We start from the raw sequence: 139,688 nt of genomic DNA on the forward strand, positions 1-139,688 counted from the left end.
ATGAGAGAAGCAAAAGTGGAAACCCCTTACTAAACCATCAGATCTTGTGAGGCTTATTCACTACCACAAGAACAGTATGCAGGGAACCACCCCTGTGATTCAATTATCTCCCACCGGGTCCCTCCCACAACACGTGGGAATTATGGGAGTATAATTCAAGATGATATTTGGGTGGGGACACAGAGCTAAACCATACCAGGGGATATATCATTTTGCATTTTCATCAGCAATGTATAAGTGTTTCATTGCCCCACATACTCATTTGAACTTGGAACCGTTGATTTTTTGGTTTTTACTTTTAGGCATTTTGATGAGTATCCCATTGTGATTAATTTGCAATTCCCTAGTGACTACTGATGTTCAGCATCTTTTCATGTGCTTATTGGCCATCTGTCTATCTTTGGAGAAACATCTATTCAAGCCCTTTACATATTTTTTATTTTATTTTTGAGACAAGGTCTCACTCTGTCACCTGGGCTGGAGTGCAGTGGTGTGATAACTCATTACAGCCTCAACCTCACCAGCTCAAGCTATTCTCCTGTCTCAGCCTCCCGAGTAGCTGGGACTACAGGTGAGTGCCACCATGCCTAGCTAATTTTTGCTATTTTTTTGTAGCGACAGAGTTTTGCCATGTTGCCAGGGCTAGTCTCAAACTCCTGAGCTCAAGTGATCCACTAACCTCAGTCTCCCAAAGTGCTGGGACTACAGGCATGAGCCACCACTCCCAGTCCCTTTGCACATTTATAAATTGTGTTCTCTTTGGTTTGGTTTTGTTTTAAATTCGGTTTATCTTTTTGTTGTTGGGTTGTTAAGTTTCTTTTTACAGTAAGTTAACGTTCGTCAACTGAGAAATAAAAATAAAATTCTATGCCCCCTAACTGACTGAACAGGCCCTCTCTTGGCCAAGAAGACCCTAGAAAAAACTTGGAAGCTGAGTTACTACTCATGACAGGATGGGAAGTCGGACACAGCTCTTTATAACCCCTCCCTCTATAATCGCCATTAGATTTTCTTTCTTAAAGGTTAAACAGAAACCAGCCCTTTTGAAAGACTCACTCCACCAGCCTGATGCTGACCCTCCCATTTGCAGTTTCAACAGAACAACTGACCAGCATTCCTTCCTGATAAGAGACAACCGACTATCCAGGGAGTGGTTCTGGCCAGTCTACACAGGATGTGCAGTGAGGGTTTTCACGTCCCTGCTTCACCTTTTGAAGTCAAGGGGTAGAAAACTCCACCCTTGGATAATGCTAAGGCCACCATTTTTTAAACATGGGATCCATAGAGAGGCATGAAGTTCAACTGCACATCCCCAAGTTGCTCCTTTCATAAATATTTATGATCCCTCCTACAGTATATTTAACATGTATATTTGGCCACTGTGTTTAGCATAAATCCCTGTCTTATTCTTCCAACCCTGGAGGTGTTTTTGTATTTTTGGCTTCTGACTGGAAGCTAGGCTTCCCAGTCTGTCAAAATGGCTACCATGCAGGTTCAACCCTTTTTTTTTTTTTTTTTTTTTGAGATAATGTCTTGCTCCCAGACTGGAGTGCAGTGGCACAATCTTGGCTCCCAGTCTGTCAAAATGGCTACCATGCAGGTTCAACCCTTTTTTTTTTTGAGATGATGTCTTGCTCCCAGACTGGAGTGCAGTGGCACAATCTTGGCTCCCTGCAAACTCCGCCTCCCGGGTTCAAGCAATTCTGCTTCATCTCCCCAAGTAGCTGGGACTACAGGTGCAGGCTACCACATGCAGCTAATTTTTGTATTTTTAGTAGAGACAGGGTTTCACCATGTTGGCCAAGCTGGCCTCAAACTCCTGACCTCAAGTGATCCACCCGCCTCATCCTCCCAAAGTGCTGGGATTACAGGCGTGAGCCACTATGCCCGGCCAGGTTCAACACTTTATGAGAAATAAAGTTCATCCGATTGCGCACAGTGGCTCATGACTGTAATACCAGCACTTCAGGAGGGCTAGACAGAAGAATCACTTGAGCCCAGGTGTTCGAGACCAGCTTAGGCAACATAGTGAGCCCCACTATTTCTTTTTTTTTTTTTTTTAACTAAAGGAAAATATTAAGTAAATAGTGCTAAAATAGTGATGGCAATACAGAAATCAGGAACTGGTGGCATGACATTTTGGGAAAGATATTTAAGCTGGAGAGACTCCGTTTCTCCAGCTTTAAAACAGAAATCAGCCACTGCCACTTCATAGGTGCTGGAAAAAAAGAGACTTGTTCCAAATGAGATGACGCATGTAAAGCTCTTACCCAGTGCTCGGCAAGGGGAAGCACTCTCTAAACGTTAGCAAATACCATGACAGGGAACTAGGCCCCTGACTCTCCGCTTTCGGCTTGCTGACGATCCTCAAAACCAAGAGCACAGAGCTTCCAGCGCATGCTCTTTTCCCCCGCTACCTTGTGCGGGCACCCGCCGCTAGTGTGGAGCCACCGTGACCCGCAGTCTGACTTCCGTTTCCGGGGGCGGCTTCCGGCGGCGTGAGCTGACCGCGAGAGGCCAATGGAGTGCGGGAGCTGAAAGAGTCTTCGCTGGCGGCGGTAACTGACGGCGACTGGGAACGGCCGAGTGTGGCTCCTCTGGTGTTTCCGCTTGGGGAGAGAGGGGCGGCCTTCCTCTTGCAGCCGAGGCCGGCGCCGGGCCGGACTTCAGCCCGGTCTCGTGGCGGAGCCCATCTTGCTCCCTATCCCAGGCCTTTATCTGCTTCCTAGGATTCCCGGGGCCTTGTGGGTGGGAGTTGGGAGCCTTGAGTTTTCTTCCATTCTGCGCCTCTCATTGGCTCTCTGACCTTGTGCGGAACGCGCCCTTGAGCTGACCTCAGCTGCCTTTTTTAGAAGATGGAGATTGTATTCACAGTGACTGTCACTTTCTTAACGGCGGGAATTGACGTAGTGTTAAACACTGTCTTGTATCGCTGGCACAGCACAAGGACAGTATAGGTGTTATGTAACCACTTAAGTTATTTTGAGTCACAAACCCTTTGAAAACCTGGTGTAAGCTATGGACCCTCCACCTCTCTAATACTTCCCCCGGCTCCCGGCCCCCGCCCCAAGCACACACTAAAGCTTATGCATAGGAAGTTTGTTTTACTATTTCAGGTTACTTCCAAGATTTCTCTCCTGATGCCCATCTGTGGATCCCAGAGCCTGGCAAGTAGTAGGCATTTGAATGTTTGTAATCATTAGATAGCAAGTGTTCGGTTAACCATTTTTATTTTTAATTTTTTCTTTTTTGAGACAGGGCCTCACAGTGTCGCCCAGGCTGGAGTGCAGTCCTGCCACCTCAGCCTCCCAAGTAGCTGGCACTACAAGTGCCCACCACCACGCCCAGCTATTTTTTTGTATTTTTGGTAGAGATGAGGTTTTGCCATATTAACGCAGATTGGTCTCGACCTCAAGCCATCTACTCGCCGTAGCTCCCCAAAGTGCTGGGATTACGGGCATGAGCCAGTGTGCCCAGCCCAGTTAATCATTTTTAAATGTGTGAAGTGCTGTCTACTTCAAAGGAGGGAAGAAGATAGCCTATTAATAAGTTTTACTTATTGGACTGGCCATGTACCACTCTCACTTGTCTCCTAACAACTCTAGGAAAGAGGTATTAGTTAATTCTCGCTTGTCTCCTAACAACTCTAGGAAAGAGGTATTACTAATTACTTAATTACATTTGGAGGCTTGGGAGAATTAATTTGCCATAAGTCATTCAACCTATGATGGTGGAGGCAAAAATTCAAACCTGTATCTATCTGAAACTCCAAAAGCCACATATTTTTATTATTATTTATTTTATTTATTTTTTTGAGACAGACTCTCGTTCTATCACCCAGGTCGGAGTGCAGAGGCATGATCTCAGCTCGCTGCAATCTCCACCTCCCAGGTTCAAGCAGTTCTCCTCCCTCAGCCTCCCAAGTAGCTGGGATTACAGGCTCCCACCACCATGCCTGGCTAATGTTTGTATTTTTAGTAGAGACAGGGTTTTACCATGTTGGCCAGGCTGGTCTCAAACTCCTGACCTCAGGCGATCCTCCTGCCTCGGCCTCCCACCCAAAGTGCTGGGATTACAGGTGTGAGCCCTCACACCCAGCCAAGCCCTATATTCTTACCTAACCATGTTCTTAACATCTAGATGCAGAAATGTATTGGAGTGTAATCTGCAGCTTCTATTGTAGTTATGAAATGGCTTTTGTCAACATGGGTTACCCCAAAGCAAACGTTGCATGCTATGGAAATACTTCTTGTCTCTTTTTCTCCCATGGTATCTGTATTGCTTGCTTAATAATAACATCATGTTTTACAACCTGCACTCTGTGCCCATGTTTATTCAACCCTTTTTACTTTGGTGACTATTTATCAGGTGCGTTACCTTCTTCTTCCTGCCCTTCAGAGCCTGTGTTTTTAATTATAACTGAAATATGAGATGACAATATTTGGGCTTTATATCTTTCTCTTTTAAAGGACAATACTGCTTTTAAAGAGACAGTGTTAGGGACCTTGGAAGCACAGCCAACATGTGTGACATTGAAGAAGCCACTAACCAACTCCTAGATGTGAACCTTCATGAGAACCAGAGCTCTGTACAAGTGACAGAAAGTGACCTCAGAAGTGAATCTGAGCTTCTAGTCACTATTGGAGCCACTGTACCTACTGGCTTTGAGCAAACAGCTGCAGATGAAGTGAGAGAGAAACTTGGGTCATCATGCAAAATCAGCAGAGACCGTGGCAAGATATATTTTGTCATTTCAGTGGAAAGTCTGGCACAGGTTTGAATGGAGCAATATTTAAAATAGTTTTCTAAGTTGATCATTTTATGGTTACTTTTCATTTTACAGACCCTTCTGGAATCCTTTCTGATTTTCATTGCTCTGCCCCCCAAATCAGATTTTAAAGTTACTGCATTTTCTATTGAGTACTGATTTGTAATTTTGACTGTAGTTTCAGTATCCCTTAGGACCAGAAGTGTTTCAGATTTTTGGAGAGGGGCAGGGGGAGTTTTGGAATATTTGCATTATACTTGCCACTTTAGCTTTTTTTTTTTTTTTTTTGAGACAGAGTCTTGCTCTGTCACCAGGCTGGAGTGCAGTGGCACGATCTCGGCTCACTGCATCCTCCGCCTCCCAGGTTCAAGCGATTCTCCCAAGCGGCTGGGACTACAGACGCCCGCCAGCATATCCAGCTAATTTTTGTATATTTAGTAGAAACGGAGTTTCACCATCCTGACCAGGCTAGTCTTGAACTCCTGACCTCATGGTCCAACCGCCTCGGCCTCCCAAAGTGCTGGGAATACAGACTTGAGCCACCACGCCCAGCCTGCCAGTTGAGCATTTCTAATCTGAAAATCCGAAATGCTGCACTGAGCATTTCCTTTGAGCATTGTGTTGGGGCTCAGAAAGTTTCAGATTTTTAGATTTGGGATGCTCAACCTGTAGTAGTTTGCTACATTTTTAGAGGTGATCTAGTATTTCTTGAGGATTGAATTCACCAGAAAGAGTACTGTTCAACTTAAGAAATTCTCTAAGTATCTCAGTTTTTATTTACTTCAGCATCTAGCAGATGTTTAACCTTTGGTGATGAAACATAAAAGAGATTTGCCTTTTAACCTGCATCAAAAATTCTTGCTCAGAAGTAATTAGAACTCACTCAAGATAAAACGTGAAGGTCAGAAAACTGCAATCTCACTATAATAAAGCTAAGATACATCTCATTACCACGTGAGCAGCAAGAGGGCAAGGATTGTTCTCTGTTTTTTTTTTCCACCAATATATCCCAAGCTCTTAGTGTCTGGCATATAGTAGGTACCCAGAAAATATCTGTGGGATGAATTGATAAGCAGATGTTTTCCATCCAGTATTTTAGCCAATACCCTCAGCAGTGTTGTGAAGATAGACACTATTATTATCCTCATTAATCATTAGGCTTAGGACACATAAATAATTTCCTCAGGGTCACTCAGCTAGTAATCACAGAACTGGAGCTCAAATCCGCTACTTTTAACCATTGCAGCATACAGTGTACCATAGAAAGCCATCGAGGAAATATGATAGAGCCCACTTGAGTGGCTTGACCTTTCTCTTTTCCCACGAAAGACATGTTTCCCACAAAACACTTCATGCTTCTCTCTTTCCATGTGCCCTTTTTCCCTTTCTCTAGGGGAAAGCTGATTGGTAACCAAAGAGATGAGAAACTAGGGAGATGGGACATTTTAAAAATATAAAATACAGTTAGTAGCTGCTTTAAAACTATGATTCCTGATTTTTTAAATACTTAATTGTTGATAGCTTGTGCTGTTCAAAAGCTTTCTCAGAAGTGTGTTTCTTTTTTTCACCCAGGTTCATTGTCTGAGATCAGTTGACAACTTATTTGTGGTGGTTCAGGAATTTCAAGATTACCAATTCAAACAAATAAAGGTGAGCTATCCCAAACATGGTGGCTGATTTTTGTCTGTCTTCCCCAAAGAGATTATTTCCACTTTTCACCGTCTGTGAAAATTGAGCATTACTGTAGCCTTTGTAATAGAGAATACTGGGAAGCTTTTACAATAAAATCTAGAGTTTTGCTGACAGTCTATCCCAAAAGATGTTTTTTAAAAATTAGTATTGAAAATCATTAAAGTTTATAAGAAAGAAAACACACTTTTATTTATAAAATATATAAACCTTAGATTTGCTTTGCTTTCACATATATTTAGTTCCAAAATAGAATTGCTTCCAGAACATGAACCAAATAACAAGTGACAGTTTGTGTCTTCTACAGATAACACTTCCTCGCCATCCTGCTTTTGCTCTGCTTTCTTCTGTTTCTTCATTTTTTGAAATAAAGCCAAAGTGATATCTAAATACTCCTTCAGTTGTTAGGACAACAGCTTTGTCTCCAATATGTATTTAGCATCTAAATCCTAAATATTCAGCTGCTGCCTAAGCTGAAGGTTGAAAATAGATTGCAGCAAGGCTTTAGGTTTTTTCCACACTGCTTTTTGGTTAGGTTTCTAGAGTTAACTGCTTAAAAACATTTTTCTATCAGTTTTACCTATCTTAGAAATAATCTTTTTAAAAACAACTGTGATACGCTGCCTAATTGTCTGACTTTTATTTATTGGCAAACATGTTGATTTCCAAAACGTTATTCAAAAACCAATCAAAGTTGTATGAAACCACAGCCTAGAAACCAGACCTAAAAGAAGTCAGACTGAAAATAGATAAAAATTTTATTAACAAAAATCTAACTTTTAGAAAAGCTTAAAGCATTCTAATGAGTTCTGTTATTTTTAAGTATTCAGATGATAATCATGAATTTATTAGCCCCAACCCCCCTCTTTTAAAAAATATTGAGACTGGGGCCTGGCGCGGTGACTCACACCTGTAATCCCAGCACTTTGGGAGGCTGAGGCGGGCGGATCACGAGATCAGGAGATCGAGACCATCCTGGCTAACATGGTGAAACCCCGTCTCTACTAAAAATACAAAAAATGAGCGGGGCGCGGTGACGGGCGCCTGTAGTCCCAGCTACTCGGGAGGCTGAGGCAGGAGAAAGGTGTGAACCTGGGGAGGCAGAGCTTGTAGTGAGCAGAGATTGAGCCACTGCACTCTAGCCTGGGTGACAGAGCGAGACTCTGTCTCAAAAAAAAAAAAAAAAAAAATATTGAAATGGTGTCTCATTGTGTTGCCCAGGCTGGTCTCAAACTTCTGGGCTCAAGTAATCCTTCCACTTAAGCCTCCCAAAGTGCTGGGATTACAGGTGTGAGCCATTGCAGCACCTGACCCCCATTCCCCACCTCCATCCCCGCTTTTTTTTTTTTTTTTTTTTGAGATGGAATCTTGCTCTGTTGCCTAGGCTGGAGTGCAGTGGCATGATCTCGGCTCACTGCAACCTCTGCCACCCAGGTTAAAGCAATTCTCCTGCCTCAGCCTCTCGAGTATCTGGGACTACAGGTGTATGCCGCCATGCCCCGCTAATTTTTTTTTTTTGAGACGGAGTCTCGCTCTGTCGTCCAGGCTGGAGTGCAGTGGTGCGATCTCAGCTCACTGCAACCTCCACCTCCTGGATTCACGCCATTCTCCTGCCTCAGCCTCCGGAGTAGCTGGGACTACGAGCACCTGCCACCACACCCGGCTAATTTTTTGGTTTTTTTAGTAGAGATGGGGTTTCAGCATCTTGGCCAGGCTGGTCTTGAATTCCTGACCTCATGATCCACCCATCTTGGCCTCTCAAAGTGCTAGGATTACAGGCGTGAGCCACTGCGCCTGGCCTCCTTCTGCCTTTTTAAAAGTGTGAACAAATCTGATTTATATAGGTTTTTAAAAACTAGTTAATACATGTATTTGGAGCAAACTTGTAAAGATTGAAAGGATATAGAGTGAAAAGTAAGTCTTTGTTCCTGTATCCCTGTGCTGTGCAGCTCCCTCCCTGGAGGCAACAACTATTACCAATTTGTTGGGTATTCTTCTGGAGATATTTTACAAATAAATGTATTTTATTTACACAAATGAAAGCATAGCATACATACTTTTCTGTGCTATGCTTTTTTTTTTTCATATACGAGTTGAGTATCCCTTATCTGAAATACTTGGGACCAGAAATGTTTTGGATTTTTGTTTGTTTTTTGAAATACTCTGGGCTGGGTGCGGTGGCTCACGCCTGTAATCCCAGCACTTTGGGAAGCCAAGGCAGGTGGATCATGAGGTCAGGAGTTTGAGACCAGCCTGGCCAAGTTGGTGAAACACCGTCTCTACTAAAAATACAAAAAATTAGCCGGGCGCAGTGGCAGGCTCCTGTAATTCCAGCTACTCAGGAGGCCGAGGTAGGAGAATCGCTTGAACCTGGGAGGCAGAGGTTGCAGTGAGCTGAGATCACATCACTGCACCCTAGCCTGAGTGACAGAGCAAGACTCCGTCTCAAAAAAAAAAAAAAGAAATACTCTGAGGATGGAACCTATTTATAAACACAAGATTCATTTGTTTCATATATATGTTATACATATAGCTTGAGGGTAATTTTATATGATTTTTAAAATAATTTATACATGAAACAAAGTTTGTGTACACAGAACCATCAGAAAGCAAAGGTGTCATTATCTCCGCTACCTGTGTGGCATCATGTTGGCACTTCAAAAAAGTTTTAGGTTTTGGATTTTGGACTTTGAGATTAGGAATGCTCAACCTATATGTTGGAGATCCTGGCAGTATCATTGCTGGAGTTGGCTGCGTATACTCCATTGTTTGGCTGTATCATAATTTAACCAGTCCCATTTTAGGGCATGAGGGTTTTTCACATTCTTTGGCTGTTATAGTGGTGCAACAAATACACTATGTAAATTCTTGTACATACTCAAACTGAGTGTCATCTCTGTGTTTATCCCACTGATATTTATTGATAATGACAACTGTGTAGTCTTATTTTTGTCATGCATATATACTTTTTGCTTTTTCTTAATTTGAAAAATCTCTATGTCTTGTTTACTTTTTTCATGTGCCTGTGTTTTCTAATACTTTGGAAGGTTAGTGTGTGTGTTCTAGCTGTTACCTTTATAACTACAATTTTATATTATCTACCTTATCTACCATATATACACAGTATTTTTTGAATCCCTGTTAAGAGCAATGATGAAATTGGCATATTTATACTTTTTTCCTTTATTTTTCAGTTATTTTTCTTAGTGTTCACCCTTAAACCTTTAAATATACTTACATTTTATTTATCTGCTTTAACTTCTATCCTTTGACCTCTGGGTATAAGAGATGAGGGTATCAGTATGCCCATTTACATGCCAGTTTGTAACATTTACCTTCTGCTTTATAGTCACAATCCCTACATTTTTTCATTTTAGCGATATAATTAAATAGATTATAGCACATTATTTGTCCTTTTGTTATAATTTGTATCTGTTGAATGGCATGAATTCAGAAATGTTTGTCTTTCACCTTTATATTTGGCTGATAGTTTGGGCATAAAATTTGGAGTTAAGCTTTCTTTCCTTAAGAGTATTGTAGTCAGTGTTCATTCTTTTTTGTAAAAGGTTTATTTTTTGAGACAGGATCTTGCTCTGTTGTCTAAGCTGGAGTGCAGTGGCGTGATCATAGCTCATTGGAGTCATCACCTCCCAGGCTCAAGCAGGCCTCCCATCTCAGCTTCCTGAGTAGCTGGGACTACAGGCACATGCCACCATGCCCAGCTAATTTTTGTATTTTTTTGTAGAGACAGAGTTTTGCCATGTTGCCCAGTCTGGTCTCAAACTCCTGAGTTCAAGTGATCCACCTGCTTCAGCCTCTAAAGTGCTGGGATTACAGGCGTGAACTACCATATGCAGCCCACACTTTTCTTCTTATCATTATTTCCCAAACAATACAGTATAACAACTATTTCTATAGCATTTACATTGTATCAGGTATCATAGGTAATATAGAGATGATTTAAGGTACTCTTGAGAGGATGTGTGTAGGTCATATACAGACACTATACCATTTTGTATGAGGGACTTTTAAGCATCTTTGGGTTTTGGTGTCTTTTGGGGTCCTAGAACCAGTGTTCCCCATGGATACCAACTGTCTGTAAGCAAAGTAGAGATTTATTTGTTTGATTATAGTGGTGGAAAATGAACAAATTTCTTTCTCTGTCCTTTACAGGAAGAAGTTCTAAAGGATTTTGAAGACTTGGCTGGAAAACTCCCATGGTCAAACCCCTTAAAAGTGTGGAAAATTAATGTCAGTTTTAAAAAGAAAAAAGCAAAGCGCAAAAAGATAAATCAGAATTTAAGTAAAGAGAAGATTAATAATGGACAAGAAGTCAAAATCAATCAGAGAAATGTTAAAAAAGAGTTCACTAGCCATGCTTTAGATTCTCATATCTTAGATTATTATGAAAATCCAGCCATCAAAGAGGAGGTGTCAACATTAGTAGGTGATGATTTGGCATCTTCCAAAGATGAGACTGATGAAAGCTCAAAAGAAGAAACTGAGCCTCAAGTGCTAAAGTTTAGAGTCACATGCAACAGAGCAGGAGAGAAACATTGCTTTACCTCAAATGAGGCTGCAAGAGATTTTGGGGGTGCTGTTCAAGATTATTTTAAGTGGAAGGCTGATATGACCAACTTTGATGTGGAGGTAGGTATAGGCTCTGACTGTGGTGATTGAAGAGTGCTGTCACAGATTTGTAGAATTTTCAGACTAACCCAGTGTTATGCACAATTAAATTGAAATAGTAGGGTGTGGTTAAGAAGAGCATAGTCTTTGGAGACAGATTTAGATCCAAATTTTGAATCCATAACTGTATAACTTTGGACTAGATAGTCTCTGAGCCTCTGTTTCAAATGGAGCCAATAATAGTATGTACCTTTAAAGTTATCCTGAAGGTTAAATAAGGTACATTTAAAATATTTAGTGCAATACCTTGCATACACGAAGTGCTCTGTAGATGGAAGCTATCAAGGTTGAGTTTTCTGTTTTCTTTTTCTTTTTTGAGACAGAGTCTTGCTCTGTCACCCAGGCTGGAGTGCAGTGGTACGATCTCAGCCTACTGCAGCCTCTACCTTCCTGGTTCAAGTGATTCTTGTGCCCAGCCTCCCAAGTAACTGGGGCTACAGGCACATGCTACCACACCTGGTTAATTTCTGCATTTTTTAGTAGACATGGGGTTTCACCATGTTGGCTAGGCTGGTCTCGAACTCCTGTAGTGATCTGCCTGTCTTGGTCTCCCAAAGTGCTGGGATTACAGACATGAGCCACCACACCTTGCCTGATTTCTAATAGAGTACTGTTTTACTGTATTATGTGGACTTTCATATTATAAAATTCAACCAGAATTAAAATAGTTATTTTGTTTTTGTGTGTCTTGGTTGCAGAGCTTTGCTACTGAAAAAATAAAATAAGACTGGGCGCAGTGGTTCATGCCTGTAATCCCAGCACTTTGGGAGACTGAGGCAGGTGGATCACTTGAGGTCAGGAATTCGAGACCAGCATGGCCAACATGGTGAAACCCGGTCTCTACTAAAAATACAAAAATTGACCCGGTGTGGTGGCACGCTCCTGTAATCTCAGCTACTGGGGAGGCTGAGGCAGGAGAATCACTTGAACCAGGGAGGTGGAGGTTGCAGTGAGCCGAGATCATGACACTGCACTCCAGCCTGGGTGACAAAGCAAGACTCCATCTCCAAAAAAAAGAAAAGTGCGTTTTTTAAACAAACCCTGACCTTCTCAAATCAGGACATCTTTGCTAATACTCATCCTAGAGTCAGCTCTCCTCTTTCTTAAATTCTGCCAGATTTCCAAAGCCAGGTACCTCATTTTAGTATGTTTACTTTCCTTGGTCTTAATCCTCTTTTACCTAGGTGATTGACATGTGAGCCATAGGAACTAGAGTCATTAAGACTGACAGCTTAAAACGTCTATAGCAGCTGATGTATTTACCAAAGAGCCAATTTCTGTTGCTTTTGGGACACTTGAATCTGGGGCAAGTCACTGATTCTTTCTAACTTTTTTGTGCATGTCAAATCAGTAGTCTAATTCCCCATTCCTTTTTTTCCTCATATACTGCATGAAAATGAATAGGTGGCTCACATCTATAATTCCAGTACTTGGGGAGGCCACGGCAGGCGGATCGCTTGAGCCCAAGAATTCGAGACCAGCCTGGGCAAAACAGGGAGACCCTGTCTCTACTAAAAATAAAAGAAATTTTTAAAAAAAGAAAATGAATAGGTTAACTAGAACAGTGATGTCTAAAAGTTAGCAAGGTGATTCAGAGGACAGTTTCTGGAGCCGTGCCGCATTGGGTTAAATCCCAGAGGAGGCTGGGTGTGGTGACACATACCTGTAATCCCAGCACTTTGGGAGGTCGAGATTGGAGGATTGCTTGAGGCCAGTAGTTCAAGACCAGCCTAGGTGACATAGGGAGACCATGTCTCTACAAAAAAAAAAAAAAAATAGCTGAGTATGATGACACATGCCTGTAGTCCCAGGTACTTGGGAGGCTGAAGTGAGAGGATTGCCTGAGCCTAGGAAGTCCAGGCCACAGTGATCTGTGATTGTGCCACTGCACTCCATCCTGGGCACAGACCTTGTCTCAAAAAAAAAGGGAATTCCAGAGGAGCTGTCTTTGTGCCTCAATATCCTCTTTTATAAGGGGAATAATACCTAGATTAAGGGATGTGAATATGAGATGAGGCCTTGTATGTAAATGTGTAGAATAGTGCTTTGCATTAGGAAGTGCTATGAGTGTCAGCTGTACTTCTGCTGTGGTTAAGCTCAGGAAATCTTTCGGTGAAAGATTGGGTAACATTTTAGTTTAGTTTAGTTCACTTTTGAGACAGGGTTTCGCTGTATCACCCAGACTGGAGTACAGTGGTGCAATCATGGCTCACTGAAGCCTTGACCTCCCAGGCTCAAGCTATCCTCCCACCTCAGCCTCTCGAGTAGCTGGAGCTACGGGCACGTACCACCGCACTCAGTGTAATAAGACTTTTTATTTGAGAGTTTACCGTAAATTTTTAAAACTTTTTTGTTGAGATATACTTTGCATTAAATACACAAATCTTAAGTGTACACTTCAGTAAGTTTTTACTTATATACACGATGTGTAACTAGCATCCAGATAAAGATACAAAGTATTTCCAGTACCTCAGGGGCTCCCCCTTGCCCTTTCCCAGTCAAGGCAATCACTAATCTGCTACCACCAAAAATTAGTTTTGCCAATTTTTGTACTTCATATAAATGAAGTCATATAGTATATACTTTTGTCATTCATTTTAACATCTATTCTTTTAATTCACTTTGAAATCAACCAGATTTCACCCCAATTTTTATAACACAAACATATTTTGAAGGCTTAGAGATTTTTTAATACGTATTTTTTAAATGTCTTAAATTTTTAGACAGTTCTGGGCTGTGGTGTGCTATGCTGATCAGGTGTTCGCACTAAGTTTGGCATCAATATGGTGACCTCCCAGGAGTAGGGGACCGGCCCAGGTCAGAAAAGTCTTACTACAAAGTGCAGTTTGAACAATCCTAAAACTATTTTGTCTTGTTCCACTTTACTATAGGTTCTTTTGAACATCCATGATAACGAAGTCATTGTGGGCATTGCATTGACTGAAGAGAGTCTCCACCGAAGAAATATAACACATTTTGGACCTACAACTCTTAGATCAACTCTTGCCTATGGGATGCTCAGGTAAGAAAATGAGTTTGCCGTCCAGCTTAAAGTGGCACCTTGGTTTGAATGTTCCCTTCCAAAATACTGATTTGTGTGTATGTGTGTTTGAGGTACTGTTTTGGAATGTAGTGGATAAAGAATAGAAAGGAAAGCTAATGATCTATTTCTTTCCCTTCTATCCAATATTGACTCCTTGTGATCTGAAAATGCTGCTTAATAGGTGGCTCAGTTTTCTTTATTTCTTTTCAGTTTTCTTTATTTCATTTTTTGAGACAAAGTCTCACTCTGTTGCCCAGGCTGGAGTGCAGTGGCGAGATCTCGACTCACTATAACCTCTGCCTCCCCAGTTCAAGTATTTCTCCTGTCTCTGCCAAGTAGCTGGGATTACGGGCGCCTGCCACCATGCCCAGATAATTTTTGTATTTTTTAATAGAGACAACATTTCACCATGTTGGCGAGGCTCGTCTCAAATACCTGACTTTGGGTGATCCACCCGCCTCTGCCTCCCAAAGTGCTGGGATCACAGGTGTGAGCCACTGCACCCAGTTTTCTTGATTTTAAAATGAGAGTGATAGTTTTTACCTACCTCTTGAATGCGGTTACCACATTTCTGTTTAGCAAGGATATGTGTGTTGGGAGATAGAGCAAATTTTGCTGTTTCATTTCTGTGCAGTGAAAAAGATGAAAGCAGGTATTTTTATTTGTGTAAAGGGTAAATGAACAGAAAGAGCCTTTACTTATATTTTTAAGCTTTATACTCACAGCAACCCAGGAATCATCCTAGAGTTTTTCACTTTTCAGAGTGTAAGACCTATCTTTCCTTCTCCTTTGCCCTTCTCTCTTTTATTGGGTGCTGCTTTTCACCACTTGAAAATGTTTATTTTCTCTAAGCTTCTGTTTTCCAGATGGCAAAATGAATTTGATATGAGACTTAAAGGATTATTAGTGAGGATTACATGCTGAAGCATATGCAAAATATTATATACAGTGCCTGGTATGTCCTGGTAGTTTTAAGTCCAGTCATGCATCACTTAACAACAGGGATGCATTCTGAAAAATGTGTCATCGTGCAATTTCATCATTGTGTGAACCCCATGAAGTGTACTTATACAAATCTAGATGGTGTAGCCTACTACACACCTGGGCTATGTGGTATCTCCTATTGCTCCTGGGCTACAAACCTGTACAGCATGTTATTGTGCTGAATATTGTAGTCAGTTGTAATGTAGTGGTAAGTGTGTATCTAAACATACAAAGGGTAGGGTAAAAATATGGTATTATAATTACTGCATTCATATATTTGGTCCACCATTGATTGGAAGATTGTTATGCAGCGCTTGACTGTATTCCTTTTGTTCCAGTCTTTTATCTTCCTAACATATTAATTCAATGACAGTAATAGAAAATTGGGCCCATTTGATAAAGGAAAATTTTCTAGTCTTCATTAATTTAACAGATATGCATTATCTACTGCCAGGCATATGGTAGAAACCAGGGATAGACAGAGGGTGTTATTTTGGGTGCAAATATTAAAAACCTAAGTAAACAAGTTTAGGATAAAAAAGTGATGATTGTGCCAGGGAGGGTTTTTTGGAAAGATAAAGAGAAATCTTGGGGATTCTACAGAAAAACTGAATGTTGGTTCTCAAGAAGGGTAGGAACCACATCTTGGAAAACCACCAGAAACGTGGGCAGCCATTTTTATCTCCCCTGAGAGCCTGTGGACTCTTGTCGCTTCTCATCTACATGCTTTCTCATCTAAATGTATGTATTTCCAATTCCAAACGACCAACCCACATTGCCTAGGCTTTTAGCTCTCTGTTCCAAATTCCTGGAAGAGAGAATCTGATTGACATTGTTTTGGTCAGTTATTCACCCTTGATCATCAGGAATGACTTGGAGTACAGGGTGCTTACCCCCTCAAGAGGGTTGCCAAGGATTCTGTTGCCATGTGTTGAAGAGTAGGAACAAGGACATAGAGCAGGACCAGTGTTACAATAAGAACCCACTATTAACCCCAAGAATCTGTCTTATGAGGGAGATAAACAGTTATCATATATGTGATAAGTCCCACACCAGCACATGAAAAGATTAGAACAAGAGAAGGGAAGAAACCTACTGACCTGTTTCAGGGTGGGATGCTTCATGAAGAGGATAACACTTAAGCCATTAACAGTAATGCCTCTAATCTTGAATCTCTTACCTACTGGTTTTGTGTCCCTAGGCAGGTAACTTCATGTTTCCTTGCATCAGCTTACCTTTAAAATGAGAATAATGATAATTATCTAACAGGGTCATTACTGAGGATTCCGTGAGATAATGCATAGAAAGAGCTTAAGTCCTTGCCCAGCAAATACTAAGTGCTCAAAGTAAAGCATTTTTTTTTCCTTTTTTTATTACCTAGTCCCACAGAGCAATTTTTTATATCAAGATTATTATCTTTAAATTCAAAAGGAATACTGAATGTCTCATTGCCAGTATCCTTATATTGATGCATGTTTGACTTGAGACATTTTTGAGTCTTTTTAATGTAATACAGGTTTCTATTGAAAACAACACTGTTGTCTAAAAGTATGCATGTGTGTGGTGTGTGTGTGTGTACTTTAAGATGTCTGCAAACCAAATTTCATCTGAGAGTGAAATGGGATTTAGTTATATGTAATGATTTTTTTTCCCAAGTAATAGAATATACAGTCAACATATCATTACAAATTTATTATTTATTTATTTATTATCTTTTTTTTTTTTGAGACGAAGTCTTGCTCTGTCACCCAGGCTGGATCTTACATGATCTTGGCTCACTGCAATCCCTGCCTTCTGGGTTCAAGCAAGTCTCAGCCTCCCTACTAGCTGGGATTACAGGCACCCGCCACCACACCCAGCTAATTTTGTGTATTTTTAGTGGAGACGGGTTTCGCCATGTTGGCCAGGCTGCTCTTGAATTCCTGACCTCAAGTGATCCGCCTATCTCAGCCTCCCAAAGTGCTGGGATTACAGGCGTGAGTCACCATGCCCAGCCACAAGTTGATTTTTAAAATGTGTAGATTGGTGTTCCTTCAGGCTAGTGTGATAGGTCCTCAATCTTACAGCTTCAGGAATCATCAGTATAGAAGCCTCAGCTTTTGGGTGAGTCTTCACATAGGCTGTTTTCTTTTCTCTAGGCTCTGTGATCCTCTACCTTATGATATAATAGTTGATCCGATGTGTGGAACTGGGGCAATACCAATAGAGGTAATCATATTTCTTTAGCTTTTAGATAAGAGTGATACATCCAGAATATTCAAGACCCAATGGGCAAATCAGACATAATGAAATCTCCATGGTTGGATCAGTGGACCCAAGAGTTTTAAAACAATTAACAATAGAAAAGTTGGAACTTTTTTGTAAAGAATGTAACTACTTATTTCAAAGAGCCATTTGCCACTGAACTAGATACATTGTTAGTGACATCTATTCACTAGATTACAGAGGAAGCTGAGAATTACAAACTGCTGATGAGTCCTCTTTGTGTAACAGACAAACTGGTAGACTTGAATGGGAAAAGATAATTGAAGGCATAAGCATAAACTTGAGGAAGGCAATTTTCTTCTTTGTAATCCACTTAAGTTCCTAGAGAGAATAAGTGTAGTTGTAAAAAGGGGAAACTTATGAACATTACTTGGATTTTTTAGGAAGTCTGACAAGCTTAATACCAAATGCTCTTAACTAGTTTTCAAAATTACCGTGATATTGAGAAGAGTTATAACAACTGTATAAAGCAAAGCAAGAAATGGAAAGGCATTTTCTAAATGGAGAGTATTTCACAGTAGAGTCCCCTTGAATAATCAGTATCATCTATATGTTTTTAAACAATTTAGAAGAGGGAGCTCCCGGTAAAGTCACTGAAGTTTGTATGAAACATAGTTCTTCCATATAGTATACTGAAAGCCAATTTGAATAAACTGCAGGGAGATTCCGCAGATTATATGATTGGATAGAACCTGGACAGATGAGCAAGTCCAAAGCAAGCCCACAAGGGGAGAAATAATCCAAACTGTAATTAGAAAATGTTATCTGTGTTCTGGGAGTTAAAATCCAAGAGTGAAATCATAGAAGTCTACATGATGACTGTGTTCTGTGAGAGCTAGAGAAACTACTGTGACTTAAAGAGACTGCACAGTAAAAACCCAATCCTTCTTGTCACCAAGAAGGATTCTGGGAACAAAGCAGAGTGTTGTTTTCTAGTGTGAAATCATGATATGTGTATGAAATAGCAGGTAAGGTCACTGCATGTCAAAAAATACACAACAGCGCTCCGGGTGAAAATAAAGGCCAAAAAAATTAAAACATGAAGTTTGAGCCGTTTCCATGTAAGAGTAGACATGCAGATGTCAATGTAGAAAAACCTAAGCTGATATGTGATCAAAATGAATAAAATTATGAAGAAATTTACAAGGTATATATACAGATTTGTTCACCAAAATATAAAATACTTGATCTAGAATACTTTTTTTTTTTTAAATTAGGAAGTGTTACACTGTAAAACCCAATTCTTTCCAATGCTGAAAATCCAAGTAAGTTTAGGAGGAAAAAAAAAGAATATTTGGGAATCAGAATCACTGAGAGGCTTCCTCAAACTCTAGGTCCCCTCTACATCCCCACCCACCCAAACTTTTGGGATACTTCAACTTCCCTTTTGTTTGAAGTCATCGTAGGATTGTATACAGGAGTATTCATCATCCTCAAGTGTCTAGGCAAAAGAAAAACTTCTGAAGCACTGTACTCATGGATGAGAAGTATGTTACTGTTCACAAAGGAACACAAAGGTGTTTGCTACTCACCCCTAAGCAGAGGCAGACCTTTCCCAGCTTTCATGTCAGAAACCTTCTGTTAATCTGCATAGAACATTGTTCAGGCCTAGGGTCACATGTCACCTCATTCCACAAATGATATGTGACAACTTGGTATTTATGTTCTGCTGACAGGTTTTTCATTTAAAATTACAAAATCCTTCCAGTGATATGGTGGTTACCATTCAAAAGCCTATCATACAAAGGAAATTGCATTTTTTTATTATTATTTTTTGACCTGGGTTCTTGCTCTGTCAACCAGGCTGGAGTGCAGTGGTGTGATCTCAGCTCCCTGCAACCTCTGCCTCCCTGGCTTAAGCCATCCTCCCACCTCAGCCTCTCAAGTAGCTGAGACTCAGGTGCATACCACCACGCCCAGCTGATTTTTGTGTTTTTTGTAGAGATGGGGTTTCACCATGTTCCCAGGCTGGTCTCAAACTCCTGGGCTCAAGAAATCCTCCTGCCTCAGCTTCCCAAAGTGCTGGGATTTCAGGTGTGAACCACCATGCCCAGCTGGAAATAGCATTTTATTTTGCAATTCTCAAATATATCAGATTATGTAAACTCCCACAACCACAAAAGAGTATAGGTTTGATCAGTTTAATTTGGTTACTATTTTCAAACCGCATTTACTTAGAATTTATTTAGTGTGCCAGACGCTGCTGGATAAGGAACTGAAGAAAATACTAGACCTGACCTCAGAGAGCTCCCAGGTTAGTTGGGAAGCGCAAAGGGGAAGAAATAATTAACAGTGGAACAAGTGCAGTGGCAGAGGTGCGTACATACAAAGTGCTTTTGGGAGCGGCACATGACACTGCTTGGAGAGTTAAGGTTGATGTCGAAAGGGCATGAGTTTTGAGCTGGGTCTTACGAGATGGGTAGTGGTTCAGCAAGCAGAGAAAGCATAAGAGGGCGTTTTCAGCCAGGGAAATAGCACAGTTGACAACATGCAATGTTTTGCCACTCTAGAAAAGCACTGGATTCTCTTTGTTTGTTGACAATTTAAATAATCACATTTTGCAGTTTGCTACTTTTGTTTTAACATATACTCTTATCTTTTAGGGGGCTACTGAATGGACTGACTGTTTCCATATTGCTGGTGATAATAATCCACTGGCTGTGAATAGAGCAGCAAATAACATTGCATCTTTATTGACCAAGAGCCAAATTAAAGAAGGGTAAACATTTAAAATATTTCTTAGCATCTTTTAGAGTTAGAGAATCATTTTTTATATTGACTTTATGAATTAAAACTCCCAGTGCATTGGGACATCATTGTAACCAAAATGAATATACTATGAGACTCCATTTACATTTTTAAAGTTTATTGAAAATAATTATATTTTAAAAACATTATTTTAGCTATAATTTCCCCACCATATGCAATTTTTCATTTCTGTCTTATTCATATGTCTTTTCCCCCACATACTGGAAGAATATAGATTCATTTTAATTTCACAAAATTTTAAACACGTATAGGCTTCTTTTTTGCTTTGGGGACAGGGTCTCATTTTGTCACTCAGGCTGGAGTGCAGTGGCATGATCATGGCTCACTGTAGCCTCAACCTACTGGGCTCAAGCAGTCCTCCTGCCTCAGCCTCCCTAGTAGCTAGGAATACAGGCATGTGCCACCATACCCAGCTAATTTTTTAAATTCTTCATAGAGATGGGGGTCTTGCTGTTTTGTCCAGGCTGGTGTAGAACTCCTGACCTCAAGAGATCCTCCCGCTTCAGCCTTCCAAAATGCTGGGGTTAGAGACACGAGTCATCACACCTGGACCATAGTCTTTTAAAGTCACGACATAAATTCCATCGTACAGAAATGCTGCAGTTTATATAGCCTCTCCTCTGTTTTATTACTAAGTCATTGGTTATATATTTCATTGTCTCTCTGATCTAATTTTTTAGGACAGTGCTTTTCAAACATTAATGTACATGTGAATCACCTGGGAGTACTGTTAACACAGATTTTGATTCAGTAGTTTGGGATGGGATCTAAGAGTCTGCATTTTCCAGGAAACTCTGGGACAATGCTGATGCTGCTGGTCTATGGATCAACATTCAGTCCTTTTACATATATTAAGACTAGTTGGAAGGTTTCGATTTTCTTAAATACTGATTTGTTTTATTGTGATTAATTAATTTTATTTTGAATGGTTCTTTCATGTTTTGAGTTTATTTTTTTTATGAGCCTAGTATATGGCCAGTCTTTTTTTTTTTTTTTTGAGACGGAGTCTCACTCTGTCGCCCAGGCTGGAGTGCAGTGGCACGATCTCTGCTCACTGCAAGCTCTGCCTCCTGGGTTCACGCCATTCTCCTGCCTGAGCCTCCGAGTAGCTGGGACTACAGGCGCCCGCCACCACGCCCGGCTAATTTTTTGTATTTTTAGTAGAGACAGGGTTTCACCATGTTAGCCAGGATGGTCTTGATCTCCTGACCTCATGATCCGCCCACCTCGGCCTCCCAAAGTGCTGGGATTACAGGCGTGAGCCACCACGCCCGTCCTTTTTTTTTTTTTTTTAATTAAAACTGATAAACATTTAAACAAACTTTCTTTTCTAGCTTCTGAATATTTTATCTTGTTTGTATCTACACTTTTTGTCTATTCAACTTGTACTTTTTTTTTTTTGAGACCGAGCGCTCCACCTCCCGGGTTCACGCCATTCTCCTGCCTCAGCGCTCCAGAGTAGCTGGGACTACAGGCGCCCACCACCATGCCCAGCTAATTTTTTTTTCGTATTTTTAGTAGAGACGGGTTTTCACCCTGTTTCATCCTGTTAGCCACGATGGTCTCGATCTCCTGACCTCATGATCTGCCCACCCCGGCCTCCCAAAGTGCTGGGATTACAGGCATGAGCCACCGTGCCCGGCCTCAACCTGTACAGTACTTTCTATCCATTTTACTTTGGTTTTTAATATTTTTCGCCTTATGCTTTGTTTTGTGCAGTTATTGGTATGCGGTTGTAATACATATTTTATATGTACTTTAAAAAATTATGTAGTGATTGCCTTTATTGCATTTTTTTCTTAAATTCTTCATTAAATGTCAATTAAATCCTTAATTTCTGCTGATAGCCTCTGACTTATCTTCAGTTCTTTGCCTGTGCATTATTTTGTTTCTTAAACCAGTTACTTTGCCTTAATGGGGAGGATTTAAATCCTTTGTATTTATTATTATTCATTCTGTCTTCTGTCATCTATATTTTTTATCTTAACTTTTTTCTTAGTCTTGTTTTATATAGCATGGGACATATATTTTCTTTTGGTTTTTCATCTTAAAACAATTACCTATATATTTACCAATTTTATGTATCTGTTTTTCTTTTAGGTCTCCTGTTATTACTAGTTTTACAAACTTTATTCTTCAGATACGTCACCCCATAATCTTTTCTTTAGTGTGCTTGATTTTTCCACTGTATGTTTTATCAGCAACTTAATTTTTGTATCATCGGTTATGTAATTTACTGCTTCAGCATTGTTTTTAAAGTTGTCTTTTGTAGTTCTCTGCATTACAATCATGTTTTCAGTTTGTTTTCCTTTTTTCTGAGACGGGGTCTTGCTCTGTCACCCAGGCTAGAGTACAGTGGCACAATCCTAGCTCACTGCATCTTTCAACTCATGGGCTCAAGTGATCCTCCCACCTCATCCTTCTGAGTAGCTGGGACTATAGGCGTGCGCCATCATGCCTTGCTAACTTTAAAAAAAAATTTTTAGAGACAAGGTCTCACAGTGTTGCGCAGCTGGTCTCAAATTCCTGTACTCCAGTGATCTTCCCACCTCAGCCCCTGAAAGTGCTGATTATAGGCACGAGCCACCGTGCTCAGCCTGACCTTCTATTTTTCACCTTTGTGCCACTTCTTAAATTTTGAATAGGTTGCTATTATCACTGATATTCTTAGCATTTTATATTTTGCTGTAGCAGTCTCTTTTCAGAAACAAAAATTGTTGTAACGATTTTATGCTTCACAATATATTGAAGCACCTTTCCTTTGTCCCCACAGCAAACCATCCTGGGGCTTGCCCATAGATGCTGTTCAGTGGGATATCTGCAATTTGCCATTGAGAACTGGTTCTGTGGATATTATTGTAACAGATTTGCCATTTGGAAAAAGGTGAGAATTGGTTGGGTTTTTTTTTTTAATGAATTTTACTTTAACTTACTATACTACTACCTGCAAGACTTGTAAATATGTCATTATTTTTCTTGCGTTTATTCTGTCAGGAAAAAATCTTGAATTTTAGCAGACTTAGCAGAGCTGTTTTTCACTAAAAAACATGATGGATTCACCCATTATATTTCTTCTGAGAACTCTCAGGAATGTATTAACTAGATTTTGAATCCTGACCATCATAGGAGGTTCATTTTTAAATTACCTGTAATTCACTTTTTAGCCCATTCTTGAATTATATATTTTACACAAAAAGGTGGTGGAAGACTTGGTTCTGATTCTGTTTCTCAGCATAAATGATTTCTTTTTCTTTTTTTTTTTTCTTTTTCTGAGACAGAGCCCCGCTCTGTTGCCCAGGCTGGAGTGCAGTGGCACGATCTCGGCTCACAGCAACCTCTGCCTCCCGGGTTCAAGCGATTCTCCTGCCTTACCCTCCTGAGTAGCTCAGATTACAGGCACGTGCCATCACGCCCAGCTAATTTTTGTATTTTTAGTTAAGACGGGGTTTCACCATGTTGGCCAGGCTGGTCTCAAACTCCTGACCTCAGGTGATCCGCCCGCCTCAGGCTCCCGAACTGCTGGGATTACAGGCATGAGCCACCAAAACACCCAGCCTAAATGATTTCTAATCACTTGTTTGGTTCATATAGTTTGACTGCTTATTAAACTCACTAAGAGGGCAAGTTATATAACAGTTGTCCAAAAAAATTCTTTTTGATTCAGAATTCTAAGCAGTTTACTAACTCAGCTTATTTCATTGACATGTAATGGCAAAGGTCTGGTTTCTAAAACTACAGCTATTTTTCATGCCTCAGGATGCATGAAACTGTTTTGTTTCATATACTCCTTCTATTTTGTATCTTTTGCAACAGTGTTTGACTCACTAGTCCTTCTGTTATAGGATGGGATCCAAGAAGAGAAACTGGAACCTTTATCCAGCTTGCCTACGGGAGATGAGCCGTGTCTGCACACCTACCACAGGCCGAGCTGTACTACTTACTCAAGACACAAAATGCTTTACCAAGGTGCTATACACATTAGCTCAAAATCACAGCCTCTGGCAACTTTGGGATCTTTTTGAATAGATTTGGGGATGTTTGTTTGGATAAGATTTGTTTTCTCTTTCCCTGAGGTTTCTTATCAGGCAGCTAAGAATCCTGGTTGGTATAAAAGTAGATTGTCAGACTAATTGCTGTGGTTTTTGTGTGTACACAGGCATTATCTGGAATGCGACATGTATGGCGAAAGGTGGATACAGTCTGGGTGAACGTTGGTGGCCTTCGTGCTGCAGTTTATGTACTGATACGTACACCTCAAGCTTTTGTTCATCCTTCAGAAGAAGATGGAGAAAAAGGAACTCTTTGGTAATACAAAGAATGAAGATGACTAATAGTACTTGTACTTCCCACCACTGGAAATGTTAGCATAAAGAACTTGGAGAAAAATAGTATTAACAAAAGTGCAGTCTGCACTCTTTAAACCTGTTTAGGCTCTTCATCCTGGTTAGCAAAAGGTGTGAATGTAATGTGATGGAATTTAAAAGTTTTATGAGACCAGGCACAGTGGCTCACGACTGTAATTCCAGCAGTTTGGGAGGCCGAAGTGTGCATTCACCTGAGGTCCAGAGGCCAGCCTGGCCAACATGGTGAAACCGCGCCTCTTCTAGAAATACAAAAATTTGTCGGGTGTGGTGGTGGGCGCCTGTAATCCCAGCTTGCTCAGGAGGCTGAGGCTAGAGAATCACTTGAACCCGGGAAGTGGAGGTTGCGGTGAGCCGAGATCACACCATTGCACTCTAGCCTGTGCGACAAGAGTGAAACTCCGTCTCAAAAAAAAAAAAAATTTTTATAAGAAAGAGCTTTTCCTTGAAGCTCTTTTAAAGTGGTAGCTTAATTAGTATTTTGTTGAAAATACTTTCAAGATGCCTAGTGAAAAGCCTACTAAAGTGCTCTGAGATTGGGGTTTAGGACATTTTATTTTCAGGCTTTATAGCCTATTTTCCATTGTGTCAAGTGCAAAACTACCCGGGCCCAAAGGAAAGGCAGAGAACATAATTACATCTTAGGCCACATTTCATTGTCTTTGCAGCTTTGCTAATCCAGTTGCTCAAGTTCTTTACCTCAATCTGAAGGAATGAAGCATTATTACGTTTTGTGAATGGTGTTCAGCCTGTAAGACAAAATCTCACAAGACCTATAGGAAAGTTTACCATCTGCCTTAAATATTAAAATATCCATCTGTTATTCAGATTAACACATAGAATGAAAATAGAGGTCTAGGAATTATCAAAAGGTACTGCAAAAATACTGTTAGTATAGAACATTTCTATTTGTAAATAGCACATACATTGATAGATGGGGTATGGGACCAACAAACCAAATTAAAAGAAATTGTTTTTCTTTCAGTACACTAAGGTGTGTTTTCAAAACCAAACCAAGCCTGTCAAGAGTATCTGTTGGCTAGTTTCTTAAAAGGCCAAGAGAAAAAAACTGATGTTATCTTTGGAAAACTTTTGGGAGTTACGTGAGTTTGTTATTTTCTCCTGGACCACTATTCACATTTAATTGCTTTTCCAGTTCCAACAAGTCCTTCTTGAGAGTTTTGTGGAAAATGGTGCTTCCCTGGAACAAAGAGTAGTTGAGGTTTTTTGTGGAACTCATCATAGTATTATTTGGAGCCTCTGGCTGCATGCATTCAGGATAGATTTTCAGTATCCTATTAATATTATAATAGTATTCCTCTTAATACTTTTCGATATTTCCATTGAGAATAAAAGGACACAATACCTTCGAAAGAAGAGTTCACATTAGCAGCACAGCCAGCAATCTTCATCTGGTTTCTCTTATCTCCTACCCCATGCTTCATAATGAATGGGAAATAAGATGTTTATGAAGATTTTATATCCTAGACTGGCCATTTTGCCACTATCAGAATTCCCAGCTGCTTTATTTATGGGCCGAACACAAAACTTTTCACCTGATAGGAGAAACATTTAAACCTCAAATTAAGCAACCCACAGAACCAGGAAATTCAAGGACCATGTCCATTTTCACCACGATGTCTTTTTTTTTCCCCCCCACTAAATGGCGGGGTACCATATCTGCCAGAGTGGGTATTTGTTGAACAAATGAATATTTTTGCCTACTAGCTTAGTTTTTAAGGAAGTAATTTTTTACTTGAATCATCATAGCTTTAATCCTATTAAATACTACAATAAAAATTTGACAAGACTGATGCAAATATGTAGTGGGCAATAGTTTGCCATCTTCTTCTCTAGTATGGTGTTTTTCAATCTGGTGACTAGAATAGGCAATGGGCTATTAGCAGGATTCATAAGGCCTAGAGTTGAGTTATATGTGACATTGCTGCCTATTCATTATGTGACCTTGGGTTTTAACCTTCAAAGTGGGTCTCCCTGGACTAAAAGAATGTGAAAAGATGGGGAAAGGAATCTGTAATCTGAACATGGAATGACTGAGTTACAGACCAGACATTGTTATTGGGAATGAAAAAGTCAATATATTTGAGGGGAAAAAATGTAAACATTGAGAAAGATTTTACAAATCTAATTAGGGGAAGATAGTTATCTCCCAATACTAGAGTGTACCAGAGTGCTTTTAAGGGGAACATTTGGTTACCCTTATTTCTTTTAAAATGGCAGTTTAGGAAATTCTGCCCAGTAGGCCCAATGTCAGATAGGACTCAGGTCTCCAATGCAAAGACCAAAATGTTAAGTTGAAGACTGAAAATGGGAAGATTTGGAAATGTCTTTGGAACCTCAAGCACATTAAAGCTTGTAAGTACTTCATATTCATTAATAACCTAGGCATAGAAAAAAGATACCCTTATTTTCAAGCATAGCCTTTACAAGTTCATGTTAGATGTCAAGAAGTTTAGTGAGGAGTAAAAATCTATGAGGAAAAACACGAACCATTCTACTCTGGCAAAAGTTCAGGAGAAACACCATAGACAGACCTGTATACCAAATTTTAAAACATGTTGAATAATGTGAAAAAAAGTATCACACTATGAAAGGCTTTCCTGTCACCCCTTATACTTCTGTCTCAGGCCATCATGTTTGTTAATGAGTTACAGTGGTGAAGTTAAGGAAATCTGCTTCCTGTCATAGCATGCCCATTATCCCAGCCATACAGGTTTAATACCGGGATTCACTTTAACCCCATGAAGTCATTCAACAGGTACGTGAATATTTATACTTTGTGTGTTGTGCTAGAGTAGCAATTTCTTAAACTTTGTGGCCTCAGAGAATCCCTTCACATTCTTAAAGATTGAGGGCCCCAAATCACTTTACTAGTATTTTACCATATTAGTAAAATATTTAAATATTATAGCAACAAATGCATTAAAACATTTTTATTATATATTTTTTGAAATAGGTGCGTTGTTTTACATTTTGGCAATTCGGTTTCCCTAAATGTCTGACTTAAATAGAATACAACTAGATTTTTGTTTCTTTTGCATTCAATTGGTTACAATGTTACTTGCAGTTTTCTATAATCTCATGTATTATTCATTAGGAAAATATAGTTCACTGAGTTACGTAAATCTCCCAAATATTGGCCCATTTTACTGTATACTACCTAAAATGTCATTGGCTGGGCATGGTAGCTTAAACCTGTAATTCCAGCACTTTGGGAGGCCAAGGTGGATCACCTGAGGTCAGAAGTTCAAGACCACCCTGGCCAACATGGTGAAACTCCATCTCTACTAAAAATACAAAAATTAGTAGCCGGGCATGGTGGTACGTGCCTGTAGTCCCAGTTACGCAGGAGGCTGAGGCAGAGGTTGCAGTGAGCCAAGATCATGCCACTGCGCTCCAGCCTGGGTGACAGAGCAAGACTCTGTCTCAAAAAAAAAAAAAATCATACTCAGTATCACTGTCTCATGAAGTTTTGGGAAGCTGTCAACAAGTTCCTGATATTAGACACAAGTTTTCCCAAAATTCTGATTTTGACTCAGCATTTGGATTTTATCATTGAAAACAACTGCTGTCAGTTGTTAGGCTCCAAGGAAATAATAGGTAATTCAGCTTGCGTGAGTGCTTTTTCTTGAAACCACCATTTCAAAAAGTTATGTACTCAAGGGTTTAGATTTAACAAAATGTCACTGCTTTCACAAGGACATTCTTGAGTGAAACTGGTTTTCTTCTTTTGTGGGGGTTCCCACCACAAATGCATGGCAGTGAAGAACTTACAGTTTGATGCCACTGCCTCAGTTTGTGCCAAGGTGCCTGAAGTTTTACTTTTACCTACTGTTGTCTTATCACCACTTTTACAAATGTCAACATATAGTTTAGGATAAACCATGAGATTTTAAAAAGTTATTCTACACTTGCATTATTTCAGGACACGTGTTTGTTGCCAAGCTTTCACGTAAGAGTATCTTTAATTAGTTGATGCTGATGCCTGGCAAATACAAGCCAAGTAACAAGTCCAGACACATTCACGCACGCATCCATTTATAAGGTATAAGCACAGTCAGCCCTCCATATCCTCAGGTTCTGCATTTGCAGATTCAACCAAACTTGAAATATTTGAGAATATTTAATACAATAGTACAAATATAAATACACAATGTAACAACTATTTACATAGCATTCACATTGTATAAAAGTATCTAAAATCTGGAAATGATTTAAAGTATATGGGAGGATGTGTGTAAGTTGTATGCAGATACAGCGCCATTTTATATAAGGGACTTCAACATCCTTGGGTTTTGGTGTCCTCGGTGAACGGCCACCAAGGGTGGGGAAGTGGTGTCCTGAAACCAATCCCAAGGCAAGGGACAAATGTATATTTCTAGATGAGATATTAACTCAGAATTCATGTCTGCACACACATCTTTAATGACAAGTTGCTGTACCACTCAACAGTGGCACTACTGTGATCTTTTACTTACACTTCAGCCAGCAGAGATATTCAGCAATGTGAGATTTTTAAAGTTTCTCAGCTATTGTGTATGTTTCTAGAGTATAATAAAGTAACTTATCCTTTAAAATACTTAAGTAGTGTTTTCATTTCTAGCCTTAAAACCTGTTTTTTTGTTTTTACAGTAGTGGCATACCTGCATTAAAAAATACCTTACCAAAAAAAAAAAAAAAAAAACTCTGAATTAGTTTCAAAATGATGCCACAACATAGGTGGCACCAACACTATTCAAAATCATTCCATTCCCATCTCTAAAAAAATTTTTGGCCGGGCCGGGCGCGGTGGCTCAAGCCTGTAATCCCAGCACTTACGGGTGGATCACGAGGTCAGATCGAGACCATCCTGACTAACGCAGTGAAACCCCGTCTCTACTAAAAAAAACACAAAAAACTAGCCGGGCGAGGTGGCGGGCGCCTGTAGTCCCAGCTACTTGGGAGACTGAGGCAGGACAGTGGCGTAAACCCGGGAGGCGGAGCTTGCAGTGAGCTGAGATCCGGCCACTGCACTCCAGCCTGGGTGACAGAGAGAGACTCTGTCTCAAAGAAAAAAAAAAATTTTGGTCGGGTATGGCGGCTCACGCTTAACAACTCAACATTTTGGGAGGCAGGATCACTCAGGGCTAGGAGTTGAAGACTAGCCTGAGCAACATGGCAAGATCCTGTCTCAAAAAAAACTATTTAAAAAAAATTTTTTAAAGCCCACGCTTGGTGGTACATGCCTATAGTTCCAGCTATTCAGGAGGCTGAGGCAGGAATATCGCTTGAACCCAGGAGTTTCAGGCTGTAGACTATGATGGTACCTGTGAACAAACAGCCTGGGCAACACAGCAAGACCTCATCTCCAAAAAAAGACAAAAACTAAATTATTCTACTGCAGACATGATAAGGTAAGTATCTCCAAAGTAGAATGACAGGTTTCATATTTTCATTAGTTTGAGTCAGTCCTTCCAAATCAATCTTGTTTTTTATTAGTATACAGATGGTATAGCCGGTAAGTAAATGAGAAGCAGTCTTTTTAAGCCATTGATCCATTCTTAAATGAGTATTTTAGAATAAAGTTATTCTAAAGTTGTAAAATTTTTAAATTTGGATATTCTGGGAAAATATTTAAACCACTATTGCAAACAAAACAACAAAATGTACTTATGTTTATGCTTAGGCACACAGAAAACTACAGTATTTTAAAATAACTGTACAATATTGAGGTTGCAAAGATTACTGAAGGCATAACCTAAAAATTGAGTTGGTTTCTAAAAATGGGAAAAGGGGAAAAAAATAATTTCTAAAAACAAGTATGCATACCTAAACCTAACAACACCTTAGAAATTTCAAGTACAGCACCATTCATTAACATCAATGAGGATGTCATCACACATCATGCAGCCTCTGTACACTGTCAGAATAAACGAAAAAGGCAGGCATCTTGCTATCATGACAATAGTTTTGATCTCGCAGACCTCTCTGTGCTTAGGCAACGGATAAAGCCATAAGAACTGTCCTGCCCACAAGGAGCAACCTAAAGTAGGAAAAAAACAAAATTATACAATTATTATTTACAATTGTGAGAAGAGTTCTTGAAACATTCAGATGGAGGATAGTGTAGTAGGGGTGAGGGTATCAAGAAGGCTTCCTTGAGAAGTGATGTTTTGAGACCATTCTCTCTTCTCAATAACTGATAATTTAGTTCCTGAATCCTTTAACTTCCTTACCATTGTCACTCCAAAGCCAAATCTCATTACCTCATGTCTAGACTACTGTTAAGAGAACCAATTAAGTGGTCTCTATAGCCCTCAATTTATTGGTGTATCTATGGAAAAATTGCTCAAACTCTAAGCCTTAGTTTTCTACTCTGTAAAATGGGGTTTTATATATATAAGGAACATACTAAATACACAGGTATACCTCAGAAGCACTGCAGGCTCAATTCCAGAGCACTGCAATAAAGCGAATCTCATGAATTTGTTGTTTTCCCAGTGCATATAGTTAGTTATGGTTATACTATACCATAGTCTATTAAAAGTGTACAATAGCATTATGTGTAATTGATATACGTCACTGCCAAAAAAATGCTAACAATCTTTTTGCTGGTGGAGGGTCTTGCATCGATGTTAATGATGGCTACTGACTCATCAGGGTGGTGGTGGTGGTTGAAAATTGGGATAGCTGTGGCAATTTCTTAAAAGACAATGAAGTCTGCCACACTGACTTCCTTTCACAAGACTTCTCTGTAGCATGTGATGCTGTTTGATAGCATGACAGCATTTTACCCACAGTATTAACTTTTTTTTCCTTTTCCTTTTTTTTTTTTTTTTTTTGAGACTGAGTCTCGCTCTGTCGCCCAGGCTGGAGTGCAGTCAGCTCACTACAAGCTCCACCTCCTGGGTTCACACCATTCTCCTGCCTCAGCCTCCCGAGTAGCTGGGATTACAGGCATGTGCCACCACGCCCAGCTAATTTTTTGTATTTTTAGTAGAGACGGGGTTTCACCGTGTTAGCCAGGGTGGTCTCGATCTCCTGACCTCATGATCCACCCGTCTTGGCCTCCCAAAGTGCTGAGATTACAGGCATGAGCCACTGCGCCCGGCCTCCCTCTTTTAAAAAAAAAAAAAAGACAATCTCACTTTGTTGCCCAGGCTGGAGTGCAGTTGTGCCATCTTGGCTCACTGCAACCTCCTCCTCCTCCTCCCTGGTTCAAGAGATTCTCCTGCCTCAGCCTCCCAAGTAGCTGGGACTACAGGTGTGCACCACCACACCTGGCTAATTTTGGTAGAGATAGGGTTTCACCATGTTGGCTAGGCTGGTCTTTAACTCCTGACCTCAAGTGATCTACCAGCCTTGGCCTCCTAAACAGCTGGGATTGCAAGAGTGAGCAACCACACCCAGCCAGTAGAACTTATTTCAAAACTGAAGTCAACTCTGACACCCCGGCACTGCTTTATCAACTAGGTTTCTGTAATACCTAAATCCTTTATGGTCATTTTGACAATGTTCACAGCAACTTCACCAGTAGATTCCATCTCAAAAAAACCACTTTCTTTGCTCATCCCTAAGAAGCAACTCCTTATCCATTCAAATTTGATCGTGAGATTGCAGCAATTCAGTCACATCTTCAACACTCTACTTCCAATTCTAGTTCTCTTGCTATTTCCACATCTGCAGTACACAAAAGGCATTCAATAACTATTAGTTCATTTCTTCTACCGATGTCTCCATTAGCTTTTGCTTATAGTATGCACTACAGTATGTTACCATTATTTGTTATAAGTAGTACCTCATTATTACATTATTTGTAAGCAGTACCTGAAGGTCTGAGATTAGATTTTTAAATCAAGGTCAGTAAAAATAGAAAAGGCTATGAAGACTGTTGACTGAGTTTACCAGAATCCATACACTAGAGATGAGATTAGTTAGGTGATAAAATAACCATTCTATAAACATGATCTGAAACTATGTTACTGTTGTCAGCAGGAAAAGTCAATTTTACATACGTTTAAAAAAGAAAAAAAAAAAACCCAAAACTAGAAAACAAAAGGTGACAAAGTATCAGGACAAAAAAAAGGTCACTGATGACTGATCTCTAGGAAAAAAGCTGGAAAGCAGGATTACTAAATGTAACCATGACTAAGATAAAAATCAGAGGCAGAAAGTCTTTGTCACCAAGAAGATACACAGCATAACAGAAGCAGAAACAATTCATCGGGTTTAACCCTGATCTAGATAAAATGAAACTATTTGATTCAATACTAACACTTCTCTAATAATCCAATATATTATCCAATCTCAAGAAGAGTGAGTCATGGATAAGAAGTCTTCTTGAGATGTCCTCTAATATAAACTAATATGCCACTAAGAAAGCAACCTGCAAGTCCAGTACCAGACTTCTGTATTTGTGACCTAACAAGGTGCTCTACAATTAACCTAATAGTCAAACTAGAGTGTTGCAAACCAGAATTATATAATTATGCCAAACCTCCATTCACAAAAAATATATGGAAGTAACCTATCTAGTTTAAATTTTGCAAATCTAACACACACACACTAGCCCTCACAAAACTTTCACCAGCTTTCTCATGCAAGTACAAGTGTATAATATACTTAATAAATTTGTCTTACAAGGGTAAGACGTAGTATATAACTACTTGAAAAGGAGATAGGTAGCTGGTTAATTTAAACAAAAAGCCCAAGGAAGTAAAGCACAGGATAAGGATAACTGCAGTGGTTAGTACAGGAAACCCAAAGAAGAACTGAATGGTGGGATAGATGTATTCAGAGACCACGAGGCATCAGTTTCCTCTATGAATAGAATATTAGGAGACATAGATGAAATGTGACCCTGAAGTCTGTCCCAAAAAGTAGCCTTGTTTTTATGTTTTGTGAGCTTAACTATTACTGGAGAATCAATTTCACATATAAACCAACAAAACTAACATTTACTGAGCTCCCAGCTCTGTGCTTAGGCACTGAAAAACAAATCACTCTCCTTAAGGATTGCAATTAAGCAGGAGAAACACAAATAAAGTGAACTTCTCTTGTTCAAAAAAATGTATTTCAACATTCCTTTTAAAAGGAAAACCTGACCTGCAAGTTTCCAAAAATATTACCATTCCTCTTTGCCTCTCAAAATTCCCATTGTTGTTTTTTAGGAGGAAAAAAGTTCATTTGAGGAAAAATTGAGGGACACATACTGTACAATTGAGAAGAGTTTCTCTGAAATTGTGATCATTTTTGGCAGGTAAATAGGCGTATCGGAGTCAGCAAATGAACTTGAAAAGATACTGAATTATACTGCCTGCTCTATGGGGTTCCACCTTCCCCAAAAGAATTCACAATTTTTGGGTGGTCTGAGAATCTGCATTAAGAGAACTCTCAGCATACAGGAGGTTTGAAGACCGCTGACCTAAGGGTCTTATTTTCTAAAGAGAAACTTTAAAACGTATTTTTTAAATGTATTTTTAAAAGTATATTTAATGGCCCAGGGCGGTGGCTCCCGCCTGTAATCCCAGGACTTTGGGAAGCTTAGGCAGGAAGATCACTTGAGCCCAGGAGTTCTAACCTGCACAGCACAGCAAAACTCCATCTCTACAAACAAAAAAAAAAAAAAAAAAATAGCTGGGCATGGAAGCATGTGCCTGTAGTCCCAGCTACTCAGGAGGCTGAGGCAGGAGGATCACTTGAGCCCAGGAAGTCAAGGCTGCGTAAACCATGATTATACCACTGCAATCCAGACTGGGTGGCACTGACTCCGTCTCAAAAAAAAAAAAAGATAATTAAAATGTATAAGACGCTATATTAGCATATAAAAAGCATTTGGTGTTAAAATGTTGGTATTATAATTCCTCAGATAAAATTTACTTTGTGATTGTTTTCTGTAACTCAAGATATGATGCTTAGAGCTCCTCCAATCAAGTGTTTCCAAGAAGTAAAAACTGGACAGAAATTCAGGCTGGGCGCATTTATATCATACAGACCTATTCTTCATTTAAGTTCTGATATATTTAACTATGTAGCTCCTGTAACAGTTTAATGGAATCTCACCTCCCTAAAATTCATTATGCATTTTTTTTGAAATCCAAACTCTTTAACACTTGCTTTCACTGTTGTCCCAAGGCAGGCACATCTTTAAAAATGGTTTGTTAGACTTAGCTTTCTGCTAAATATATAAAAAATAAAATAAAACAAGCAGTTAAATAAAATTTAATGGGCCAGAGAGCTTCAGCTTTTATTTCCTTATTGCTCAGTATAAAGAAACAATCAATGTCCATGTATTCTGTAATCCACAGAATAAGTCTGGGGCTACAGCTACACTGTCCACAGCTGCAATTTAAATTAGATAAAATTCAGTTCTTCAGTCATGCCAGCCACTTTTCCAATGCTCAAGATGAATAAAATGTCAAACCATAAATACATTTACATGTCGCTCACTTACTTAGGGTTGGCTAGACATCAGAGTATACTAGGAGCTCAGGAGTACAAGACACAAGACACTGTTCCTTCAAAAAGCTCAGAATAGTTAAGACAGTTTAAATCAGCAATGACAACAACCCGAGAAGTACTATGAGCCACGCAGTACAAACTGCTCAGGAGTCGGGAGAAAACGGCTTTTTTAATAGGGGAGTTTGGCTCATAGAACAAGAGACCACGGAAGGCATGACCAAAGGGGAGATGACATTTGAATCTGCAGGATTAAAAGCAGCAAGGGTAGCATTCCAGAAAGAACCACCCCACAAAGATATATGACAATGTCTATGATTTGGGTAACTGCAATTCATTCCATGTGACTTCAGGAGAGAGGTCATGTTTGTGCGTGTAATATGTGGAAAATAGTGAAAAATGAAAAAGCTGTTAAATTGAGGTAAGTCTATCCGGGGACTTATGCATCACACTCATGAGAACAGAATTCATCCTGTAAACCAGGGGTGTCCAATCTTTTGGCTTCCCTGGGCCACACAAAGGATAGCTGATGAGAAAAAAAGAAAAAAAAAAAAACACCACCACCAAAAAACAAAACAAAAACACCCCGCAAACAAATCTAACATTTTAAGAAAGTTTACAAATTTGTCTTGGGCTGCATTCAAAGCTGTCCTGGGTCCCATGCACCCCGCGGGTTAGACAACTTGCTGTAAACAGTACAAGCCAGTAATGGAGTTTCATCTGTCATTTTCATGCTCTATCTTCCTTTAGGACAATCATTCTAACAAGATGTAAGATGGATCAGAAGATAACACTAAAGACAGAGACAGCAATTTGGAAGCTATCACACAGGCACCTGAGCTCAGTTACTAACTGTTGAGAACAGAAATGAAGGGATGCCTCCAAAGGTATTTAGAGGAAGAGAAAGGGAGATGTTGCCTAACCTCAGGTCCAATTCTCTGTAAAGAAGTAGTCAAGATCACCTGGACTGTGAAGAGGGTCAGGGATAGAATCCCAGCTAAGGAAAAAGGATAAAATGAAAATCCAGGTAAACACTTAAAGAACGAGAACTAGGGAGGAATAAAAGCACTGCTGGGTAAGAGTAAAGCCCCAGCTCAAGCCTTAATTTGTGGTGGAACCAATCTGTCTGGTTTCGTGAGTCACCAGGCTACCCAAGATCAAGAGAGGGAGAAAGCTAGTGCTACCTATGTCTGAATACTGGATGAGCAAGTACAACAAATGGAAAATAGGATCAGGTATGAGTGAGAGTTGCTAAGATGCCTGGTAGGGATGCAAAGGGGGAGAGAGACTGGGGGGAGAGGTGGAGGCAGGGAAGCACTGGTTTCTCAAAGGCTAAAATTTTTCTATTAAGATTTAATCTGATGCTACACTTTGGGAGTGCAGCAAGGGTCCCAAATGGTGTAAAACTCAGGTGATCAAGCTTTACGTCTATCTCTAGAAAAATACTCCAAAAATGATCATAAGTAGTGATAATCTGCAGTCTAGTTGCATAAAATCAGCCCCAGGTGAATCACTAGGCTCCATTTCCCTACCCCACCCTTATTACAATAACCTCGACACCAACTCAAGTCCGTGGGAAGATAACCAATCCGACTCGCCCCTCAAATCTCACACCTGCTCACTCCCCTGCAGGGCAACGCCCAGGCACCAAGTTAGCCCCTTAAGCCTAGGCAAAAGAATCCCGCCCATAATCGAGAAGCGACTCGACATGGAGGCGATGACGAGATCACGCGGGCGAGGACAGGAGGGAGGGCTTCTTCCAGGCCCAGGGCGGTCCTTACAAGACGGGAGGCAGCAGAGAACTCCCATAAAGGTATTGCGGCACTCCCCTCCCCCTGCCCAGAAGGGTGCGGCCTTTTCTCCGCCTCCTCCACCGCAGCTCCCTCAGGATTGCAGCTCGCGCCGGTTTTTGGAGAACATGCGCCTCCCACCCACAAACCAGCCGGACCGACCCCCGCTCCTCCCCAACCCCCAAGAGTGCCTGTAGCATGTCGGGCTTGTCTTGCCCTTCAGGCGGTGGGAACCCGGGGCGGAGCCGCCACCGTCGCAATCCAGAAGTCTCGGCCGGCAGCCCGCCCCCGCTTCCAGCGCGCGCTTCCTGCCACGTTGCGCAGGGGCGCGGGGCCAGACACTGCGGCGCTGGGCCTCAGGGAGGACCTTACCAACGCCCGCCTCCCCGCCACCCCTGCGCCCCGCGCAGTGGTTTCGCTCATGCGAGACTCGAGCCAGTAGCAAAGGCCCGCTCCCACAGCATCGGCAGCCAATCAAGTGTCGAAGGCAAGCAGGCGGCGGGTAAACCGACTCCCCCGAAGGAAGGGGAGGGTGGAAGGACGCCCGCGCCAGAGCCCAGTTTCACTGACCCTCCCCTCAAGCCGCGGGAGGCCGGCCGCGCCCGCACACCCAGCATCACCCCACCCCACCTACCTACCCGCCCCACCCAGGGGGCATCGCGAGCGTCACTAGGCGGCTGCGCACTCCCGACTCTGTAACTGACAGGCACTTTACTCCAACCAGAATACGCCATTTGTGTTTTCACACACGGCGGGAGGAGAAATGGCCAATCAGCGACAAGCGGCAAGCCGGAAGCGCTCCTCCCTCTGCGAGAGCAATGGCTCCGTCCGGTTTCGAGCATTTTCCGCTCCCTTCTCCCTCCCCCTCCGGTTGCCGCAGGGCGGGCCTCCCTCCCGCCTGCATCCAACCATCCCTTTCCCTCCCGAGGTAACAAACATTATGTTCCCGACTTCCCACGGGAAAGGCAACCCCCGCAAGCCACCAGACGGTCACCCCAGCCACCCATCCCCCCCAGTACACCGCACCTCCCTTTCCACCAGAGTTCCGCTCCCCTACCTAGCCGAGGCTCTCTGAGGAGCCGGAGCCCCAGAGCACAGCCTCTTCTCTAGGCGGCCCCAGCGGCTTCCGCTGATTGGCGGCGAGTGGGCCAATGGGTGCGGGGCGGTGGGCGGAGAGGCCAATGGCGCGGCGGGAGGGGGCGTGTCCCGGGTGCCCCTGGCGCCGGCGCTGGGAATCCCCGTGCGGTCAGTGGCGTTTCCGCTCGGGCAGCGGGCTGAGTGAGCTGCCGCCGCCGCCGCCGCTGCCGGGGGAGGGGCGGCCGCCGCCCGCCTGCGCTCAGAGACTCACGCAGCCCCAGTCCCGCCAGTCCGCCAACACAGTAGTGCCGGCCCCCCTCTTTCCCTGGCCCTCCCCCCTCCCCGCCTTTGGCTCGCTCCGCCTTTCTGCCCCCCACCCCCACCTCACGGGTACGGGCCATTCCCGGCCAGGAAACGCCGTGGCGCCGCGTTGGGCCTAACTCGAGTCCTGCCGCCTCCCGGGAGTGCCGTGCGCCGCAGCCCGGGCCTAGGCCCTGGCAGCGCCTGGGACAAGGTAAGGGTCCGACAGAAAAGAGACCGAACCTCACGATCGGGCCCCAGGGGTGGGAAGGGTCACCTCCTCCGTCTCCCCGCGCTCGCTCTCCTTGGGTCGTGGGCCTGGCCCTCCCCAAGCTCTTAGCAGGAGGATGCTGCCCCTTCTCATCCCCCTCGCCGCCTCGCACACACCGTTGCAGCACCCCATTTTCCCAGGGAGAGAGGCCCCGTCTAACCTAGGCGACCCAACTCCCCTTTTAATGTCTTTCCTGGGTCAGGACGCTTCCCCTCCCCCCACGCCTCTTCACCCCCTTTCCTGGGAACTGCCTACTCTACGTTTACCTTTGCCTTGAGGAGAGGCCTCTCGCTGCCCTCCGCTCGAAATACACAGGCATACTTTTTTTCTCTCCCGGATCCCCCACTCCCTACCCCCCTTCTCGCGGCCTTGTGACAGACAACTCTGATCGCTCTGGGGGCCGCAATCTCCCCTCCGTAATCTTCCTGGACGCCTTCCCTCTCGTTTTCTGGCTTCCCACCTCAGATGGCTGCTTCCGAAAGGCATTACCTTCGCCACCCCCACCACACGTTCTCTGGCTCCCCGTGGCGTGTGCCCCAGCGTGTCTGAGATAGCCTCATTGAATGTGTAGGGTTCGAGCCTGGAGTTGAGCCAGATTGTGTCGTTTTACTTGCCTTGGGCGTGGAGAGCGATCTTGTGAGAATATCTTCAAAGGCAGAAAATTTTACCCTTTATGAATTCTGTTTTCCTCTGCTTGTAAGTCGGGAATGTAAAGAGGAGGGTAGGAAAGAGCTCTGGTTCAAGTAGGTAAATCGCGTGAGAGGGAAAGTTTAACTGTTGGGAAAGCCCCTTCTATGCTAATTGATTCTATAGAGCCCTTGCATGTCTCACTTATTGGGCGTCAGTGGTCTTTCTCTTGGATACGGATGCTGCAGCCAGCTCTTCTCGTCTGGGTCAGGGGTGCGTGTATGACCTGCATTTTCTGCTTTCTCATGTTACTTGTGCAATGTATTCACCAGTAACTCATTTCTTTCCCAGACCTCTGGGTTCCACTGGGCTTTGTCTATATTTAAGTTCATTTCTCCAGTTTCCTTCGTGCACATAGGTACTGAACGAATCCCCAAGTTCTCTGCTAATTCCCTTCATCACTTGACTAAACAAGTTGTTTTTAGATGACATATTTGTGACCAAGGTCATATTTACATTTCTTTGTTGGGCAGATGTTACATAGCTATACTTGTGATTGGGGAGGATCCAGCTGAGTGGAGTGTGCTGAGCTTTTCAGGAGAGTGTGTACTCTCTCTTTGAAATTATTTTTTGGTTGTTAATTTTATTATTATTGTTTTTAGGTCACAGAAAGTTGTAAATGGTAATTTTAGATGTGTGGGATCTGAGTTAGGACTAAAGCAGAGAATACTCACATAAGCAGAGGTTTCTGGACTCCATGGAGAACATAGGGCATTTTTTTTCTATTGGATTTCTTCCAGTTTTCTCAGGATCATTAGTTCTCTTCTGTAGCCAAAAATTCTGGCCTGTTATGGGATTAGAGTCTTTAAGGTTTACTCAGACGGGCATTATGTGTAGAAAAATGAATTATGCCCTTTGGTAGGACATGACACAAGGCTCTGTTTCTAGCTGCAAATTTAAATTAGACTGTAGAGTGCTTGGGAAATTGGCTTGCAAAAGACCAAAGCTTAATCTTCACTTCTAAACTGCTGGCTTAATTAAAATGGATATTTAGAATTTGGTAAATGTTGATTTTTCTAATAAAAGGCTTTGGTTTAAAAGGGTGACCTTAGGATTGTTTCTTTCTAAAAGCATAATTCCAGCCCTTCTGGCATGGAGCACTGGTTCAAAAAAAAAAAAAAAAAGTGTGTGTAAGGAGTGGGGGTGGGGTAAAGAGAAGGTTGTTCCTTTGGGTTGGATCACAGGGGTGAGTATACAAGGCAGCAGCAGCTGCTGGCTCTGGAGCTCTGGTTGCTACGTGAGAAGCTTGAGTAGTGCTGGCTGCTGTCTCCAGGGAAGGACAGCAGTGCAGCGTCCATTAAATGCTGCTGGCTGCAGGGAGCAGCACTTAGGCGATGGCTGCTTCAGGACTAAGAAGAAACCTTGCTTTTCTGAGAATTTTCACTGCTGAGCTGGTTTGCTTTTTATTGATGGGGAGATGGGAATTAGCAATTCATAACCTCCTACCCATTTATGGGTATTGGCATCTGGAAACTGGATCATAAAGACTTTCTTTTTTTGTTTGATTTGGTTTTTGTTTTTTGGCAGATATTTGTTTTTTATCTAGATATTTGTGCTTGGACAGGACTATAAGTTCCATTAGAGTTTTAATTTTTGAATCAGTTAAAAAACCCAAGTAATAATTTTAAGGATCTTTCTGATAACCACAATGGGAAGAAAATAACAGGAATCTTTTTCCTGCAACTGACATATCATGTTTTCCTCCATCTCTTTAATCATAGAATCAATTCTTATTATTTTGTTATGTGTCTCCTTTCTATTAGACCATATTTACCTTATAGATGATTTGCTTAACATTTTACTAAGCTTGGACTCTTAAACTCTAAAAAGAGGTGCCATTTTGGAGTGGTTTCTAAATAAATATTTCTTCTTAATTTGTGTATTAGTAATAAACTTCTCCGGATTAGATATTTTCTTTGGAGTTTGACTTATAAGATTGATTCATTATATACTTGTTGGGTATAGCCTTCTGACATCACAAATATATGTCTTTGGCCGTAATCCATCTGAAATGTAGGACACACCAGAAGAAATATGCAGAAATCGAGTAAGTCTAGTTCAGGATACCAAGAAGATGGCCTCTGAGCCCCTTAGGTGATCTCCCCTCCCCCACAACTCTTGAACATTAGGATGATCTCTGATTAAGCAAAACAATCTGAGCGTGGAAAAGCTTGAAGGAGAACCACCACCACCAATTATATGCAATACTGGACATATGCGTATGTGCTGTTTTTCTCTCCCAAAACTCATGTATCTATACTTTTTTCTCCTCAGAATTTTGATTTGTTCATTTTTGTGTAAATGTACTTAAATCTCATAAACATCTATAATTTGTAGTATGACTCTGGCATTTGTGGCAGAGAACCAAAAAGAATGGAAATGAGTTCTGTCATTCACAAATGTGGCTCACGTTGTTTTCCCAGTAATAAAAGCAGACCAATGAAACAGAACCTTTAATGGATACTATTTTAGGAGGTTCCAATTCTTACTACTATCACATAGATAAGATGCAATAGCAGATGAATATGATTTCATGTATACTGGCTGTTTGACATACTTAGGGTTTAAGATAAAAATGTCTGTAGTTTTTTACTATGTGGCTTAAGTTGCCATATAAAATAATTGCTCTTTCACTCGAATTTCCTGTTGTTTGGAACCTTTTGTGCTCTTGATATAATCATTTTCTAGAGGATCATACAGGGCCTTTTTATAGAAGGATTTACTTAAGTAATATCCTTGAAAACTTTTTTATATCTTTTGATACTGTTTTCTGTCCAGGTACTGACTTTCTGAAATTATTCTGGCTTTTCTGGGGAGAATGACTATTTCGTTTTTACCTTTGAATGGGGAAACAATAAAGTGCAAAGTACAAATTTGCTGATCATTACTTTTGCTTTATCCTCTCCCTATTGAAATAACTTATGAAAAATTAGGCCGTAGTTAACAGCAGTCAATGACTATTGAATACATTTTATCAGAGGGGAACTGGATCATGAATAAAATAACATTTTAAAAATAATTTTTGGCTGAACTCTGGTGATTCATCAGTTTAATTTGAAGTTAGATCTAGCAGTGAATTTTATTTATAAAAATTGTATTTCAAGTGTTGAAAACTGGAACTTCTTGATAGTATATTTTGTTTGAGGCATAAAACTTTGTGCAAAATGTGTAATGTATATTTAGTAATATAATTGGTAGTCATTTATAATTAAAAACGTTTTTTCAAAGGTACTCTTTAGAAAATAAGTGTAATGTACCTATGATGGGCAGGGATTGGTACCATTCCTTATTGCCAAAAATTCCAAAATATGTGGTAAAGTGATTGATTTCTCTTGTGGTTGGGATTCTGGGAAGTTCATGAAAGATGGAGAGAATACAGTTTCCTTCACTTACCTGTATACATTTTGTTAAGTCTTAGGAAAACTGTTTTATTGTATCTTTATGAATTGCATAAGATACCCAGTAACTTTGAGGGGAGGTGCTGTTAGAAAGCATTACGTTGGAGAATTCCCTTACCCTGGGACAAAATGCGTTCAGAGTCTTTAACACTTAGTGAAGGGAACTCTGGGATATAATAAACAAACAATGAAGGTAAGCTCAGTCTGCTTTATATATGCCCTACTGAGCAAGGAATTTGTAATCCCATCGTGCCTCACTCGGTTATTCCATCATATTGATTTTGTTTGCTGAATACCTGAGGGAATACCTTACTTAATGTAAGGTCACATTAAGTATGTTTGATATGAAGACAGGAAAGGAATTTTCTGCTTCTTGGAATAATGTCTTAGTATTTTTAAAACACTAATTTTTTATATCAGGGCAGTTTTGCCTGATGCTCATGTCTGTTGCTTTGGTTGGGCTGCTGCTTTCTCTTCTGTGCTCTTCTGGATTCCTTGTGGTATAATGATTCCCAGAGCTTTCATGGCAATTTGAAGTATTAAGAAGCATTGCCTTAGCCATGTTAGTTACGTGTACACTTTTGGCCTATGTTATGAATCACAAAAAGCGGTAGCTATAGGAATGTATACAGAATAGATTTCTGTCTGGGGAATCAAGTTTTTGATTTGTGCTACCTAATGGAGGGAAAAATGCTGAATTTCTTGCTGCTCTGTTTGAGAAATAAATGGAAGCATGGGAGGAGCCAGAGACCTCTGCAGCAGGATTTGGTCTAAGTAGAAAAGGAAGATTTTTGTTTCAAATTGCCAGCTGCTTATGTCAGACTGACTCCCTTATTAGGCCTCCAGTAGGCCTGTCAATATGGCCAAACAGCTAGATAAGTGCGGGGCAGGACAAAGGGCTCTTTGCACAGCAGGGAGGCAATGTTGGTGGGGGAGGGGCAGGAGGTAGGAAAGGCAGGAGGAGGAGGTTCTTTTCCCTGGGAGATTATTCAGTTTGGCATACAATTAAAGAAATCATTTTTAGTTCCCACTCAAGCATTGAATTTTTGCCAGCCACATACTGTTAACCCCAAATTTGATACGTTTCAGAATATTTTGTAGGGATCCATTCTCACCAAGGAAAAATTAAAAAAAATAAATCTCTGTATAGGTTAAAATAAAATAAATCCCACCCTCTGCACCCTCCTAAGTACAGGTCACCTCCCGAGTAGACCCGATCTAGAGCTGAATTCTCATTAAGAAATGGGAAAGAATAAATCTTTTTTATCTATCTGAATAAAAACACATTGTAATACAATGTGTTTGTTTGGGTTGGGATTGAACCTGAACATGTAGAATAATTTGTTTCCCTTTATGAAATAGTTGCATGTCGTTGTCTACAATTTTATTTCATTAAGATGGAGAGCACCTTACAGCATTCATGTGTTGGGTTGCCATCATGTAAAATGCTAACTGAAGAAAGGCTACTTTTTATTTCAGCCTCATCCTTAGTTCCTGGAGAACCTGATATTCCCTGGAGATTACTCACTCACCCCACCTTTTGGTTTAGGCAACCTCCTTTGATACATTTATGCTCAGCTCCCATGCAAGTGGGATGGTTGCATCCAGTTTATTAGACTTAATATGAATCATAGAGTTGGAAAAGATCTGTCGGTTATCTGGTCCTTTAAAACAAAATCATAATGAAATATTTTGAAATTTGGGTCCCTGTTGAAGTTTTCATTAAAATGTTAAAGGATCGGTGTTGTGAACAACGTTTTTAGTTACTTTTAAAATAAATGTTTTGTGCCAGTTCTTTTTTTAAAAATAAAGAATTTCATTTATAGGCAAATTAGCTGGCAATTATTTGCATTGTGATAGAATTTCTCTTTTATGAAGAAGTATATGACAAGGTTTTTCAAAATGCTTAATGTATTTTAAGAGACTTTAATTTTTAGAAATATTTAGTTTGAGGCTGGGCGCGGTGGTTCGAGCCTGTAATCTCAGCACTTTGGGAGGCCGAGACGGGCAGATTACTAGGTCAGGAGATCGAGACCATCCTGGCTAACACGGTGAAACCCCGTCTCTACTAAAAAATACAAAAAAGTAGCCGGGCGAGGTGGTGCACTCCAGCCTGGGCGACAGAGCGAGACTCCGTCTCAAAAAAAAAAAAAAAGAAATATTTGGTTTGAACAGTTTTCCAAGAGCACATCTGTTGCTTGGGTTGAGGTACCACCTATACTGCAATGTTACTAAACTGGCCTTAAAGTTTTCCCTTCTGTCTATACTGCATGCAACAATAAAGGGAACTGGAATGCTAATTTCCATTTATGGATTAGCAAAAGACATGTTTTAACCAGTTAATAACCAAAAAACTGCCTTTAATACACATAATATTAAGCAAGCCTGACCAAGTTTTGTGTTACTTCTCTCTGTTAAAGAAAACTGGATGTGTTACTACTTAACATTATATTGTTATGTGTAATGGTCTTGGCAGTAATTATATAGTATTTTGACCTAAAAAAAGAAATTTTTAGTAATTATTATTGCAATTAGTTAGAAGTTTCTCATCAGTAAGATAGCAACAGCATTAACACAAAATGTAGTGAGCTGTATTTTATATTACTACAGAAATTGAGGGTAGTCATTTCTTCCCTTTATAATTTATTCACATGGATTATTTCCATAAATTTGTGGGACTAAAATAGAAGTCATCTAGTCAAGCCCCAGTCTCCATACTAGACAGTTTTCTCTGCGTGTGCTATGACCCAAATTGCCAGTATTAAACATCCTTTACACCCTCCCTCCTCCCAGATAATTAGAAATTTCTTCAGTGTAGCTTCCATTGCTCCTATTACCTGGATCTTGCTAGAGGACCTAAGAAGTTCCTGGCAAAAGTGAAAGAGTAAGGGACCATATTTTGATTCCAAAGGTTTTGATAACTGTTAGGGCTCCCCAAACAGCTAATCTCATTTTCACTAAGACTTACCCAGCAGAGGGCTAGAATGGAGGTGAAACACAAGCACTATACCTCATCTTGCCTGTGCAGCTGCTCCACCTTATTTCCTGCTATTATTATCTCACAACGCCTCTTCCCAGCAAAAAGAAACTAGGACAAAGGGGGAAAATTGGATGGGCTAATTATGCTTAGGTTGTGGGCTTGTTTATATGTACTTAAATACAAAGCTAATTTGCCACATTCTTAAAAGTCTCTAGTGATAGAGATTTTATAACTTCTGTATCTTCTTTCTTTCCTGATAAACCATTTCAGATTCTCAGCCTGTCGGAAAGAAAGGTTTTAAGCATACTTAATTTTCGTTGGCCGTTCACACAGTCATTATTACCACCAGATGCCACTGTATTATTAGCTTGAAGAAAGGTGGACTGTCTTCTGTAGATAATATCTGCAATTTGTATTGGAAAATACTAATTTGTGTAAATCTGATTTATGACTAAAATAAGGCTACAAAATTAGACCTCTATGTATGTTTACCCTATTACCTTCATGGGGATGAAATTAATTAGCTCTTTGAATATAAATTTTTCATGTTTCAGAGTTCTTTTTTCAAGCTGCATAATTTATGTTCTTCAAGCCATTTTTATCCCATACCACCCCCACAAAGGGGGAAATTTTATTTTTTATTTTTATTGTCTTTCAATGGTGAAATTTTCCCCTCCCCGTTCCTGAAATGTGAAGACTCAAATAAAACTCAGTAATCTAGTAAGGTATATGCATTGCTGAATATAGTTAAGACGATTGTTTCATCATTCTTAGATATTGTGATCTGGTTTGAATCTGGCTTCCAGTATCATGTTAGCATATTTAATACTGTTGACATGTTAATTTTAATACATGCCCTGGTAGATCTCCTTGCTTTCATTTGTGCCACTTGTTTGTCATTTTGTATGAGAGGGGTTTTTGTTGTTGGATTTTCTCCCCCATCTTCGTGTCCTGTTAACGTTCTTTGGCTTATGTTTCAAAAATTCTGTTTCCTACCACCAACCTCTGTACATGCCACAACACATACAATTTGTACTTTCACAGCTTCTGTGAAGGAGGATGATCTGCAGTTAATAATCAACTGTTTGGGTATTCTTGGTATCCAAGGAAGGTTTTACTTAGAAGGAAGAACCTGGAAGGACCTGTTGGCAATTAGACTACTTCTGCGTTTATTTTACATTTTTCCTTATTGACTTAGGCTGTTGAGAGTTGACTTGTTTTATAAGAGAAACCAGATTGACAGAGGAGAGCCCCAATCAGGTAGAGTTATTTTAAAAAGAAATGTGTTTATTATGTTAACATTTGGGGTAGAATCTAAAGGGAATATTTTTTAAAAACTTTCAGTTCTAAAGACAAAAGAGTTTAACCTAAAACAGAACAAAGAGAAGGGCCTTTGAAGCAATATGATGGATTACATGCTGAATGTAGCATTAGAATGTTGTATGAAAGCATAAATTTTTATTTTCTCAATTTCTGTGATACAAACTACTACGCCCATGGAAGTATGCCTTTATGCCCACATTCTGAAATATATTCGGTAGAATGCCTTAAAAAAGAATAGATCTGAGGAAAATGTAAGAGCAAGTCTAAAATTTTGAAGTCCTTTTTAAAATGTTATTTTTTCCTAGACAAATTTAGTGTTATTCGTGGCAAATAGAACTTTAATGTTGTAACTCAGTAATAGAACAAAATAAGGGTGGGTTTATGTGTCCATGCACATTTTAGGATGGAGCTAAAAATTATAGGGTCTACATACCAAATTGTTACACATTTTAATATTTGGGCTACTTCTATTGAAAAAGTTTACCCAATATTTAAAAACCTTTAAAAACAAAGTGGCATAAAATATTCACATATAAATCAGGTAGCCACTTTATTGGTGGCCTATTATGTAAGTGTACTATAGCCAGATATTTACTGTTAATCCAAAAATGTGAAGATTACGCTAACATCATATATAGATCTCAGAAGTTCCTGTAGCCAGCCAGCCAGCCAGGCCTGGCGGCTCACATTTGTAATCCCAGCACTTTGTGAGGCCAAGGCAGGCAGATCATCTTAGGTCAGGTGTTTGAGACCAGCCTGACTAACATGGTGAAACGCCATCTCTACTAAAAACACAAAAATTAGCTGGGCATGGTGGTGTGAGCTTGTAATCCCAGCTGCTTGGGAGGTTTAGGCATAAGAATTGCTTGACCCTGGGAGGCAGAGGCTGCAGTGGGCCAAGATTGCACCACTGCATTCCAGCCTGGGAGACAGAGCAAGACTGTGTCTCAAATAAATAAAAAATAAAGAAGTTACTGTAGCCATACCACTCTTACTAGGCCATGTGTGGAGTCCCAGGGGAAGACATGTATTTTTAGAGAAGGAAGACTCTAGGTAGGTGTAACCTTCCTCTTAAACAGTTTATCATGAACAGTAGTATGAAAAGGAATGGCTGGAAGTTTGCAATAGTACACTGAGCAGCAAGAGAAATAAACATATCCCACTTAATGAAATGACCATGCCAGCCAAGGGAGATGGAAAACAATTTTTTTAATAGCACACTTCATTTTTTTTAAAACACTTCAATACTAGGAATATGTTTCCATGGCAGATAGTTACCCCAAAGGATTATGTCAAATATCTCTGGTGAAAATTAATTTTAAAATTAATCTTTTGGCTGGGTATGGTGGCTCATGCCTGTAATCCCAGCACTTTGGGAGGCCAAGGCAGGCAGATCACCTGAGGTCCGGAGTTCGAGACCAGCCGGACCAACAAGGAAAAACCCCATCTCTACTAAAAATAGAAAATTAGCCGGGTATGGTGGCGCATACATGTAATCCCAGCTGCTCGGGAGGCTGAGGCAGGAGAATCTCTTGATCCCAGGTGGCAGGATTGCAGTGAGCTGAGATTGCACCATTGCACTCCAGACTGGGCAACAAGAGTGAAACTGTGTCTCAAAAAAAAAAAAAAAAATTAATCTTTTATAGATAGTGACCATATGTTTTACTTTCTTTGGGATAGTCCTGGTTTATACCTGCTGTCCTAGCATAATTAGTAATAGCACCCCTTTCACTCTCAAAAATGTCTCCATTTGGACCATAATTTATATACTCGCCATAATTACAGAGGATTATGAGACTTTTAGTCGCTACTTAGCAACCTAGCTTTTCTTGATAGAGCTCTTCTGATTCTGGAGTTTCCTGTGCTGCAGTTTATCTGTTGACCTCTCTGAACCCCCATTTCCAAATCAGCAGTTTTTAGAATGTCTTTTTTCTTTTCCCATTAGTTGGTAGTAAGGGAAGGGGTAGGTATAGATTTGATTAATTTTTTATTATTAAAAAATCCAAATACTACAAAATAGAAAAATAGACTCCCTTTGGAGTTTATTAAACTGTTAGTTTAAAAGTTTCCATTTGACCAGGATAAGGTCCATACATTGCAATTGATTGATAAGTTTGAGTCTTTATAGATTCTCTCTGTTTTTTCCGTGTAGGATTCTTGTTGAAGAAATTGATTCTTTTATAGAGTTCCTACTCTGGATTTTGAAGGTTGGATAATCATTTAACACATTCCTGTATTAAACAACCTCCCCCCACCTGTATTTCATGTAAATTAGTGATAGATTGCAAGCATATTTTATAATAGTACTGTGTATTTCCATTAAGAGTTACATAATGTCTTCTTGTCTATGTAATGTTAAGCAGCTGTTGTTATTCATTGCCTAGATCAAACTCTGTGGTCTTAAAAATTGAAGACCCGGAAGAGCTTTTGTTTGTGCGAATTATGTCAAGATTTACCATATTAGAAACTAAAACTGAGAAAAATTTTAAGTTATTTATTAATGTTAAAATAATGGTAATAAAGCCTGCTAATACAAGTAATGTGATTTTTTATAAAAATAACTACATTTCTAATTTTTTAAGTGTCGTTTGACATTTTTGCAAATCTCTTTAATATCTGACTTAATAGAAGACAGCTGCTTTCTCGTAACTCCTTCTGCATTTAATTTCTTGTGATAAGTAGTTTTGGTTGAAGACTGAAGAAAATCTGGCCTTGTACAGATGATTGATTGGAAAATGGAAGACCTCATATAACCCTCTGACAGAATCTAGAGGACTTCAGGCATTCTCAAACCACTTTTTGAGAATCACCAGTCTATATTCATTATTTACTTCATAATAGATATTTTATTACTTCTTCATTTATTATCTGGAATACTCACCCTCATTTTTATTTGGCTATACTAAGATAGTTTATATACAGAAGGTAAGATAAGCACTTGGGTTTTTTTACCCTCTTATTTACCAGTTTTCAGAATAATGGGTTGGTAACTTAGCAACATCTAAAGACATAAATGAAGTATTATTATTGCATACTCATGGTTTTAAATATGTTTGATATGTTACAGTCTCTGGCAGTTGCCATTTTTGACATTCAGGTTGTCCTACCTTTGTTGGCTACTAAATTCTTTTGATTCATTCTTAATACTTTCCTTATTTGTTTCCTTGCTTCCTACTATTACTAGATGTTCTAGGATAGTTTTGTGCATTTTTTGCCCCAAACCTGGAATCAGCCATTTCGGCAAAAACCTCTTAGTTCTTTTCATGAGAAATGGTACTTAGAAACCACAGTATGGATGGTGGTAGGAGTGTTCATTGCTCTTGGATTGGGCCTTGTTTCTAGATTTTTCAATGGACAAAGTTTAAAAGTGTTTTATTTCTTTTTAAAAATATCAGTTGTTGGTATTGGAAAAGCTCCATTTCAAAGTCAGTACTACATGATGTTTATGTAAACCTAATCTTTCTCCCTTTCCCCATGCCCAAAATCTCAGTTTTCACTAACACCAATGTAATTTCTCTTTATTTTGTGCCACAAAACACACACTACAATTTTAGAGTGACAGAACAATATGATTACTGGAAAGTGGTTTTTTGTTTTGTTTTCTCATGTCTTTTTGCTCTTAGGGTGTATCCCTTTAGAGATAGAGATAGTCATACCGGGACATCTAGAATGTACTAACATAAACCTAGATGGTACACCTAAGCTACATGGTATAGCTCATTGCTCTTAGGCTACAAATCTGTACAGCATGTGACCACTGGATACTATACGCAGTTGTAACACAGTGGCAAGCATTTGTGTATCTAGACATGGAAAAGATAAAGCAAAAATATGGCATAAAATATAAAAAATGGTACACCTGTGTAGAGCAGCTCCATTACAGTCTTATGGGATTATTATCATATGTGGTCCATCCTTGACTGAAATGTGGTTATGTGGCACATGACCATATACAGTCAGATTACAGTCTTTTGAAATCCCACTTAGAATAGTTGTCTATAGTTATGCCACCAGTTTGATACACAGTGAGGTTAGTTTGTTACATTTTACTTTCAGATTTTTCAGGGATTAGGTTTTGTTTTATAATTATGTAAAATAGTTAAATGGTTTGTAAGTGAAATTTACGAAGCTGGGTATAATCAGAAAAATTGAGCTTCTATCCTAGCGCCTTCCAACTGGTTCTCTCTCTGTCCCTATATGTTAGACTCAACAGAGTCATCATGAATTTTCAGAGTGATATTTCACCTTTTAGCACAAGAAGCATTTGGGTTAGTTCATTTACTAAAACTATCTCCTTCTAGATTTTTCAGTAACTAGTATTTTCACACTGTAGAAGAGGAATGTGGAAATTTCTGTTCTTTTTTTTTTTTTTTTGGAACCAGAATTTCTTGGCTTAATATAAACAGTTTGAGATAAGAGACTTACTTTCTCTAGTAAAAATTCTCTTTTCTTTTTTTGAGATGGAGTCTTGCTGTGTGTCCCAGGCTGGAGTGCAGTGGCGTGATCTCAGCTCAGTACAACCTGGGCGTCCCAGGTTGAAGCAGTTCTCCTGTCAACAGCCTCCTGAGTAGCTGGGACTACAGGCGCCTGCCACCATGCCCAGCTAATTTTTGTATTTTTAGTAGAGACAGGGTTTCTGCTTGTTGGTCAGGCTGGTCTCGAACTCCTGACCTCAGATGATCCACCCACCTCAGCCTCCCAAACTGCTGGGATTACAGGCGTGGGCCACTGTGCCTGGCCAAAATTCTCTCTCTTGAAATTCCAGACCATATTTGTGTCTGGGAATTTCAGGTACACTTGGGACACTGGTGTTACTTGAAGTAGAGAGCTCATCAGTTAACATTTCTTGAATGATTTGCCCTTAGACCTGAAATGTGTGTTATTTAGAAAGGATGTCATATATGTTTTAACTTTGTTGTTTAAAATCCAAGTTATTTGATTTTATGTGTTTTAAATAAAATATTAAAACTTTAAAAGTCTTGTACTAGTTAAATATTAAATCTGTTTTATCCTTCCTAATTACAGTATCTTAAAATTATCATATCTCAGCAATATGTCACTTTTCTAATAACTAATATAGTCTTTAAAAATACTAAATCAAGATACACCAAAGGTGAAGAAACAGTGATTAAGAATGAGTATTCTAGCTGTGGTTTTCTTGCTTTGGCTTTGGCCAAGATGAGTTTAATTTGTTGGCCTAACAGGAATAATACTTTTCTCCTAAACATGTGAGCTTTATATGAGCTAATGCATGAAAAGTGGTTAAAGGAACAGTGGCTGGTGCAACATAAGCATCCAGTAAATGCTGCCTTTGTTTTGGAAGTGGTTATTGTTACAAGTATTTGATCAGTTCTCTAAAGTCTGTCTGAACTTTACTTAGAATTAGTAGTGTTCATATGCTGTAAATAACACCTGATTTTCAATACTTCATTGGTTATATGAAAAGAACCAACTGTTAACAAAGGAATAATTGGTATCTAGTTAAAATTTGAGGCCTCTGACTTCACAGGTATACCAGTACTTACTATATAAATATAACCACATTTAAAAATTTAATAAAGTTTTAAGGAAACAAGTCTCCTTTTCAGAATCCAGGGTCCTTTACAAACACTGGATCCTGAAATTGTATTATTTGATGTGGCTTTAGGGTATTTGTATGCTGACCAGAGTTACAGGTGGTTTTTTTGTTTAAGTCTAGAATTTTGAGATACATTTGCCTTTACATGCCCTCAAAGTAAGATACATAACACCAGATTGTTCGTTAGTTCAGGTTTTTGTTGTTGTTGTTTGTTTGTTTGTTGGTTGGTTGTTTTTTAATACTTTGTGGTTGGAGTGAGGTTATAGAGTGCTATAAGGAATTCAGATTAGACGATAGTATTTTAGGAAAGATCAAAATGGTACAATAAAGTTATCTTTCCTCTTCCCCCACCACCAAAAAAAAATAAGCAGCAAACTACAATGCACGTTTTTGGGATTTTATTTTTATTTTTATTTTTATTTTTTTAGCAGTAAGGTCCTACTCTGTCGCCCAGGCTGGAGTGCAGTGGCACAATCATAGTTAATTGTAACCTTAAAACACTGGGCTCAAGCAGTCCTCCCACCTCAACCTCCAGTGTAGCTAGGACTACAGGTAAGTGCTACCACACCCAGCTAATTTTTTTAAAAAATACCTCATACAGGTGGGGGTCTCACTATGTTGCCCAGGCTGGTCTTGATTGAACTCCTGGCCTCAAGTGGTCTCATGCCTCAGCCTCCCAGAACTCTGGGGTTACAGTCATAAGCCATCATACCCAGCCCACATTTTTTTTTTTCTTTTTTTTTTTTTTGAGACGGAGTCTCCCTCTGTCGCCCAGGCTGGAGTGCAGTGGCCGGATCTCAGCTCACTGCAAGCTCCGCCTCCTGGGTTCACACCATTCTCCTGCCTCAGCCTCCCGAGTAGCTGGGACTACAGGCGCCCGCCACCGCGCCCGGCTAATTTTTTGTATTTTTAGTAGAGACGGGGTTTCCCTGTGGTCTCTAGCTCCTGACCTCGTGATCCGCTCGCCTTGGCCTCCCAAAGTGCTGGGATTACAGGCGTGAGCCACTGCGCCTGGTCTGAAATATTTGTGTATGAAATGAAATGTTGTCTGGGGTTTGCTTTAGATAGAGAGGAGATAATAGATGAAACAGACAACTTATTAGTTGGTCATTGTTGATACTGGATAATGAATAAATGGACTTCTTTATACCATTTTACTTTCATACTTTATTTGAAACAGGATATTGCTATGTTGCCCAGCTGGACTTGAACTCCTGGCCTCAAGAGATTCTCATGCCTCAGCTTCCCAAAGCTTTGGGATTACAGACATGAACCACCATACCCAGCCCATAATAGAAAGTTTTAAATTTTAAAATAAAAGTATTCATAGACTTGGCTATATGGGTCCTGGTAATGCAGACTAGTGAACATAATCAGATGTTTCAGTCTTTCCCTGTTGGTACTGCTTGCCCTCTGAGCCCATTTCCCCTCCTGATCATCACCTCCTATTTCCAATCAACAGAAAAATAGAGTAGCCTACATAGATATATAATGAGTTTATACTAAGAGGGAAATTTTAATATTATAAAGAAGTCTATACAGATTCTGGAGAGCAATCCTGAACAGAAGATTGAGGAAGCAAATCAATTAATTAATGTAATAGTGTGCTCAGTATGCAGTAGGTAACATTTTATGATACGGTTGAATTTCTGGAAAGGTATCTTATAAATATCAGACCTTATTTAAGGAGCCTTCCACTGATATAATCTGCCTTTCTCTCTCCCCCTGACTTTATTGCTGCCCATCTGTAGTTTTGGTCTTTTTTCTCTAGGATTCTTTGCCTAGAATTGCATGGGCCTTCTGGATCTGGAACACAGATAAAGGAAGAGGATAAATGTTTTTCAGATGTTATCCCTTGCTGGAGTGATTGTAAATACTAGCTTCTTTAGGGGGGGTGGGGGGGTGGAGGGGTGTGTGTGTATGTGTTTTTAAGTTAATTAGCCTCTTCCAAACATAATACCTTGCCTTTCAATCAGTTTGGGACTTCCTTTATCTCTGACTGGCTGCAGTTCAGGAAAGAATATACAGCAGAGACCTAGAAGTTTCATTTTTTTGTTTGTTTGTTTTTTGAGAGGGAGTCTGGCTCTGTCTCCTAGGCTAGAGTGCAGTGGCCTGATCTCTTCTCACTGCAACCTCCGCCTCCTGCATTCAGGTGATTCTCCTGCCTCAGCCTCTCTAGTAGCTAGGACGACAGGCGTCCACCACCACGCCCAGCTAATTTTTGTATTTTTAGTAGAGATGGGGTTTCACCATTTTGGCCAGGATGGTTTCAAACTCTTGACCTCGTGATCTGCCCGCCGTGGCCTCCCAAAGTGCTGGAATTACAGGCGTGAGCCACCGCGCCTGGCCGAGACCTAGAAGTTTTATGTCAAATTTTGTCTCTGCAGTTTTCTGAGGAATTAGTATGTGTGCTCAAATAATAGCTAAGTATTAAGTTCAAAATTTTCTTCTTTTTTTTTTTTTTTTTTTTTTGAGACGGAGTCTCACTCTGTGGCCCAGGCTGAAGGGCAGTGGCCGGATCTCAGCTCGCTGCAAGCTCCGCCTCCCGGGTTCACGCCATTCTCCTGTCTCAGGCTCCCGGGTAGCTGGGATTACAGGCGCTCGCCACCTCGCCCGGCTAGTTTTTTGTATTAAATTTTTAGTAGAGACGGGGTTTCACCGTGTTAGCCAGAATGGTCTCCATCTCCTGACCTCCGCCTCCCAAAGTGCTGGGATTACAGGCGTGAGCCACTGCGCCCGGCAAGTTCGAAATTTTCTGGAAAAACAATCGTAAGGTAATTATGCCTAGGATGTTTTTGAATATTGGTACAAGAACAAATGGGTAGCTACTAGATTTCCTTTTTACTTTCATATTCAGATGTAGGAAGAGTTGGAATTCAAAATGTGAAAAGCCGTCTTGAATCTCAGCAGATTCTTAAGAAATTCTTAATTCATTGAAGAGCCGTTGGTCATGTGTGTTTTTTGTCAGGGGCAGGTGTGTGCATGTTGTTTTTAAGAATTCAGGGATGTGTATGAGACTATCATTGCTTCTACAAGGCTGCTTAATGATAGTTTGCTGCTTGGCACAACAGGTGAAAGGGGAGCACTTTCTAGAGCAGGGATCTTGGTTTCCCTTTTTCCCCTTAGTCGTATCATTCCATGTATTTACCAGGATATGCATTGTTTAGTCCTGTCTTCGCTAAATAGATAATGGTCCTTAAGGACGTAAAATAGAAGGATATTGTGCAGAAGAATTACTAATTCTTCGTAGTATATTTTTTCTACTGTATTTTCCTCATCAACAGATGGAATATTTTTAAACTTAGAAGAAAAAACAAGCATTTTTCTTCAAAAGATTGAGAACCACTGCTTTTAAGTTATTAATGGTGGTCTACAATGGATTTGTTAAAAATTTGGGGCATGGATTTTTTTTTAATGTTATTATTATTGGTTACTGGATATTGGAAAAGGAAATACAGTATTTGAAAACAATAATGTTCAGGATTTAGAAGTATTTTACTGAGGAAAAATAAGTTTATAAATAGATGTTTTAATGAAAAGGAAAATAGCAAATTTATGGAAATCCGAGATAGTCTGTGTTTTGCTTCACTCTGTTTAGTGCTAGAATTCTGGGCTTTGTTTAGGGTCAAACTGATAGGAAAACTAACAGATTATTAAAAGAGACAGTAACATAAATGGGAAAGTTTGAATATGGTATATGGTTGTAATTATATTTTGTATAAGAATTAAAGCAGTTTATACCAGTTGTATTCCTAACTAAAAAGTACTATTTTATCAGTTTCCTGAGACTAATTTATTATAAGTTAATTAATGACATGAGCATTTTGGCCCAAATACAGTTGAAATGTTTATTGAAACTGGATCAAAGATGAGCATATGTGTCAAGGCTTTAAAAACATTTTTCATATTAAGATTTCCAGAGAAAGTTTTTGTAATCTATAAGTTAAATGTTTTAATGCTTTAGATGACGGCAACTGTTGAAGGTCCTGGATCTCATAACAAGCCACTAGCTAGCTGATCCAAAGACATTGGCCTCATGGGCTTCTAGGAAAACAAATGTGCTTACCATTTCAAAGATTTTATTTTGCTCAGTAACCTACTAGACGTATATTAGTATTTGTTTGAGTTGGTCATTGTCTTCCATTGCGGTTACTTTTTTTTTTTTTTCTAATTTTAGAGACAGGATCTCGTCACCCAGACTGGAGTGCAGTGGCACAGTCATAGCTCACTGCAGTCTCAACTCTTAGTTAGGCTCAAGGGATCAGGATCCTCCCACCTCAGCCTCCTAAATAAGTAGGACTACAGGTATGCATCACTGCTCCTGGCTGTCTTATTGTGTTGCCCAGGGTGGCCTCAAACTCATGGCCTCAAGTGATTCTCCTAAGTCAGCCTCCCAAAGCACTGGGATACAGGTGTGAGCCACCCTGCCTAACCCCATTGCTGTTAAAGTTTTTGTTTGTTTGTTTGTTTGTTTTTTAGACAGGCTCTGGTTCTGTTGCCTAGGCTGGAGTGCAGCAGTACAGTCTCAACTCACTGCAAGCTCCATCTCCCAAGCTCAAGCCATCCTCCCACCTCAGCCTCCTGAGTAGCTGGGACTGCAGGTGTGCACCACCACGCCTGGCTACTTTCTTCGTAATTTTTTTGTGGTTCAAATAGGAATCTTCCACATGCACCCAAAATATTTTTGGTTTGTGACACTTAGTGTTATTATTGAGTCATTTTTCCATTGGAAGGTGTGCCTCAGAGTGGGTGAGCCTTTTTGCCCTAAGTCTGTCAGCACTCTAAGACTCCAAGTACTCTAAGAGGTTGCTCACTAAAAATAAGAACAGCTGGTCATCTACCTCAAATGTGAGCCATCACTTTTGTGATATAATCAGTCCTTATCTTTAGTACACAGATTTATGGAATATCACACTCACTGTCTGCCTGCTTTGGGGTGTTTCTCCTGTGTCATTCATTTTTGAATATTGGCGTATAGCAAATATAGGAATGCTATGTCACAACTGTGGGTTATGTATATACTAGCAGTTAGCTCTGCTCTAAGGAGAAATTTGCATTCCCAAGAATGCAAGAAATTTATCAACAAACTTGTGTCATAAAAATAATTTACAGTGATTTTTTTCTTAAAATGTTTCAATGATTAAGACTTTTTTAATAACCATAAGTGTATAATTGTAAAACCTAAGCATTACTCAGCAAATCTAGCAATTGTGGAATTGCATAAGCTTTTTATTCATTGGAACTTTTGCTAAAGAATGATGACCTTTGATTTCCTGTCACCATGACCTATCATTATGATAAACATGCCCCTCTTATGTGTCCTTATACTCATTATAAGGATAAACAAGGGATAGCTCCACCCACCAGATGTCGTAGACACAACTGGTATTTTTGGGATTTTGCTGTAAACTAATCCTGGGAGGAAGAGAGGTCATAGATAAAATAAGATTGGCCGTGAATTGATTGTTGATTAAAGCTGGGTAGGGACCATGGGATTTTCTCTGGTTTTATATTTATTTGAAGTTTTTCACCTTAAAGTTTTGTTTTTTTTTTTTAAAGATAAAAAAAGCATAAATAGTGTAAACAAAGTTTTGAAGAAGAAAACAGGTTAGTAGCTAATTAACAAAAAAGTTCTTGTTCCATTCAGGCAAAGGAGTTTGGACTAGCCCAATAAGCATTAAGGAAAGCATTATTTGTAGATTTCAAATAATGGAATGATAGTAACCAAAGTTATGTTCTAGAAGGGATAACATCATGGAAGAACGTAGAGTAGATTGGAAGGTTCACACCCCAGATGTAGTGAGACCAGTTCACTGCTATTATATAATGCTACCTTGAAATCATAGGGAGGCGACTGATGTGGATTTCTGAAAGTCTGCAAAAATTTCAAAGGAGAATAGCTCTTCACTCAGACTCTCAGTCAGTTGCTAGTGCCAGCACAACAAAAAAGGGGTTTTTCCTTCATTTGGCCAGGGCGTGGATTTGGACCATGTGGGTGTCAAAATGAAGTATACCAAGTGATTTTGTTCCTATAGTGAAAATGAAGTCCGTATTTTGTCTCCTGTCTTTTAGTAAATCAGTATAGATAAGTCTTTTTTTTTTTTTTTTTTTTTTTTTTTTTGTGATGGAGTCTCGCTCTGTCGCCCAGGCTGGAGTGCAGTGGCGTGATCTCTGCTCACTGCAAGCTGTGCCTCCCGGGTTCACGCCACTCTCCTGCCTCAGCCTCCCAAGTAGCTGGGACTACAGGGGCTCCCCACCACACCCGGCTAATTTTTTGTATTTTTAGTAGAGATGGGGTTTCACTGTGTTAGCCAGGATAGTCTGGATCTCCTGACCCGCTGATCCGCCCACCTCGGCCTCCCAAAGTGCTGGGATTACAGGCCTGAGCCACCGTGCCCAGCCAAGTCTTTTTTTTTTTTTTTTTTTAATTATTTTCTTCTTTATTTTTTCCCACATGTTCTAAGATAAGTCTCTTATAATGTCTAGGTTTCTTTCCAAAGGTGATTAAAAATGAAGCATCGTATTTTATACTTCTGAGGCAGAACTGCTAGAACAGAGTTTTGATTATCTGTTTGAAACGAAGCACTCAAATCTTCTAGCTTACTTGCATTTGCAGTCAGACCTCTACAGATGCCAGCTAGATTACAGATGGCTAGCATAAGTTTTTTCATTACAGAAAGAAGAAATTTAGAGCTTAGTGCAGTCTATTAAAAGAATTGAAGATTATGTCAAAGGACAACTATAAGAAAATACTTTGGTTCTGAAATACTGCTTCAGCTAGGGTTTATTTTGAAGCTCCCAGCCCAAATTTGTAGAAATGCAACCAAGATCTAATATTTAGTGTGTAAGAATTTTACAGAACATCCAATCAGTAGTAGTCTTAAAAGAGAATCACATAGACTGAAGCAGGCAGATCACCTGAGCTCAGGAGTTCAAGACCACCCTGGCGAGCATGGTGAAACCCCATCTCTACTAAAAATACAATAATTAGCTGGGTGTGGTGGTGGACACCTGTAATCCCAGCTACTCAGGAGGCTGAGACAGGAGAATTCCTTGAACCCGGGAGGCAGAGGTTGCAGTGAGCCAAGATCATGCCATCGCACACCAGCCTGAGCAACAAGAGCGAAATTCCGTCTCAAAAAAAAAAAAAAAAATGTGAATCACATACATAAACATTGGGAATTTGCAGATAACTTTCATTTTAGGGTTTCTGAAGTGCTGTGGTGTAATCTTGGCTCACTGCAACCTCCACCTCCCGGCTTCAAGCGGTTCTCCTGCCTCAGCCTCCCAAGTAGCTGGGATTACAGGTGACCACCACCATGCCTGGCTGATTTTTGTGTTTTTAATAGAGACGGGATTTCACCATGTTGACCAGGCTGGTCTCGAACTCTTGACCTCAAATGAGCCATCCGCCTCAGCCCCCCAAAGTGCTGGGACTACAGGCGTGAGCAATCGTGCCCGGCCCTAGGGTTTTCTTTTAGAATGTAGAGAATCTTCTATGGAAAAGACTGTATGAGGAAAGTGAGAATTGAAGTTATTTTAAGACTGGGCGTGGTACTCATGCATGTAATCCCAGCACTTTGGGAGACCCAGGCAGGAGGACTGCTTAGAGCCCAGAAGTTTGAGACCATCGCCGGCAACATAGTGAGACCCCAGTCACTACAAAAAATTTTAAAAATTAGCCAGGAGTGGTGGTATGCACCTGTAGTCTCAACTACTCACGAGGTTGACATGGGAGAATCCCTTGAGCCTGAGAGGTTGAGGCTGCAGTGAGCCACGGTCATACCACTTCATTCCCGCTGGATGTTAAGAGTAAGACACCGTCTCAAAAAAAAAAAAAAGAAAAATTCTTTTAAGGAAATTTAGCCTTCTACCATGTTTATCAAGAACCTAAATGTTTGTGGAAATGTAAAATGGTTTTAACTTTATGGAGGGTGGTTTGTCGTCACTAATAAATATGCCAATGCCATTCTAGCAGTTTCATTTCTAGGAATTTGTCCCAATGAAATATTTGTGCATGTGTATAAAGAAAGGTATAAGTACGTGATCGTTCAACACAGCATTGCATATGTTATGGAAAAGCAGCAACAATCATAAACATCCACCTGCAGAGGACTGGTTTAAATTACAGTAGATGCATAGACTAGAATACTTGCTTAAGAGGAATTAGTGGTTTTGTACGTACTCATGGAAACATATCTAAAACTTAACTGCTGAATTTTAAAAAGCAGTTTACAGAGCAGTAGGGTTATCACTTGCATGAGAATTTAACTTCTACTTTTTATGCTTTTGTAATATTTGCATATTTTTCCAGGCATTATTTGTATTGATACAGCCATTCATGGGGGAGGGGAACACTATTGTGCATATTAGAACTATTAAGCTGTAAGTTGTTGTTGATACTGATTTTTCTGAGACAGAGTTTCGGTCTGTCACCAAGGCTGGAGGGCAGTGGCACGATCTCAGCTCACTGCAGTCTCCGCCTCCCAGTGTCAAGCAATTCTCGTGCCTCAGTCTCATAAGTAGTTGGGATTACAGGTGTGCACCACCATGCCTGGCTAGTTTTTTTTTCTTTTTTCTGTAGTGACTGTGTTTTGCCATGTTGGCCAGACTGGTCTCGAACTCCTGGCCTCAAGTAATCCACCTGCCTTGGCCTCCCAAAGTGCTGGGATTACAGGCATGAGCCGCTGGACTGGGCCAAGCTTTAAGTTCTTTTCCTGCTGTATACTTAGCTACATGGTTTGCCAGATGATCACAGAACATGTGTAGTCAGGTTTTTTTCTGTACTTTGAGGATTCTTGCTACCCATTGGCCTTCATTTTTCATAGTATTTTCCTTGAGACCAATCATTGATAAGCTTTGTCTAAGCTAATTTAAAAGGGATTTATAAAAGAATTTATTTCTGTAAGAGACTCCTTCACTGGTAAACTATGGAATGGGTTAGGGATTTCTTCCATTCAGGCGAGGGTAGTGTTTTCCTTCAGAATTTGACTCATTAATTGTTAAAGACACACTTTCTGGATTTGTTGGTTTGTTTGTTTTTTGAGACAGATTTTTGTTGTTATTGCCCAGGCTGGAGTGCAATGGTGCGATCTCGGCTCACTGCAACCTCCTCCACCTCCCGGGTTTAAGCGATTCTCCTGCCTCAGCCTCCCTAGTAGCTGGGATTAGAGGCATGCGCCACCACACCCAGCTTGTTTTGTATTTTTAGTAGAGACAGGGTTTCACCATGTTGGTCAGGCTGGTTTCAAACTCCTGACCTCAGGTGATCCCCCTGCCTGGGCCTCCCAAAGTGCTGGGATTGCAGGCATGAGCCACTGCGCCCAGCCCACTTACAGGATTTTTTCCTCCTTCATGGTTGTATAAATGCAATACTTGGCACATAGGCAAACCTAAACAGTTTGCAAGTTGCCTACCCTTTTCTACTTTGGGTAAAATAAACCTCTTAAAATAGCACTTAACATAGTTTATATTTATATATATATGTATATTAATAGTAGTTACTTCATGTTTGTTGAATGAATGAATGAATGAATGAAAAAAGTAGCAAATCTACATAATATAAATCCCAAGACAGCCAGGAATTTTGTCTAGACCTAATTGTCTAACATAGCACCAATTGGTACTTAATAAAAACAAGGCTGGGCATGGCGTGTCTGTGGTCCCAGCTACTTGGGAGGCTAAGGTGAAAGGCTCGCTTGAGCCCAGGAGATTGAGGCTGCAGTGAACTGTGATTGCACCAAAGCACTCCAACCTGGGTGACAGACCCTGTCTCAAAAATAAAAATAAAAAACACTTAGTTATAACTCAGATGTTACTATCTAAAGTAAGTAGTAATTACTATAATAAACAGAAGCTATACATTAAAATCTTAATTTTTTTTCCTCTGAACTCTACTACTGTAGGTATGTAGTAGACTTCATACAAGCTAATCTTTTTGTAGCTCTGTTTCTTCATTTCTGTTTCTTCATCGGTTGGAGAAATTTTACCTAAATTAAAGTAAAAATACAGATATTAATGGCTCATAAATGTGCACAACCCACCTCATCTATAGTAAGTAAAAGTGGCTCCCATTTTGGGGTTTGAAAGTGAAGAAGATCTGAATTCACAAAGGAGGCACGTGTAGAGATATGAGATGTTCTGTTTCTACTCTAGTTTGGTATGTTGGTCTCACACATGTTCTGAGCCTAAGAACACAGTAGGACAGAACCTTCAGAAAGTGTTGAGAGAGTAACTCTGTAAAGAGGTTTAGTCAGTCTAAATTATTTGAGGGCATCATTTTTATTTGGTACTTAGAAGTCTAAAATCTTCCTGATTCTTGTTAAGGTTACAAAGAGTCTGTGTATTGTTGGTTAGTTTAGCAGTAAATACCTTTTTATCATTGTTAAATGGGTTGTAAATATTTCTTTTTCTTCAGTGTTAATTTACAATCATATTATTTAGATAATAATAATTGTATCATTTATGGTATGTAATCTTACCCTACTGCCACTCCCTTCCTCTGCTGCACGTACTACTAAGTATGACTTGGTCTCTATAATACTCACTAATTATGAAGTTTTTTATGGAGAAGGAAATTCTTAATATAGACTAAAGTAGGATTTTTTTAAGTTGTCTTTTAATGGCCTTTTATTCTAGTAAACTTAGATTTCTTACAGACATCAGTTTATTATGCCAAGCTCAGTAGCTCCTAGAGTGAGTGTAAATTTAGGCAAAGGAATAAACTGGTATTGTAGAAGGGATGGGGGAAAAGGAAATTTTTATTTTTGCTTTAAATGACAAAATCATGGTGTTTCCTGTCTCTCAGTGCTTATCCCAATCAGTGTTTCTCTCTTTTCTTTTTTCCCTTCAGTCCTCAACCCCTAAATTCTTTGCTTGTATTAATTTGCTTCAGATTATAAGCCTAGTGTATACTGTTCCAAATACATGAACTTTTCACTGTATCTCTGAGTGCTCTTTTAGAGTTCATCTCTTTGTTTTCCAGTAACTCATATTTGTTTCTTCTAATGCTTCACACTTCTCTCTCTCTTTTTTTTTTTTTCATATTTCTCACATTTTTTCTTTCCACATTATCTGCTGTAGCAAACTTGAAATATATGCTTTTGGAGAAGAGTGAAAACAGTGTTTAGCCATATTCCAGTTATTAGCAGCAGCTCCTCTTTCTTCAGGTATACTCAAAGGGACCAGAAAGTTATTTAAGCTCTTAGTTGCTACAAATGCTAGTCCATGTGTGCCTATGAGTCAGCACAACAGGTTTTTTTGTTTTTGTTTTTTTTGGTTTTGGGGGGGGGGGGTTGGTGTTTTTTGTTTGTTTGTTTGTTTGTTTGGTACAGGTGAGAAAACAGACTGAGACATTCTGTGAATTTCCTAAGCTAGTTGGCAGCAGTGCCAGGATTCATAGAAATTTGGAGCAGGAAGACACACAATGAAGATTTTACTTTGAGGAATTTAGGGATCATCTATGTAAAGTGATTTTTCTGAGGTTACTAATTATGTTGTAGACTAGAACTCAAGTCTCCTAACTCCTAATATGCTGTCTTTTTTTCTTTTCTTTTTTTATTTTTTTTTAGGAGATGGGTCTCACTGTGTTGCCCAGGCTGGTCTTGAACTCCTGGGCTCAAGCGATCCTCCTGCCTCAGCCTCCCAAAGTGCTAGGATTACAGGTGTGAGCCACTGCACCCAGCCTCTAATAGTGCTTTTTCCTAGCATACTTTTCTTCTGCTAAGGTAAAAGGCTGTTTGTCATGGTACAGCTACAGTGATTTTACTTGAGATATTTGACTTTGACATTCATTCTCATAAAAGTTGGTCATGTAGATAAAAAGCAGTCATATATTTATTGTATTCTGGACTGTTCTGTGATTTAAAAATTATGTAGAGAGTAAAACTCATCACACCAGAAAACCCAATATTCTTTCCCCATTTCCCCTTTTTACTATTTTGTAAAGTCATTCAAAAGATAAATCAAAGAACTATAGATGTATTTAAGAAGAAATTCAGCCTATATGTAATAAAATTTTGAATAGTCAAGTTCAGAAATTGGATTTTTAAAAAATTATTAGCTACTTTAACCCTTTTGAAATAGTCCCAAAAAGTGTTTTTCTCTTCCCGAGTTAAATTTTTTCATTTATTGACCTATTAAAGTTTTTTTAGTGCTTCAGAGCTATTCTGTGTATCTGTTCATTTTCGTTATTTAGTAGTATATAGAAGTAGTAGATTGGGCTAAATAGATTTATTTCAGGATATATCTTAGATATTTGTGTTTTTTCATGAATCCCAGTTTAAGGGTTACTGTTTTCAAAAGGAAGAAATTTGGTTAGTTATGACTTTTGGCTAGTTGACGTTTAGAGAACTGCTTTATACAGGATCTTTTATTTATTTAGTGAGAAAAAACAACTTTTTATAATTTTGTAATACTGTGTGAAAAACCTGATACCAAAACTTCTGAAAAAGAAACCAGGCCTAGGAGATGAGTAGTCTAGAGAAGATTATTAAATTGAGGATATTTTTAAGTTAGTTTCTAAATTAGTAAATTGTGGCTAATAAGATGAAAATCATCTGATCCTTTAGTAAGATCTGAAGTAATATTTTTGCCCTTCAAAAAAGCGGTTGTTATAAGTACTATTATTGTGAGATGATACTGCTCAGTCTACCTTGTATGTCAGCCTAGATTTTCTCTTTTCTCTAATAGATGCCAATATTTAACATTGACTTTTATCTAATTTCAAAAATATCTCTGAAATATACTTTCTGTCTCTGAATTAGAATGTGTGTATATTTGTCTTTACTTGAAATATTATTATAGCTGGATGATAGATTTCAGAGCAATTTTTATGCTTAGGGAAGCCACTGCCTCCCAAAAAGGTTTTCTTATGAGAATGAGGAAAATAAGTATACATTGTCATATTTATGTTATTAAGTTGATATGCTTGAATAATTGTATTTATAAAAGTAAAAAATGTTCAGTATTTTATCTAAAATGTAATAATGGATATTGTACAGCCAAAGAAATTAAAAGAAAAAGGACACTTTGAGAAAATGGCTTGTTCTTATGTATCTGAATATATACTGTGTTCACTTATGTTTTGTCAGATACTGAAATTGAGGAAGAGAGATTTGGCGTTCTGTTGGTTTATGGAGTGAGTTGATCAGAGATTGCTCCTTGGCTGAGTTGCTGTCTGCGTAGGCTGTTAACAATTGTTTCTCTGGCAGCAGATCTTGTTCATCAGGATTGCATCATTTCTGGGAGAATGGCCAAGGTCCACAGCCTCAGTACAAAGACTGTCTGAAGCATATGAGGCCTGTTCTCTTTCTGAAGCGGCACTCCTCTTCCTGCCAGTCCTCTTCACAGGATTACTGAAGCAGACTTGTTCTGAATTTCTTTCATTGGATTGGTTGTTTATTGGACTCTTGTCTCCCAGCTGCTTCCGCCTCACCTGTCTGATGCAATTTCTTCTTCTGGAAGTCTCTGTTGGAATTGTTCATAAAACACTTTTTGTTTGTCTTCTCTGTGAGTGACCAGGGAGATCATACAGGTCTTGTGCTTTCAGCAAGTCATATAGAGAAGAGACTGTCAGAATGATGATATAGAGACTGTTGGCCATTTCTGAACCCGATTAAAAAGATGGGGTCATTAAGAAACATTTCTGTCATGTTCTATCTAACATCCTTTCCCCTAGAAAACTGTATGTAAATGGCACCTCCTAAAGAGAGTACTCGGTACTACTGGAAGGTACAGGCTGTCTCTGTTTCTGAATCCGAGAACTTACTAGTGTTCCTGTGGTTTCTGATGGATTGTTGAGGAAATAGTTAATAAGAATTTGAAATTGTGATGCATTCATTTTCCCCATACTGTGCACTCATATCTATTTCTGTCTTTTCCTCCTTTCCTTTTTTCTTTCTTATTTGCTGTTGCTTGTCCCTTGATTTACTTTATTTCTTCCTTCCTTTTACTGTTACTTTGATACTTTTTCTTTCTCTAATTCTGAGTATACTATTTTAAATTGTTTCTGAAAGATAGCTTATTTTCCAGTTTTTTTAAATTAGAAATCATAAAACATCAATGTAAATAAAATGCATGTGTTCTAATGCTTGGTAACTGGAATCCTATGAACAACTCTTTTCATGTTTATGAAATGTTAATCTTTAAGCTGTTAATAACTCTGGCCAGTGTTAAATTTGACTTTTTGGAAAAAACACCAGAGACTTAAAGGATACTGATCATTTTCCCCGCAAAGTCCTGGATCACCTATTTTCCCTTTCTTTTTGGAAGGTAGAAAATTAAGCCCCATTTTTTAAGCATGTTTCCATTTGACCACACATAGAAATGACTCCCTTTTATCATTCTTTTTTATAGTAGGACAAGAAACTAGATGGTGTGGAATGAAGGGAAAGAAAGGAATAATAAATATGGACTTGTAATTTAATGGCTGATGATGGGCCCTTGTCTGGCTGGACAGCTGTCGGACATCGGGTTAAAGAAAGATCTCTGAATTTGAGAACTGTTCAGTGGAGAAGGGAATCACCTCTTAGGAGAGAGAAAAAGAAGGAGTCCCTTGGAAAATGAGAGGGAATTCTAATTTGAAGGAAGGGGATAGCTAGTGACATAAGTATTTACAATTTATGTCAAATAATTTCCTTCCCTACTCTCTCATTTCTGGCTTTATGGAAAAACAAAAGATTAAAGGGCAAAAAATTCAGTGCTAGATGGACATAGGGTGGTAAACAAGATAGTACAGATGTAGGATGGTAAACAAGATAGTATACAGAAACAAAATGATTAATATAGCTATAGAATTCCATTCTTTGTGTTGATCAATGTTATTTCTTTCTATACTAATTTGTGTCTCAACTTTTTCTAGGTCTTCAGAACTACTAGCAGATAATTTGGGGGGACTTCATATTCAGAAGTCTATATAAAGGTGACTGACCCCAGTAAATCCTTTTAATTACTGTTTTATTTTTTGCATTTTAATGACTGCTGGAATCATGTTGTAGTAAATGGAGATTATAATTTACTTAGCAAATATTTCTTTTTTTTTTTTTTTTTTTTTGAGACGGAGTCTTACTCTGTCGCCCGGGCTGGAGTGCAGTGGCCGGATCTCAGCTCACTGCAAGCTCCGCCTCCCGGGTTCACGCCATTCTCCTGCCTCAGCCTACCGAGTAGCTGGGACTACAGGCGCCCGCCACCTCGCCCGGCTAGGTTTTTGTATTTTTTAGTACAAACGGGGTTTCACAGTGTTAGCCAGGATGGTCTCGATCTCCTGACCTCGTGATCCGCCCGTCTCGGCCTCCCAAAGTGCTGGGATTACAGGCTTGAGCCACCGCGCCCGGCTGCAAATATTTCTTGAACTTCTTTATGTGTCAGTTACTGTTTTGGCCATTGGAACTACAGCAGTGGATAAAAATCCCTGTCCTCATAGAGTTTATAGTCTGGTAGGAAAAAACAAATTATAATAAGAAAATACTGCATTTGGATGATCTGTTAAATGTTCCTCAGTTAACATTTTAATAGTGACATTTTACAGAGAGTTACTTAGGGAAGGAACTATTCTTAGGGTAGTATTTGAGAAATTTGGGGTTATTAACAATTTGAATTAAGAAGCCTCGTTATTATTAAAGTGTTAGTTAGAATGAGATGGTCAAGCTAACCTATTATAGTTGCTTTCATCAGAAGAATGAAGCAGTCATGTTAAACTAGACACAAGGATAAAGGAATTTTTTTATGAAATATTTAAATAGAAATTTATAGTTACTGACTTAATTTTTTTTTTTTTTTTTTTTTTTTTTTTTTTGAGACGGAGTTTCATTATTGTTGCCCATGTTGAAGTGCAATGGCGTGGTCTCGACTCACTGCAACCTCTGGTTCCCGGGTTCAAGAGATTCTCCTGCCTCAGCCTCCCAAGTAGCTGGGATTACAGGCGCCTGCCATCATGCCCAGCTAATTTTTTTGTATTTTTAGTAGAGATGGGGTTTCACTGTGTTAGCCAGGCTGGTCTTAAACTCCTGACCTCAGGTGATCCGCCCACCTCAGCCTCCCAAAGTGTTGGGATTACAGGCGTGAACCACTGCGCCTGGCTGACTTAATGTTTCTTAAAGTTATTTATCAGCTTTCCAAAATATCTGTGTTGGTGTAGCATTCATTTATTTACTCGTTAAGATGTTATCTGAAGGAACTTTTCCATCTTTTCCTTTTAGTATATCTTTTAAAAATTGCTCTAGGAAAAATATCAACTATCATCTTGGGTTTATAACTTGTCTTTTATCTGGAAACTGTACCTTTTTTTTTTTTTTTGGAGACAAGAGTCTCACTTTTGCTCAGGCTGGAGTGCAGTGGCCCCGTCTCAGCTCACTGCAATCTCTGCTTCCCAGGTTCAAACGATTCTTGTGCCTCAGCCTCCCAAGTAGCTGGGATCACAGGCATGTGCCAACATGCCCAGCTAATTTTTGTATTTTTAGTAGAGATGGGGTTTCACCATTAAACTGTGCATTTTTTAAATGGGTGTACAATAGTAATAGCTACAACAAAGGGTTTTTAATAATGTTGAGTACGGTTTTTGGTTTAAGTCTTTTACTGAAAATATAACACAATTCAGATTCCCTTTACTGATCAGTGGAAGTGTGGTGATAATCAGACTTTCTTATGATTATCTGGTCAGACAGCTTTGGGGCTTTTTTAAAAATCTGAATTATACAGTGATACTAATAGAAAGAGTTGTAACCAACAGCCCCCAGTATTTAACTGTGTCTTTTGGGTTTACTTGATGAGTGTTCTTGTTTTATCATTTACAGATTTTACTTCAGTTTCCCAAAGGCTTAGAAGATGTACTGCCAAGGTCTCTGTTTGGATATACTGTTAGGGAAAGGAAATACTGTTAGGGAAAGGAAACATACATGTGTAAGATTGGCCTAAAAGCAAAAAACTTTTTCTTTCTTTTTTTCTTTTTTTTTTTTTTTTTTTTTGGCAACAGGATCTCACTTTGTTGCCCAGGCTGAGTGCACTGGCACGATCTCAGCTCACTGCAACCTCCACCTTCCAGGCTCAAGCAGTCCTCCCACCTCAGCCTCCTGAGTGGCTGGGGCTGCAAGTGCATGCCACCACACCAGATTTTTTTTTTTTTTTTGAGATGGAGTCTCACTCTGTCGCGCAAGCTGGAGTGCAGTGGTGTGATCTCACCTCACTGCAACCTCCCCCTCCTGGGTTCAAGCGATTCTCCTGCCCCAGCCTCCTCAGTAGCTGGAATTGCCAGTGTGCGCCACTACAGCTAATTTTTGTGTTTTTAGTAGCGAAGGGGTTTCACCAGATTGGCCGGGCTGGTCTCGAATTCCTGACCTCAGGTGATCCACCCGCCTTGGCCTCCCAAAATGCTGGGATTACAGGTGTGAGCCACCGCACCTGGCCCACACCAGGTAATTTTTGTATTTTTAGTAGAGACAAGATCTCACCAAGTTGCCCAGGCTGGTCTCCAACTCCCAAGCTCAAGCAATCCACCTGCCTTGGCCTCTCAAAGTGCTGGAATGACAGGAGTGAGCCACTTCACCTGGCCCAGTCATTCCCCAGCCCAGCTATATGTCACCTCCAATTGGGTATAGGAACAGATGTATTATCATACTCAGATGTCTCACTTCATCATCCAGGCTGGAGTGCAGTTCATGATTATGGTTCACCGCAGCCTCTACCTCCTGTGCTCAGGTGATCCTCCCACCTCAGCTCCCAAGTAGCTGGGACCACAGGCGCACATCACCATGACTGGCTGATTTTTTTTTTTTTTTTTTTTTTTTGCTATTTTTGTAGAAATGGGGTCTCATTATGTTGCCTCGGCTGGTCTCAAATTCCTGAGCTCAGGTGATCCACCTCGGCCTCCTAAAGTGTTGGGATTACAGTTGTGAACCACTGCACCCAGCCCACAATTTTTTTTTATTTACATTAATCTGTGTATATCAAAGTAAGATTGGAGCATCTCAGACCATCTATCATTTAAAATTTACATTAACCGGCCAGGCACGGTGGCTCATGCCTATAATCCTAGCACTTTGGGAGGCTGAGATGTGGGTGGATCACCCGAGGTCAGGAGTTCGAGACCGCCTGGCCAACATAGTGAAACTTTGTCTCTACTAAACTTACAAAAATTAACCAGACATGGTGGCGGGCACCTGTAATCTCAGCTACTTGAAAAGCTGAGGCAAGATAATCTCTTGAAGCCGGTAGGCAGAGGTTGCAGTGAGCCAAGATTGCACCATTACACTTCAGTCTGGGCAACAAAAGTGAAACTGTCTCAAAAAATAAAAATAAAATTTACATTAACCCTCTAGGTTGATTTGTCGGTATGTACTTTTCATTCCTTTAGCTTTTTTAGTATTAATAATGGTTCTAATGTCTTATTATGAATCAGTGCATCAGTCATGACTCTCTTTGTAGTCTTTTTTGCAACAGTCCTTGTTAAACATGGATCTTTGACATTCACATTGACTTTATTCCCCCTACATAAAATACTTTTTTGTTTCATCTTTTTGATGTTTTTTTACGCTACTGTAAAACTACTAATGTAAAGTCACACAAAGAACACTTGTTTCCCTCTGCACCATACCTCCAAATCTCTTAATCTATTTTTGCATTTTTTTCTACTATAGTAATTTCTGAGTCTTTCTGTTCCCAAATTTCACTGGTTTATGGTCACCATATGAAGCTGTGCTCATTGCTTTTTCATACACAGTTCTTTAGTCTTTATCATGAAACTGTACTCTTTGTGATTTCGGGATTTTTTTCAGTGTTTTTAAAAAACAATTGACTTTTTTAGAGCAGTTTCAGGTTCACAGGAAAATTCATCAGGAGATACAGAGATTTCCCATACACCCTCTGCACCCACGCATGCACAGCCTCCTCCTGGTTTATATTTTTGTTCATATCTAGCAGCGTATTATTACCCACAAATAAAGTTGCTGAGATGATTGCATCTTCTCCCAAAATTATAGTTAAGATGATTTAAAAGAAGCAAGAGAGTGTTCAGTGACAAAAGAAGGCAGTAAGAAACAGCTGTTTCCAATCAAGTATAAACAACAAATTGATCTCTTTTAATTTGGAAGAAATAACATTATTGACTGCTTGTGAAACTGCATATATTTGTGGCCTAGGAAAAAAAATGAAGATCTTGAATTTTTAAAGAGTTTAAGTAAACTAGGATATTTCTAATAACCATCCTTTATCTTAAAACCTGTTTGCTAGATCCTAGGCTGCCAGAAAATTTTATTTGGGCAGTTTTAGAATGGGGAGAAAGTGTTGGTTAGTGAGATGGGCAGACTCTTCCTTTCCCTTCAACTGAAAAGAAAAACAAAAGTAAGCATAACTTTTTGCCCCCTGCTTTGTGAAACATTAATGAAATGCATAGTAAACATGGGACACTGTGGCTATATTTATTTTATAATTATCCCTTAAAAGCCTTGTTCAAGAATGCAGAAAAATATTCAGTAGCATTTAAGATAAACTTAAAGAACTATCTGATAACTAGGTATTTATTTTACTAGATATTTTCCTTTTCTGTTGTAGGATTCCTCATGTCCATAACATGTTGGATAACGCTCTGCAGCTCACCCCCACTCTCAGAGTGGTCAGTCTCCATTAATTGGACCCCGTGATTTCCAATCTCTGCTGTGTTGGACGTCATGAGCATTGCAATCCCTCTGGGAGTCACCACACCAGATACATCCTACTCAGATATGGCTGCTGGATCAGAGTAAGTGCTACTTTCTAGGTTGTAGGTAAATTACCAGTCTGTGTGGAGACAACTTTCTTATGGATAGCTAATAAGATAATACGTAGTATTTTCTTAACCAGATCCTGTCCCACTATAATTAACATTAGACCTTTCCCTTTACCCCCATTGAAGCTGGAGGAAAAAAGGAATTAGAAGGGGAAGGAAGAGTTTTCAGAGGGGTATTTCTGGGCAAATAATTAATAGAACCAAAGTTGCAAAGTAGGAATTCATTTTCATTTATTTTAATGGGTGGGGAAAATTAGAATAAAGTAGGTATTACTACCTGCTTCTGTAGAGTTAATGATTATTCTGGTGGAGGGAGATAAGGTGTTCTTTCCAACTGATTTTCCTTGAAGTCCTCTTCCTATGTACTTCCCATTGTTCTAGAGTAAAGGGGTCGAAACTATATGGGCAGGTTGCCTAGACCTTCTGACATCTGGGGTAGAAAACATGGAGAGCAGTGGCATCTGTTTATTTTTATAATATTCATTGCCTAGAAAGAGGACCTTCAAAATCAGTGGTACCAAACTTTCGTTTCAGCTAAGAGCAGCTTTAGGAATTCAGAGTTTGTCCAAAGGCCCAATCCCTAAAATTATACTCTCAATTCTTGAAGAATGTAATTGACAAATGACAATGAAGGTAGGCCTTCATTATACAACTTTTATATATATTATTCACAGTTTTTAAATTTTTAGTCTTTTGTATCCCTTCTCTTTTAAGTTGTCCAAGATTCCCCCTGCTCACAGATTCCCCCTGTTGTCCTTTTACCTCCCTTGTACCCAATCTTCCTTGCTTACAGAAAGGAAGTGGAAGCCCCCTACCTTTCAAGACGAAGTGGCACTACACCAGGATGTGAAAGTCCAGCGAAAGAGACCCAAGGGGCCTAGGGGGCAGCACACCCCCAGAAGCCAAGTCTATTCCAGGCAGTACCAGGGATTAGGGTCTGGGCTGGAAAAATCCTGGTGTTTTGAATATGTTCAGGTCCAGTTCAGACTCTTGATCCCACAGCCACTTCTTGAGTGAGGTGGGTGTTGCTCTAATTCCCCTGTTTCTCTTGCCATTTTCACAGTCCCCGGGGATGCGTCCCCCTTCAGCAAAGCAAAGCAACTGTACCTGATTTCTGGGTTGAATGGCAACCCTGATTAATAGTGGTTTTCTTCCTTAAAACAATATTATTAAAGATTGTGTATATTTCTTCATAAAGCCACCTAATATAACTTACCTGTTGACTGAGTTCCTTAAAGAGGAAGACTTAAAGCTACCCTGAGAAATAGTGTATAATATTCTGGGGTAGTCTAAAATGGAAAGCAGCGTTTGGGCTTTTTCCCATATAAAAAGGAGAAAGGAGGGTTGGGAGTGGGGAAGGGTTGATTTGTTTCTTCTAGAGCTTTTTTCTTTTTTTTTTTTTTTTTTTGTTTTATTTTGGTTTGGGTTTTTTTGCATGCAAAAGGTATTTAGTTATGTCAGTAACTGAGACTTACCATTTTACAACTCTTTCCCCAAATAAATACTTAAAACTCTTCCTGCATTAGTAGGTAGCCCAGTTGTATTGTGTTTATAGGTTTTTATAAAGTCGGCTACTAACGTGGTACTATGTAGATTGTCTAACTATGTAGATAGCATTAACATTTGTGAGAAATTTCAACAAAGAGGTTAAACCAGTAAGTTTGGAATTAGTAGGTAAAAGACCCAGAGCAGTTAATCTTACAATTGGTGTTTTCCCCAAAGTATAGACATGACTGCCCGTAAATACTGCTAGGGCGTCCAGGAGTAATTCCAGAAATAAAAATACTTCTGGTCTACAAATGTGACTGCACTGTCTCTGTTAACACCAGCGTATTCTAGGATTTCCTGAAACATTTTCTTTCATGATCTCCAGACAGATTTCTGATACTGTGGTCGTAACTGGCTACATAGTTACGCATTTCTACAAAGAGAAAGAATGTCAATAACTAGCTACATACCATTCTGTTAAATTATTAATATTTATTAATGTTTCATCATGCCTATTTCGCTGTTCTGGGCACTTTCAGATTAAACCCGGTATTAAGTGCAGCATACTCAACTAGACCTAGACTTCATAGGATTTTAAATCTGATGGCAACTATATGCAATATGCATTTATTTTTGTGTGTGTTTGTAGGAAAATTTGTAGATGTAACAAGCAAAGCAAAGATTTTTCTGAATTTCCAATTCTACCATTACAGAATTTCAGGCGTTTTCCAAGAAATGGCATGATAGCAGCTGGGTTGCATGTTGTACTTAGAACACAGTTGATGGAGTATATCTGTTGTGAGCCTGGTTTCTGTGTATGTGTCCAATTCAGTGATAGGAGAAGAAAGGCTGTAATTAGATTTGCATAAAGTGTTTGACTGCTAAAGAGATGTAATTCCATTCCAAATTTTTAATTCATATTTTTAAATATAAAAACCAGTATATATATCAAGGAATATTTTAGGAAATCTTATAGTTACCTGTCAATGTCTAACTATGTATTTAATCAGTAACCAATATGGAAATTGCAGAGTTTCTTCATCAGAAGATAAGAGTTTAAATTTTAAATTTGGCATGCACAGCAATATATTCAATGCTGTGCTTAACTAGAAAGTATTGTGCAATACGATGGCCTTTTAACCTCCACAATATACATTTTATTTTTATTCCCTAGACTTGCACATGAAGTGCATATGTTCATATTTACCCGTTTGGAGATGGGTAAGATACAACCAGCATAGCTCCATCTCCATGGCCATCTTTGATTTCATGCAACTTTCCTTTTTCCTGTCCCCACCCCCCAAAAAAAATCCATTCCTAGTAAACAGCTATCATGTTTCACTCCATGTGTTCAGTGGTACAAAATCTATATAAAATATATACAGCTTTTGGAATACTTGTTTTGTAATGTACCTAGTAAATTAACAATGTTGTATAAATTTATTACTTTCTTTTAACTGTCCATCATAGAAACTAAATTATACCTTCATTTTATTATTGCTTGTCTGCCTTTGGTTTCATTTAGGAAACCCCACCTGTTTCCTAATACTCAGAGATGATTGCCTCTCAGTGAGCCATGTTCAGATCATCTTTTTCTCAAGAATACTGACCTGCATTCTTGATGTACCCCTCCTCCTGTTCCCATCTTGCAGACACTTTTAAGTAATAAAATGCATGCACCTCACTAACAGAGAATACTTTCCTCTGTCTAAAGTTCTTCTTCACCTAGAAATTTCCTTTGCTGTTATTAATAAGATCCCTTCTCACAGTTTTGGAGCATATAACTGGGTGAGTTGGATACATGTCTCAGAATTTTCTTTGATCCCTCACTTCTCAATTGACATTGCACCACATTGAACTGCACACTTATTCCTGCCATACTATATATTGTATATCTCTAAGCAGGAAAAAATGTCTGTTATTTCAAGCAAACAATATGCATTATTTGACTCCCTGAAAGACCCATTAATCTCTAAGTTTGTGTTATACCAATCATCGGAGTTTCTAATTTGTGAATCTGTGTTCTAATTAATATAAATTACAAACTACTATTCTATTCTGCAAAGCTGTACAAACTTTGTATTTTTGAATTATCCTTCAGTATTCCCTAAAACCTAACCAGGTAACAATCAGAGTTGAAGTTCTTGCTTCCCATAAACCTGAATTTTATCCTTTGCCATCAAAGCCTTTTTATTGTAAAGGCTTACGTTAATTTTCTAAGTTTGAATACATGTATAATTCTACAATAATACATTGTGCTTGAATAGTTTATTTTCTGCTCACAAAAGGTACAAAAAGATACTAAACCAAGCTTCTCACTAAGCCTGGTTAATAAAGGTCTCAAATAATTTTCTTTAAAGGACTGAATGTCATCCTCGTTTCTGTAGTGGAAAGAGCATAGACTTTGGAGTCAGACAGCCTTTGTTTCAAATCTTAGCTGTGTCAATATGTAACCTTGGGGAAGTCATGTAATTTCACCACCACATCTTCCCCCTCTGTAAAAATGGGGTATATACCATGTTTAGTGGTTGCTGAAATTGTATTAATAGATATATAAAGCACCTAACAAATAATGGACAGTTCACAATGGTGGCCATTACTGTTGTTATTACTTGTCACTAGACTAACATAACTTTCCAGTTTAGTTTTTATTTTGAAGTTCTATGGTATTATCATGCAGCTGATAAATTATTTTGTCCTTAATATGCTTGCATGTCATTGGTGGATGAGAAATTATTACTCTAATATTTGAAAGGTGTTGGGGGTTCGTCAAGATGAGAGGTATGATAAATATAAGATGCCATTGTTTTTACCTGTACTTTCTTCAGGGTATCCTGTCTTGGTAGTGAATGGAAGAGGGCCTGGTCCCTGGGGCAGTGCAGAAGGCACTTTCATCATCTCACTCACTGCAAATGTCATGTGAGGTTTCATGGAAGTATTAAGAGATCCAATTAAGAAGAATAGTTCTGAGTCTAAACCAGCCCAGAGTGGCTTCTCTAGGGGAAACTCCCCGCTCAGCTGGTACGTTTGTGTTTGTCATTAGGGACACCTTGTATCTCAGGTGCCTGCCTTCAGACATCTGCCTGTACTGGCTTCATGTTACACACAAATCCACATTTAATAACACTCCTACTGTTATTTATAGGTTTAGTTATGTTAATAAGATTGTTTCACTGAGTTCTTTCTCTTATCCTAGTGGCTAGTGGTTGTGGAAAGAGGAGGGGTTAGAATGGGAAATGAAGTGTTAGTTTAAGGGAAGATTAGGTGTTATGCTATCATGCATTGCTTTTCGCCTTTGTGCAGCCCTGAATCTGTGGAGGCTAGTCCAGCAGTTAATGAGAAGAGCGTGTATTCCACTCATAATTATGGGACCACTCAGAGGCATGGGTGTCGAGGACTGCCTTATGCTGTGAGTATGCATTTGTTTCTCTCCAGAACAGTGATCTTCCTGGAGTGTAATCCATTCTTATACATTGTGACTTTCTTGAAATGTTTATATGCAGCATGACGAAGTTGCCCCTTTTGCACTTCCCTGACTCCAGCGGACGTCTAGCCCTGCATCATTGTTCTTGTTTTTATGTCCCAGTTGACCTTGGCATTTTGTTTTATCACTTTCCTGGTTGAAGCCAAAAAACGAAGGGTACTACTTTCTTCTTTCTTTCCATATGTACCATACTTTAGGGGAGAGAGGGGCCAGTGTTTGGACACTGTTGATTTAAAAAATCTTATTTTCAGGATCATAATTACGGAGCCCCTCCTCCTCCGACACCTCCTGCTTCTCCCCCTGTCCAGACGATCATCCCTCGTTCTGACCTGAATGGCCTGCCGTCGCCCGTAGAGGAACGCTGTGGAGACAGCCCGAACTCTGAAGGAGAGACTGTACCTACCTGGTGTCCTTGTGGTCTTTCTCAGGATGGCTTCCTTCTCAACTGTGACAAGTGCAGGTAAGATCCTGTTCCATCTAAATTTAAGTCTGGGTTGCTGGGATTAGGGTTTCTTACAAGTAGGGAAAAGCTCAAAGTATTCTTTCTTGTGTTTGTTAATGTAGATGATTCCTTAGTGCTCCTTGGCTCGAATTCTCTGCACTAGGTGAGAATTGCTGACAACAAGGAATGAGAGATTGATGTTAAAGCTATTGAATTTGATATGAAATTTAATGTCCTGGAAACATTTGGTAGGTGGGAGGGAGGGGGTAGCATATGCAGAGACACTTCGCCCATGTGTGCTATGATGTGATGCATGCTGTTGAAAGGACTACTTTAAGTTTATTTTCCCTCTTTAGGGGAATGAGCAGGGGGAAGGTTATTAGACTTCATCGGCGGAAGCAGGACAACATATCAGGTGAGCGGAAGATGGGTTAGGTCCACAGTTTGACATATAAATATTCTGTGATCTGAATGTTCGTTTTAAGAACCCCTCTTGGCCGGGTGCAATTGCTCACGCCTGTAATCCCAGCACTTTGGGAGGCCAAAGCAGGCGGATCACCTGAGGTCGAGAGTTTGAGACCAGCCTGAGCAACATGGAGAAACCCCGTCTCTACTAAAAATCCAAAATAGCCAGATGTGGTGGCGCATGCCTGTAATCCCAGCTACTCGGGAGGCTGAGGCAGGAGAATCGCTTGAACCAGGGAGGCGGAGGTTGCCATGAGCCGAGATTGCGCCATTATACTCCAGCCTAAGCAACAAGAGCAAAACTCCGTCTCAAAAAAAAAAAAAAAAAAAAAAAGACCTCTCTTATAAGTTCCCATGGTCCCCCAGCCAGCTCTTTTCACAGAAAGAGATAGAAGTCCTCTCAAGACCACAGTATAGTTCTCCCATTGTAAACAAAATGTATTGGGAACATTTTAGCCCTGTAGCAAAGCATTCCTTGTGAACACCAAAAATATGGATCCCTCTTTTAAAAATTAGCCAGTCTCAAATTGTTATAGATTGAGTCAGTGAAGCTTAGAGACTGAATACAAGGGGAGAAATAGATACCATGAGGAATAGGGTTTATATGCTTAATGCCAATGACATAGAATCTTGTTTTCATAAGGAAGATGGGTACTTAACGTTGCTTTACAGATGATGAGAGTTAATAATGTAAGTAATGACTTACTGTATGTGGTGCACATCTAAAACAATAAGCTACTTTTAATATACTTTTGAGGCTATTAGTACCTGAACTAATAAATCATCGTTTTTCAGGTGGGGATAGCAGTGCAACAGAAAGCTGGGATGAGGAGCTTTCTCCTTCCACTGTGTTGTATACAGCAACACAGCACACACCTACAAGCATCACCTTAACTGTTAGAAGAACCAAACCCAAGAAGCGGAAAAAGAGTCCAGAAAAGGGTCGTGCAGCACCAAAGACAAAGAAAATCAAGGTATGTAGGGTAAAAATAAATAGAAGTGTCTAAAATAGCTCAAATTTTGGAGCAAGAATGCACCAGAATTCTTTTAAGAAGTTTGACCAAGGTATTTGAAGGGCCACTTTTGTTCTACTTGCAAAAATCAGCTAATCTGTGTTATGTACATGTAGACAAACCTCTCTTCTGCCACACCATATCATCACTACTGGCTCAAAGTTTCTTCTACTCCAGCCCCCATCCCAGGTATGAAATTCCAGCCCTACCTGGCACAAGCCAATATGTGTTGCAGCCTCAAGTCTAGGCTTCCACTATCCTTACGGTATCTCCCCACCTCTCAGTCCCAAAGTACAGTCTGAAATTCTTGTCCTGGTTACATGCCTCATATCTTTGGGTTGATTGTTTTTCCTTGTTTCAAAAAAAATAAAAATCAGGAAACATCTCTTGAATGGTCTAGGCTTCCTCAGTGTCATGGTCACTTTCCTGTATTCTCAGCTAAAAAGTCTCCGGGAGAAACTTCTGGTTTGTGTTCTTTCTTCCCCATCACAGCAACTTTGTTGCTTCTAGGTGACTTGTTCACCCCTTGTTAAGGGGATTGGTCTTTGTTTCCTTCTTAGTTGCAAAACTGGTAAATCTGCAACTTTAACGTTTTTTTTATTTACTTTTTCTCTTAGTATCAGAGGTGCATATAGGATTTAAGAGAGCATGCTCTTCCCTGTTAATTACCTAGCTTCACAGTAGAAAGTATTAAAATTAGTCTCAGAGTTCATTGGCCTTGAGCTACCCCTATTCTTGATAATAGTTTGGGGAATTCTATTGTATTTTTTACCTAGAGAAACGGGGACAGAATAGAACACTAGTTTGTGCCTTAGTTTTAGTCTCAGATAGGTATAACTGTCATTCTTGGTACCAAGTTTTGTTTGTTCTACTTGTTTTCCTCCTTGGGATAGGCATTTCGAGAGGGATCCCGGAAGTCCTTGCGGATGAAGGTAAGGGGTAATCTTCGCTGATGCTGTGTTTTTACTTCACTGTGATCTTGCATTTTGGTCAGCTTCTTTCCTGACACTGATGGTCTGGGAATCTTGGAGTCTGCTTTTCATTAGTTTGTAGTTGTTGCCATTCAGTTTTCATAGAGCTTTTCTCCAAAGTAGATTTTCTTGGCCATTTTCTGAAATATTTTCCCTTTCTGTAATCAGCCTTCATTGATTGGTTTTTCATGCATTGCTTTTGTAGGGGGTAAGTGACATTTTTCCAAACAACATGAGGCTGGTATATTCTGTCACTGTGATTGAACTCAACCTTAGGAGTGGAGTTTTCTGGTAATGATATAGGATCTCTTGTGCATCTACCCTAGCACTGTGTGGGCTTTAATTGCAGGAAGCTTGTATTACTGATAAGAATTACTGTTTTCTCTTAGCATATCTGTTTGATGGAAAAGACTTAGATAATGCTAGCGTGTTTCTTAAGATATCAAATAAAAGAGTTTATGAGGTATGACTTTGTAAAGAACTTGGAGAATAGAGCAATTATGTGGAATGGTTTAAAAGAACTGTTAGGTGCTGGTTGATTAAAAACAGTTTGCCAAAAGGAGATTTGATGATGCTGTCTGGTATCCTCCTTTACCTATGTGTATATATATATATATATAGGAGGAAAACATACCTCCCAAATTATTACTGAGGGCTTCAAAGCATTTAATTAGAATTAAATTCGAGTTTATAAGTATTCATATTCTTAAATGATACAAAAGCAAGCTCTTTCCTGTTGAGAGTTATAGGGCATAAACATTAAAATCTTTTGTAAGGCCAGGCTCAGTGGCTCACGCCTGTAATCCTAGCACTTTGGAAGACCAAGGCAAGTTGATCACCTGAGGTCGGGAATTCAAGACCAGCTTAGCCAACATGGTAAAACCCCGTATCTACTAAAAATACCAAAATTAGCCAGGCATGGTGGAGGCACCTGTAGTCCCAACTACTTGGGAGGCTGAGGCAGGAGAATCACTTGAACCCAGGAGGCGGCGGTTGTAGTGAGCCAAGATCACACCACTCCAGCCTGGGCAACAGAGCAAGACTCTATCTCAAAAAAAAAAATTCAGTAAGGATAAGCTTTTTTAGGATTGTTTTATGTGCAGCACCAATGTGACTGGTGTTAGCAAAGATTACAGGTAGCACTTTACCTAAAGTTCAAAGACCTCACTTAATATCTGTAAACAGACTTGCACATACCTGTGAAAGTGTTGGGAGAGCATCAGAGGCCTGGGATGTGTCTTGGAAGACAAAATAATCATTTCTTTGCTGGATCTGTCTCCTGCAAGTGGCCAAGTTTGCTTTAGCTGCCCCTTTATTTTTGTCTCATTTGCTTAGAGAGGGGCCTTTTAAATAGACTTTGGAGGCAGATAATTGCCCTAATCCCGGCTACTAAATGCTTTTCTCTCATCAAGCAACTATCATAACTCATCTCCAGAAGCTCGAAACCTTTTGAAAGCTATAGACTGGCTCTACCAGAAAACTGCACATAAACCCCATATTTTGCTTTCAGTTTTGGTAGGATGACAGCCTCATAGGTGTGTTAAAATTTAGACAGAAAAAAAAACAATTACTAGTCATTTTGAGTCTTTTAATTCTAAGTTGAGTTATAAATTTTATGCTCAGAATTACTAGTTTAAAACTCCTCCAGTGTTCCAGGTGGGAGCCCTAAGAATTAGAAAAAAACATGTCATTTGGATTTTTAATCCCAGTGTCAAGAGCAGGTTCCCTACTGAAGACTTAATTGTAAATCAGGGTTTCTCAGTCTTGACACTGCTGACTGTTTGGACCAAATCTGTGTTGTGGAAGGGACTGTTCTGTGCTTTCAAGATGTGAACAGAATCCCTGGTGTCTACCCAGTAGATGCCGGTAACACTCATACACTCAGTTGAGATTATCAAAAGTGTCTTCAGATATTACCAAATGTCACGTGGGTGCAAAATTTCCCTCAATTGAGAACCACTACTCTAAACCCAACCGAGGTAGAGTCTCTAATGCCTTGAAGGATGGGACAGCAGAATAAACACACAGTGAGATTAGTAAACAATGGCTAATACTGTGACAGAGACTTCCAGAATACAGTACACTTACCAAGTCGCAAGTTTAATGATTGCTACTTAAAGCTGGGAATATTGTTTGAACACTGCCAATCCCACTAGTCTGTAAGCTCAGTTAAGCCTAAGATTTTGCACTATTCTTTTGCATAACTGCTACTGATGTCAAGCAGGTGATAATCTGATTGTCAGTATGTTGGCCTTACGTGTTTCTTTAGATCCCTTTGTTTATTGTTCAGTCTTTTGGACTCTAGTAAGAAATGTGGAAACAATAGTATTGATTTTTTTCTTCCATACTCCTGTTCCTTGCAGAAAGGATAGTAGACAATAATCAGTCAGCAACAGTGATGCAAAAGTGGCAAAAGAAAGTGTTATGATAAGCATCCGTGTTTTCTGTGCCATTCATGGAAAGTATATTTAATTTTGTTGTGCCTGTTTGCAAGTTTAATGTGGACATGGATTTTCAAGTAGCTTTGGTACTACAGTGTCTTTTCCTTCTAATCATCACTAGCATGACATCATTACTGTCAGTGTTTGTTTTGTTTTCTGATGGCACTTAAGTCTTGAACACCATGGAGGAGAGCATGTATTGGGCTTAAGCTTTGTCTTTGTAGCTCAGGCACTGTCTGCCTAGGAAGCTGTTCCTAATTTGTTGTAATCTTTTCTCAATACTGTCACCATAGAGGGCAATGGTTTTCCTAAAGGAGTATAGCAAAGTACCTCTTAGACATTTTCTGTATTCTCCCTACCTACTCCTCTCCCCTCACTTCACCTCTTCAGATTATTTAGAATGTGGTAATTTAAAATTTTGAAAATAGGGTGTTAGAAAGATATACTCAAATAATAACTTTTTATATGGGTAGTAAGATTATGATTGGATTGATGAGATTGATTGACTGATTAAGGTCATATGTAGGTTTAGAATGAACATGAATTATGAAAATAATAAGTGACACAAAAACATTCATTCTCCTGGAGAATAGTCAAAAAACCAATTTGGGCTAACACCAACTACAGAGTGAGTATGAAAAATTTAAGCAGTGGTAAATGTGAGGTCTCTGCTGTTCATTTTTATGAAGATTTTCTTATGAACTTGATGTCAGTCTTTTGATAAGAAAATTGATTTTTATGACTTTAAAATGGTCATAAAATCACAGTGATGGGGTGAAACTATGATCCCAATTAATTTCTTACTTTATAAATGGAGAAACTGAGCTTCCCCATTTAAAGAAGTTGTTCAAGGTCTCACCTCTCATTGGTAACAAAAGCATGATAGAAACCAGATCCTCTGACTCCCAGTCCATTACTCTTTTATGCCACATCAGTTGCCAAGTGATAAATTTTCTCTGGAACCCCAACTTGTCCCACCCCCATTCCCAACCCCCTATTTATGCATGGACTTTACTAACCTCCCTTAATTTGTTTTCTACAGAATTCTCCCTCTGAAGCACAGAATTTAGATGAGAATACAACTGAGGGCTGGGAAAATCGGATAAGACTATGGACTGACCAGTATGAAGAAGCTTTCACTAATCAGTACAGTGCAGATGTACAGAACGCCCTTGAACAACACCTACATTCTAGCAAGGAATTTGTGGGCAAACCTACTATTTTAGACACTATTAATAAGACTGAATTGGCCTGTAATAACACAGTTATTGGTTCCCAAATGCAGGTAAGCACCAAAGGGTTGAAGACTCTCTAAGTATCTGAAATTTTAAGAACCCAGAAAGAGGGTAATGGATTGGAATTACTGTTCCTTCCAAATGTACAAGGCCATAGAATAACAGATTAGACAGGTATTGATCATATGTAACCAAAAGTAGGTTATATTAACTGGAAACTATCTGGATACATATTTTTAAACTACCTTTATTAATAAAAAATAGATGAATTGAAGCTGTGTGCATTGGCTCACTCCTAGAATACAACATTTTGGCAAGAAGCCAGGGTGGGAGGATTGCTTGAGGCCAGCAGTTCAAGACCAGCCTACAACATAGTGAGACCCTCTCTTTACAAAAAAATTAAAAGTTAGCCGTTGTGATGGTACACACCTGTAAGTCTCAGCTACTGGGGAGGCTGAGGTGGAAGGATCACTTGAATGAATTTGAGGTTATAGTAAGTTATGATTGCACCACTGCACTCCAGCCTGGGTGACAGTGAGACCCTGTCTCTTTTAAAAAAAAAAAAGATGACTTAGTATGGGAAATTTTATATAACCTAGGTACGAATTATCTAAGATTTATAGAAAGTTAAGCATGTTCTTTCTCAACTTTATTTTAGAGATAGAGTCACTGAAATTTTAATCATGATTTTTTGTGTTTTTTGTTTTGTTTTGTTTTTGTTTGTTTGTGTTTTTGGGTTTTTTTTTTTTTTATCTTGCCTTTCCTGGGGAGGCAGTTTCACTAGATGTAGTATGTCTCTTAGAAAAATTGAGCTTTTGTCACATTTTAAAATTTCTCATCATTGATCTAAATTTAACATATACAGATAAAACCTGAAAATGTTAGCATGTTTTCCTTAATTTTGGAATAATTTGAGTGTCTACTAAGGTGTTCTTGCTGTTGTGTAATGTTACTGCTCTGGTTTTATTCAGTTACAGCTGGGAAGAGTCACTCGTGTTCAAAAGCATCGGAAGATCCTGAGGGCTGCAAGAGATTTGGCTTTGGACACTCTTATAATAGAGTATCGTGGGAAAGTCATGTTACGACAGCAATTTGAGGTCAATGGGCATTTCTTCAAAAAGTAAGAACATCATTCATTAAGTAGTGAGGGCTAAGGTGGACCTGGTTGACCAGTGTTGTTGTAAAAATCATTCTGTTTGATAGGATGCTCTTGGGAGAAAAAAATCACAGCTCAGATAAGCTCACGCCTGTCTGCTATTTGTAGAGAAGTACAAGTAAATCTGCAAATTGTTTAATGTACAAAGTGGTGACAACTCCTTTCCAAGCCAAGCATTCCTTGCTTTGTGCTTGTTCTTTAATCAAAAGCAGACAAGCATGTGAAAAACTTTGTTTTCCAAGTTTAGGCATTGTAAAAGACTGCTGCTGCTTCTCTCAGCATATGCTTCATATTTGGAGTCATGGGGTGGCCTTCTTATTTGTGTTGAGAATTACAGGAATTTTCATTATATCCCTAGACCATACCCCTTTGTGCTCTTCTACTCAAAATTCAATGGTGTAGAGATGTGTGTGGATGCCCGTACTTTCGGTAATGATGCTCGGTTCATCAGAAGATCATGTACACCAAATGCAGAGGTAAGATATCTGTAGCAACTTCCCTTTGACTGGAACCATCAAATGACAAGCTTACTGAAGAAACAGTGTGAAAACTTCACTCAGATAAAGGTCTGTAGATAATAGTCGTGATATTTCGTTGTGAGAGGTGAAAAACAAAAGTAATGGTGCTTTTATACTGAGAAAATGGGAACGAGGAAAGAATTTTCTTTAGAGAAGGCAGAAATAGAAAAGAGCAAGTTAGCATTTGCTAAGGAGAAAGCTAGACTGGATAAGAAAATCAAGTGTAGTTGTATTAAAGAAATTGCTATACGGTGTAAGTAGATGTCATCAGGCCTAACTAAGTTATTTGGTTGCAGCTTCTTTAGATTTTAGTAAGTAGTGTTCTATGAGAGGATCTAGGCATTTCTAGAATGCATTACTCAGAGCAGCCACATCAAATAAAGCAAGAAAATCCACAGAGCTTTACTTACTGGCTAAGGAATTTTAATTCTCTGGTGGAGCTGGAAACAGCTATAAGATGTGAAAGCAGCTGGGCGCGGTGGCTCATGCCTGTAATCCCAGCACTTTGGAAGGCTGAGGCGGGCAGATCACAAGGTCAGGAGTTCGAGACCAGCCTGGCCAACATGGTGAAACCCCGTCTCTACTAAAAAAAAAATACAAAAATCAGCCAGGCATGGTGGCATGTGCCTGTATTCCCAGCTACTCAAGATGCTGACACAGGAGAATTGCTTGAACCCGGGAGGCAGAGGTTGCAGTGAGCCGAGATCGTGCCTCTCCACTCCAGCCTGAGCGACAGAGCAAGACTTCATCTCCAAAAAAAAAAAAAAAGATGTAAAAGTAGAGACTTTTACCCTGATTTCTAACATCTCAAGGTTTCTCCACGTATTTCAAGAAGTATCATAAATTTTCAAGCCAGTACAGTATAATAGTTTCAGATAAAAAGATTGAGTTAAATAGAGATTACTATAACTCTAAAATAGAGAGAAAGTATGGTTTTTTTTCTCTTATGGAAAGTTCATGGTCTTTGTGAAAAATCCAACCAGATGCCTTTTCACACAGGTGCGACACATGATTGCAGATGGGATGATTCACCTGTGCATCTATGCTGTGTCTGCCATCACCAAGGATGCTGAGGTCACCATAGCATTTGATTATGAGTATAGTAACTGGTAAGATCTCAAAAACCTTTTCTAACATGAATGTCCTTGTCTTATATATTAAGCTATTCACTCTAAAGTCTGCTTTGTTTCTTGCCTTTTCCTTTGTTTACTTAATCTTTCCATGACTAATGAATTTTCTGCCTAGAAATTGTAAAGGAAAAGACAAGATTTTTTTTAGAGATATGGATACCTTATATGATACTGCTCACAAGTTTCCTGACAAAAGTGTTTTCACGTATGCCTTCTTAGCAAGAATAGCAAAATGGATATATATGTATGAGATACTCCTGAAAATTAAAATAGCATCCTGTTGTTATGTGCTGAGTACTTATGTCAGGGACCATATAAAATGGGAATTTAGGCCAGGCACAGTGGCTCATGCCTGTAATCCCAGCACTTTGGAAGGCTGAGGTGGGCGGATCACGAGATCAGGAAATCGAGACCATCCTGGCCAACAATGAAACCTTGTCTCTACTAAAAATACAAAAATTAGCCAGGCGTGGTGGCACACGCCTGTAGTCCCAGCCACTCGAGAGGCTGAGGCAGGAGAATCACTTGAACTTGAGAGACAGAGGCTGTAGTGAGCCAAGATCGCGCCACTGCACTCCAACCTGGCAACAGGGGAGACTCCATCTTAAAGAAAAATAGAATTTAATGTTTTTTTTTTTTTTAAATAAAAAATAGAATTTGTCAGTTATACCCTTATAAAGCTAGGAGTGGGATTTAAAGATCCACCCTGTCCACAGAAACCATGTTATCTAGCTGTATATGACAGTGCAGAAAACCATAAATGGCAATTCATAGATGAATATGTGGTGGATTTTATAAAGTATATGGTTTTTGTTCCTTGGTCATTTGGGGCAAAATAGAGGTTATGTGGTAACGTGATGTTTGGCCCAGGTATAAGAAAAAAGATGTTCTGTTTAATTCATCAAGGAAAATGAAAAGAAAAGGTTTTTTTTTTTATTTTATTTTTTTTTTTTGAGACGGAGTCTCGCTCTTTCGCCCAGGCTGGAGTGCAGTGGCTGGATCTCAGCTCACTGCAAGCTCCGCCTCCCGGGTTCACGCCATTCTCCTGCTGCAGCCTCCCGAGTAGCTGGGACTACAGACGCCTGCCACCACACCCGGCAAATTTTTTTTGTATTTTTAGTAGAGACGGGGTTTCACCATGTTAGCCAGGATGGTCTCAATCTCCTGACCTCATGATCCGCCCACCTCGGCCTCCCAAAGTGTTGGGATTACAGGCGTGAGCCACCACGCCCGGCCCAGAAAAGGTTTTAAGAAGTAGGGAATTAGTAGGTAAAAGTGAGGACATGTAATGGTGGGCACAAGATGAGTACGGCCACATCACTTTATCCTTGATTCATTGCCTACTAACTAGCTAATAAACCACTAGGGGGATTGGATTTAGGGAGGGTGTTCTTTTTTTTCCCACTGACCATGGAGTAGAATTGGGGTTACACAGAGAAAGACAGAATATTGAAAGTGTTACATCAGGCGCGGTGACTCATACCTGTAATCCCAGCACTTTGGGAGGCTAAGGCTCGAGGATCACTTGAGCCCAGGAGTTCGAGACCAGCCTCGACAAAAAGGCAAAACCTCATCTCTGCCGAAAATAAAAAAAATTAGCTGGGCATGTAGTCCCAGCTACCCAGGAGGCTGAGTTAATAGGATCACTTGAGCCCAGGAAGCAGAGGTTACAGTGAACTGTGATGCACCGCTGCACTCCAGCCTGGATGACAGAGTGAGACTCCATCTTCAATAAAAAGAAAAGCAAAAGTATAGGACTCTCTAATTTCTCTGTTTAACCTATTCAGTGATTATATCAGAGGAAATTACTGGGCTGATATTTTGAGAGGGTAAATGGATAATGTAACTGAATTTCAGGGATACTGAGACAGGCATTTTGGTTGTTTCTTTGGAGCAGTAATTATAAAGTGGACTGTGCCTGTCACAAGGGAAACCGGAATTGTCCTATACAAAAAAGGAATCCTAATGCTACAGAACTGCCGCTCCCACCACCTCCTCCAAGCCTACCCACCATTGGAGCAGAGACTAGACGTAGAAAAGCACGACGGAAAGAGCTAGAGATGGAGCAGCAGAATGAGGCTCCAGAGGAGAATAATGACCAGCAATCACAAGAAGTTCCAGAAAAAGTAACTGTATCCAGTGATCATGAGGTAATCACCCCTGGTCAAATGATGATGCTATGTCATCAATCCTCTGAAGGAAGGGGAACCTGAGTTGCCGCATGGTTTAAGTAGGGGAGCTATAGTAACACTTAATGCCCTTTATATCAATGTGGGTGTATTGTATTCATTCATTTCTTTCTGTTTTACAAAGTCAAAAACATCCTTTGCTGGTTTTGCACCAAAGAATAGAGCTTATCATTTATGTTTACCATGTGGCCTCACATGAGTTAACACTTGAAAGCATTAGAGATTGTTATAGAGAGTCTTAAGCTACCAGAATAAAACAGACTGATTTTTTCTCAGAGCTTGAGTACAGCTGAATATTGCCTCTATCTTAAAGGAAGTAGACAATCCAGAAGAAAAACCAGAAGAAGAGAAAGAAGAGGTTATAGATGACCAGGAGAACCTAGCTCATAGCAGGAGGGTGAGTACTGTGACATTCCTTTGCTCCTTCTTATTCCTGCTACCTCCATCATGTTCTTTTGTTCTCTTAACTTTGTATCATCTCATTGATTTGACCTGGAGGTTATAATTTCGGCTTTTTCATAATAAAGATTTTATTATAATTCTTTGATTTCTTTTTCTCTGTACACACAGTAGTTTTCTAGTGATTAGTATCTAGTGATGGTTTTAAGAGGTTTTTTTTAATAACAGTCTGGTTTCCGAAAAACTGGCTGGTCAGAATCAAAATGTATTATAGTTGGTTTGCTCTGAATTAGGAGTTTTCTAGGTTTGTGTGAGTTTTGAATTTTTTTTAAACCCTTTTAGTCATATGAACTAAAATTCTCTGCTTTTATGCTGAAACCAGCCCTGTGTGTTTATGACCCTGATTTGATGACCTTTTTTTTTTTTTTTTTTTTTTAAAAGACCGAGTCTCGGTTTTTCGCCAGGCTGGAGTGCAGTGGCGCAATCTCAGCTCACCGCAACCTCTACCTCCCGGGTTCAAGCAATTCCCCTGCCTCAGCCTCCCAAGTAGCTGGGATTGTAGGCTTGTGCCACCCTGCCTGCCTGGCTAATTTTTTGTATTGTAGTAGAGATGGGGTTTCACCATGTTGGCCAAGACGGTCTCAGTCTCCTGACCTTGTGATCTTCCCACCTCGGCCTCCCAAAGTACTGGGATTATAGGCATGAGCCACCGCACCCATCCTGTTTTCATATTAAAAAGTTTCAAAATAATTGACCCTTTTTGAAAAGTTTGTGTTTGACTTTGCCTTTATTTACAACTATTCCCCACATTTAAAATGAAATATTTTATTTTTAGTTTTTTCTTGTGTTTTCCAAGTTATATGTGTCATCTTACTGGTAGTTAAATGAATTTCTATAACTTTCCATTAAAAATACTTTTATAAAGGCTATGCCCTCGTACTCATTTGAAGCTTTCTTCTACACCAATACTATTTCTTTCTAGACCAGGGAAGATAGAAAGGTAGAAGCCATCATGCATGCTTTTGAAAACTTAGAGAAAAGAAAGAAGCGGCGAGATCAGCCTTTGGAACAGAGCAACTCTGATGTAGAGATTACTACAACCACTTCAGAGACCCCTGTTGGTGAAGAGACAAAAACTGAAGCCCTTGAATCTGAAGTTAGCAACTCTGCTTCAAATGTTACCATCCCAAGCACCCCACAGAGTGTTGGTGTGAATACCCGGAGGTCTTCCCAGGCAGGGGTAAGAGTTGAAAAGACTTCAGAGCTTAGACATCCTCACCTTTGCTAATGTCAATTACCTAATTTTTGGAATTTTTAAAATCAGTTTTTTCACCTTCACTCCGTATCACAATAAATAAGGCCATTAACTGTGTAACTGGAATCATTTCATTGGCCTATTTTATAAATGCTTATTAGAAATAGAAATAACCCAAACATTTGTCCCTAGCCTCTTTAGTTCATTTAAGTGTATACATTTTTGCATTTAAGAATTACCTTTTTTTTTGTTTGTTTGAGATGGAGTCTCGCACTGTCACCCAGGCTGGAGTGCAGTGGTGCAATCTCGGCTCACCACAAGCTCCGCCTCCTGAGTTGACACCATTCTCCTGCCTCAGCCTCCCGAGTAGCTGGGACTACAGGCGCTCACCACTACGCCCGGCTAATTTTTTTGTATTTTTATTAGAGACGGAGTTTCACCGTGTTAGCCAGGATGGTCTCGATCTCCTGACCTCGTGATCCACCCGTCTCAGCCTCCCAAAGTGCTGGGATTACAGGCGTGAGCCACAGCACCTGGCCAAGAATTATATTTTAAATTAGTGTTTCTAATCCTTATAGTTTTCATCAGTAGACATTCTGAATGCTTAAAGTGAATAGGAAACTAGACTGTTTGCTGATAAAACATTTTTGGTAAACATCTGACCCTACTATTGCTACAGGATATTGCTGCAGAAAAACCAGTCCCCAAGCCACCTCCAGCAAAGCCTTCTAGGCCCCGGCCGAAGAGTCGAATTTCTCGGTACAGGACCAGTTCAGCCCAAAGACTAAAGCGTCAGAAACAGGCCAATGCACAGCAGGCAGAATTGTCACAAGCTGCCTTAGAAGAGGGAGGAAGTAACAGTTTAGTAACTCCTACTGAAGCTGGAAGTATAGACAGTTCAGGAGAAAACAGGCCATTAACAGGGTCTGACCCAACTGTGGTGTCAATTACTGGATCCCATGTCAACCGTGCTGCATCTAAATACCCCAAAACCAAAAAGGTGAGTCACAAATACATCTTTCATAAGTCCAGTCTGGCAAGTGGACTTATAAAAGTTCACAGGTTCACAAGTCTTAGTGAAATGAGAGGACCTATAATCCCCAGAAGAAACTAATCTCAATATTATTAGATTGAAAGTTCTAAAATGCTTTGACATAAAAGGCTGGAGCCATCCTGCTACCTGTTACCTTATTTTTAGTCAGCTTAAATCACTGATAGGTGAAATTATTCCTCTCTTAGTGGGCATGGAGAGGGTGAAGGAAGATATCCTTGTGTTCTGGTTGCCCAATTCACACTGTAGCTGCTGCATCTCCCTCTGTCCTAGTTTCTAGATGACATTTGTCTTTATGAACTACACTGCTACCTCTTGATTTAAATTAATGATCTCTTTTTTACATTAGTATCTAGTTACAGAATGGTTGAATGACAAAGCAGAGAAGCAAGAGTGCCCTGTTGAGTGTCCTTTACGTATCACGACGGATCCAACTGTACTGGCAACGACCCTAAACATGTTACCAGGTCTTATCCATTCCCCATTAATTTGCACCACCCCCAAACACTACATTCGCTTTGGCTCACCCTTTATCCCTGAGAGACGTCGAAGGCCCCTTCTGCCTGATGGCACATTCAGCTCCTGTAAGAAGGTATGTCTGTGTTTTTGTGTGTGTGTGTTGTGTTTGTGTGTGTGTGCTTTTTTTTAAGCCTAAGATTCCTATCATCATGACATAAATAACATGTTCTGTAATAGCCACTCTGCCCATGTGAGTTTATAATGAGTTAGTTGTACAGCCATAAATACTGATTCTTCAAGAGTCTGTGAGACTATGGTGGAATGAATATACTGCATTTTTGGTGCTCAGATTTGTGACTGGTCACTGATGTCTCTTCTGAGAACCTTTGAGGTTCCTGAGGGAGAGCACACAGCAGTGGATGACTGGGTAGGGACGGATATATTTTGTGTGTGCTCTTGTAGTATGGGTTAACATGTCCTTTTATGATGATTGTGTGAGATTAGGCCCTGGGTCCTCTAGAACACTGTTGCATTAATGAAAAATAATTAAATTGTGTTTTGAATCAATTGAACCACTGTTACCCACTATCATCACTTGAAGGAAATTAGAGGAAAAATCCTATTGTAATTGGCATAATTCCTGTTCCTTGATCAAATGACAAGTCGGACTGTTTATTCCCAGAGAATACGGAATCTACCCTAAAAGACTGTCTCTCCCTCTCTGTTTCTGCCTCTTTCTCCTCTTTCTAGTTACTTACTGTTTTTGGATCTAGTGGCAGTAGCGTTTGGTGTTGTTTTGGAATGCTCTTTCTTAATTCCCAGAAGCCCTGCATATTTTCCAAAGGTGTCTCTTAGGAATAGATCACACCCTCAGATCTATGATGTTGTTTTCCGTGTTTCTAGAAGTATAGGACACCCTTTCATTTGGTCTTTCTTTGAGGTAGAGTCTGTTCCCTGGAACACCCTTTTCTCTTATTCTCAGATCTGGATTCAGGCTGCCTTCCTCAGTGTCTGCCATTGCCCTCCTCCACTGGCATCACGTACATGAGGATGCTGCATGTAGATTATTTGATGTGATGAAGTCTCCAACTCCAGGCAGGTCTTCCCTGACTCCTCCAAACTTAAAGCTTTTCTCTTTCCCCAAAGAACAGAAATTATTTCTCGGGGGGAGAGGGGCATGAAAGATGAGCCAAAGTGGTGTGGGATATGGAGGGGAGGAGGGCAATAGGAATCTGCAAAAAGGAAGGACACTACTGCTGAATGAGCAGCACATTGCAGAAAGTCTTTTCCTAATTGCACATCTTACCTAAGTATTGGAATCACTCATTGGTTTGTTCGGGGAAACCCTAGTAGAAGAATTCCTAAAGAGAAATTTGACCATTTCTAAGGATGTTAACTGTTGAAGCGTCTTACCAAGCCAGGTCATACAATATCCTATTTTGGTCCTTTTAGGAGTGTAGGTGATTATTTATTACAGATTAGTAATGAAATCTGAGCTGCAAATAATATGAACTAGGCTCTTGAATTGAAATTCCTTCTTGATAATTCTAATGCTGGGTTGCAGTCTTTCTGTTTCCATCTTTTCCAACTAGCAGAGACTTACAAAAACCAAAAACACGTGTCTAGGACCGTAACTTCAAATCTGGTAGAAAATGCATTTCTTTAAGCTTTTTTAACCTGGTTCTGCTTTTATACTTCTATCTATAGCACATCCTTAAATTTCTACAGACAACATAGAAATTCCATTTAACACAAGTCTGTGTTATATTCTCCAAATGTATCTGACTATCCTTAATCTCATTTATACAGGCTCTACTCAAGCACTTTTATCTATGTGTCATGGTTAGTCTTTAGGAAGAGTTTAGGCTGCGTACACAGGATTATCATAACAAGACTGTTTAAATAGGGTCTTTTAAAACTGTTTAAGTTTAAATCATTGCGTTATTGTGTGCTGTTCACATATAAAGAGTCTATTTTTTAAAATACAGCTTTTTATGAGGCAGAATACAATGAAATTGAATGTCTTAGCTAGAATTGAACTTGGCTTTATGGCAGTGAAGAAGAGTTCTTAGATTGGTTAAAGAGGACTTATCTAATGCAGAACCTAAGAACATTTTCATTATTCAACAAAATCTTAATAAAATTCGGAAAATCCCTCAGAATATAAGTTAATCAGATAAGTGAGAAAAACAACCCTCCATGGGATTATTTAGAACAATGTATATTTCTAATAGGGTCATAGGCTCACTGTTTCATATCTCACTAAAGAGGTGAGGGCCTGGCCTCGTAAGTTAAAAACTTACCAGTGTAGGACAAATTAAAGTTGTATCTGTATAGTTGTACTCAGATTCTTATGCTATTTATTTTTATTTTTATTTTTATCATTATTATTTTGCTACTTCTGAAAAGAGGAGGAGTTCAAGTATTTGACAGACCATTTTATGATATCCCTGGAGTTTCTAAATTGAATCATAGTTTTTAAAAAGCATTTTATAGTATATCCTTTTTTAGATCTTCAGTTGTTATTTTAAAAACATTTATAAGTGGCCAACAAGGCTTTCGGTAGTGTTTCAGCTTGTTCTCTCTAAACTCCGCTTCTAAACGCAATGTGTATAGGGCATTTGGTCTCCAGACTTCCTAGAAAAACCAATCTGACTGATAATGAAACACTGCTTTACATTGATATTAATATTTCATTTTATACACTGGAGTATATGTAAATCTCCAAACATTACATTGAAATTTAGTTGAACCAGGACTCGTTGAAAACCTGCTGAGTGTTCAGTACTGTACTATAAGCTTTCTTCACGTATATAGTCTCACTATTCATGAAATTGGAATCATTTTCCTAAATTTATATATCCAGAAGCTTTGTCTCAGAAATGTTTGGTAACTTGCCCAAAGTGAGGCAGCTAGTAAGTGACAAGAGCCAAATTTCTTTTGGTAGGGGGTAGTGAGGGTTCACAGGGTCTCACTGTTGTCCAGGCTGGAGTGCATTAGCATCATCACAGACTCACTGCAGCCTTGACCTCCTGGGCTCAAGTGGTCCTCCTACCTCAGCCTCCCGTGTAGCTGGGACCACAGGCACACCACCATGCCTGGCTAATATTAATGTTTTTTGGAGCGACAGGGTTTTGCTATGTTGCCTAGGCTGATCTCAAACTCTTGAGCTCAAGGAGTCTGCCCACCTTGGCCTCCCATTCTGCTGGGATTACAGATATGAGCCACTGAGCCCAGCCTCACAGCCAAGTGTCAAGCCAGGGCTTTTGGACTCCAAAACTTGTATTACTTCCTTGTTCTTTCCCCATAATAATGAGACCTTTAAAACATTTATCCATCTTTGAGCCTCCCAGAAAACTCTTTTGCAATATACTTTAATACAGAGTTTCAGAGAAGGGAGAAATGTTCTTTTGATTTTAACAACTTGCTAAGTAGCTGCATTTAAAATTAACTTATTATCCATGAGGTTAATTGTATCTTGTTAGATACAAACAAATGTCCATGTTCCTTTTTTATATGAGTCCTGAAATACTGTAAAATTATACAACAGAACCTGGAGGAGTAGGTTTGGTCGTATTTGCTGTGTTTCACCTCATAGCTAACCATGGTAACATCTTTCTTCTAGAATACTCCTGTTCTGGTTTTATGTTCCCTTTTTGTAGTCATCAGATCCAGAATGTAAATTCTTTTTGAGTACATCTACTAGATCCTGGAAATATTAAAAAAGTAGTCATATAGGAAAGCTCAGTGACCCCAAATGAGTCTGTTTTCTGCTCTGAAAAGAAAAACTTAAAAGTGGCTATAGGCCGGGCGCGGTGGCTCAAGCCTGTAATCCCAGCACTTTGGGAGGCCGAGACAGGCGGATCACGAGGTCAGGAGATCGAGACCATCCTGGCTAACATGGTGAAACCCCGTCTCTACTAAAAAGTACAAAAAACTAACCGGGCGAGGTGGCGGGCACCTGTAGTCCCAGCTACTCGGGAGGCTGAGGCAGGAGAATGGCGTGAACCCAGGAGACGGAGCTTGCAGTGAGCTGAGATCCGGCCACTGCACTCCAGCTTGGGCGACAGAGCGAGACTCCGTCTCAAAAAAAAAAAAAAAAAAAATGGCTATAACAAAAGATTTTTCACTCCTGAGCCTAATTTTTCCATTTATAAAATGAGTGCTTTGGACAAGATGACTTCTAAGTTCTCTTCTAAGCTTTAAGGCTTATATGTGTGGTTCTGACAATTCATCTTTACATCAATATTCTGTATCTAAGAGAGTTCGTTCTTGGGGGTTTTTTATTTTGTTTTTGTGTTTGCTTTTCAGAGACCTGGTTGTATCCTAAAATATTTATGTGATGAATTCAAATTACCATTGAGAGCTCTTTTTTATATACTTGTTCACTCTTCCTTCCAAATGTTTACAATATTAGTTTTGCTTTCATTTGGCCAGCCACAATGACATTTGGTGTAAGATTTTTTTTTTTTTTTTTTTTTTTTTTTTTTTTTTAGTAAAATTCTTGTGGATTATTTCCTAGGTTTCTAAGAGGGAAAATCTATAAGAATTGCTCTCTTTGGTGAAGAGAATATTTACTTACCTGTAATACATGTTCTCTAAAGGTATAAATTATAATAATTCACCTTGCTCTTCCTGTTGGGGGAGGGTCTTACTCAGAAATTGATGTTTATCAAAATTCGATCTGTCTTATGTCAGGGCAGGAGAGCCACAGAGTGGTGAGCAACCTACAACTGTATATCTTAAGAGAACACAATTACAGGTAAGAAATTTTCTGTCTTCCACAGGATGCATAATCGTACTATCCTAATCTTTGCAGGCTTACTATCTCACCTAAATTTATTTCTCGTCAATTTATTGTTCTAATCTTTACTACCAAAAACTTGTGACTGATAGGTCTTCTTTTTGACTTTTTCCCTTTTTTTTATTTCTACAGAAGTTCATTTTGTGATTTGCATTACTCATGCATAATTTAACCAAACTACTTGTTGGAGGGGGGAATCCCATAGGTTATTTCATTTGAGATAAACCTTTTGGTACCTGTACTGAAGAGCTGTTAATCCTCATCCAAAATCTTCCTATGAATCTTTTTTATTACCTCTTCACTTGTCTCCAGCACAGGGCAGACAACTTTTAAGAGATCTTTATCTTCCTTCTAGGCACTTATTTTATGTGTTAGTTTTATTCTATGTGATCAGAGTCTCTCCTAAATAAATGTTAAGATTTCTTCCTAAGTCTTGCCGTTTTACACCATCCCAAACAGTGTGAAAAGATGTAATCATTTTTTATTGGTTTTTGTCTTTTGATGGGATCTCATTATATGTAATCCAGTTTTCCTCAATTCTGTCAGTTAAAAGGAATTGATAGGACAATGTTCCAATATGCTGAGACACAGGACAATAAAATGCTTGACTGTGTAACTGAATTAGTGTGTTGAATTGTATCACTCACCAGTTGATGTACATTTAAAACAGGTGTACTAAATGGTTTTAAATAATTACTGATAATTCTCTGGTTCTTTTCCAATTATAGCGCTGGATAAAACAAGCCTTAGAAGAAGGGATGACTCAAACATCATCTGTACCCCAAGAGACTAGAACTCAGCACCTATACCAAAGTAATGAGAATAGTAGCTCTTCTAGTATCTGCAAAGACAATGCAGGTACGTATCTAAAACCTTTCTGAATATATGACCAATGATTGTTTCAGGTCTGCATAAAAAATTTCACTATGAGTACTTCTGATACAAAAAGAAATGGCGTGTTTTCTAAATAGTTACTTTACATCTGTCTTTACAGAGGAAGAGAGAGATCTCAAGTCAGGGATCAGTTTTCCCAGGACGACAAAGAAGGACTAGACAGTGTACAGATAACAGCAGAAATGGTTATAAAAAAGGTTAGATACATTTAAAGTAGTAAGTTTAGGAAATTTATATTCATATTTATAAGATGGGGAAAGGGCAAGAAAGTGGTGGAACACTAATATTCAGGAAATAATTAAAATTCTAAGTGATTAAATTGGGTGGGGCATGGTTGAGGGAGTAGGGGATGAATGAAGTAAGTGAGAAATTATTATCAATTGATTGTTTTCAAAGGGGCTTATATAATTAGCATACAATTTTTAAAAGAACAGCTGGGCACTGTGGCTCGCACCTGTAATCCCAGCACTTTGGGAGGCCAAGATGGGAGGCTCCCCTGAGGTCAGGAGTCTGAGACCAACCTGGCCAACATGGTGAAACCCCGTCTCTACCAAAAATACAAAAATTAGCTGGGTGTGGTGGCAGGTGCCTGTAATCCCTCCCTAAAGCTACTCGGGAGGCTGAGGCAGTGGAGAATTGCTTGAACCCAGGAGGTGGAGGTTACACAGTGAGCTGAGATCATGTCACTGCACTCCAGCCTGGGCAACCAGAACAAAACTCTGTCTCAAAAAAAAAAAATTTTCAGACAGCTTTAAATCTAAAGTCCTTGTGCATTTTTAAACTAAATGTCAATGAAAAATCATCTGGTCCATTGGTTTTCACAGTGACTTGCAAAGGATCTAATTGAAAGCACTTGTGATATCTTAATGTATTTTGTGACAATCTTTTTACCACAGTTTCTCCTGCAAATATCAGCTTAATTGAAAAGTTCTTTGTGATTTTCATAACTTTGTCTCTAAATCAGTTTTTTAAATATTAGACAGTCAAAATACCAAAGTAAATTAGATGCTAAAGCAACCTTTCAGGTTGCAACAAACAGAATATTTCAGATTTTCATTAAGAAAACCACCTCATTGTTCCTGTTTACCAACATGCTGAATAAATGTAATGAACTTGAATTTAATTAGATAATTTTTTAGCAGCAGATATTGCAACTAAAATCAGAACTTTTATTAAAGTTCTTATTTCATTTGGATTTTACTTCTTTTTAGATTTCATTTCGGAAAATGTGAATTGCCTTTTTGTTGTTGTTGTTGTTGAGATGGACAATCAAGCAATTCTCCCTGTCTCAGCCTCCCAAGTAACTGGGATTACAGGCACCCGCCTCCTCGCCCAGCAAATTTTTGTATTTTGAGTAGAGACAGGGTTTCACCGTGTTGGCCAGGTTAGTCTTGAACTCCTGACCTCGGGTGATCCTCCCACCTCGGCTTCCCAAAGTGCTGGGATTACAGGCATGAGCCACCATGCCCGGCTGTGAATTGCCGTTTTTTAAATTATGGATTTGGTTTATTCTTCTGTCTCTAGATTAGATTATACCTCATAAGTTACCACCTGTATATCAGGATAATAAAATTCCATTTATCTGAAAGATAAATTATACTGTTTATTTAAAATATTTTCTTCTGGTATTCACCAAAGATTAGGGAGATTTAGTCAAGTAAGGTACTATAAAGAAATCTTGGTACCAGATTTCCATTTATATTATTTCTTTTTTAACAGCTTTTAAGGTGTATTAAGAATATAACTTAGCTGAAATAGACTATCATGTTTATCTTTATGGTGTGCATGTTAATGCATGTGTATAATTAAGGTCGGGAACAGGAGATTGTATAGCAGTTCACATCCTGATTAGCAAAGGATTATGGAAAAAGTGTCTTTGTTATTACATGTCCTGGATGGAAGGAAATGAGGATTCCTAGTCACCAGCCTTTTTTGTTGTTGTTGAGCTTCTGCCCTAGTCTAACAGTGAGAAACATTCACAGGACACACCTTGCCCTTAAAGAGCAACATAGGAAAATATTTGATTTTAAAAATCAAGCAGCTGTCAAATGCGCAAGTTATATTGCTACAAAATTAGCATAAATTCTGAGGAATTATTTTTATTTGTTGGCTCTTTTGTTTTTTTTTTTTTCAAGAATACCAAAGCGATATTAAGAAAAGAGAAAGGATTTCTATAATAGAGAGAATCAAACAGACCTTTATTTGAAAACCAGCTGTCCCCTTTACTAACTATATCATGTTACTAAAAGTCTCTGAGACCAGGTGTGGTGGCTCACATCTGTAATCCTAGCTCTTTGGGAGGCCAAGGCAGGCAGATCATCTGAGGTCAGGAGTTCGAGACCAGCCTGGCCAACACGGGAAAACTCTGTTTCTACTAAAAATACAAAAATTAGCTGGGCCTGGTCACGCACCTGTAATCCTAGTTATTCGGGAGGCTGAGGCAGGAGAATTGCTTGAACCCAGCAGGCGGAGGTTGCAGTGAGACGAGATTGTGCCACTGCACTCCATACTGGGCGACAGAGGGAGATTCTGTCTTTAGAAGAAAAAAAAAAAAAAGTCTCTGAGCCTCATCTGTAAAATGGGAATAGCAATACCTGCTTTATAGGACTAACATTAGAATGAATAATATATATAAAGTTCTCAGTTTAGTATTAGGCCGGTAAGAGTAATTATTATACGGTCATTATTCTAAACAGAATACTCTCTCATAGAGTATTTGTGTGTTAATAAATACATTAAAGATTCTGGCCGAGCGTGGAGGCTCACGCCTGTAATCCCAGCACTTTGGGAGGCTGAGGCAAGATCACGAGGTCAAAAGATTGAGACCGTCCTGGCCAACATGGTGAAACCTCATATCTACTAAAAACACAAAAAAATTAGCTGGGCGTGGTGACGTGCGCCTGTAGTCCCAGCTACTCAGAAGGCTGAGGCAGGAGTATCGCTTGAACCTGGGAGGCAGAAGTTGCAGTGAGCCAAGATCATGCCATTGCACTCCACCCTGGCAGTAGAGTGAGACTCCATCTCAAAAATAAATAAACAAATACATTAAAGATTCTAAGTTCCTAAAAGCTGAAACTTTATAGAAATAAAAGTTATCAAAGTAGGGCAGGGGCATGATGTTCATTATTTGTAAATGATGGGGGTGTATTCCTAGAAGAGCCTAAATAATCATCTGGAAAACTTAGAATTAATAGTAAGAGTTTAGGCCAGGCATGGTGGCTCACACCTGTAATCCCAGCACTTTGGGAGGCCGAGACGGGTGGATCACGAGGTCAGGAGATCAAGACCATCCTGGCTAACACGGTGAAACCCCATCTCTACTAAAAATACAAAAAATTAGCTCTGCATGGTGGCGGGTACCTGTAGTCCCAGCTACTCGAGAGGATGAGGCAGGAGAATAGTGTGAACCCAGGAGGTGGAGGTTGCAGTGCTGTCTCAAAAAAGAAAAAAAAATTTTTTTGATAATAATGAGTTTATTAATATTACTAGATAGAATAAATATATAAAAAGTATAAATATTTTTTTTAAATCATTTATATACTAAGAAAGTAAATGAATACCAATTTTTTTGTTACCAAATTTAACAAAACTAAGGAACTGCCTAGGAGTAACCTTAGTTGGATATATGGAGTAAACTGTTACTGAGAAATATTTTTAAAGTCTGAGGAAATTGAAATTTCTTTTTTACTTTTTCTTTTTTTTCATGAAACGTGAACCTTTGATAAATTTCATGTTCATTATGTAAAGATATATATGTGTATATATATATTTCTTTCTCTCTCTTTTATATAGTTCCCATGAAACTGCCTTGTTTTCAGAGTTTGATTAAATGATTCTGAAGTCTACCTTTTAAAAAATAAGAAAAAATTGAAAAAATAATAACGAAGTACTTTCTCTTGAGGTGTAAGACTAGCTTCTAGTATGAAGCTAATAGTTAAATTTAGTATAATATTGATGCAAGAATGGATGTATATATGGAACAAAATAGTCATAACAGGCCTAAATATAAATGTAAAAGTTGGTAAATTGTCGTGGAATTTTTACTTAGGAGATTGAAAAAGAATTAGATTCTAGCTGGACTGTCAGTGGCACATGCCTGTAACTCTCAACTACTTTGGAGACTGAGGTAGGAGGATCACTCAAGCCCAGGAGTCAAGTTAGGCCTGGGCCACACAGCAGGACCCTGTCTTTAAAAGAACAAGGTCCTTTGCCAAAGAAAGTTCTAGGCACATTCAAATATATATTTTTTTTTTAATTCAAACTTGGGCCTGGCATGGTGACTCTCACCTGCAATTTCCAACTCTTTGGATTGCCTAGACAGAAGGATCACTTGAAGCCAGGAATTTGAGACCAGCCTGGGCAACAGACACATCTCTACAAAAAATAAAAATTAGCCAGGCATGATGGTGTGTTGCCTGTAGCCTTAGAGAGGCCGAGGTAGGAGGATGGCTTGAGCCCAGGAATTTGAGGCTGCAGTGAGGTGTGATAATGCCACTGCATTCCAGCCTGAATGACAGCAAGACATCTATCTCTAAAAATAATAAATAATTCAATCTGTATTAACCATGTTTTTGTGTCTGTACTGCCTCTGAATTAATAGAGGATTAATACATTGGGGAAAAGGATTTGCAGTAAAACTGACAGGAGAGACCTGCTAGCAATTTGATAAGATTTATCATGTGCATTAAAAATATTCATAATCCTTAACCTAGTAGTCATTCATTTGTTCTGCTTGGTATGTTTCCTACAGAAATAGACACAGAAACCAAAATTTATATATAAGGTTGGTGCAAAAGTAATTGCGGTTTTGGACCATTAATTTTAAATCCCTTTAGGCTCAAGCACATCTTTGTTAATCAAAATAGGAATCACTGCAATCAACACATTTTTGCCAATGAGAGATAAGTTTGTTTATTCCTGTAGCATAAAAATCCATGCTTCAGGATTCGACAAACTCTTGGAAAATATTTTCTGCATCCTGCTGGTTGTGGAAGCACCTGCCCTGCAAAAAGTTGTCAGATGCTTGAAGTGGTACTTAGTTGGCGAGAGGTCAGGTGAACCTGGTGGGTGAGACAAAACTTTGTAGTCAGATTTGTTCAACAGCTTCAAAAGTTGGTTAGAATAACTAATTCTTAGTTATTAACAATTGCAAAAACTATAGGTTAAAAATAATCTGAATTCCAACCCCAGGAATGGTAGAATTTGTAATTTTATCTGCTTGTGCACATACTTGTAATGGAGTATCATATAGTATCTATTGAAAATTTTATTTTTCATTCATTTTATCAAATTAACTCCCTCTACCCTCCAAAACAGCATAGTACCACTTTTGAATTAGATTTGTGATCTTAACTAGCACCTTGAATTTGTAAGAATATTAAAAGAATAATATATGATGACTAAGGTCCTTCTAGGAATGTAAGGATAAGTTAATATTTGAAAACTTAATGACATTCATTTGTTAGCAGGTCAAATGGGGGAGGAGAAGTCATAACACAGTGACTGTTATCAATTTAATGATAAAATAACATACTTACGATTTTTTAACATCTAGCTGAAGAAATTGCCAGTTGTCATGCATCATGAAAACTAGTTAAACATCAAAATAGGCTATCAAATTATCCCACTATTACCATTATTATTTAATATAGTCTGTAATTGTTAGCCAAAGTAATTATACCTCCCTCCCCCCCCCAAAAAAAGAAAATCAACATAAGAGATATAAGTACTGGTAAAGAGTACTAATGTGTTATCATGTAGAAATACTATTATCTACCTAGAGAATTAATTGAAAAACTGGTAGAGATTAATATAGTAACTGGATAAAAAATAAGTATGTAAACTTTTTAAATGTTAATAACATTTAGATAACAAAGGGGGAGATATGTTTTTTTCATAGTAGTAAAAAAAAAACTAAAGAACGCTGAAGGGTAAACTTAATTAGACATGTGGTACATCTAGATGAAGAGGGACATAAATCAATATGTTAATAATAAAGATTATGCCATGTTCCTGAGTAAGAATGCTTCTCAAACTACTCCTGAATTTCATGTAACACCAATCAGAATCCTAACCTTTTTTTTTTTTTTTTTTTAATAGTATGAGCATGGTCATTGAATGACTTCTATAGTTAGTTCATTGCTAAAATAGCTAAAACATCTTGGAGAACTAGACTAGAATAACTGGAATTGCCCAAACAGTTTTAGTAAAAAGTATGCTGGTATTGAAGATAAACCCAGTATATGTAAGAATCTAATAAGATAAATATATTTCAAATTAATGGGAAAATTATAGTTATTCTACAATTATAGAAGATTTTGGAAGGTGCTAGTTATTTGCTATAGGAAGAGAATGGATTAATTGCTACACCATACTTAAGTATGTTCTTTTTTCCTTTTTTTTTTAATGGCAGTTTGTCAGTGTGAAATAAAATATGTTCTTTTTTAATTAAGATCTAAATTAAAAATTAAACATGGAGATAAAAGGAAAATAGGCTGGCATTTTTACAATGTCAGGGTGGGTTAGCAAAGATGTGATATCAGAAGCAGAAAATAAAGTGGTCCATTTGGCTAAATAGAAACAAAACATATAGCAGAGACTTGTAAATAAAATTGAAAGGCAATCAGTAAACTAGGAAAATACATTTGTAATTTTATTGATAAGGGGTCAACATCCTTACTATTTAAAGAGCCCTTACAGATGAAGAAAAAGACCCCAACACCCCAGTAGAATGCAGGCTAAAGAACAAGTGCCAGCGGTTCTCACAGGACTAAATATAAAGTTTTTTATTTAATAATCCTACATGTAGCCATTTGTTCTAATAGCAAAAAATGAAAAATACTTGAATTGGTTAAATTTTGATAATACTAATGTTGTGCAACCATTAAACCTGAACTGTAGATTTCTATTCATTATCATAAAAAAAATGTTGACCATGTATTTCTGAGTGAAAATAGTTACTGAGTAGTGTAGGTAAGGCAAGAGTCAGTGAAGCAATGTCTAGATAAAAATTTACCAGGATATTAGCATGCGTTTATTTGTGGATATGATTTTCAGGTTGTGTATGTGTTTATATAACCTTGGTTATTTTTTGAGTAAAGGTTAAAAAAATAAATAAAAGATGGATAGATTTGACCATATAAAATTTGGAAACTATGTATGCAGGAAAAAGACAAAAAGTGGACAAATTATTTGGCCTTCTTTGGCCTGTAAACTTCTTAAGGGCAGACATCAGGTCTCTTGTTGAATACAGTATCATAATAAGTACTCAGTAAATATATGTTGAATGAATGCCATGTACATTGATTTGCACATGGCAGATTTCACCTGTATCTTCTAACTTTTTTCTACAACTAACTTCATCACTTAACATAATTGACTTTAGTAGTTATAGTGTTGGACCTAGCAGTACAGAGATCTTCTGAAAGATTCCATTGTTTAAGACCCTTGAAATATTAAATATGTAAAAGTTATTCCGAATATAAGCCATGAATTACATGTTTGTTTCTGTTTTATACCTAGGCACTTTTTAAAAGAAGGAAAGAAAATTTAGTGTCTGGAACAAAAGGAAAATGTGAATATACTTCCAGTCTAGGAATATTAAAAATTCTGAGATATCAGAAAGGAAAAATACGCATCTTCAATAATTTTTTGCATTTATTCTTCCCTCTTCATCTAAACATCTCCTACCCTAGTTTAGTGCCTCATAACTCTTTGCTAACTACTGTATTAACTCCAGATGGTTTCCCAGTTACTAGTCTCATACTGACCGTTGCTTCCAGATAATCTTCCTGACCCAAAAATTTTCCTTGAAGGCCTGGAATAAATGTCACTCCTTCCATCCACCAAGACTTGGGGATATACTTTATTGATTAAGAATATAGAAAGATGGGGCCAGGCGTGGTGGCTCATGCCTGTAATCCCAACACTTTGGGAGGCTCAGGTGGGTGTATCACTTGAGGTCAGGAATTCAAGACCATTCTGGCCAACATGGCGAAACCCCGTCTTTACTAAAAATACAAAAATTAAGAATGTAGATAGATGGGAGCAAGAATACGTGTTTTGTCTCTCTCCACACATCAAATTTGTCACCTTTAATATGGGGATATTAATAATAGTGCTTGTTATGGAGTTGTTAAAATTAGATATTTCACAGTAAAGCACACGGCATAGTCCATAGTATATAATAATCATTTAGAATACAGCTTTTTTTTTTTTTTAAACTAACGCATAGCAATATGATCACCTTTCTTGATCTTACTAATATGTTCTCTTTTTGTTTTTTGCTTTTGGTTGGTTGTTTTGTTTTGTTTTGTTTTGTTTTTTTGGGACAGTCTCCTCGCTCTGTCACCCAGGCTAGAGTACAGTGGCACAGTCTCAACTCACTGCAACCTCTGCCTCCTGGGTTCAGGTGATTCTTGTGCCTCCACCTCCTGAGTAACTGGGACTACAGGCATCCACCACCACATCTGCCTAGTCTTTTTTGTGTATTTAGTAAAGACAGGGTTTTGCTATATTGGCCAGGCTGGTCTCAGACTCTTGGTTTCAAGTGATCTGACTGCCTCAGCCTCCCAAAATGCTGAGATTATAGGCGTGAGTCACCACACCTGGTCTTCTTTCTATTTCTTACAAATTTTAAGCCTCTTGAAAATAGACTGATGACCATTTTTCCCTTCATACCTAGTTCAGTAGTCTGTAGGTATTAAATAAATACGTATCTTTTTAACTGTAAATGAATAAAACTTTATTTTTATTCTGATAATCAAGTGAGAAAGCCTAAATGGTTACTAAAATATTTAAGTGTAGTAACTTGCTTTTTAAGTGGATCTAAGAAGTATAGAAAATAGGATTATTCTAGTCAAAAAAGAAAAGAATATAAACCTAATTTTTTAATGGTTGAGAGAAGTTTCTGTAGAAATCATTTCACGCTTTTTACGTAGAAAAGGGGCTAGACGTGGATCAGGAAATCATATAAGAACATTATAGAAAGAGCTTCTGAAAAGGGACACAATATATGAGAGATGGTGAAAGGAATTTGGATTTAGCATCCCAGTATCTTTAGTTGGTGATATAGCAGTTTAGTAGAGGGTAACTTTAACACAGCAATGAAGACTTTTCAGAAACTCAATGTAAAAGAAAAATTTAGCAGTGGCTCAGGCCTATAATCCTAACACTTGGGGAGTCCAAGGCGGGCAGATCACCTGAAGTCAGGAGTTCAAGACCAGCCTGGCAAACATAGTGAAACCCCATCTCTACTAAAACTACAAAAATTAGCCAGGTGTGGTGGTGCGTGCCTATAATCGCAGCTACTCGGGAGGCTGAGGCAGTGAATTGCTTGAACCCGGGAGATGGAGGTTGCAGTGAGCCAGGATAACACCATTGCACTGCAGCCTTAGCGACAGAGCAAGACTCCGTCTCATAAATACATAAATAAATGAATAAATGAAAGAATTTTATATTTTGCACTGGTAGAAATTAAATTAGAGATCAGTCACATTCGATTTACCTGGAGTTGGGGAGATAGAATGTTTTCAGAATCATTTTAAGTGTGGTAATTAAAGAGTTTCTTTGGGATTTTGGTTTGATTGGAGGAGATAACTTAATGGGATGAGGCAGAAAACAGTTAAGAGCCATTGTAGATTACAGATTAATGGCTTTACTGTAGAGCCTTAAATTAATCTGTGATTTCAAACTCTCATCCAAGCTTTGTGTTTCACAGACTTGTTGAGCCCATTAAAGAAATGGAAGTCTCGCTATCTGATGGAGCAGAATGTCACCAAGTTACTTCGGCCTCTGTCTCCAGTCACACCACCCCCTCCCAATTCAGGCTCAAAGAGCCCCCAGCTGGCCACGCCTGGCTCATCTCACCCAGGAGAAGAGGAGTGTCGAAATGGATACAGTCTCATGTTTTCACCAGTCACATCTCTTACTACTGCTAGTCGCTGCAACACTCCTCTGCAGTTTGAGGTGATTTGGGTTTGGTTGCTGGGAGTGCTGGATATGAAAATCACCATTTGTACCTTCTCATTTCAAATATAATACCATTCCAAATATTTCTTTACTATCTTCCTTCCCCATCTCAGTAAGAGAATGGGAAACCTCAGGGTCATTGTGGCCTATTACCTGGTCGCCTCTCATCTTGGCAGCCCCTATACTTCCCAAAATAGGCGTAGTGCTACCACAGATCCCATTTGTGTATCTTTTGCATGCAGTCCATCAGTCTCCATATGTTTAGGTAGTAAGCATGCTAGATCTCCATCGTTATCTTTACTGTAAACTTTGGTCAAAATAGGCCTCTAGCTGCCTGTAGTATCTGTTAGTAACACCAGCCTGAGAGCACAGATGATATTGATTGATTGTGTCTTCGTTTCTAGGCCTTTAAATAAGTGAAGTGTCTTTCCCAGGTTGTTTGGTATTTTCATTGTGGCCTTAGTGAACAGATTTAGAAAACATTGGGGTATGGCTTATGGCGAATGTGGGTTTTTTCCACTCCAGGTTACTTTCCCTCTTTGTTATAATGTCTTAGGAGTGAGAAGTAGACAGGAGACTAGCAACATGTAGTCATGAGACAAATTTATTACCTTCACTGTGGGATTAAGTTAGAAATGTCTGCCTCAGCTATTTCAAAAAGTGATTTTGAATCACTTTAGTGTTCAGGTTCGGGTGACAGCAGGTTTCAATAGAATCCATGTATACTTTTTTAAAACACTTCATCTATTGCATGTTACTTTGATTTGTAATTAAAATGGACACTGTCTCTTCCTTCCTTCTCAGAAAAATTTGTTCTGACCACTAAACACACTCTGCTGCTCTGCCCCCTTGCTTGCACTTCTCCAGATGTGTTTTTTGAGAAAGGTGAACGTCCTAACCAATCTTATGTTTCCTATTCAGCTTTTCCAAGTATGAGGATTCAGAATAGTTGGATTTTTATATGAGTACCTAAGAGGTAGCTAGCAACATTGAAAGCAGAACTATATTCTGTATTACCCTAGATCTCTACTTTTGGAGCAGACCTCTTTCTGGCTGAGGGAAAAAACCTCCTGGTTACATATGAGTTATCTAGGGAAATTACTCTTTACCAGATTCTTTATGGAATTCTTTCAGCCAGATAATACAGCAGCTGATTCAAGCCTTTCTAACTTTGTCTACTTGCAATTGACTTTGCAGTTGGCACCTAGAGCTTTACAGTAAGGTATCATGAGAGGAATTCTCCCTGGAGGGCGTACGATTATAGGAATAGAGTTTCATACTTTATCAATACAGACTTTATTATAAATGTGGGATTATGAAAATTAGAAGGAGGCCGGGCATGGTGGCTCACGCCTGTAATCCCAGCACTTTGGGAGGCTGAGGCGGGCGGATCACGAGGTCAGGAGATCAAGACCATCCTGGCTAACACGGTGAAACCCCATCTCTACTAATAATACAAAAAATTAGCCAAGCGTGGTGGCAGGCACCTATAGTTCCAGCTACTTGGGAGGCTGAGGCAGGAGAATGGTGTGAACCCAGGAGGTGGAGGTTGTAGTGAGCCGAGATTGTGCCATTGCACTCCAGCCTGGGCAACAGAGCAAGGCTCCGTCTCATTTAAAAAAAAAAAAAAAGAAAGAAAAGAAAAAGAAAATTGGAAGGTAAGTCACTTTCCAAAACAAGCAGGTTCAGCACTCAGTGTGTTCCTTATCCCTTGTAGCATTTGGGATAACTATTAAACACTGCAAATATAAAGTGGTTTTGGTTTTCTTTTTTTTTAATTGGTGATCATTTTAATAATACAGTCCAACCTTAATGTTAGAGTACCAGGAGGGAAGGAAAATACTAAATAGTAAAAGGTCCAAGGCATGGTTTCACTTGCAATTTAAGGAAAATTTTCCTTTCTCATCAATAATAGAACAGATTTCACCACCCTGAACCATTCTAATCACCATTTTAATAGCCATACTCTTTGCTGTGTTCTAGTACAGAGAGGTGGGGAGGCTTTTTTGTATCAAAGGCTGTGACACATTATGAAATATCAAAAAGGTTTTGCATATAAAGACCAGCTTAGGCTGGGCATGGTGGCTCACAGCTGTAATCTCAATGCTTTGGGAGGCTGAGGCAGGAGGATTGCTTGAGGCCAGGAGTTTGAGACCAGCCTGGATAACATAGTGAGACCACATTTCTCCAAAAATAAAATACAAAACTTAGCCAGGTGTGGTGGCACACATCTATAGTCCCAGCTACTTGGGAGGCTGAAGCAGGAAGATCACTTAAGACCAGGAGTTTAAGGCTGCAGTGAGCCATTATTGTGCCACTACATGCCAGCCTGGGCAGCAGTGAGATCCCATCTCTAAAAATAATTAATTAAAAGACCAGCTTACGGCCGGGCGCGGTGGCTCAAGCCTGTAATCCCAGCACTTTGGGAGGCCGAGACGGGCGGATCACAAGGTCAGGAGATCGAGACCATCCTGGCTAACATCGTGAAACCCCGTCTCTACTAAAAAAAATACAAAAAACTAGCCGGGCGAGGTGGCGGGCGCCTGTAGTCCCAGCTACTCGGGAGGCTGAGGCAGGAGAATGGCGTGAACCCAGGAGGCGGAGCTTGCGGTGAGCTGAGATCCGGCCACTGCACACCAGCCTGGGCGACAAAGCAAGACTCCGTGTCAAAAAAAAAAAAAAAAAAAAAAAGACCAGCTTAGGCCAGGTACGGTGGCACACACCTATAATCCCAGCTACTCGAGAGGCTAAGGCACAGGAATTGCTTGAGCCTGAGAGGTTGCAGTGAGCCAAGATTGCACCACTACATCCCAGCCTGGGCAACAGAAGGAGACTCTGTCTCCAAAAAAAAAACCACTTTACCATATTAGTTTGGGGACGGATATTTTTGAAAAGGAAAAAAGCATTCAAGAAAATGGTAAGAAGCCTTAAGTGCTAAGGGAAGAAGGTAAGAAGATAAACAGTAGAAGAGAACAGAACAAGATTTTCAGGAGGGGAAAGCACCTAGAAAGAACAGTGGAAGCAACATTGGGAGGGCAAGCTTAATTAGCCTCTCCTTTCTACCAGAATAAGCCTCCCCTCCTTTTCTTGCCCTGACAGCCATATTCCACTCACCATTTCACACATAGATGTACACCACCCACTCACTCTCCATGGCAAGTAAAATTCACAGCCAAAACCCTGCTTTGCTGAAGCAGCCTCATTTCCCCTACCTCAGCATATGCCTGCCACCTAGGCCACAGTTATTCAGAGTCTACATTAGGCACCCTCTCCTTACCTCAGCCCTAGCACCCCTGAATTACTGTCACATTACCACCATCGGTCTCTTCACGTGTTCCCATTTACATCTTCCCATTAAGCACTCATTGCTCAGTCTCTGTTTGTTATGGGAGTGCTGCCTCACCTGAAAGTTCCAAGGTGAAATCCTACCCTCTATAGGATGCAGGGACTTAAGTATACACATACAAGCTTTTTCTGCTCTGTTACCAAAAGTACAATGGATTTTACAAAATAATATTAATAGGGGTGGCTCAGGTCTAATTAGATTATGCTTAGAACCACCTCTAGCCTGTGAGCTAGGGATCCCATCAATCACATTTCCTGTAACTCATTCAAGAAGAACTGGCCATCTCCCTAACCAGGTCAGCCCCCAGCACACTAACGTCTCCCCCTGGATAGCAGTGGGAGGACCTGAGGCATATAAGAGAATAAAGAAATGTGACAAGCAAAAGAGGCATTGGGTGAAGGAACAAGGTCCATCTAAGGAGGAATAAGGGGTAGGGTGCCCCTCAATAACAAATACTATAGGTTGCTAAACTCTCATCTAAAATACAAAGACGTATAACACTAAAATTTCACCAGTCTCTTTCCTTATATGTGCTTGAGATGTTTACTTACAGCATGAAACATTATAACCAATTTATTCTTAAATGCTTTCAAAGATACCAGGAAGCATTTTAACAAGTCATTCTGTCCGTCGAGATGAGTTCTGCAGTTAATTATTTCCCCTATGCATTCTTATTCAACTTCTTCGCCCCCTAAAAAAGTTGTGGCTAACATCTATGCTTGCTTTTATTTTTTGTTTGTTTTGTTTTGCTTCTTGACTTCGAGTAGATGAATAATAACAAGATGCTTTTCCCTCCTCTAGAACATATCCTCCCCTGAGAGTTCCCCTGCGCATAGGCCCGAGTCCCTGTCACCCGAGGTAGTTATCACACCATCTCAATCACACTTGGAGGCTGAGAGTGAGTGTTCATGAATGTGTTCCTGAGTGTGTGGGGAGGGCTGGGGATCTGAGTGAGTGGGGTGATGGGCTGGAGGGCGGCCACTCAGTCACAGTTAAGTTAAATGAGCCTTCCTGTGTGACTGTGACTACACAGGCCTGTCAATGTAGATGGAGGAAAATGAAGTAGGGGTGTGAGTGTGTGGTGTGTGTGTGTTTGGTGGGGTTGGTTTTTGTTGTTTGGGGGAGGGGGTGGCTGGAGTTCTATTAAAGAATAGAATCTAGAAGTCAAGATGCTGATATGTGGTAGGAGCCTTGTTAAAGAAAGGCTAATAAATAAGGAAAATTGAGTCAAAAGTTGGTAAGAGCTGTTTTTTGAGTTGGGTGGTGACTTATGCTTTGTTCTAGGGTTAATCTAACAGCTCTATAAACCAGATGTTTTGGCCTTTGGTTGATAGATTGAGCAGCTTCGTCAGGAAGGGAAAGTCGTTCTGTCTTTCAGCTTTCCTACATTTTCTCTGTAGCTCCTTACTGGGTGCACAAGGAAACCAAGTGAGTCCCTGGCTTTGTGTCACAGGCCACCATTCTGCAATGGTTAGGATATGGTTGCTATACAAATGTTATCTCTTAGGATATCAGTAGAGTGGTTTTCTCACAAACCCGTCTGCTGTGGATATGTCAAACTCAGATTTTAGTGCTAGAGTTTCTATTATAAGCTTTCAGATATAATAACAATGAACTCTGAATCTGTTAATACATGGGACCTTTTTTCTCTTGAAGAGAAAGTTAGAGTCTCTCAGAAATATTCAACTGAACTTTAACCCCACCCCCTTCCAATAAAAAATTAGGGCATAATTCAGTGACAGTCTAGTAAGTTCTGAATCAGTAGTAGTTCATAGGTTAATGTGAAACTGAAAAAGGTTGTATTCCACTAGTATATTAGAGATTTTCTTGGTGTTTTGACTCTAGCTTATTAGGAAAGTAAAGCTCTCTCTCCTCAGTTGTTGAAAGATTCTAAGATAGCATAATTTGAAGACTGATATGGTATGGTATCTGGTTTTCTGGTACCATTCTTTGTAGGTGGTTAGCTGTAGTTGACCTAGTGTTGGAAGTTTGGAGGTTATGATAACCAAATAGTAGGTGGGGTTTATTTTTGGTACATTTCAGCATTTCAGAATCTGCAGTGATGAGCATTAGTGGTCTTGTGGTATGTTGACATACATTAGAGGATAAAGAAAGAAGAACTGAGTGGCCAGAAAGTTGTATGAGAAACACACCTTCTTTAACAGTGAAAGTGAGTGAAGAACTGGTTGGTTGATGTCTTTAATGCCATCCTCCTTTACTGAACCAGTAACTTAAATACTTGCCTTTCCGTCTACTTTCTTCTTCCTCCACCTTTTTCCCTCCCCCCCACCTTGCATCAATATTAATTTAGAAATTGATAACCCCAGAAGCCAGTTATCTTAAGACACCAGTCTCACATTTGTAGTGTGCATGGGGCTAAGGTAAATTCCTTATTATACCACTTGTCCCTTAGTGTAGTACAAGGTGACTCAGCAACCTGATGAAAGGCTAAGCAGGCAAAATAGTCACATTTAGCCAATTACGTAACTTTCCCAGTATTTCCCATCCAGAAAGACTTGAAAGCAATTTGGGAAAGGCCGGGATTCTTTAGTACTCTGGCCTATATACACTGTTGCTACGTGGGACTTTTACAGAATATAATGGCTTTATCTGCTCTACTTCCATCCCTCTTATCTTTCCCTGTTCACCTGTGTCCCTCTCCCCTACTTTCTGCCCTTTGACTTTTTCCTTTCTCCCCTACCCCATGTCTCCGTTGATTTTTATTCTTTCAGCTTTGTCACCGAAAAGACCTGGATTTGGCAAAAGTAGGATACCTTGACTCCAACACTAACAGCTGTGCTGATAGACCTTCCCTACTCAACTCTAGTCATTCTGACCTGGCTCCTCATCCCTCCATCGGACCCACTTCTGAGACTGGTTTCCCAAGCAGAAGTGGAGATGGACATCAGACCCTCGTGAGAAACTCAGACCAGGCATTTCGGACAGAGTTCAACTTGATGTATGCCTACTCCCCTTTGAACGCTATGCCTCGAGCAGATGGACTGTATCGAGGTTCTCCTCTAGTGGGGGATAGGAAGCCTTTACATTTGGATGGGGGATATTGTTCGCCTGCAGAAGGATTTTCCAGCAGATATGAACATGGCTTAATGAAAGACCTCTCTCGTGGATCCTTGTCACCTGGTGGTGAAAGGGCCTGTGAAGGAGTCCCATCTGCCCCCCAGAACCCACCACAGAGGAAAAAAGTAAGTATTTCATGTTTATCGGTGAACTTTTCAAGAATGTTAACCAAGTAATTCAGTAGATATTCGTAAGTTTCTGCTATGTGTTCTGCACTACTCTCAAACAAGTGAGACATAGTCTCTGCCATATCCAGTGAAAGAGAGGCTGTTTCAGTACAACTTGGTGAGTGTTGTAAATATTCAGCAAATGTAAATGCCTGTATGTGCCATACACTTGCTAGACATTGAAAGGTTAGAACAGTGAAAAAGAAATTTTACCTATTATTTAGTGTGTCCCAAGTTCTAGGCACTGTGTTAAGCTCTTTAAATGTGTTTTATCCTCACAGTAAGCCTATAAGATAGGCAGTTTTCCATTTTGCACATGAGGAAACTAAGGCAAGTTGAGTAACTTTCCCATGGTCACACAGCTAGTAAATGGAAGGACCAGGATACTACCCAGTTTGAGAGATAAGGCTAGAGAGAGAGGTGGCAGGTTACTGATTTAGCTGAATCTCAAACAATAAGTAGGAGTCAGCCAACCAACAAATGAGGGTGAGGCATGTTACAGTAGAGGGAGTAGAACAGGTAATTACGTGGCACCCCTTTGGGCGGGCAGCAGGCATGCAGTGTGGTGCAAACAGTTGGATGTTGTTGTATCAGGTGGAAGGCTGGGAGAGCCAGGAGGAAAGTGCAGAGAGTGCTGGGCTGGGTCAGGCCATAGAGAGCTTGCTAATGGGTAGGGACTCCACTTCTAAGTAATGCCTGATCTAGAAGTCACAAAGCCAAAAATGTGCTTTTGTATAAATGGTTCTCAACTAGGTGTGTTTGGGAATGTGTTGGAGTGTTTTGAATTATCCCAGTGACTTGCATTTATTGAGCAGGGCCAGGGATGCTGAATGTCCTGTGTAGGGGACAGTACCATGTAATGGCCAAACATCTGTAGAATCCTCATTGAAATGAAACCTAGTGGTTTTTTATATTTTCATTATAATAATACTCATTACCAGAATGTATTAACTTCTTTCCAAAATTATGTATAGAAAATGCATATGCAAAACTGGCTATATTTGTTACATTTGCACAGAAAAATGAGAACCCTAAGGGGATAGAAGGAGGAGGAAACATTGGCAGATAATTTGGATTAGGATAGTAATTGATTTCAAAGATTGTTGCATGAACAGCATTGACTACCAGAAACAAAGATGAAAACAATCTTTAGATTTCTGGTTTTATAATATTTACTATGTGCAAAAGTCATGGAAATCATAGTGTGTTATTTCAGAAACACTTCTGAAATTTATTGGGCATATGTAAGCATAAATTTAAGCATATCCAAATTCTGTGCTGGATGTTTAAGATAAAAAGCCCTCCTAGAACTTATAGTTTAGTCAGGGAGCAATCAAGACACGGTAGTAAATTCTATGGCCTGTGTAAGTAGTGTGTCAGAACAACAAAGAGGAGGTGTACTAGGCAGGGCAGGGATTATGGTCAGCAGGGTGGGGTGGGGGGGTCTGCTGTCAGAAAAGAATGAGCAAGTGTTAGGGAGATGAAGGGGAAGTTGGGGAGAAGTTACCAAGTTGTTTTCTAGAGCTAGCTTGTTAAAAGTATAAACTGGAAATAATAATTTCCTCTTTTTACATTAATTACATCTATGTCTAAGACAAAAACAATAATAAATTCCTATTTATTTCTTGAAAAATTGAGCATATTTAAGTACCCTGGAGCATTGGTTTTTTTCTTTTCTTTTTTTTTTTTTTCCTTCTCTCTCTGTCTGCCTCCCTCTCCTCCATCTCCTTCTTCTCCTCTCCCTGCTTCTCTCTCTCATGCTCTCAAACAGCTAATTCTAGGGGCTCCCAAGGAGTGCAGAAGAGCCATCAGAGTCACCTGGGAGGCTTTTTAAACTATACAAGCTTCCAATTCTCCCTTCTCTGGGTACTCCCATTGTTGCAAATCACTATGATAGCACACTTCTGTTACTGTGTAACGGTAGCCTCACAAGTTTTTCTGAAGACAGAAAAAAGCGTGGTGGTCTAATTGGCAAACATTCTTTAGAAACTTACCTCCTAGTTTATTATCTTCCTCTTACCAATTTCCAGCTGTCTTAAATATGTAGCTGTGCTCAGATCTCTTTCATACCCCCCAAAAAAAGTTGTCAGGGTTGGTATCTGCTTTGTTGGCATGGCTTGGCTAGTGGTTTACTACGGTACCATCTTTCCTTCTTTCCCTGTTGCTAGTGATCCACTAATGATATCCAGCTAGAGTACCGTTTTTTGTTTGTTTTTTCCTTTCTAGGTATCCCTGCTGGAGTACCGAAAACGAAAACAAGAAGCTAAGGAAAATTCTGCTGGTGGGGGAGGTGACTCTGCCCAGAGCAAAAGCAAGTCTGCAGGAGCTGCGCAAGGCAGCAGTAACTCCGTTTCTGACACTGGTGCCCATGGTGTGCAGGGATCCTCAGCCCGAACCCCATCTTCCCCTCACAAAAAATTCTCCCCATCTCATTCCTCTATGTCCCATTTGGAGGCGGTAAGCCCATCAGATTCCAGAGGCACTTCTTCATCTCACTGCAGACCTCAAGAGAATATCAGCAGTAGGTGGTAAGTTTATATCTGATGTTTTATAGTTAAATTGGGGGTGGGGGGAGTATATATCTAGGATCATTCCCAGTTTTACCTAAAATCTATGGGAACACTTGATGGGAACATCTGAGACAGCCAGCCAACAGTACCATCTGTCCTGTTCAGCTGATTTAATAGTGTCAGCTGCAACCCCCCAGCTTTGCAGAATTAAGAATTACCAACATGCCTGTGGAGCAGCGCTTTGGATGACATGTAGTTATGGATGCAGATGAGCTCTTTTATTTGGTGGGCACTAATACTGCCTCTTCTATTTCTCATTTCACATGAAAGGTGAGTCAAGAATCCAGCCAAGTTCCACATGAATTAACAACAAATGTCTCTCTTCCACATAGTTAGCATATACAGAGCAAGAAGACATTCTGAAAGGACTTGTCTGGTTTAGGGGAGACCACAAATTTAAAAATGAATAATACTGGTGGCAAATACTGAGGATCAAATGTGTGAAATAGAGAATGAACCACAGGAGTTCAGGGATCTTGAACTGAAAAAATAAGTCTGAGAAAGAAGAGTCCTGGCTCATATGTTTAATGTTCATTAATCTATGAAACCTTTATTAAACCACCACTATGTATCAGGCACATGATTTCCCAAAGGAGAAATTTTAACATTTTTAAATGGGGGTTAAGGGAAGTTGACATCTTTAATCCACTTTTTCCTTGATTTCTTTTTCTTTAAAAGTGGTTTTTGTTGTTGTTGTTGTTGTTGTTAAAAGTGGTTGTTGTTGTTGTTGTTAAAAGTGGTGGTTGATGATGATGATGATGATGATGATGATGATGATGATGATGTTTCTCTTTTGTGCCTGACATAGTTGGAGGCAGAGGAAATACCTTGTTTTAAATTGGTTCTGAAGAAAGTGTTGTTTAAGAGGATGTTTTAAGAAAATACACTGTGCACCTTGGTTAGGGCTTCATTTGTTTTGGTTAAGTCATGTGGCTTGAACTTGCACCCTGTTGCCTTTACAGGATGGTTCCCACATCAGTAGAACGACTCCGAGAAGGAGGAAGCATCCCTAAGGTCCTCCGAAGCAGTGTGAGGGTGGCCCCAAAGGGAGAGCCCTCTCCCACGTGGGAGAGTAACATCACAGAGAAAGACTCAGGTGAGCCCATGGCCTTCTACTGCCACCACATTCAGGGACACATGAGCCAAGTCCTGTACAGTTCATGCTGAGTACTGAGTTGAGGTGAGTCAGTTTCTGATGCAGTTGGACTCTGCCGTATGCTAGGTTCTAGCCCACTTATACTCATTTGGGCTACATTTGTAAGATCTAGCGTTGCTTGCTCTCTGTCTGCTCTTTTTTCCCCAAGGAATACCTTTCTGTAACTCTCATCTCTCCAAAGTCCTGGAAATCTACCTCGATGAAGGATGAAGAGAAAGAAGGAGACGGGAATCAGATCAGGCATTTAGAACATAGCCCATAATTAACCACTCCTTTTGCCCTTCTGGCATGCTGCACTCACCCAATTTGTCACAAAGAGAGCAACATGGGTTGGTGATGGCATTGGTGATTTGAATGAACAATGGCTGTTTCTTATTTATTCTAAGAAGCCAAGTTGATTTTTTTTTTTTATGTGTTACCTTCCAGACCCTGCAGATGGAGAAGGTCCAGAGACATTGAGCTCAGCACTCTCTAAAGGAGCAACTGTTTACAGCCCTTCCAGATACAGCTACCAGGTGAGATGAGAAATTGCTGATATCTAGATGTAGGAGTGTGTTCTGGGTTCCAAATTGTCCTGGCCATCCTTTGCCATTGAGATGCTGTCTTTGCATATAGTTTCAGCAACCTTGGAAATAAGTCATCATCTGCTTGCCCTCAGGTAATAAATTATGCCAGAAAATGAATAAGGTGATCAAAGACAGACATTTTACTGCCTTTGGTTTCCTAAAAGGAATACATGGTGAAAAGATGAAGAAAAAAAAACATAGGGTATTATAAATGTTCACCATTTATATTAAAAGTCAGCCATTTAAGGGACTTGTTCACCTCCTTATTCTTTTCCTCCCAACTTTGCTAGCTCCTGCAGTGTGATAGTCCTCGGACAGAATCACAAAGCCTCCTTCAGCAGAGTTCCTCCCCCTTCAGAGGACATCCTACACAATCTCCAGGATACAGTTATCGAACTACTGCACTGAGACCTGGAAACCCCCCCTCTCACGGTTCTTCAGAATCATCCCTCTCTTCCACGTCCTATTCCAGCCCCGCCCACCCTGTGTCCACAGACTCGTTGGCCCCATTTACGGGGACACCAGGGTATTTTAGCAGCCAGCCACATTCTGGAAACAGCACTGGCAGCAATCTTCCAAGGAGGAGCTGCCCTTCTAGTGCTGCTAGCCCTACCCTGCAGGGACCCTCAGACTCGCCAACCTCAGACTCGGTTTCTCAGTCCAGCACAGGAACTCTGAGTTCCACCTCCTTTCCTCAGAACTCTAGGTCATCATTGCCATCAGACTTACGGACTATCAGTCTGCCCAGTGCTGGGCAGTCAGCTGTCTACCAGGCCTCCAGGGTATCTGCGGTTTCCAATTCACAGCACTACCCACACCGTGGGAGTGGGGGTGTGCACCAGTACCGACTCCAGCCACTGCAAGGGTCAGGAGTCAAGACTCAGACAGGACTTTCCTAGGGCTTCTGGATTTGGGCAAACAGAACTGAATGAGCCCATAGCTGCTTCCTTCCAGCTGCCTCTGGAACCTAGGCCGAGCATATTGCTGGGGAAGGGGGGATACAAGGTGCCAGAGGATTGGGTCTGGTGGACAAGAAACAAGACTTGTGGTCACAATTGGCCTCTGGCCTTGGAGAAAGATGTAAATCTTGTCTGAAGCAGAGACTATAAAGAAGTTTCTCCCTGCTGTCAAGGGTACATTGTTGACAAGCAAATGGTGTTTCAGTTAGTAACGGTTCTAAGTGCAATGAGTTGTGTTGAAGCCTCCGTCTCCCATCCTTGCCTGTAGCCTGTAGTCACTTGTGCAGTGAGGACATCTTTTTAAATTTTAAAAAAAAAAAAAAAAAAAAGTTTTCAAAGGAAAAAAAGTGAAAAGAGCCAATCTCAAAAGCCCCAAGCCATCTGAGTACTGTTAGGGTTTTATGCACTTAAGAAAAAAGGTAGGTATATAAATGTTCATCCTAAGACAACCATTCCAAAAGCGGGTATCTGGCCAATGTGTGTCCACCAAGAATACTGCCTATCTGTGTCTTAAGATCACCAAGAAATAGGCAGGGATAGTAAAGCTTGGAACCTGCACCGACTGGAGGGTGCCTGGCTCTTCGAAGAAACGCTCATGGTCAGCTCTTGATTATTCGGGAGCAGATTATCTGAGTAGATTGAGCCTCCAACTGTTGCTATCCTACTCCCCCTTCCCAAGCTATTTTGCAGCTCAGTAACCCATGAAGTAAGTAGACAAGGAAAAGAGGAATAAGACAGGATATAGGCCAATTGCATTGCTACTTACCAGCTTTTGGCAATAAATTTGATTAGGAAGGATACCGAGTGGTTTGGGAATGCTTCGAATTTTATTTTTTCTACTCCCAATTAATCAGGAGTTGATGATCCCATGAGCAGGACCGCCTCCATGATTGGGGAGCATGCACTTGTGACTGCAGGGTAAGAGTGGGAAGATAGGTTTGTGGAGTGGCACCGACAGGACTGTGATTGTGTGTGGGCCCGCCCCACATTTCTTTGGGGGATGCTTATGTGAGAGTGGGCCCAGTGAAAGAGTTACCAAGCCACCCACACCCCTAACACTGTTCTGGATGAGAGACGAGAGCAGACCGGCTTCTCCCCATCAGTGCATTGTGCCTGTTGTACACCCCTGGAGGAGCCCTGGAGCCAGCCCAGGTGGGGTACACAATCTTTTTAAATTCCATATGGTTGCCAGCTTATTTCTTTCACTTGTTTACTGTAATATCTGGCGTGTTTTTATTTATCTAATTTTGTATTCAGTTATAACCATGGTAGGGGTAGTGAATATATGACAGGTGTAATCCCTGGTGCTGCAGTGGACCTTCTTTTCTTTTGGACAAGATAATACTGTGAGTTTCCCTCCTTCCTTCCCTCTAATTTGTTTTCCTTTTCTCCCCCAGCCTCTTGCATCCCCTTCTTTTCTACCCTGTCCTACAACTATCATATGCACAGTCTTCTCTCTTTGTGTGTGACTGTTACAAAATTTCACTTTTCAAAATCGAAATCAGGTGTTTGCTCAAATGAGGGGAGATTTTTTTTTTTTTTTTTTTTTAAATGCTGAAACCTCAGCAGAGTACTTTTCTTTTTGTTGTTTCCCCCACAAACCCATCAGTCTGGGAGAGCATTGGGAGTGGAAATCATGTTGCCTGGGATGCTGGTTTCTTTGTATATTATATAAAACGTATGTAAATGTCTCTCCATTTGGGCTGGGGTTTGCATTCTCCCCTTGGCTATTAACCAAGGGGAGAGGCCAGCGGGCAGGCGGCCCTCACCCTGCCTGGCACGTGCAGAGACCCCAGCCACTCTGTGTGGGCAGGGTGCTGTCAAGACCAGACCTCTTGGGGGGGTAGGGGCGGGGGGGTGGGGGGAACTCTTGGAAGGGAAGAAGTATCACTTCTTTCTCAAGTGGAGTGTTTACACCTTGCTGTAACATTTGAACTTTCACAAGAGATGTAATAATTTTGATAATAAAATTCTTAACCATAATAATCATAAAGTTGAGAACTTCTTTGTCCAATTTTGTGGCCCTGCCTTACCTGGTTAATGCCATTTTTATCTGAGGAGAATGTGCTCTTGGTGGAGTTGTTTTCCCCATCATAATGGGGCCAGGAATACTGTCTGACCTTCCTTCGCTTTTTATGATTGCAGTCAGGACAGTGTGAAGGCAGACCCTGCAATAGGGCAAGTGAACATTAAAAACTGCCTTGAACTTGAGTAGTGTTCCTGATCTTGGAGCAACTATTCATTGGTCTTTTTCTTTTTCATTCAAAAACAATGCCAGACATTGTTTTTGGTGCTGGGCTTACGGTGATTAGAATGCTGGTTGAGGGTGGGCAAAGTAAGGTCTCTTCTTTCATGGAGTTTACATTCTAATGGAGGAGAGACCTAAACTAGTATATAATTTTAAATAGTCATTGCCATGTTAACAGTTAATTGTTTCATAGCAGATATGAAGGAGCCACTCTAGATTGGTTGGTCAAGAAAAGTCTCTGAGGAGTTGACATTTAAACTGAGACTTCAGTGACAAGGAGGCAGTCCTGGGACGATGTGAGTGAAGTTTGTTCTTGAACATTGCAGACTCTGTGGTAGAAAAAGCTTGGTTAAGATGTAGTAGATGGGTGGGGCCGGGCAAGAGGATAGAATATCCTGTAAGAGGGAGATAGGGGTCATATCATGTAGAGCAGCGGTCGGCAAACTCTTTCTATAAAGGACCGGATAGTAAATATTTCGACTTTGCAAGCCATATGTGGTGTCTGTCATAACTATTCAGCCCTTTGGCTGGGTGCGAATCATGCCTGTAATCCCAACACTTTGGGAGGCCGAGGCGGGCAGATCACTGGAGGTCAGAAGTTCGAGACCAGCCTGGCCAACATGGCAAAACCCTGTCTCTACTAAAAATACAAAAATTAACCAGGCATGGTGGTGCCGTCTGTAATCCCAGTTACTCAGGAGGCTGAAGCAGGAAAATTGTTTGAACCTGGGAGGTGGAGGTTATAGTGAACCGAGGTCACGCCACAGCACTCCAGCCCAGGCGATGGAGCGAGACTCTTGTCTTAAAAAAAAACAGAACTATTCAGCTGTTCCATTGGAGTGCAAAAGTAGGCATAGACAATATGTGGCTATGTTCCACTAAAACTTTATTTACAGGAAACAAGGGGCAAGTTGGACTTGGTTTGCAGGCTGTAGTTTGCTGGTCTCTAATGTAGAACCTTGTAGGTATAATTTAAATAAACTGCATTCAGTAAGTACAGTGGAGGAGTCATTGCAGTATTTTAAGGAGAGAGGTGACATTGTCTAATTTATATTTGGTTGATTTTTTAAAATTACTCTGATTGTTTAGATCCTGTTGGTAAAGAGAGAATAGGAGCTGAGAAACTGGTTTGGAAGGTAGAGCGGTTGTTCAGGCAAGCAACAATACAATGGTGGCTTCTATTAAGACGGTAATGATGGGGACAAAAAGTGATTGGAATCAGGATATGTTTTGCAAGTACACAGCAGAACTTGCCAGTGGATTGAATTGGCAGTATTGTGTTCTAACATTTGTTTGACAAATGTTTATTGAGTAACTAAGGTAGACTGCATTTTGCGAAGCACGTAAGGAATTCAAAGATGAAGATGCTATTTATTAGTTGAAGGAGGTTAGAAAGTAATTGGAAGACTGGGTGCAGTGGCTCACACCTGTAATCCCAGCACTTTGGGAGGCCAAGGCGGGCGGATCACGAGGTCAGGAGTTCAAGACCAGCCTAACCAACATGGTGAAACCCGATCTCTACTAAAAATACAAAAATTAGCCAGGCGTGGTAGCGCGTGCCTGTAATCCCAGCTCCTCGGGAGGCTGGGGCAGGAGAATCGCTTGAACCCGGGAGGCAGAGGTTGCGCCACTACACTCCAGCCTGGGCGACAGTGAGACTCCGTCTCAAAAAAAAAAGGAAGTAAGTGGAAACATAACAAAACTGCTTGTTTTCTTAGAAGACCCCTCCAAAATGACCTAGGAGTACCTAGGTAACCTACCAGCAACCACAACCTAATTCCGCCTGGGGTAGGATGAGAACAGTGTGCATGGTCTTTAGAAAGTGTTTCCATATACAGTGTCTTACTTCGACTCATAATTGTGTGAAGAAAGCAAGCCAAATGCCAGAAGTTAAAGATGAGAAATTGAGACCTAGTACAGTGTTTCAGCTATACCACAGGGCTTCTGATAATGAATAAAACTAACTGATTTCTGCCATAATTGGAAGGTTCTGTTCCGTGACCATTGGCCGAACACCTACTGTGTGCTAGGCTATATCTGAGGTGCTGAGAATATCAAGGTAAGACAGTCAACTGCCCATTCAGAGTTAACCTATTTGCTATTCTTTTCAAGTACCTACTGTGTTGCTAGGTACTTTGCTTTTGATATGGTGTAAATCAGAGGTGTCCAATCTTTTTGGCTTCCCGAGGCCACACTGGAAGAATTATTCAACACATAAAATACACTAACAATAGCTAATGAGAAAAAAAAAAAAAAACAATATTTTAAGGAAGTTTATGATTGTGTGAGGCTGAATTCAAAGCCATCCTGGGCCACGTGCAGCCCATGACCTGTGAGTTGGACAAGCTTGCTGTAAATAGAAGCTAGACAATTAAATAAGCTAGTGCAACAGTGGCACCTTCTATGTCACTTTACATTTTCCTGGACTCTTAAGTCATCAGCTACCTCATTTACATGTAACAATGTATAAGGTAGGTATAAGTTCAGAAGATACAACTTACCCAAGATTTCTCTCTTTTAAGTGGCAGACCCAAACCAACAGTTTTGGAAATTTTGCAGTTAACCCAGAAAACAAATAGAAACAGCTAGAGATACTGTGACACTACGACCAGAAACCACTTACCTAACTGAAAAAGTGTATGATACCCTTTACTATCTTAAAAAAAGCAGCCTGGCCCTTTTGCCCCCCAGGTATCAGTTTGACAGTGTAGCGGTTTCTGTTTAGCAGAGGTTACCCTGAAGGAAAAAAAAAAAAAAATGCAGTTGTCCAAATGAAGCAGGCCCTTTGCTTTTAAACTGCACTGGTGACAACCTCCATATTCTGCTGTGAATCTCAAGAGAGAGAAAGGAGTTTACTGAGGGTTCATTCTTTTTTCCTTTTAAGAGACAGGGTCTCACTCTATCACCCAGACCGGAACGCAGTGGCATAATCGTAGCCCACTGCAACGTTAACCCTCCTGGGCTCAAGCAATTCTCCTGCACCACCATGCCCAGCTAATTATTTTTTTTGTAAAGACAGGGTCTTGCCATATTGCCCAGGCTGGTCTCAACCTCCTGGGCTCAACGATCCTCCTGCCTCAGCCTCCTGAAGTGCTGGGATTACAGACATGAGCCGCCACACCCGGCCTGCCTAGGGTTCTTAAAATGATCAGTTCTAAAGATAAATGATGGAAACAGTTTGGAGAAAAGCATACTCATTGAAGGAGATGGTGCTCTTGTAACTTTTACCTGCTCCTGCATTAAAAAATTAACTGGCAGGGATTCTGAAATTATAGTTTTTCTGTTTCTCAAATTACCCATTAAAGCACCACAAAGCGGTCATGCTAGGAAACCTGGAAACCTTGGACAACTTGACAGCAAAACTAGGTATCCCCAGAAACCCCCAAACAAAAAACGGGTAGAGAGAAATCACTAATAGCCACAAGACCGGCATGGTATCACTATCTGTTCTAGTGGAAGCAGTGGCACTTCTGATGGATCTCAGAAATTCAAAATAACAAGTACTCACTTGAGGCCGGGAGCAGTGACTCAGGCCTGTAATCCCAGCACTTTGGGAGGCCGAGGCAGGCGGATCACAAGGTCAGGAGATTGAGACCATCCTGGCTAACATGGTGAAACGCCATCTCTACTAAAAATACAAAAATTTAGCCAGGCGTGGTGGCGGGTGCCTATAGTCCCAGCTACTCAGGAGGCTAAGGCAGGAGAATGGCGTGAACTCGGGAGGTGGAGCTTGCAGTGAGCTCAGATCGAGCTACCGCACTCCAGCCTGGGCGACAGAGCGAGATTCCATCTAAAAAAAAAGTACTCACTTGAAAGCTCACCAAGCCAATTTAAGAAACTAGGTGGCGTTTGCAGTGAGTACAAAGGATGCTTGATTAGGCCTGAAAGGACTGGAACGGTCTGGACCTAAGAAACTTAATTCAAAGCCCTTATAGCACAATGCCCCACCCCAAAATTCCTTGTTAGAATCCAAACTGAACAGGACATGCAAAACGATGGGAGGGGGTGTAGAGCGATTAAATTCATTAGATTAAATGAAGTATTTTGAAAAATAAAATTATGATTATCCTATAAAATTCAGAATGTACTATCCTTACAGAAGTAATACAAGGATATTAAATAACTTGTTCTTTAACTCCTGAAACAATTGTTCATAAAGTTGCAAGTATATTGTGTTGAATTGTTGAATTTAAATAGCTATGGTTCACACAGTCCATATTTCAGTATTTCACATATACACCAAAAATGAGAATACAGCCATGAAATGAAAAACTATCATAAGTCATGCCTGCTTTTTAAAAGTGCAGAATCACTAATTCCATATAAAAATTGATTTAAAAAAAAAAAAACAAGTCTTAAAAACCTACAGGTAAAAATGAGCAGAATGACATCTATAGAGACAATAAAAGTATGCCAAAGACAGGCAGATAAAACATTAAAAAGTAACAAATGGCAGGGCATAGTGGCTAACACCTATAATCCCAGTACTTTGGGAGGCCAAGGTGGTTGGATCGTTTGAGGTCAGTAGTTTGAGACCAGCTTGGCCAACATGGTGAAACTCCATCTCTACTAAAAATACAAAAATTAGCCCGGTATGGTATCAGCCAGGCATGGTGGTGCACACCTGTAATCCCACCTTTTCGGGAGGCTGGGGCATGAAAATCGTTTGAACCTGGGAGGTAGAGGTTGCAGACCCATCTCAAAAAAAAAAAAAAAAATCCTTAATTTTCTTTTTTTTTTTTTTTTTTTTTTTTTTTTTTTTTTGAGACGGAGTCTCGCTGTGTCGCCCAGGCTGGAGTGCAGTGGCCGGATCTCAGCTCACTGCAAGCTCCACCTCCCGGGTTTACGCCATTCTCCTGCCTCAGCCTCCCAAGTAGCTGGGACTACAGGCGCCCGCCACCACGCCCGGCTAGTTTTTTGTATTTTTTAGTAGAGACGGGGTTTCACTGTGTTAGCCAGGATGGTCTTGATCTCCTGACCTCGTGATCTGCCCATCTCGGCCTCCCAAAGTGCTGGGATTACAGGCTTGAGCCACCACGCCCAGCCAACAATTCTTAATTTTCAAAAGTGACAAATATCTCAGGAAACCAGAAGTAGAGCAGAACTTACTCAATTTAATTAGAACATTTACAAAAACCTAGATGCTTTCTTGATAAGGTCAGGAACAAGACAAGGATGTCCCCTTTTACCACTCCTTTTTCATATTGTACTGGAAGTCCTAACCAGTGCAACAGGACAAGAAAAGGAACTAAAAGGGCTATATATTGAGAAGGAAGAAATAAAACTTCATATTCACAGATGACATGATTGTTGATGTAGAAAATCCAGAAGAACCCTAAATAGCCCTCTAAGACCTCTGGAACTAATTAAGCAATTATAGTAAGACTATAGGATACAAGATTGTTGTGCAGAAGTTAATCACATTTCTGTATATTTGCAATGAAAAATGGAATCTGAAATTTAAAACAGCCAGGCATGGGAGTGCACACCTGTAGTCCCAGCTAGTTGGAAGGCTGAGGTGGGAGGATCATTTGAACCCAGGAGTCCAAGGCTGCAGTAAGCCATGATCATACCACTGCACTCCAGCCTGGATGACAGAGTAATACTCTGATACTAAAAAATAAACACAGTACCATTTAAATTAGTGCCCAAAGGCTGGGCGTGGTGGCTCATGCCTGTAATCCCAGCACTTTGAGAGGCTGAGGCGGGCAGATCACCTGAGGTCAGGAGTTCGAGACCAGCCTGGCCAACATGATGAAACTCTGTACTAAAAATACAAAAATTAGCCGGGCATGGTGGAGAGCACCTGTAATCCCAGCTACTCGGGAGGCCGAGGCAGGAGAATTGCTTGAACCCAGGAGGCAGAGATTGCAGTGAGCTGAGATCACACCACTACACTCCAGCCTGGGCAACAGAGCAAGACTCTGTCTCAAAAATAAATAAATAAATTAAATTAAATTAGTACCCAAAAATGAAATGCTTCGGTGTAATTCCAACAAGATACATATAAGACCTGCGTGACGAAAACTATAATGAAAACAATCAAAGAACTGAATAAATTGAGAGATGTTCATGAATAGGAAGACTAATATTGTGAAGATATCAGTTCTTCTAAACCTGATCTATAAATTCAATGCAATCCCAACCAAAATACCAGATAGTTACTTTGTAGATATCAACAAGCTGATTCTAAAGGGGGTTTGTCTGTTTTGTTTTGTATTTTAAGGCAGGGTCTTGTTCTGTTGCATAGGCTGGAGTGCAGTGATACGATCTTAGCTCACTGCAACCTCTACCTCCCAGATTCAAGTGATTCTCCTGCCTCAGCCTTCTGAGTAGCTGAGATTACAGGTGTGCACCCCTATGCCCAGCTAATTTTTGTATTTTTAGTAGGGGCGGTCTCACCACGTTGGCCAGGCTGGTCTCGAACTCCTGACCTCAAGTGATCTGCCCGACTCAGCCTCCCAGAGTGCTGGGATTACAGGCATGAGCCACCATGCCTGGCTGATTTTAAAGTTTTAAACTAACACTACCTCAACACTTACTGTAAAGCTGCAGTAATCAAGACAGTGTGATATTAGCAAAAGATAAGGCAAATAGATAACTGGAACACAATAAACAGTCCAGAAGTAGACTCACACAAATAGAATCATCTGATCTTTGGCAGAGAAGCAAAAGCAAAACAATAGAGTCTGCAATAGATGGTGCTGGAACATCCACGTGCTATATATGTGTTTGTGTGTGTATGTATTATATATGTGTATATATGTATATGAATCTATACACAGATCTTAAATCCTTCATAAAAATTAAAATAGAATGTAGACCTACATGTAAAACTATTAAATTCCTAAAATAATGAACATTGGAGAAAATCCAGATAACCTTGGATTTGACTGACTTTTTAGGTACAGCACCAAAAGGATCCATGAAAAAAGCAGTTGGTAAGCTGGGCTTCGTTAAAGTTAAAACATCTGCTCAGCAAAGACACTGTCAAGAGATTGAGAAGACAAGCCACAGAGTAGGAGAAAATATTTGTAAAAAACATATCTGATAAAGGACTGTTCAATACAAAGAACTCTGAAAACTCAACAAAAGAAAAATAAAAACCCAATTTAAAAATGGGCAAAATATCTAAATAGACACGTCATATACAGATGACAAGTAATCGTAAAAAAAATTCCCAACATCATAAATCATTTAGTAATTGCAGATTAGTACTACAATGAGATACCACCATACACCTACTAGAATGGTCAAATCTAAAACACTAACAAAACCAAATGCTGACAAGGATGTGTGACAGGTACTCTTCATTTGTTGTTGATAGGAATGCAAGATGGTACAGTCACTTTGGAATACACTTTAGCAGTTTCTTTAAAAAGTAAACGTACAATTTGGCTGTTGCACTCTTGGGTAATTTCCCCAGAATTGAAAACAGGTCCACATAAAAACCTGCATGTGAACATTTATTGCAGCTTTATTCATAATTGCAAAAACTTGGAAGCAACCGAGATGTCCTTCAGTAGGTGAATGGCTAAGTAAACGGTGATACGTCCAATGAATATTATTCAGTGTTAGAAAGAAATGGGCTATCTTATACTATAGTGGTGTATAAATCACTTAATATAAACTCTAGTATGAAGGTTAAAAGACAAATATTTATACTACAATGATCTGTTAATGGATATACAGTATAAAAATATATGTCATTACTTCAAAGATTTAAATGGGAGGAAGTAAAAGTATACAGTTTTTGTATGGAAGTGAAGTTATTAGCTTAAAATAGATGACTGTTACAAGATGTTTTATGTAAGCCTCATGGTAACCACAGGGCAGAAGTCTATACTAGATACACAAAGGGTAAGGAATCAAACCATTCCACTGTAAAAAATCATCACATCACAAAGGAAAACAGCAAAAGGGGAAGAAAGGAACAAAAAATTTACAAAAACAGAAAACACTCAACAAAATGACAATAGTAAGTCCTTGCCTGTCAATTATTACCTTGAATGTAAACGGACTGAATTCTCCAATCAGAAGACAGAGCAGCTAAGTAGATAAAAAACAAATCCCGGCCGGGCGTGGTGCTCAAGCCTGTAATCCCAGCACTTTGGGAGGCAGAGGCGGGCGGATCACGAGGTCAGGAGATAGAGACCATCCTGGCTAACGCGGTGAAACCCCGTCTACTAAAAATACAAAAAATAGCCAGGTGTGGCGGTCGCCTGTAGTCCCAGCTACTCAGGAGACTGAGGCAGGAGAATGGCGTGAACCCGGGAGGCAGAGCTTGCGGTGAGCCGAGACAGCACCACTGCTTTCCAGCCTGGGCAACAGTGCACGACACCATCTCAAAAAAAAAAAAAAAACAAATCCCAACTATAGGCTATCTCACTATCTCAATGAGCCATCTACCATTTTCATTGCAGTATTATTCACAGTAGTCAAGATACGAAAACAACCTGACTGTCCCTCGATGGATGAATGGATAAAGAAAATGTTGGAGATGCATTATATATACAAAAATGTAAAGGTGTTCACCATCACTGTCACTGATTATCAGGGGAATGCAAGCCAAAAACCACAATGAGATACCACCTCATACCTGTTAGATATGTGTGTGCATACCTATCTATATATAGATATAGATATGCCCACACATAGTACAATATTATTATATTCCACTGCATATATATATAGAGAGAGAGAGAGATGCACAACAGTAAAATATTATTTGGCCTTTAAAGAAGAAATCGTGCCATTTGCAACAACAACATGGATGAGCCTGAAGGACATTATACTAAGTGAAACAAGCCAGACAGCAAAAGACAAATACTGCATCTCACTTATATGTGGAACCTAAAAAAGTCAGACTCATGGAAACAGAGTGGAAGAGTGATTACCATGGGTCAAGGAATGGGGATAAACAGGGATGTGTTGGTCAAATGGTACAGGCTTACGGTTATGGGTGTATTCTGGAGAACTGATGTGCAGTATGGTAATTGTAGTTAATAAAATATGTTGTATACTTGAAATTTGCTAAGAGAATAGATCTTAAGTATTCTCGGCTGACCATGATGGCTCACACCTGTAATCCCAGCATTCTGGGAGGCCAAGGTGGGCAGATCATTTGTCAGGAGTTCAAGACCAACATGAGCAACATGGCAAAATCCCCTCTCTACAAAAAACACAAAACAATTAGCTGGGCATGGTGGCATGTGCCTGTAGTCCCAGCTATTTGGGGGATTGAGGTGGGAGGATTTCTTGAGCCAGAGAGGTGAGGCTGCAGTAAGCTGTGATCAAGCCACTGCACTCCAGCCTGGACAACAGAGCAAGAGCCTGTCTCAAAAAATTAAAAATAAAAAGCATTCTCACCAGAAAAGAAGAAGGTAACAGTGTTAGGTGACGAATATGTGAACTTAATTGAAATCATTTCACAACTGTAATCGTTTCACAATGTGTGTGTGTGTGTGTGTATATATATATATATATATATATCAAAACGTCATACTGTACACCTTGATGATGTACCATTTTTTGTTGTCAACTGTACCTCAAAGCTGGAGTGGGGCGGAGAAATGAGCTATCAAGCCGTGAAAAAAAACATGGAGGAACCTAACATGCATATACTATGTGAAAGAAGCCAATCTGAAAAGGCTACATACCATATGATTTCAACTATATGATATTATGGAAAAGGCAAAAATAAGGATGCAGCAAAAAGATCAGTGCTTGCCCGATGTTAGGGGAGAGGGAAGGATGAACAGGTAGAGCACCAATGCATTTTAGGGCAGTGAAACTATTCGGTATGGTACTCTAATGGTGGCTAAACATGCCATTATACATTTGTCAAAACTCATAACATGTACACCAAGAGTGAACTGTAATGTAAACTATGGACTCTGAGTGATAATGATGTGCTAATGCAGGTTCATCAATTGTAAAAATGTACCACTCTGGTGGGGAATGTTGATAGCGGGGAGGCTGTGGGTGTGTGGGAGGAAAGAGAGATATTGGGACTCTGTACTTTCCACTAAATTTTGCTGTTAACTTAAAACTGTTGGACGGGAGCAGTGGCTCACACCTGTAGTCCCAGCACTTTGGGAGGCCGAGGTGGGTGGATCACCTGAGGTCTCCTGACCTTAGGTTCGAGACCAGCCTGACCAACATGGTGAAACCCTGCCTCTACTAAAAATACAAAATTAGCGGGGTGTGGTGGTGCATGCCTGTAATCGCAGCTACTTGGGAGGCTGAGGCAGGAGAATCACTTGAACCCAAGAGGCAGAGGTTGCAGTGAACCAAGACGGCACCATTGCACTCCAGCCTGGGTGACAGAACGAGACTTCGTCTCAAAAAAAAAAAACTATTCTGAAAACTAACGTCTACTTAACGCCAGGTGCAGTGGTTCACACCTGTAATCTCAAAACTTTGAAAGGCCAACGTGGGAGGATCACTTGAGACCAAGAGTTCAACACCAGCCTAGGCAACAAGAGACCCTGTCTCTATTTTTAAAACTTTTAATTTAATGTTTTAAAAAGAAGGAAAAGTAAAGTCTAAAAAAGGGGGACAAACACAGAAGACAGGTAAAGAAGAGGCACCATATGTATAATAGGAGTTCCCAAAAAAGTAAAAGTAAGGTAACAGAGCAAATATCAAAAGCTATAATTTGGCCAGGTGCAGTGGCTCACACCTGTAATCCCAGCACTTTGGTAGGCCAAGGCAGATATGGATCACTGGAGATCAGGAGTTCAAGACCAGCCTAGCCAACATGGTTGAACCCCATCTCTACCAAAAAATATAGAAATTAACTAGGTGTAGTGGTGTGCACCTGTAGTCCCAGTCACTCGGGAGGCTGAAGTGGGAGAATCTATTGAACCCAGGAGGTGGAGGTTGCAGTGAGCCAAGTTTGCACCACTGCAGCCTGGGCAACAGAGCAAGACCCTGTCTCAAAATAAAAATAAAAGCTATAATTTAAGGAAAGTTTCCTGAAATATTTTAAACTACAAATTGAAAAAGCGTATTGCATACCTAGTCAATTCAATCCAGAATGATAAATAATGAGATATTTAATAGTAAAGTTGTTAGATTTTAAAAACAAAAAATCTTAGGCAAATACACACACACATACTTACACACACAAATCATGTCAATAGGAATACATTCTGGAAAATACATCTCTAGGTGATTTCATTGTTATATGAACATCATAGGGTACATTTACACAAATCTTGATGGTGTAGCCTACTTCACACCTAGGCTGTATGGCATAGCCTATTGCTCCCAGGCTACAAACCTGTACAGCATGTTACTGTACTGAATACTGTAGGCAATTGTAACACAATATAAGTATTTGTGTTTCTAAACATATCAAAACATGGAAGAGGTACAGTAAAAATACTGCATATAATCTTATGGGACCATTATGCGGTCCATCGTGGAGAGAAGCGTGCAGTACATGACGTGTGTGTGTGTGTGTGTGTGTGTGCGCGTGCACGCGCGTCGCATATTTGTTACTTATAAGGAAAATAAAATTAGACTGTATCAGACTTTTTGACAGCAACACTTAAATGGCAAAAGAGGCCGGGCACAGTGGCTCACGCCTGTAATCCCAGCACTTTGGGAGGATGAGGTGGGTGTATCACAAGGCCAGGAGTTCAAGACCAGCCTGGCCAAGATGGTGAAACCCTGTCTCTACTAAAAATACAAAAAATTAGCCAGGCGCAGTGGCAAGCACCTGTTAATCCCAGCTACTCGGGAGGCTGAGGCAGGATAATCGCTTGAACCCAGAGGGCAGAGGTTGCAGTGAGCTGAGTTCACGCCACTGCACTCCAGCCTGGGCAACAGAGTGAGATTCTGTCTCAAAGAAAAAAAAAAAAAAGGCAAAAGCAAATGGGATAATTTAAGATAAGGAAAGAGACAAGCCAAGAATTTTGTACCAACTGAACTTACTTTCCAGGGTAGTAGCCACAAACTCATCATCATCATGCAAAAACTTTGGGAATTTTATTTTCATTAATTCTTCTTTAGGGATCTATTGGAAACTGAGTTTCAAGGCCGGGCACGGTGGCTCACGCCTGTAATCCCAGCACTTTGGGAGGCCGAGGCAGGTGGATCACGAGGTCAGGAGTTCAAGACCAGCCTGGCCAAGATGGTGAAACCCCGTCTCTACTCAAAATACAAAAATTAGAGAGCGTGGAGGCGGGCACCTGTAATTCCAGCTACTCGGGAGGCTGAGGCAGAGAATTGCTTGAACCTGGGAGACGGAGGGTGCCGTGATCACACCACTGCACTCCAGCCTGGGCGACAGAGCAAGAAGACTGTCTCAAAAAAAAAAAAAGAAAAGAAAAGAAAAAAACGAAACTGAGCTTCAAACAACAAAAAGCCTGATAGTATTATTTGTATATACTTACATGCAGAATAGACTGAATGAGAGATATGAGAGTGTATAGTATAAAATGGTTTATGTGACCTGCACAATGTAGACAGAGTACAACTTAAATAAATAAGCAGGAAAGAATGTTTTAAATAGTCATCCTGGCAGTAGTCTGAGTGCTTTAACGTGTGATAAAACAAATGAATACAGTGTCCTTCAGAACCAATATTTCCCAGTGTTGGGGAAAAGGAGGTATAGCTGTTAAACTTGAAGAGTGAAGAGGTTTAGCCAAAACCCTAAGTATTAATATTAACTCATGAGGCATTTTACCATAGGTACAAAGAGATCCCATATGTCTGTCTATCTATCTCTGTCTCTGTCTATCATCTATCTATGTATTTATGTATGTATCTATCTATCTATGTATCATCTATCATGTGTGTATCTTTGCCCTGTCAACTGGAAAGACAGGGCTTCTTAGAGAAATGGTTGACTCCAGGTTTGGGGGAAGAAATGTATAAGATTAGCCTGGAACATCTTGTCATACCAGTCATCAAGGATACTATCAAAGATAATTAGGGTTAGCTTTAAAGAGAATTGTGTTGCAACTTAAAGAGAATTGTACCACTGAGTTGTACCACTGAGTAACTACATAGCAAATGATGGTAAGTTTCTGTTTATAGAAGTGTTTCCACAAGTAAATAAAGAATGATAGAATTGGAACATCACTATTTTGCGACTCCTAAAGAATTAAAGATGTAAGTATTGAGGATTAACAGCAACTAGCAACACAAAAACAAAAACAACTCGATGGCCGGGCGCGGTGGCTCAAGCCTGTAATCCCAGCACTTTGGGAGGCCGAGACGGGCGGATCACGAGGTCAGGAGATGGAGACCATCCTGGCTAACACGGTGAAACCCCGTCTCTACTAAAAAATACAAAAAACTAGCCGGGTGAGGTGGCGGGCGCCTGTAGTCCCAGCTACTCGGGAGGCTGAGGCAGGAGAATGGCGTAAACCCGGGAGGCGGAGCTTGCAGTGAGCCGAGATCCAGCCACTGCACTCCAGCCCGGGTGACAGAGCGAGACTCCGTCTCAAAAAAAAAAAAAAAAAAAAAAACTCGATGTTAAGTGTCTCTTGACAAAAAAAAAAGTTATTAAAATGTGAGAACATACACCCTGAATCTGGTTAAGTATCTAGATCCAATTATCAATTTGCTGAAAATACAGAGGAGAATAGAAGAACTTACTGAACTACCCCACAAGAATGAAGCCAGCAAAATTCCAACCATGAAACACTACATAACAAATGGTCTGGTTTCTTCAGCAGTAAATTGCCAAGGAGAAAAAGAGATGAAGTGGGGAAAGACATTAAGAAAAAAAAAGTGGCAGCCCAGTGCAGTGGCATGCACCTGTAGTCCCAGCTTCTTGGGAAGCTGAGGCCAGAAGTTTGAGGTCAGCCTGCCTGGGCAACATAGCAAGACCTCGCCTCTAAAAAAAAAATATCTAGCCAGGTGCGGTGGCTCACGTCTGTAATCCAGCATTTTGGGAGGCTGAGGGGGGCAGATCACTTGAGGTCAGGAGTTAACAGACCACTCTGGCTAACCTGGTAAAAACCCAACTCTACTAAAAGAAAAAAAAATAGCTGGGTGTGGTAGTGCATCCCTGTAATCCCAGCTACTTAGGAGGCTGAGGCAGGAGAATCACTTGAACCTGGGAGGTGGAGGTTGCAGTGAGCTGAGATCATGCCACTGCACTTCACCCTAGGAGAAAGAGCAAGGCTCTGCCTAAAATAAAATAAAATAAAAATTAAGGTTAAACTATATTGTTTAGAGATGCTGACTTGGGTGAAAAAATATAAATAAAAGTTGGGGAATTATACTAAAAAGATCATGGTTACTCTTAGGAGGGAAGGAGGAGATGGAGTTTATAGGAGACGTGAAGAGCTCTGGAGTGACTGGCAGGGTCCCATCTCCTTGGTAGCAGTTAGAAGGGTATGCTATCATTAAGCTGTACATTTGTTTTCTTCTCTGTGTGTGTTATGTTTAAGAAAACAAACAGAATCTTATCTGGCCAATATAAACTGGCGAACAGCTCTGCTACTAAGAGGTAATTTGTTAAGCTCATTTCTGATTTATTTCTGTATGCCTAGAGCCTAACAGTACCTGACCAGGGTAGGTATTCAATAAATGTTTTGTGGGGTGAGTACATGAGTTTGAAGAAGCCTCCAACCCACTCCCACACCCATTTTGGCACCTCACGGAGCTTTCCAGTGCTGCTGGATGGATCTGTGTGGGCATCCCCAGCCTTTTGCTCTGCCTAAGTGGACTGGAAGGGAGTTTCAAACTAGGGCTGTGTTTGGAAGTGCGTCTGGTAAACTCCACCAACCTCACCCTCTGTCCCCCATCCCTTTCAACAAGAGCATGTTCTGTGTCCTCTGGCCTACCGACACTCTACTCCTACAAAGCAGTTCTCTTCTCCCTGTCCATCTTTCTCTCCCAAGCTCTCTGCTGTGTATTCGGGACACCTTCGCGTTTCCTTGGTAGAAAACACTACTTCCCTCCATCAAATCTCTTGGCCCTTGCTGAATTGTGGCCTTCCCTTAGGACACCGCCTACCTTGCAACCCACTGAAGTGGAGCCTGCTGGATCTTTTATATCTTGTTGCACAGAGGTTCTCCCTACATTTGTCCAGACACATACATCTTGTCCCTCAGATTAAAAACTCCTCTACCAATGCTCCCAGCATCAGTGATTATATCTTTTTTTTTTGAGATGGAGTCTTGCTCTGTCGCCCAGGCTGGAGTACAATGGTGCGATGTCACAACTTCTGCCTCCTGGGTTCCAGCAATTCTCCTGCCTCAGCCTCCTGAGTAGCTAGGACTACAGGCGTATGCCACCACGCCCAGCTAATTTTTATATTTTTAGTAGAGATGTGGTTGCCCCATTTGGCCAGGCTGGCCTCGAACTCCTGACCCCAAGTTATCTGCCCGCCTCAGCCTCCCAAAGTGCTGGGATTACAGGCGTGAGCCACCACGCCCAGCCTATACCTCTTCATTGCTGTTATCTTTTAATCTTCCAGCCCCTCTCTGATTATTAGATAACTTTGACTAGTCTGCCCCTCTACCCTAATTTCTGACATTTTCCCCACTATTTAGGTGGACATCCTAACCAGGGTTTCTGTCATCTCAAAGTCTTCTTCAAGATCTCCTTGGAATATTCAAGTCAAACACTCAGCTCTCTAGGCCCACAATCTCCTGTCCTCCCAGCTCTTTCACAGAAACTTCGGTCCCTTTGTCCTGATACATTCTCCACTTATTGACTCCATCCAGGGCTCCCCATGTTCAACACACAGCCTAGATCTCATGGTGGATCTCAAACACTCAGGACACTCAACTCACCTTGCACCTATTTTCTACAGTCTACCTTCTCTGTGTGCACCCTCCTGTCTTCTGGTGCCACGACAGATTCATGATCGTCTGTCATTCCTTTTTTTTTTTTTTTTTTTTTTTTTTTTTGAGACGGAGTCTCGCTCTGCCGCCCAGGCTGGAGTGCTGTGGCCGGATCTCAGCTCACTGCAAGCTCCGCCTCCCGGGTTTAAGCCATTCTCCTGCCTCAGCCTCCCGAGTTGCTGGGACTACAGGCGCCCGTCACTGCGCCCTGCTTGTTTTTTGTATTTTTTAGTAGAGACGGGGTTTCACCGTGTTAGCCAGGATGGTCTCGATCTCCTGACCTCGTGATCCGCCCGTCTCGGCCTCCCAAAGTGCTGGGATTACAGGCTTGAGCCACCGCGCCCGGCCCCGTCATTCCTTTTATATAGCCTTAGCTCCTTTAGCAGCAGTTCCAAGCTTTCACCACTCTTCTCGAAACCCCTCTTCTTTTTTTTTTTTTTTTTTTTTTTTTTTTTGAGATGGATTCTTGTTCTGTGACCCAGGCTGGAGCACAGTGGTGTGATCTTGCCTCACTGCAACCTCTGCCTCCTGGGCTCAAGCGATTCTCTTCCCTCGGCCTCCTGAGTTGCTGGGATTACAGGCACACACCACCAGGCCCGGCTAATTTTTGTATTTTTTGTAGAGTTTCACCATGTTGGCCAGGCTGGTCTCAAACTCCTGACCTCAAGTGATCAGCCCGCTTCAGCCTCCCTGAGTGCTAAGATTACAGGCATGAGCCAGTGCTCCTGGCCAAATCCCCTTTTCTCTTTCAGTAAACAACCTTGTTTCCTGCTTCACTGAGAAGGTGGATGCTATCGGGTAAGAATGCATTGAACTTTGCCCTGCCCTCTACCCCAAAAGAGACCTACGTCTTTTCATTCCCTCACCTCTTCCCCAGTGTTTCTGAATAGGATATCTCTTTTATCTTCAAGACCACCCCCTATACCCTGGGCTGCCTTGCGTTCACCTCACTGGGGACCCTGTTCCTTTAGTCATTCTCTCTTCTTTATCATTATCCTCTTACTTGCCATGACCAGTGAGCACTGGGAATGCCCCGTAATCAAAGAGAGGTTCCACACCCACTCCAGGTAACGCTGCTCCTTGCCCGCTGCTGGTTCATGGAGTGTAATTGTTGCTGCCTGAATGAATTCCAGTCACTCATTTCCCCTTCTTATCCACACGTCTCCAAATAGTAATCTTCAACCCGTCACCGCCCACTCCCTCCCTGAACAGACCTCAGTTTGGCTCTCCCTGCACTCCTGAACGTGCTCTTATCAAGTTTCAGGGGTGGCCTCCTTGTTCCCAAATCCAGTGGACACTTTTTTCAGTCTCTTATACAGGTCCTCTCTGCTCTACCTGACCAGTTGACTTTCCCCTTGAACTCTACATCCTTGGTTTCTATAAAGCCACACTCATGATTCTCCTCTTGACCCTGACTCTTCCATTGTCCTCTCCTTTGCGGACATCTGTTCCTCTGACAGTGCTTTATTTTGCAGTGCTCTCCAGCATTCCAGAGCTCAGTGCTGTCTCCACACCACATAGTCACCCAGAGCAGGCAGGCTCCTCTATGCTTCCGATTTCCACCACTACCTGGATACCGATGCTTCTGACCCAGATTTTTCTCTTGAGCTTCCAAATCCATGTGTCAGCTGACTGCTGGACAACTCCACTAAGGCATCTCACATGCATCTTTTTTTTGTTTTTTTTTTTTTTTGAGAGTCTCGCTCTGTCGCCCAGGCTGGAGTGCAGTGGCGTGATCGCCACTCACTGCAAGCTCCGCCTCCCGGGTTTACGCCATTCTCCTGCCTCAGCCTCCCGAGTAGCTGGGACTACAGGCGCCCGCCACCACACCGGGCTAACTTTTTTTGTATTTTTAGTAGAGACGGGGTTTCACCATGTTAGCCAGGGTGGTCTTGATCTCCTGACCTCGTGATCCGCCCACCTCCGCCTCCCAAAGTGCTGGGATTACAGGCGTGAGCCACCGCGCCCGGCCTGCATCTTAAACTTTGCACATCTCAGACTGAACTGATCGTCTTGCTCCCCTGCCATACTGGCAGATCTTTCTAGTCCCCAAGCAAAAACTTTAACCCTCTTTTTGTCAGCCTGTACGTTATTCCCACAGTCAGTTGGTTCCCTTTTAATTCCTGAAGATGGACCTTCTTCTCTTAAACCCACTGTGACCTCCTTGTTTCAGGCCAGGCTTCTGATTTCTCTTTCACTGAAGTGGTCTCTGATATGGTTTGGCTGTTTGTCCC

At 40.2% G+C, this 139,688-nt stretch overlaps 4 protein-coding genes across 26 annotated transcripts; 2 read left to right on the forward strand and 2 right to left on the reverse strand.

The window, feature by feature from the left end:
• The first annotated feature begins 2,272 nt into the window (after positions 1–2,272).
• THUMPD3 (THUMP domain containing 3) lies at positions 2,273–26,383 on the forward strand. 4 transcript variants are annotated; one of them, XM_033210557.1, is made up of 12 exons: positions 2,421–2,558; positions 3,117–3,167; positions 4,312–4,368; positions 4,470–4,774; positions 6,341–6,418; positions 10,631–11,107; positions 14,038–14,168; positions 17,312–17,381; positions 20,042–20,157; positions 22,981–23,091; positions 24,050–24,173; positions 24,364–25,945. In XM_033210557.1, exons 4-12 carry the CDS (start codon positions 4,523–4,525, stop codon positions 24,514–24,516), a joined length of 1,512 nt encoding a protein of 503 aa, XP_033066448.1. In that variant the 5' UTR covers positions 2,421–2,558; positions 3,117–3,167; positions 4,312–4,368; positions 4,470–4,522; the 3' UTR covers positions 24,517–25,945. The 4 variants fall into 4 exon arrangements, with proteins under 4 accessions (XP_033066450.1, XP_033066449.1, XP_033066448.1 ...); XM_033210558.1 differs by lacking the exon at positions 4,312–4,368 and having other exon boundaries at positions 2,305–2,957; positions 24,364–26,383; XM_033210556.1 differs by lacking the exon at positions 4,312–4,368.
• On the reverse strand, positions 16,336–38,608 carry LOC117083204 (WAS/WASL-interacting protein family member 1-like). Its single transcript, XM_033210561.1, has 2 exons — positions 37,874–38,608; positions 16,336–16,408 (listed from the first exon to the last, which is right to left on the reverse strand). Exon 1 carries the CDS (start codon positions 38,292–38,294, stop codon positions 37,923–37,925), a length of 372 nt encoding a protein of 123 aa, XP_033066452.1. The 5' UTR covers positions 38,295–38,608; the 3' UTR covers positions 16,336–16,408; positions 37,874–37,922.
• On the reverse strand, positions 34,245–37,858 carry LOC117083202. The gene is given in 2 exon segments (XM_033210560.1): positions 34,245–37,372; positions 37,374–37,858. Coding segments are annotated over 2 exon segments (747 nt in total). The 5' UTR covers positions 37,659–37,858; the 3' UTR covers positions 34,245–36,910.
• On the forward strand, positions 38,065–121,377 carry SETD5 (SET domain containing 5). Of its 20 annotated transcripts, none has more exons than XM_033210536.1 (27): positions 38,275–38,407; positions 67,291–67,350; positions 71,973–72,159; positions 72,980–73,204; positions 76,503–76,695; positions 76,978–77,083; positions 77,410–77,618; positions 77,957–78,015; positions 78,861–79,039; positions 79,972–80,010; positions 83,533–83,775; positions 84,697–84,845; positions 85,240–85,357; positions 86,399–86,508; positions 88,427–88,679; positions 89,032–89,115; positions 90,100–90,357; positions 91,052–91,372; positions 91,773–92,015; positions 97,415–97,544; positions 107,299–107,546; positions 111,697–111,753; positions 113,628–114,098; positions 116,367–116,668; positions 117,673–117,806; positions 118,293–118,381; positions 118,723–121,377. In XM_033210536.1, exons 5-27 carry the CDS (start codon positions 76,604–76,606, stop codon positions 119,329–119,331), a joined length of 4,503 nt encoding a protein of 1,500 aa, XP_033066427.1. In that variant the 5' UTR covers positions 38,275–38,407; positions 67,291–67,350; positions 71,973–72,159; positions 72,980–73,204; positions 76,503–76,603; the 3' UTR covers positions 119,332–121,377. The 20 variants fall into 20 exon arrangements, with proteins under 20 accessions (XP_033066446.1, XP_033066445.1, XP_033066440.1 ...); XM_033210543.1 differs by having other exon boundaries at positions 77,467–77,618; XM_033210555.1 differs by lacking the exons at positions 76,503–76,695; positions 111,697–111,753 and adding an exon at positions 77,723–77,763 and having other exon boundaries at positions 38,065–38,407; positions 77,467–77,618.
• Positions 121,378–139,688: the final 18,311 nt, after the last annotated feature.

The sequence above is a fragment of the Trachypithecus francoisi genome, unplaced genomic scaffold (genome assembly GCF_009764315.1).
Source record: "Trachypithecus francoisi isolate TF-2019V2 unplaced genomic scaffold, Tfra_2.0 Lachesis_group0, whole genome shotgun sequence".
Classification (NCBI taxonomy): Eukaryota; Metazoa; Chordata; class Mammalia; order Primates; family Cercopithecidae; genus Trachypithecus; species Trachypithecus francoisi.

Bases quoted from the DNA above. Each gene is read 5' to 3' on its own strand.
- THUMPD3 (XM_033210559.1), top strand. From the start codon at position 4,523: ATGTGTGACATTGAAGAAGCCACTAACCAACTCCTAGATGTGAACCTT. The intron at 11,108-14,037 runs GTAGGTATAGGC...ACTTTACTATAG, and splicing joins TGACCAACTTTGATGTGGAG to GTTCTTTTGAACATCCATGA. The intron at 14,169-17,311 runs GTAAGAAAATGA...TCTTTTCTCTAG, and splicing joins CTTGCCTATGGGATGCTCAG to GCTCTGTGATCCTCTACCTT.
- SETD5 (XM_033210536.1), top strand. From the start codon at position 76,604: ATGGAAGTATTAAGAGATCCAATTAAGAAGAATAGTTCTGAGTCTAAA. The intron at 78,016-78,860 runs GTGAGCGGAAGA...ATCGTTTTTCAG, and splicing joins GAAGCAGGACAACATATCAG to GTGGGGATAGCAGTGCAACA. The intron at 111,754-113,627 runs GTAGTTATCACA...TTATTCTTTCAG, and splicing joins CCGAGTCCCTGTCACCCGAG to CTTTGTCACCGAAAAGACCT.
- LOC117083204 (XM_033210561.1), bottom strand. From the start codon at position 38,294: ATGGCCCGTACCCGTGAGGTGGGGGTGGGGGGCAGAAAGGCGGAGCGA.